Source organism: Drosophila albomicans, chromosome 3 (assembly GCF_009650485.2).
Source record: "Drosophila albomicans strain 15112-1751.03 chromosome 3, ASM965048v2, whole genome shotgun sequence".
NCBI lineage: Eukaryota > Metazoa > Arthropoda > Insecta > Diptera > Drosophilidae > Drosophila > Drosophila albomicans.
Genome location: NC_047629.2, coordinates 54,322,450 through 54,466,628, shown reverse-complemented (window position 1 = coordinate 54,466,628; position 144,179 = coordinate 54,322,450). Strand labels below are relative to the sequence as shown.

At 39.2% G+C, this 144,179-nt stretch overlaps 7 protein-coding genes and 1 long non-coding RNA gene across 21 annotated transcripts; 5 read left to right on the top strand and 3 right to left on the bottom strand.

The window, feature by feature from the left end:
* The first annotated feature begins 22,667 nt into the window (after positions 1 to 22,667).
* On the top strand, positions 22,668 to 29,533 carry LOC117569724 (phospholipid scramblase 1). Of its 5 annotated transcripts, XM_034250992.2 has the most exons (6): positions 22,668 to 22,806; positions 22,857 to 23,081; positions 25,979 to 26,255; positions 27,748 to 28,238; positions 28,294 to 28,452; positions 28,662 to 29,533. In XM_034250992.2, the coding sequence occupies exons 2-6, from the start codon at positions 22,935 to 22,937 to the stop codon at positions 28,719 to 28,721; spliced, it is 1,134 nt and encodes a 377-aa protein (XP_034106883.1). In that variant the 5' UTR covers positions 22,668 to 22,806; positions 22,857 to 22,934; the 3' UTR covers positions 28,722 to 29,533. The 5 variants fall into 5 exon arrangements, with proteins under 5 accessions (XP_034106883.1, XP_034106884.1, XP_051861979.1 ...); XM_034250993.2 differs by lacking the exons at positions 22,668 to 22,806; positions 22,857 to 23,081 and adding an exon at positions 23,751 to 23,880; XM_052006019.1 differs by lacking the exons at positions 22,668 to 22,806; positions 22,857 to 23,081 and adding an exon at positions 24,305 to 24,319.
* A 151-nt stretch (positions 29,534 to 29,684) lies between these two features.
* LOC117568699 (insulin-like growth factor-binding protein complex acid labile subunit) lies at positions 29,685 to 33,885 on the top strand. Of its 2 annotated transcripts, none has more exons than XM_034249513.2 (2): positions 29,685 to 30,308; positions 31,347 to 33,885. In XM_034249513.2, the coding sequence occupies exons 1-2, from the start codon at positions 29,685 to 29,687 to the stop codon at positions 32,331 to 32,333; spliced, it is 1,611 nt and encodes a 536-aa protein (XP_034105404.1). In that variant the 3' UTR covers positions 32,334 to 33,885. The 2 variants fall into 2 exon arrangements, 1 of the variants encoding a protein (XP_034105404.1); XR_007955125.1 differs by lacking the exon at positions 29,685 to 30,308 and having other exon boundaries at positions 31,353 to 32,902; positions 32,975 to 33,885.
* Positions 33,886 to 50,444: 16,559 nt separating this feature from the next.
* Positions 50,445 to 63,237, top strand: LOC117568880 (uncharacterized). Of its 6 annotated transcripts, none has more exons than XM_034249780.2 (8): positions 50,445 to 50,603; positions 55,374 to 55,621; positions 55,944 to 56,102; positions 56,954 to 57,214; positions 57,707 to 57,808; positions 61,186 to 61,435; positions 62,171 to 62,897; positions 62,957 to 63,237. In XM_034249780.2, the coding sequence occupies exons 2-8, from the start codon at positions 55,387 to 55,389 to the stop codon at positions 63,104 to 63,106; spliced, it is 1,884 nt and encodes a 627-aa protein (XP_034105671.1). In that variant the 5' UTR covers positions 50,445 to 50,603; positions 55,374 to 55,386; the 3' UTR covers positions 63,107 to 63,237. The 6 variants fall into 6 exon arrangements, with proteins under 6 accessions (XP_034105671.1, XP_051861972.1, XP_051861976.1 ...); XM_052006012.1 differs by having other exon boundaries at positions 55,920 to 56,102; XM_052006014.1 differs by lacking the exon at positions 50,445 to 50,603 and adding an exon at positions 50,704 to 50,782 and having other exon boundaries at positions 55,920 to 56,102.
* A 3,156-nt stretch (positions 63,238 to 66,393) lies between these two features.
* LOC127565766 (uncharacterized) lies at positions 66,394 to 75,419 on the bottom strand. The gene is made up of 3 exons (XR_007955126.1): positions 75,344 to 75,419; positions 67,165 to 67,201; positions 66,394 to 66,461 (listed from the first exon to the last, which is right to left on the bottom strand). It is a non-coding gene; the product is annotated as an uncharacterized LOC127565766 (long non-coding RNA).
* Positions 69,677 to 112,094, top strand: LOC117568424 (zwei Ig domain protein zig-8). Of its 4 annotated transcripts, none has more exons than XM_052006018.1 (8): positions 69,677 to 69,820; positions 73,565 to 73,826; positions 101,015 to 101,235; positions 103,284 to 103,494; positions 104,622 to 104,759; positions 107,384 to 107,511; positions 108,113 to 108,281; positions 109,599 to 112,094. In XM_052006018.1, the coding sequence occupies exons 2-8, from the start codon at positions 73,790 to 73,792 to the stop codon at positions 109,934 to 109,936; spliced, it is 1,242 nt and encodes a 413-aa protein (XP_051861978.1). In that variant the 5' UTR covers positions 69,677 to 69,820; positions 73,565 to 73,789; the 3' UTR covers positions 109,937 to 112,094. The 4 variants fall into 4 exon arrangements, with proteins under 4 accessions (XP_051861978.1, XP_051861977.1, XP_034104971.1 ...); XM_052006017.1 differs by having other exon boundaries at positions 73,559 to 73,826; XM_034249074.2 differs by lacking the exons at positions 69,677 to 69,820; positions 104,622 to 104,759 and having other exon boundaries at positions 73,056 to 73,826.
* On the top strand, positions 90,236 to 91,268 carry LOC117568425 (antigen 5 like allergen Cul n 1). The gene is made up of 3 exons (XM_034249081.2): positions 90,236 to 90,406; positions 90,467 to 90,867; positions 90,924 to 91,268. The coding sequence occupies exons 1-3, from the start codon at positions 90,260 to 90,262 to the stop codon at positions 91,180 to 91,182; spliced, it is 807 nt and encodes a 268-aa protein (XP_034104972.1). The 5' UTR covers positions 90,236 to 90,259; the 3' UTR covers positions 91,183 to 91,268.
* Positions 105,331 to 106,271, bottom strand: LOC117570855 (uncharacterized). The gene is made up of 2 exons (XM_034252734.2): positions 106,081 to 106,271; positions 105,331 to 106,027 (listed from the first exon to the last, which is right to left on the bottom strand). The coding sequence occupies exons 1-2, from the start codon at positions 106,195 to 106,197 to the stop codon at positions 105,395 to 105,397; spliced, it is 750 nt and encodes a 249-aa protein (XP_034108625.1). The 5' UTR covers positions 106,198 to 106,271; the 3' UTR covers positions 105,331 to 105,394.
* Positions 112,095 to 132,448: 20,354 nt separating the features above from the next.
* LOC117571539 (antigen 5 like allergen Cul n 1-like) lies at positions 132,449 to 135,349 on the bottom strand. Its single transcript, XM_034253730.2, has 4 exons — positions 135,168 to 135,349; positions 134,836 to 135,102; positions 133,547 to 133,722; positions 132,449 to 133,480 (listed from the first exon to the last, which is right to left on the bottom strand). The coding sequence occupies exons 1-4, from the start codon at positions 135,315 to 135,317 to the stop codon at positions 133,255 to 133,257; spliced, it is 819 nt and encodes a 272-aa protein (XP_034109621.1). The 5' UTR covers positions 135,318 to 135,349; the 3' UTR covers positions 132,449 to 133,254.
* Between the last annotated feature and the right edge of the window lie 8,830 nt (positions 135,350 to 144,179).

Genomic DNA, 144,179 nt, shown 5'->3' with positions numbered 1-144,179 from the left:
GAATTGCTTCAGGACACTGGAAACGGCTACAAAGTGTGCGCAAATACGCAAAATCTTTTTATTTTGCTCGTCAGCTTTTAATTTTATGCTTTCCCCGATGTCCCAGGACAAAGTCCGTGCTCTTCTTTCGTTATGCTTCTGCGTTCCACGTTTTTTTCATGATTCGCAGCAAGGGAGTTGGGAAAGTTGCTGGACAGGAATGGCTGCCATTTAGACGGCAACACAACAGCAACAACAACAACAACAAAAGAAAGAAAAAAAAGCAACAGCAACTCAAAAGACGTCCACGCTTCGTGTCCGCCTCCTGCTTTCCCTTGGCAACGCTAATGAGATCCAAACGCAGAGCATGAAGGCAACTTTCCATTACGTCGAATTTCTTTCTCTATTTTTTTTTGTTTCTTTGGCATTTTTTTCATTGTCGCCACTCCTCGTTGCCCTCCCCGTTCTTGATCTGGCAAATGTCCTTTTGGCTTGTTAAGAAAATGTCGCTCTCTAATGCCCAGCAAGTTGTGCTCGGCAAAAGTGACAGGAGAAGAGCAGGAGAAGAAGGTGGAGGAGGAGGAGGACAGGGCTGACTAGTCGCTGTTGGTATTGGAGTCAGAGTCAGAGTTGGAGTTGGAGTTGCCGTCGCGCTCTTAAATTAGAAAAATGTAAATTTATTTTAATTAAGATAAATAAGTAACAAAATGTTTTATGGAAATTACGTTAACAACGTGGGGACAAGAGGCGGTAATGGGCTGTGGAGTGGCCATGGGAGGAGGGGAGGAGAGGGAGTGCTTTCGTTTTGGCTATTACTTTCAAGAGGCGACACACTCCAGAGCGTGGCAAAGACCACAGGCAATGGAAGTGGCAACTGAGAACAGCCAACAGGGAAATGGGAAATGGAAAACTGAGAATGGAGAATCGAGAATCGAGAATCGAGGATAGAGAATGGAGAACGGAGAACTGCTTTGCCATGCAAATACACATAATCAGAAGTCGGACAGACTGTGGAGGAGCAGCAGGCGCCAACTACACAGCAATTGTAATAGGTCCCTTTTCCCTCTCTCCTCTCAGCATGTTAACAACAAATGAAATTATTTTTTCCATTTGTATACATTCTGGCATATTTTGCTGTTGTTGCATGTTATTTTTTTATGGCTTTGTTGAAAAGTTTGCCATTGAAGCGATCGATGATGATGATGATGATGATGGAGATTGTTTTTTTTTATCATTTTGTTTTCATGTTTCACATTTTATGTATTGCATTTATTGTGTGGCGCATACTTTCGCAGCGACTGTTATCGACACTCATTGAAGTGCTTTGATGGATGCTGTTGAAACTTTTAATTGAAGCCAAGCCGAACCTTTCGCAATTAATATATTTGCACTTGCATTTACCGCACAATATTTCCAACAAAAACAAAAAAAATAAATTCATTCATTCATTTTCCACCCACTCTCTTCGTCGCAGTTTTTTATATTCAAAACTTTTATTTATTTTAATTAAGTCGCTTAATTTGCCTACTTTTTTCGCAGTTGTTGTATTGCGTATTTTAATTGCCTGCTCGGGCGTTACATTAAATGGCCCGACTGAAATTTATGGTCATCAATTCGGGTTGTGGCGATGTTTTTCAATATTTACAATAACAATAAAAATCGTATATTATGTTAATTAATTTCAGCCGGGACAACACAACAAAAGTGCGCTCTCCATAATAATGCATAAATTGTTAATTGAATAGTTGTGGAGAGGTGGGAAAAGAGGTTGCTAAAATATGTTTACTCAGTGCAAGGTCGATATAAAATTCTAAATTAAAGATCAGATTTAAGTACACATGCATGTATTTTAGATTTTAGTTCTTCATAAATACATATAAATAAGTGCACATGGACCTAAAGGAATTTTCCTAAAAATTATCATGCATTTACTTTTAATTTTTCATGTCGAAAGTGATCTATTAATTATTATGTGTGTCTGTGTTATTCCCAATGATTTTAATTCTAAAAAGAATCAAAAATAAGAAAATAAATATAAGTACACAGAGAAAAAAAAATCTAGATTAAATATGTTGATTTAAGAATTTTTCGATGTTAAAAAGAGCAATCTTGAAATAAGATTTTTAGATTGAGAAAATGTTCAATCATGATATTTATGCTAAATTTGCATTCTAAGATTAAAAACGTCTTACTTAAAGAAGAAAGAAATTTTGATTCAATTATTGATTCAATTCTGACAAACAAACAATCTATATCTAAGATTTTATTCTTGATTTTAGCACATTGTTTCTTTCTGTGAACATTTTCAATAGAAAGATGAAACTGGAAACATCTAAAACATTTTTGCAATTTAACCTTCCAGCTCTGTATCTTATTCAAGCTACGAGTACCAAACATGTTACTTCTAAGTAAGTAATTAATGATCTAAAAATATGAACACATATTTAATATAAAAATTTGCCACTCCAACATAAAAACATTTCCTTTATTTCACCTTAAATCCATCACAAAATGTATAAACAAAAATGCAGTAGCTTTGTCCAACTCCCAAATGAAATATTTATATGCATATTGATTCATATTTGATGGCATCTTCATGTACTCTGTACTTATTTTCGAATCACTCGAGCAGTCCACTCTTCAAGCTTAATGGTTTAAATATTTACTCATAATTAAAATTCAGCTTTATGCACATCACATCAAGTGCATAATCACAGCAGCGTTGACGTCGTCGTCGTCGACATCGTTGGAGTCCTGGCCAGGCGACTTTGGCCTGGCTGTCATCATCCTGGCAAGGCCATTGAGACGATTTTTGAGCGAGATGGCGCCCAGTGGGGCTGTCACCAGGCGGCACAAAGACAGACTGCTGGCCAGAGGGGGGGGCAGAAGTCAGAGCCTGGGGCACAGAGAAAGAAAGAGGGAGAGAGAGTGAGTGAGAGAGCTGGCATTAGCCAACGGACAGGGTAAGTCAGAGTAACTGAAGATTATGTCGCCCCCAAAGTAAATGAAACTTATGCACAAATTACACAAGTCAGTTGACTAGCCGCTCTCTCCCCTCTCTCATCTCTTTTCTCCACCTTCTTCTCCTCTTCTATTGCGGCTCAGTGGTGGAGTCTGCTCCACTCTTTGCAGCTCTGCTCGTAATTAAAACTGGCGCTGAATGAAATCGCATAAAATGAATTAAACATTTTAGGGCTATTTACGGGGGAGACGTGTCCTTATAGGTGTGTGTGTGTGTGCATAAGTGTGTGTGTGTGTGCGTGTGTGCAACGTAGTTACTCTCAGGACAATTGCAGCGTTAAATGAAATATTAATGGCGTGATGATATTCAAGTCATGGAGCAGATTCTCTCTCTAATAACGTAACTCAGACGCAGTTTCTACAGCAAATTTTATGGGTGGGACTCCAGAGTTGGGCTGGGTTTTATACTTGGTAAATGATTGGCTATAAGAGTGTGATAGTTAAGTAGTAAAGAATGCATGAAATATATAGTCAATGATTTTAACTATCAACACATTTATTGGCTAAAGACAAAATATAAATCTTAAAATTTATTTCAGGAAAATCAAATTGTTTCCTATGATGTATTTAATAAGATTTTGAATACTAAACTAGAACTTTAGGGCAACATATTATATACAAAATGTAGTTTGATAATAATCTTCATGTTATCTTAAGACACGAATAAGAATTTGAATAATAAATTAATACTTTAATTTCGAAATGTAACTTCAAAATATAAAAATTTGTTCTTGAGAAACTAAAGCTTTCGTATATATTATTTAGAATATAAAAAGCGATGATTGAAAAGCAAATAATTACTTTTAAAATGTAATTTAGCAATAATCAACCTTTGCCCAGAACATTTCGAATATTAATTCGATTTTATAAAGCTAAGTAGTGCATTGCAGTCGAGATCACTCGCTTGCATTTTTCTTGCTTGTTTTTAATGATTTTTTGTTCCCTTATTGCATTTCTCGTTCTCGTTGTTGTTGTTGTTGTTGTTGTGCACACACACTCCAAAACATTTTTCAAGTGCATCATTATTTGTTGCGAAATGTGAGCGTGGTGGGCGGTTGGAGGCGGAGGCGTGGCAAGGTGGCAAACTCTGCCTCGTACAAATTCAATGCGCTGCATTTTTAATCCTGACGCAAGATTTTTCTGTTTTGTTTCGTTTCGTTTGGTTTTTTTCTCGCATTTTTTGTTTTCAATGCCGCAACTGAAGTGCATGCCACGCCCACTGCACTTCATATGCAAACATTTATGATGACGACGCTGATGATGTCGACTGTGGGCACAAAGGTAGTCGGACTGCTTTTGTTATGCCTGCTCCCGCTCCCCTTCCCCCTCCTTGTTCTCCACTCCGCTCCCATCTCCAGATCGCAGTCCTTAGACTGAGGCATGTGTGGGCCGCTTGTCGAGTGCAGTCCTGGTTGCATAATGGGATGTCTGATGAAGCTCTTAGTCGACATAATTACTTTTTTTCCTCTCATTTTTCTGCCGCTGCTGCTGTTGTTGAGCAGCAACTGATATGTGTCGACTACTCTCATTCCGTGAACTTTATCACATGAAATGAAATTATTAATTACAACAGCCGGTTGCCGCTAAGCTGCTGCTTCTGCTGCTTTTGCTGGCCAACACTAATGAGGTAAACAGTTAGCTTGGCAGTGGACAGAATAAAGTCGAAAGTAGGAGCGGGAACAGCAGGAGGTGACTGCCTTTGATCGCAACCACTTGAATGCCAATTAAAAGCGTGTAAATAAATTTCAACAATTGCCAAACACACAAAGGCCATGCATAAATTATATTATATTACATTTGGCTGCAGTGAAACCTGTGGCAGGACTCCGAACAAGGACCAAACTCAAACTCGAAGCCAGCTAGAATTATGGCTACTGCATTAGCATAAGGATTTCGATTTCGAGTGCGGCATAGTTTGACACGGGTTAAGTGAAGGCAGCAGTCGAAGGAGAGAAGAAGAAGTACGAACCTTAGTGGCAATCATCAGCATAAATCGTGGGAAAGACGTTGGCACAAGGAATATTCAAATTAGGTGAATGTCACTCCACACACACACACGGGACAACACAGAACACAAACAGTTTTGTCAACGAACACACAGAATAACTGAATAACTCTATAGTGAATAGCTGAATGAATCTATGAATCAAAGGGTGATTGTTCTAGTTCTCACAATGTGCGCCCAAAAGTGGCGATCGTTTTGTTATTCTGAGGGATCGTCAATCGCCAGGATCAGCGCAGATGATGATGATGCTCTGTCCTGATGCTGTTGTGCGTCTTTTCAAGCTGTCCCGCAACCCTTTCTCCGACTCCTTCCGCCCCTCGAATGCTTTTTGCATATTTTTCAACCCAATTTTAATTGAAATTTTTACCTGAAAATGTTGAAAACGTAACTTGTCATTTTGGGTGCTCGGCACGCAGCTGCGTCTAGTATTTGAGTCCCGGATTAATATACAATTCTCTATTTATTGAAATGCACCAAATATTTTCATAAAAAAATATACCACAATATTTCTAATGAGAACCGGTTAAACCGGTCTCTTACAATTTACCCTTTTTTGGGTTAAGCTAATAACTTCATAAGCCCATTTTGAAATGCAAGACCTTCAGATGCTTTTAGCGCCTTGTAATAAATGCCCTAAGATGCTGCAGCTGTGGGACGATTCAATTAAAAATGCAGAAATTTATATTTGCATTCAAGATATGTCAGAAGATTTCACATTTCAGCTGTTAAGATCAATCGATTCGATTATAGTGAAGAGATAACTTTTTATTCTAAATATTTATTGAAGTATATACCTGCTACTCATAGGGTAAATATGTATGTAACAAATCGAAAAAAAACGAATAAAAAGCATAATAATTATAGAACTTTTTGTTCCTGAGAATTTAGATGCGATCGGATGAAAATTGTATAACTTATTTAAGAAATACTATTGTATGGCAAATAACGTCTACTTCATTCGGGGTTTAGTTGCTTTGGCTGACACTCTAGTATATTTTTACGGTGTTTTTCGAATGTAGTACCCCCAAGATATACCGAATATAGCATTCGGTATATTTTTGTATTTTTCAGTATATTATGTTATATTTTATTTTATATTTTTCGAATAATACCACACTGTTGTAATTAAAAAATGGGTATTGGGTTTATCACAGTAAATCACACTTGTTTTTTTATTACTATTAAATTTTGAAGTCCCGTATGTAATATAGAATTTATTGAATTCTTCTGATCTGTTCTTTTGTTGTAAAATATGTATCACTTGTGCTCTAAAAGTTCCCCTTAAAACTAAATTTAATTAAATGACAAGAAAACAACATGAAACAGCATCCAGCAAGATTTTAACTTGTTAACTTCCATTTTCCAAGTGTAAACTTTAATAATTCATATTTTCCACTTCGCAAAACTTTTAGAATCTTTTACAATCTATCGGCAAAAACTTGGACAGCGGCTGCAGCTGCGAGCAGATGAGAATTTCATTTTGCCGCCCCATTTTGAGCAAACAGGAACTTAATTTACGCTGAAATCCATTTGACTTTATCTGACATTCCAATCAAGCCGTCTAAAAATTTGTAACAACACACAAAAAAATTATAATAGAAAGCACAAAAAAAAAATGCCCAAAAAAATGGAAGCAAAAAATAAAAAAAAAAACAGAAAATGTTGCTCACAGTCACGTCGTACAACTTTTGATACAAATTTTTTTTCAAAAGCATTATTTTTTATTCGTTGTTGGTGATGATGAGGAATAGTAGCGATGGCCCATGATGATGATGATGATGATGATAGTGGGGTGGCGCTGTGCTAATGGGCAGCGTCCCACCCCTCGCTGATTTCACGTACAAAAATAATTCAATTGTTCGTGCGACGAGAAGGACTCGGAAAATTAAAATAGTGTGGCAAAAGCAACAACAAAAAAATAAGAAAAAAAAAACAGAAAAAAAAGAGAATTGTGCCCTGACATGGCAACAATATGTGTGCGTACTTACGGCAACAGTCGGGAGTTCAGGTTTCCTTTTAGCCTCTGCTCGGGCCGAAGGACCAGCTCGATGTTGCCTTGCTCTTGTTATTGCTTCTTCTTTTTTCCTGCACGCACATAATTTCCGGTGCGTTTTTATTTATATTTTTTTTGCGGAGTTTTATACACTTTTTTTTCGTTCTGGCAATCACATGCTGACATATTCTTCCTCAACAACAAAAAGAACTTTTGCTGCATCCGAGAAAAAAATGTAATTTTATAGCCAAACTGTAACAGATTTTTCAGGGGTGCACAACAGAAAAAAAAGCGAAAAAAGTAGAAAAAAATATTTAAATGAAATTAAAAAAGCGCACAGTTTACGCTCTATAAATTTAAATGCAAATGGATTTTGGTGTCATTGTTATTGTTGTTGCATTTCGCTTCGCACACGCTTGTTAGCTTAAAAGCGCATTGTTTCTGACAAGCTGTCGGATGCGTTTTATGTTATAAATTTTGACTTGTTTTCGTGAAGAGCTGCAATGAGCTAAAAAAAAACACATTATTGAAACAAAAAATGCTTGATATACGGCGCATAAAATGCAAATGCAAATGCTCGAATAGCTTGTTGACAGACTCGAGCTTCTGGCTTTATGAGCTTTCGATTAAAGTTGGTAGAACGTATTCAAAATAAAGATTTTATGAGTAAGAATGTTGATAGAATGGATACCTGCAATTAGTTTTAGTTAATACCTTAACATCGATTTAACTAAACTATACTTTAGAAACACTTTCTTTTTATAACTGAGCTTTGAAAGCACATGAAAGCTTAGCTCAAATAGGTTCACGAATCTGAGCGAATACTTTGAGATAATGGAGTATTTTAGGTAGTGCAGAATTTTGTAGTTAATTCAACATATTTAGTATGTAAATTATACTAGAATCATTATCTTTCTGATATGAAGCTTTCAAAGCACATAAAAGCATGCTGTATGTAACGAGCTTTTACTTGATGATTAAGGGCTAAGAATTAACATATTACTTTAGTTTATATCATAATTGGCTAATATTAATATAATACATTTTTTGATTATTATCTTATCCATTCATTTTAATATGAACTCTCTTCCCTCAACGAAGCTTTAAAAGCACCTGACAGCTCTCAATTCAACTCAGCTCAACTCACTCAACATTTCATATTACTTTCCTTGCATCTTCCTAAAAAAACAATTGAATTATATATGCTTGCTAATTAATTGTGTTTTAATTTTTGCCGCTCCTCGCATATTTTCCAGCCGAATGCGTTGCACATTCAACAACTCAATTTAATGGACCACTCTGAGTGCTTGTTCGTTTACTCATATCTCGCAACTCGTACTCGTAACTTTTCCACTAACTTAAAACCACATTAATCTTAGCAGCTCATCGCTGTCTACGTGAGCACATCAATCAACAGCCAATTTGCTCAACCCAAAGCAACAGCAACAACAGCAACAGGCAACAGCAGCCCACAACATGGCGGTATATTGCATTCTTTCCCTATCTCTCTCATATGTCTCTCTCCCTCCCTCTCTCTCCCTCTGGCTGTCTGGGTGCCCTCTTCGGTTTTTTTGCAAATTTATTGACATACAAATGGGATTTTGACGGCGCTAACAAGTCAATAAAGCAAAGTCAGAGACCTCTCAACCAACAGGCGACACAAGCTGACAGCTAAAATTGTCAGTTTCAAGTGCTTGGGCAAAATTTTACAATAAATAAAAGTCGAAAGTCTATGTGCCAGCCAGTATTAAGCCTATTAACCTTTTTTTCTACCATATACAATGCACAACCAACAACAAAAAAAAGAACGAGTACCAAAAAAATGGGACGGGTCACAAGGTTAGGGGTTGAGCTCGATTCACCCCTCATGACGCACCCCTCAGCGAATATTTTCACACCAAGCGATCAATGCTCACTTTGTTGTTTGGCTGAAATTGTCGATTTGCAATCGATTGTGCGGTTTGCATTGATTTCATTATTGATTCGACTCTGTTTACCGTTTCCCATTGAAACTCTCATTAGTTGTTGTGATAGGCAAAAGCCTTTTGGGCCCCCTTGGGCAACAAAAAATCCCCTACAAAGAAAAGTCGCACTAATTTGCTGCTCATAATTGCATTGTCTGACTCTGCTTCTGGTCTCGGTTTCAGTTTCAGTTCCCCAGCGCATTAAATTAACGTAATACTTTAATTTGCCACCTGAGTTCATCGACGAACCCACAAGTCGCATTTTCCTTCGCGGTTTTCCTTTTACAATTTCGCCTGTGGCCCGTGACAGACGCCTTCCCAAATGCAATCTGCCAAAGGAGTTTCCACTGTTTTTTTCCTCTGCAGTCTGCGAAATTGCACAAAACCAGACGAGGTACAGTCGCAACCTGCGAAAACCTGGCCACTTTTGTGGCAAATGTTTGCAATTTCCTTTCGGGTTGACATGTCTCCTCCGCCTTCTCCTTCTCGTTGCCACTTGACAGTTGTCTGATGTTTACGACGCTGTCTTAAGTTATAATGACACTAACTGAAAGACAGCAAGAGCACAGAATTGTTAAGTACCAACTTAACTAGTTACGACTAAGACAGAGAAGAAACGTTTTCCACATTGAAAATGCTTAAATCTGAAGCTTATTTTCCTATTCAGCAAATTGATCACAATTCTAACTACTCTTAAGAATTAATCTTATATCTGACATTTCTTTTCAATTCAATTAAAATGTAATATATAAGAGTTTTATAAGTCGGTACTTTTTAGTAGCATATAATTAATAATTATAAAACAGCATATTGTATACAAAAATATTAATAAATGCCTCTTTTATTTTCAGTCCCATAATATTCTATAAAATAATGCTATTTACTTTGTACTTTGTTTCCTTAAATTTATTATAATGTAAATGAATTTCTTGAGATAACTGCACTTCAATATTATATTTAGTTATATTTGGTAAATAGACCAATCAATACCAAAAATATATTTATAACGATGTGAATAATCAATTGAGTTATCAATATATTACGTTCATAATATAATATTATACCTACCATAAATCCTAGAAGTCTTTTACAAAACATATTTTACATTTGATCGTAAAAGGGATACGTTTTTGAATTTGTTTCAATCTTGAATCCCGCATTAAAATGAATATCAAAAGACATTGCTATTGCTATAGAGCAGGGAAAGTTTGGACTTTTTACTTCAAAAAAGCGAGAGACTGCCAAAACAAACAATAAACCTTATAATTTTGGTGTCTTTATATTTTTTTTAATGTTAGTAACATTAAGAGCTTTGTCAATATTGATAAAACTATATGCAATTAAAATATAAAATCATAAAAATACATATTTCAGATCAAAGTACAAAGCAGTTGCAGTTGCTTAGCAAACTGTCCCCTTAAACAATAAAATTCCCACCTTCAGAAATATTCAGCTATTAATTAATGTGCTTTTTGTGCTTTGCCTGTTGCTTTAGCCAAACTTTTCAAATCAGACATGGCTGGAATGCGAGCTGAAAGCTGAAATATGAAATACCTGCAGTAACTGTACTTTGCAAAGTGTAATTTCGCCATTCACCGCAAAACCGCATTGGACAATTGGGAGTGACACGCCTCTGCCGCCTCGTCTATCTGCCCTCTGTCGTGTCCTTTGGCTTGTCCTGGCTTGCATCCATTTGCACTTCCCTTTCCGTGGTGGGAAGTGGGAACTGGGAACTGGCATTTATTTCATTTGGAAATGCCACAGCTTTTTCATTTAGCATTTGCAGACCGCTTGCGGGGGCAAAACTCGAATGAAATGCCTTCAAATGTTGAATGCCAACCAGCAAAACTCACTAATATTTCTTAATTACGCGCATATTTTGCTCTGCTGCTTGGACGTTGGCCACAAAAATATTTTGCAGTTCATAAAATCTGACTGTGTGTCCGAACTCTGACTCCAACTCCAACCGGGTAAATTGTGCAGTGCATTTAAAAAACTATTATTTTTCACACAAAGTACAATATAAGCTCGCCGGGGCTTCCTTATTAAATTTGCAGCTCAGACAAGGACGATGACGACGATGTAATTCCTTCAAGGGAAATCTTTTCAATTACAATTCGTGCAGATGGTTGCGTTTCCTCTGCTTTTCTCTCCGGACTTTGCCCCGACACTCGCTTTTCTTTTCTCATTTTTCCCCTTTTACATTTTTTCCATATTTTTTCTGCTGGCTTCTTTATTTTTAAACCCAACACAGACAGTGGCAATTTCTTTTCATTTCGCGGCGTGTCTTGCAGCAAGTTGCCTGCAGCCTGTAGCCTATAGTTGCCTCTGTGTGTCTGTGTTGCCTGTGTCCTGCTCCCTCGAGTGGCGCTGCGACATTACAAGTGTCTACTCGAGACTTGAAAGCAAAAGGTAAAGGCATCTTTTCTTGCAGTTAATTAGAGTGTGTGGTGCACAGAGTTCTAATTGCATGTGACAGCAGCAGCTCAAACAAAACTAAGCAACAAATACTCCATCTGCATTCTCTTTACAATGCACAAATTCTTTTAGACACTCGACGGCAACAAATTATGTCGTCATTCCCATTCCCATTGCATTGCCAAAGGCAACAGCGATGTTCTCCTGGTGGTCCATTGAATGGGTCGTAAGTAACCGCGATGGCTATTAACAATTGGCAATTGGAAAAGCATTTAAGCTCTAATGAAGATCAGCCCATTGCTTGTAGCGCCGGCGCATGTAAATTATTTAACGACCAAGTCAAAGGATGATTAAGAACGAAGAAGAAGAGAAGTTGCAACTGCAACTTGCAACCTGTTGCAAGGCAATAAAAATTAGTTTATGGCTGACAATGATTGAGCAGATTTCGATAATGGAAACTCGCCAAGCTGCAAAGTGCTTTTCAGACACCTTCCCCTCGCTGTCTCATTTGTTAAGCCGCATTCTGTGGCCACGCCCACAATTTCAAGTTCATCCGCCTTCGAAAAAGTGATTTGTGCACTAATTACAATTGAACATTCTAAATGCCTCAGGCTTAGGTTGAGATTTTTAGCGACAGAGCTGACAAATTTTTGTTTTGCCATAATGAAAAATGGCAATTTTTTATTTACAACTGCATTGGTAAAATGCTGACATAATCCGCTTAAATGTATGCAGCTTTTGTCATAAATTCCAGTGCATTGTTCCATGTCACTAAATCATATCAACAGCAATTTATGCAAACCCACACAGCGAATCGACTCCAGCCCAGTATCCAAACATCGCAGACTGCGGGTCAGTTCAAGTTTCTATCTGAGACTGAGTCTAAGACTCTGTCTCAGATTCAGATTCCATTTCAGTTCCAGTTTGTAGTTTGCCCAATTAAAATGCAAGAATTGTTAATGCGCGACATTAAAATTCATTATTATTACATACGTTTATTACTATTACGGCTATTCGGCATGCCAATCGTTGTTGCTTTTGTTACTCTTGTTGTTGTTGTTGTTGCTATTACTTTTGCTAATCTCGTGGCTGCTCCATGCAAATGCTTAATCCACAAACGCTTTAAGCGCTTCAAGCTGCCACAAACAAAGACAACGAACAGCAAACAGAGGCTGCCGCAAGTGCAAGACTCAGAGGTGTCTCCACTAGAAGGGGATAATACAGAAAGCTCGACAACTTAACAAACAGTAAATGTTATATAGTAATAATGTAATATCTTAGTATATAAAAGGTCAATTGAAAAAAGGCCGGTCAACCATAGCAAAACAAATTTCATCGACAAACTTTTTTTTGCTATTCAACATAATTCCTTTCATGAGTGATACACTGAATATATAACCTTTAACTTTTCGATACCATTTTGTAGTACGATTTGTTCTTTTGTTCAAAATACGGTTCAGTTTCGGCGATCATCTCTTCAGTCAACGAAAATTTCTTCCCAGCTAGCATTCTTTTGAGATCTGAGAACAGAAATTAGTCGATGTGGGCAAGATCTCGAAAATACGGTGGATCAGAAAGAAATTCGAAATCTAATTAAAAAACTTTTTCCATTGTTTTCACTGACTTCTGACACAGTAAATTGTCTTGGTAAACCATCACTTTCTTTTTCATCAAATGCGCCTCTTTTTCGGCTCTTCCGTAATATTTTATTAACGAAAATATCGAAATTCCTTTTTATCCATTTTTTTACAATAATAAAAGTTACTTAACTCAAAGTGCTATAATTTACAAACTAATGACCTGACAGTCAACAATTTTATACACACATCAAATCAAAACGAGTCAAGATTATATTCTAGTGGCATCATCTATGAATCAGGCCGAAGAGTGAAATATTTAGATGCTCAATATTTATGCTTCAAATTCTGACAGTAGCCACATAAAACTCAATGACTACACCAACAATTAAGAGTTTATCGCTTCTGTTAAAAAGCTAGGACTCTTCAAAAATATAGCTTCTCAAAGACTTGGTCGTTAAATAATTGCCGTCGCTACAAGCAATGGGCTGATCTTCATTAGAGCTTAAATGCTTTTCCAATTGCCAATTGTTAATAGCCATCGCGGTTACTTACGACCCATTCGATGGACCACCAGGAGAACATCGCTTTTGGTTTGGGAATGCAATGAATGAAGACATAATTGGTTAATAATAAAATTCGACTTAGAAAGTATGAATAAGCTTCATACTAATCTTTAAAAAATATGTAACAATTAAACTGGCTCACATTAAATAAATTTTGAATTCTTCCTTATTAGTAAATTAATTTTTCGTCCACTAAAAATTGTGTTACTATTCTTACTAATATTATTAATACTTATTTTAATATTTCATTATTATTTTAAATATATATAATTTATTCCGGTTAAGTAGAAAAATTAAATTGGCATTTACTTTTTCTGTTTTTATTCATTTTTGTTTACTATTTATTCTATTTTGTACTAATAAAATGCTATAAAATTATTATCTTATTCTGAAATAGCTGAATATTGTTTTCAGTATGCAATTTATAGTCAATATCAAAATTCATAATGAAAACAAAAACAATTCAAATTGGTATCCTATAAAATGTGACACAAAAATTTTCACAAAAAAGTCAATATAGAAAAAGTAATAAAATGCTAAATTAAAGGAAACCCTGGGCATTGTTCAGAAATAATTGCATTAACTAATGATTGTAATATAATTAAATTTCATAATTGCACTCGTGCACAAAAAAATATAAAAAATTTGTATTATTTCAAAACAATAGATGAAATACAATAATGAATGAACAATGCACTAATTGTGTTAAAAGTGAAGCAGAAATGTGATAAAAGCGATATTATTTTATGAAGAATAATATAGTAGAAACATATTTTATGAATTGAGTTATTAATATTTAATATTATTAGTAACTTTAAATTAAATTCCAGGGCACAGACTGTAGCCACAGAAATTGAGACATTCGAACTGTTTATGTTTCATTTAAATTTTACTATTTTTCTTTGTATATATATTTATAATATGATTAAAGTTCAAAGCAACTGACACATTCAAACAGTTGAAGCTTAAATTAATGTGTTTAATGATATCTTATTTCTAAATTCGTTATTTATTTATGACTTAGCTTAGCTTCAATATATTTGTGTAACATTTATAGTTCTTAATGTCAAGACTATCGCTATTATTTCAAACCCCTTTTAAAATGATTTAGACTTTTAATTAGTTTCAATATTTTTTCATATCAACTCTAGTTTTAAATGCCAAGAGTCTCGCAATTATTTGAAAACCTTTTTAAAATGATTTGGACTAAAAATTAGTTTCAATATAACTTTGGAATAAGTTAATGTGTTTCATGATATCTCATTTATAAATTCGATATTTATTTGTTGTGACTTAGATTAGCTTCAAAATATTTGTGCAACATTTATAGTTCTTAATGTCAAGACTCTCGCAATTATTTCAGAACTCTTTTCAAATGAATTGGACTAAGACTTAGCTTTAATATATATTTTTATGAATTTCAGTTTTAAGTACTAAGACTACAAAGAAAAACATTAATATATTTTTGCATCAATTCTAGCTTTAAGTGCTAAGACTCTAGCTATTTATTGAAAACCCCCTTTGGAATAAGTTAGTGTGTTTCATGATATCTAATTTCTGAATTCGTTATTTATTTATTGTGATTTAACTTATCTATAATATATTTGTGTAACAATTACAGTTCTTAATGTCAAGTCTCTCGCTTTTAAAATGAATTGGACTAAGACTTGGCTTCAATATATTTTTGCATTAATTCTAGTTTTAAGTGCTAAGACTCTCGCTATTATTTGAAACCCTATTTTAAATGAATTAGACTAAAACTTAGCTTCAATATATTTTTGCATCAATTCTAGTTTTAAGTGCTAAGACTCTCGCTATTTATTGGAAACCCCCTTTGGAATATATTTAACTAAGACTATGAGCCATCAGCACCTGAGGCCGCACAACTCACACGGCGCGTTTTAAACTCCTACCGTGTGTCAAACGCGTCAAAGACCGGCACCAGTCCCATTGTAATTATTGACAATAATTTCTGTTATTTCTCGAGTCTGGCTCGAGTTGAACTCGAAGTCTGTTGTATGAGTTCTATGAGCCGACTTGTTGGCTAGCTGAGTTGCCAGAGTTGAGTCTGAGTTGGCTGCTCCACACGTTCATTTGGTGTCATTAAAATTGAAAAATGTTTCAACATATTTTGCCCGTATGTTTGTTCATGCCCACCAAATACAGCCAACTCGTTATAATTTATGGCCACAGCAGCTTTTTCTCCCCCCTCTCTCTCTCACTAAAAGAGTTTAGTTCTGCAATTGCTAATGTTATTGTTATGGTTATTGGCAATGAGTTTGCATTGCTAAGCGCTTTGCTTATCGGCTAACCAAACGCGCCAGGCTGTGAAAACCTCGGCATCAAGCAGCATCATCATTCATCCATTCATCCATCTATCAGGCATCGAGGTTTGGCGTGGTTCGATCAACCCTGCGGCTGACCCTTGGCTTAAGTTCTACTCTAGCTCAAGCGGTGTTAGCCAGCCGATGGCCCAGACTAGATAATGACAGCTGCAAACCAGTTTTGTGTCCACGACACACACACATGCACACACACATACAGTCACACATCGCACAGGATCACAGGACCTAAGCTCACAGTTGGTTGCACAACAAAAGCCTTAACCCTTTTCCTACAACACACAAGAAGTGCTGAAAAAAAGGCAAGAGTTGTTTGCTAAAGAGTGCGCGACTACAGAATACCCTACAACAAACGAATTTACAACTTTAAAAGATTATTTTATATTGAATGCAGAGAAAACTCTCATAGCCTACAGCTTTAATGTCCGGCCAAGAAAGTTTTCATTATATTTATTTATTTACTATTATTAGAAATTCATAATCGAATTTTATTAATAATATTTATGTATTCAAGTTCTACTTAGATTTTGTATTTTCTTCAGTTATGTATATAAAACATTTTGATATAAGATTTTGCCTTCTTGGTTCCGTTTAGAGACTTTTCCATTCTTGAAACGAGATCATTATCTTAAATTTAAAGATTGGGCAATTTGAATTTTTATAGATTTTTGATCTTGATTTAAGGATAAACCTTCTTGGTTAAGTGTTGATTATATAATTTTGATTCAAGATTTTATTATTGATTTTTTTGTATTCTTGAGTTTTATTTAATCATTTTACTTGTTGTCATAGTAAACTTTATCAAGATTTTATTCTTGATTTTAACATCTTTTTGATTTCCGTGTGAATAATATAATGAATATCTAATCATTTTTACTTCTTCTCATAGTAAACTATATCAAATTTTAAATCAAGAATTGCAATCTACTTATCAATCTAGAATACAACATTCTTAAATCAACTTATTAATCTTAAAATAAAATGTTTTCAGTCGTAAAATGTAAAAATATGTTAGCATAAAAATCTTCATTTAAGATTGTTTCAACCTAAAAATCTAATATCAAAATTTGTATTTCTATTTTTACAACAATCTTAAATCAAGATAGTTTAATCTATAGTTTAGTGTATATGGAAAAAAAGTGTTTATTTTTGTAAGTACATTAAATTTACCTTTATTACGTTTTGTGTATTCAATTTTGTTTCAGATGTAGTAAAGTTTACTATCAAGAACAAATATCATAATAGACTATCTACTATGTTTAAATCGTTTGCTGGCATTCCCTCTCCCTTAACATACCCTTCAAGCTGCCTTTAATTCGTACAGGGTGTAGAAAAAAAAGAGTTGCCGCTGCCGAAATTTCATTTTAAAACATTTTTAATATGCACGCATGAGGAACATGTTGAGTTCTTGTTTGATTTGCAGTTCATTTCGAGCTGGTCAGAGCAGAGACTGAGGCAGAGACTGGCTAGACAGCTGCCCGGATGACTGGCTGGCTACTCAGTCAGCCCCTTTCCCCTGCCCCTTACCCTTACCCTGTCGCTGTCCTTCGACCCGTCCAATAATTACACGCGGCATTTGCTTTGGCTTTGTTTTCAGTGTTCTACTCCGTTTTTGTTCGTTGTACGTTGCGTCGATGTTGTAGATTGCCAGCATCCTGGCATCGTGGCATCGTGGCATCCCGTAAAAGGACGAACGCGCGCTTAAATAAGCAATTACCGTGTAGCAGCATCCTGTCAAAGTTCTGCCCAAAGTCCAATGCAAATGCGAGACAAAAAAAGGGTTTGAGTTCGCAACAATGCGAAGGGGTTAAAAAAAAGTGAACTTTTGTTGTTGTTGTCGTTGCTGTCAGCTTTGATTTAAATCTTTTGGTCATGATATGTGACCAGCAGACAAAGCGAGTCTTCCTCTCTTTCCCACTCTTTTTCTCTCTCTCCCTTTCTCTTTGCTCTGTGGTAAAATCAATAAGCGCCTTGGCGCTGCTTTAAGCGCCTTTTGCCGCGGTGCCAAGTTCAAGTTCAACACTTGATAATTAATTGCGCGCCAGCTCAGAAACCCCCTTGACCCCTCCTCAACCCCCTCGAAGTGCGTGTCGACTCATTAACGAGCCAGCGAAAAAGGGTCGCCAGCCCGGGTCATTGTGCTTTTAATTAGAAAACGGACGCTTGCCGGAATGTAATAGAAAAAAAACGAAGGGAAAATAAAATAAAACTCATTAAGATCCACGCTGCGTATAATACCGGGTGTATATATATATATATATATCTGGAGTACTATATATAAACCCTTTTGGCTTGTTATGCCACGCTGCTGCTGACCTAGTTAGCTGAGCCAAAGGCTGGACTGGATGGTAATTAAGCAATTAAGCAGCAAACACTTTCACGCTCTCTCTCTCTCTCTCTTGCTCTCGTTAACGTTCTCCTTCTCTTTCTAGTTCACCCTTTTCTCGGCTAAGTGACCCAAAAGCAGTCGAGAGAAATGAAACCCTGACCCAGGTCAAGCGACTTGTGCGTATTCCCTGCAATCACAGGTGACGTTCTCTCTGTCTGTGTGTGTGTGTGAGTGTATGAGTGTGTGTGACTGTGTGTGTGAGTGTGTGTGTCTGCATTTCCGGTCATTCTTTAACCTGATTGCATTGCCATGGCAATTCTCCATGTGCCACATACTCGTTCCTATATACACATAGCTTTCATATGTGTGTGCTGCACATGACCTCGTGCTTGCTCCTTCCCCTTCCCCTTCCCCCTCTCGCTTTTGACTTGTTTCTCTTTTTGCGTTGTCACTGCCACAGCTGGGCTCAGTTGAGGCCAACAGTCAACAACCAACTGTTGACCAAATGCAATTGCATTCACCTCCTTCTGCTTGTCCTTCTCCTTCTCCTTCTGCTTTTGCTGCTTCTGCTCTTGTCCTTCACATTGACACCAAAATATTGCCGGACATTGTCGCACAGTGTTTCGAAGGTACGGGGAAGTTTATATTCACAAAATGTTTATCAATTGGTTAACAAATTTTAGATTGTTTATAATTTAAAATGTATTTAAATGATTACCGTTTTAAACGGATTTATTTTACAAATTCAGATTTGTAGAGAACAGAAAATCAATTTTCAGCAACTAACATACTTATATTAAGTACATTTTAAAGAAGATTATATTTTTATAAGTATATAAATATTAAATCGGTAAAAGAATTGAAAAAGAAAATAATTTTAAAGATAATTACATTATATACAGTGGCGTGCAAGACTGAGTACATGATTGCAACTACTGACTTTGGATTCGACTAAAAAAGTTATTAATGAAGTAAATGAACCAAAATTTATTTTGTTTATTCTTTGAATATTTATTAACAAAATCTTATACAAAATATAACAAAAAAAACTAATTGGTTTATTTAAGAAATAAAAAACAAAAAAAACTCGCATGTACTCAGTTATGTTCATTTTGAACACTTTTCAACAAAAGCTTTTTTTTAATACTTGGTCCAAAGACCGATATTTTTAATTGTGATATTTATTCATTCTGGTATATTTTCCACCAAATTTAATATAATTTTTTTTTGAATAGCTCTTCATTCTTGCTGGACTCGATGCTGCATCTCGGGCTAGCTTGCTGGTACTGATTCGTAGAGTCCCAATCATCTTTTAACTATCGACCCCAAATTTTCGATCGGATTGACATCAGGACTCTGTGCTGGCCACTCCTTTAACTTAAAATGTTGATTTGCGATCCATTCATTATATATATTCATATATTATATAACTTTAAGTATTAAATCAGTTAATTAATTGCCGAAGGACACACAGCCAAAAGTATTTACAAAATAGTTTAGTTCTGCAATAGTTGTACATTGAAATTTTAATTATATATTTATTTATGTATCTATGAAATTCAAGATTTATATAAAGAGATAAATTTCAACTAATTAAGCGTTCAACTTTATGCATTGCAATGTATTACCAATTTTTTATGTTATTTAGTTTCAATTTGAATTTTTGCCTGGCAAAGTTTAAAGTTTTAAGTTTAGAATTTAGTTAGAATTAATTTTTAATTTTTTTGATTGTAATATTGAGAATAGTGGAGAATCGTAGATATTTGTTAATCGCAATTTGTGATTAACTGTGGACAATTGAGAAATCGGCAGTTGACTTTAAAGTTAATTATAATACTCGCAATGGCTTAAGTATAGCATGAATTATGGCATTTTTCAAATTGCTTAATACAGATGCCTTTAAGATAAGCTACTAAGAGAAAGATGAAGAAACGAGCAAAAAAATATTCGACAACAAATAAATTATTGTGTGTTATACAATGACGAGTAGATGTGGATATATCATTTGTCATTTTTGACTTCAAGGTGATTTAAAATTTGTAAAAATATATTAATTGAATAATCTAATTCGAAATTAAATAATTTGATATACATAACTGATTGTATTTAAAATAAAATTAAATTAAAAATGTGTTAATCAATAGTTAATCACTTGTTAATCATAGTTTGTCTAATGAAAGTACAATTTTTAAATAAATTTAATTTAGTATTAGGAATTTCATTTAGTATTAGGAATTTCACTTAGTATTAGGAATTTCACTTAGTATTAGTTTAGGAATATTTACAAATTAGTGTTTACCTTCACATTCGGCTGTCGCCTTGTTTATTTTGATTCGATGCAGTCTGCGTTATTCGTTGTCCGCTTTAAGTTTATCGAACTCTCATCAATCTGTCTATCAGATGTCGGTCATCATCATTCGAACGCGAATGTGAATGTGAATTCGGCACTCGGAATGGACACGTGCCAAAAGGGACAAAGGAACATCGCAACATCGCAACATTGGATCATTGGAACATCATTCATTCGCAGTCTGTGGAAGGAGTTTGTCGTATCTTGCAGATATCGAAAGTATCTCATCGCGAGGAAGCAGATGTTTTTTCTGGCTGTCGCTCGCTCACACAATAAAAATGCAAAAAGATCAGCTTGGCGTATTAGAAGCTCTGGGAAACTTGATTTATGGCCACAACAGCTCATTGAAGGCGACTTTTGCTTTCGATAACGGACCAAAGTGGACAAAACAGATAAATTAGTTGAAGTTGGCCATAAATAAACAGAAGAAGATAAACTTTAAAGACGCAACGAATGCGGCTAATGAGCTGAGAGCTGATCCCTGTGAGCTCTGCTCCCACTACAATCGATGGGAGAGGGGAGCGTGGCAGGTGGGCTGGTGGGCTGGTGGGCAGCAACCCGCATGAATCGCGAGCTGTATTATGTTTGCCGGCTGCCTGATTTTTCGAGATTTTGATGCACTGAAGCGACAGCTGCTGCCGCCAGTTGCCAGTTGGCTTTGGATTTGGTTGCAGCAAAGAGTTGAGGTCGAGGTCGTCTGTGGGTGGCAGCAAAAGCCCAAAGGGGAAGAGGCGCTTTTGTGTTGGTTGCCAACCGCAAAAAATGATGCTCGCTGTCGTCGCTGTTGTTGTTGTTGTTGTCGAGTAGTTGCTGCTTTTTTTTTGCCTTTGCTGTTGCCAAGCCAAAAGCAATGGCAACTAATTGAATGTGCTAAACTCTCTCCCTCTCTTTCTCGCTCTCTCTCACACACAACCCGCACATTCGCAACTCACAAACACACACAGTCACATATACAACTGCATTAATATCGCGTTATATGGCGCATTAAGGCGCTCATTTCAACTATTTCTTTCTTTCTTTCATTCTTTTTTCGCTCTTCGGTTTGTTGGCTTTGCTTTTGCCCTGACCTGCTGCTGGTTCATGAGGAGCGTGGGGAGGAGGAGGAGCAACTAAAGCAAAGCAAAGCGCCATCTAGTGGGTGGCTGCAGGGAGCGGGGCGTTGTTCCAAATGATGATGATGATGACGATTGCTGCGGCGCACTTTGCATTTGTATTGGTAATTACGATGTCAATGTGTGCGTGTGTGTGTGTGTGAGTGACGTCTGCTTGTTGTTCCTCTGCCACGGGGTGGATTTTGCTTGCTATGTTTTTTTTCCTATATTTTTTATGGCATTTTTTTTTAGCTAACCTTTCCTTCTCCCTTACTCCCTCACTCGCTTGCTCACGCTTTCTCGCTCGCACTCTCTCGCACTCCCTCAGTTAGCAGGGGTGGCGGGTAACGGGACGTTTTCTCGTCCGGCAATTTTTTTCTATGTTTGCCTGCGTCGGAAACCGCCATTTTTTATGTGCGCTAACTACGCCACCCTCTCAATGCTCAATGCTCTCTTTCACTCCATGTCTCCCTCTTCCTCTCCTTGTCGCTCTCGCACCCTCGCATAGAATTTGCGCATTAGAAAAAATGTGGAGTGTGTATGTGCGTGTAAGTGTGTTTGTGAAAATGGCGGTTTTGTTGATAAGAAAAAGCAGCTAAATTCATGAAGTGGCCATGTGAACAAAGCTACACAAATATAGATAAGATTAAATCATTAACAAATATTGAACATGTATTTTATTAATAAACTTTTCGATTTCAAGAAACAAGTTGTAATAAACCACAATTTCAAATTTGGATTTTTCACTACCGCCATCTATGATCAGGCAGCGTGAAATACTTTTGCCTGGCGCCATCTATATTTGACCTGCTTGCGCTGTGGCGACATCTGTTGGCTACTACACGATGTTAACTAAGTCTATAACAGATGTTGTTTCGTTTTCGCTTCGCACGCTCGGTTTTTAAAATACGCGCCTTTTTTTATATACGTTTTGAAATATACCAAAAAATATATTGTAGAGTAACCAGGTGACGCTTTGAGGGATTTTTTTGTTTCGGTATATTTAGCCGGCATTCAAAGAGATATCTTTATAAATTCTTCATTTGGTCTCAGCTGAGCTGTCATAGCTTTCAGAAAGCTCTGCAAAAAGAGAAAAACAAGAAATTCTGGAATACACATATTAATTAATTGCACAATAAATATTTACCAGCAAAAAAAGCGAGTGAAAACGGTATGTGGTGTATAAACAATGCAAAACGTGTTCTAATAATAACATTTCAGCTTGCGGTGTGCTTCCGTTGATCTTCCCAGCATCGACGCACAACAAACTAAACAAAAGCATCCAAAACAAACCGAAGCATGAACATGAACAACATCAATAAAGGTGGATACGTGCCACCCGGCTACTATCCGCCGAATGCTCCACCAGCTGATGGCGGCGCCCCATTCCCGCCCCCGGTCGCACCGTATCCACCAGCAGGGCCGCCGACACAGCCTGTTAACTATGTGAGTATTTATAAAGGGGGCGTTGGCGCTCATGGAACACTGACACTGCTTCCTTTCGGTATAGCGAATTCGCTAGTGCATAAGTACTACACCGTTCGAAAGGAAAATAATACACAGCAACAATGTATGTTTGTATGTATGTGTGTAGGACTGCCACCTCAGCCAACCAATTATGTAGTTTTTTGGGGGCGTTGTCCGTCCAACATGAGCAATACATTCATGCACACAAACATACACATACAATGAACAAAGCTAACCATTGTGTGTGTGTGTGTATTAACCTAAGATTGGCGGCTTGTGGATATAAAAAAGATTAGCGAATATTCCGTTATATGACGTCACTCAAAACCGCTGAACACTTTGCCCTCTATTATTTTAGTTCTTGTTTGAGTTTGATTCACTTAGTCGAAAATATTGCTACCGCAAAGAGTTTCGTTTTCTAAACTAAAAAAGCCATTTCAAGTTCACAAGTTCTCAGTGTAAGTACAAATTGAGCTTATGCAATTTCTCTGCTATTTCCAAATGTCATTAATTAACATATGTGTAGATAGAAAGTCAGCTAATTTTATTTCTGTATTTAATTGTTAACTGGTTTCATGCGTTTTTTGTTTTTTTTTTTGGGGCAGTGCCGAAAACAAGTCGCTAGAACAATCGAAGAAAATAATCAGCAGTCTTCGTTTGTTTCTGCACCCAACCGCATCATATTTTATTTCTCCCGGATCTTCACAATACAGTATAAAATAGCAATTCCCGTTCGCTTTTGCTAATACTGCGCAATTCCAAGGAGATATTTTAATTGGTGAGTTTGCTGCTCGCCACATAAAAGTTCTCATGAAAAAATGATACCCATAGATATAGAAACCTAATTCTTAGAATGAATTGTGCTCAAGCATAACAAGTTGCATTGCTGGCTGTGAAATTCGAAATAAATATGAACTCTTCTTTAGATAGAGAGTCTCTGATTTCATCATAAGATTATCAAGGAACTTATTATTTACACATAAGCTTTTATTCGGAGCACGCACAGATAATATTTCATGAAACAACAAAGTTCATACGGAACATTGATTCTTGCACGATCGTTTCTTTATATGCTATCTGATATAGCAGACGGAACTGACAGAAGCCTTATCTGCATCGACAATAAATCAATTAAATCAGTTTAACTTGCTTAGCTGAACAGAGTGGATTGCTGTATTTGGAATATTATACATAAGAAAAGTTGAATATTTGTTTTGGTATGAACTATATTTTTTTTTTATACAGTTTGTTTATAAAATTTCAACATAGCTTTCGTAGTTTTTATGAATCTTTTATAAGAATTCAGAATTAAAACAATATTTTAGACAGTGTCTTTAACAAATTCCTACAACATAGCTTTTGTAATATTGAGGAATATTTGATAAGAATCCAGAACTATAAGAATTTTTTTGAGTGTATTGTGTATAACTTGAGATAAGTTATGTGTACTGCTTGTGATTAAAAATTAAGTGGCCCCGCATATCTTGTAGTCGATTTTAACAATATTTGTTATTTGACGGTATAGTTATGAAAGTAAATGGTTTATCACGTCAAGTATAAATTATACATTTTGAAAGTGTTTTTGGAAGAAGAAAGAAATAGAAATAGAAGGAAAACGTTTTGCTTTAGTGTGTTTATATGTGTAGTTTGTAATTTGTCAAAATACACAAGCATATAAATACTTATATTGTTGTTTTGCCATTTAAAGAGTATTTGATTCTCTCAAAATTAAGCACAACTGCATATTCAAGTGCCATTTGACTAAAGACTCGTGTGTCTCGTATTCAAGTAATTTTGAATAAAGCGCTTTTACTTGTTATCTAATGACATAATACAAAAAAATGAAACCAAATTGTTTACTTTGTATTATTTAAAGTACATATTTAGAAAAGATTGACAAATGATTAATAGCATGTTTAAACAAGTAAGAAAGTTACAGTCGAGTGTGCTCGACTGTGAGATACCCGCTCCCCATTTTTAATAAAGGCAAAATATTACGGTATTATTTTCAAAATATACCGAAAGTACTAAAAAAATACTAAAAATATACCAAATGGTCAGAAATCATAAATTCTATAGTTATTATTGTATACACCAAAAATTCGCAGCTGTAGCTTGAAAATTACGCTTGTTATTCGAATTCATTGATTTGCGGGGGCGGATGTGGGCGTGGCAAAAATTTAAAACAAACTTGATCTGCGTGCAAACATAACAAATGCTGTCGAAAAAAGATTATAGCTCTATCTCTTATAGTCTCTGAGATCCAGTGTTTCATACGGACGGACGGACAGACGGACATACACACAGACGGACAGACGGACATGGCTAGATCGTCTCGGCTGTTGACGCTGATCAAGAATATATATACTTTATAGGGTCGGAGATGCCTCCTTCTACCTGTTACATACATTTCCTGCCGGCACAAAGTTATAATACCCTTCTACCCTATGGGTAGCGGGTATAATTATGAAGAATAATTATCTCTGTTCCCATAAAATATATTTATATATTATTGATGAGCAATTAAAGAACATTAATACCCGAAAAGGTAATCACTTATGTTCTACTGTGGGTAAAAAGTAAGGTGAATTTGTTTGTAAAATAAAAATCTTTATTTATTTAGTACTTATTAAAAAAGGAAGTTATTACGCAAGGCACCATAAATTATTTATTGACTTTATAGATTAGATAGTGTCTGAAACTTGTGAATGATTAATTCAAAATGCAACTTATCAATGCACTCAACTAAGTGAATGATTAATTTATAATGCACAATGAAACTTATCGATGCACTCAACGTTGTGGTCAACTAAGTGAATTAAACTCCACACACATTGAATTTGTGAATAGAAATAATATCGAATTTATGTCTTCAGGGTTTTGCACCGGCTGCGCCACAAGGATACGCTCCAGTTCCACAAATGCCGTACTCAGAAGCATACAACACCGGAGGAGGAGGAGGAGGAGCTCCAGTTCCGTTTGGCGCTGGCGCCGGAGTACCAGGAGGTCCAGTGCAAGTGACTCAGCCTTATGGCTATCCACCTGGACCGGCACAGCCTCCAGGGCCACCACAGCCATATGGTCCGCCTGGACAGCCGATTATCACGCAACCAGGCATGCAGCCGGGTCAGCCACAGCAGGGTGGACCAGGAGGTGAGCAATGCTAGAAATGGGGACAGTTGACAATCAGCAGCAGACTGATAATATGCAAACACACGAGAGAGACAATCAATGACGAACGAGTTCTGCTCAGAGCACAGCTCAAAACAGAGCAGAGATCGATGTCATTGCACTGTCGTGGTGATAATCACAAGTCCACTGCCAATGAACCACGTTGACTGACTGCACAGTGGTTAACATCAGCTTCAACTGCAGCTGCAACAGCAGCGGCAGACTTCAAAGCATAGTTTTCTATTAGCACCCCAAAATCAGAACTGTAAATATTTGAAGTGAGATGTGTTCTGTGTAAATTTGTTACCGAGATGCGAACCAAAAGACACCTATTATGATATGAGCTATCAGCTGGAAGTTATCATCGTTGTTCTCGTTGTCATTGTCATTGTTGGTTGTGTTGTTTACACACCAAACGCGTTTACTCACGGAGGAGGAGGACAGTCGGTCTTATCGCCTTAATTGAACCAATAAAATAATACAAAGCGCTATTTAAAACACGTTCGGCTATGTTGATGCTACAACGATGATTTTTCCGGCACGTCAACTTAGTTCGGTTCGCAGCAGCATCGAGAGCAGTCGCATTTAGTCAGTTCCAATTCTCGTTCAAATCTCGTTCAACGATGCCACAGTCGGTCGCAGTGGCAACCGCAGTTGCAGTCCCAGCCTGCAGCTCGAATTACATTTCCACATTGGATCTAACCAAAGCCGACTCGGTGGACCACAGAGAGGGCGCAACACCAACGACTGAGGCTGGCGTCAGCAGTGGGTCAAAGGTCTTACGCTTCATTTGGCACACACTGTACAACAAGTACAGCTATTTCTGCACCAGATCCCAGACTCTGAAGCAGTTGGTCTGCCGTGAGGCCAACAAACCGCTGCCCAAGAAGTTCAGACACACGATGCGATTGAATAAATCGGCCAAGCGCAAGGGCTACGAGTTCTATATGAGTGATGAGGACAAGAGGTGAGATTGAAATGTTGAATTGGCAACCCTTCAAGGTTACTTTAATCCCAGCTGAGGCCATAAAAAAAGATATATTACATCTTGAGAGAGAGAGAGAGAGAGAGAGAGAGAGATACGTGCCAAAGATAGCCGCCTCTCCATTGTGATGAAATTATAAATTCGTCGGGACTCTTGATGGGTATATTGGATGTGTCGTAAAAGTTATCTAAGGCCGCGCCAAGATTAGATATAAAATCAAGCAGCGTTCGTTGAGTGGCGTAAACAGCACAATAACCCGCCATGCCTGAGGTCGGGTTCGGGCTCGGGTTCGTTTGCGGTCCATTGTAAATGCCCTCAATTAGGCAGTTTCCATATGACGTTGAGCAATTGGCACGATGACAGTAACGACGACAATGACGGCGACATTGACCAATTGACACGCTTTTGTGGGCCGCCCACGTTTGACGAAGGAATTTTACAATTTGCGTACACATACTTTGATTAATGTTGTTATGTTCTTTTCCACAGGCGACTGGATGAGTATACCTACAGGAATTCCGAACTGTCCGCGCGGATTGGAATACCTTACGAGTATCGACCAGCTTTTAGTTAAGCAGAAGGTGGAGCTGCTCGAGGCATTCACCGGCTTCGAGACCAACAATAAGTTTTCAATCAAAAACGCGCTCGGCCAGAAGGTCTACTTTGCGGCTGAGGACAACGATTGCTGCACCCGCAACTGTTGCGGTCCGGCTCGCCCCTTCGATATGAAAGTCTTTGATAATTACCAGCAAGAGGTCATTCACATGTACCGTCCATTGGCATGCTCGGCCTGTTGCTTCCCCTGCTGCCTGCAGACCATGGAGGTCTCGGCTCCACCCGGCAATCCCATTGGCTCCATCGAGCAGGAGTGGTCCATCTGCTCGCCCTCGTTCCGTATTCTCAATCACCTGGGCGACACTGTGCTCCGCATCGAAGGTCCCTTCTGCACCTTCTCGCTCTGCGGCGATGTCGAGTTCAATGTGAGTACTTTCGCTCTGTTTATAAGCCAGTTTTAAATACGATTTTCAATTACAGATTGTCTCGCTTACCGGCGAGAAGGTGGGAAAGATCTCCAAGCAGTGGTCGGGCTTAGCTCGTGAAATCTTCACGGATGCCGATTTCTTCGGCATCACTTTTCCACTTGACTTGGATGTTCGCATGAAAGCCGTGCTGCTGGGCGCCACGTTCCTTATTGTAAGCATCATCCATTGTTATCTAATTGCAGTCTGTATCATTCAGTTCTATCGTTTAATACTCATGACACATTGGCTGACGAGGTAAAAGAATTTCCACCCCAGCCCCCCATCCGCAGTCCAAGCTTCAATTTACTTTGCTACTGAATAAGCTTTATCCGCAATTTAATTAATTTGCCCTTGATAATGTTTGCTATTTATTTCTTTTAGGATGCAATGTTCTTTGAGAAGTCTGGAAATCGCGAATCGGATCGCCCTGGAATGTTTTAGCGGCTTCCGTGTATAATTAAATATCCTTTAGCGTGTATGGACTTTTTATTCCTCTAAAAGCTTAATCGTTGAAATCAACTATCGCAAACTAGTCTCCTATGGCCAAAGCAAACCGAAGCCGCATTGAAATAACCAAGTTTCTCAATCATTGTTCTACCTTAAATATTTGAAGATATTATTATTGTTTGTCGAGACCGGAATACAACTTAAATATTATTATTTAGTTATAAGCATTTTTGTATTTGACTTTTCTATGAATTTATGACCAACTGCTGTCTTCAGAACATTTCGAATAAGTATTTCACATGAATAATCAGGAGAAAACGGAAATGTCCAAAATGTACTTTAACTATGGATCTACATTTGAGTGTCTTAATGTCTACAATAAACAAAATGCTTAAGCATAAGCATAAATCAAAATATTTGTATGAATCAAAGTATATACACATGTATTTTATTATTATACTATTCAGTAGCTTGAAGAATATTGATATATATATTTGATGTATTTATTGTATCTATTGATTGTTTGCAGAGACAAATATAATATATAAATATGTACTCGGTAGGTTCCTTGATGTATTTATTTATATGTAAACATGTTAATCATTTTATTGCCAGTTAAACGAAGTAACCAAGTTACAATTTTGATGTAAACATTGTGTATAACCGATGTATATTATATGTAGATATATGTATATTCGAATATATATAACCATTGTTCAAAGTGACGGCATAAGGAATCAGGGATATGAGATATGTTGAATCAATCAGATATAATAAACACAATCTTTTTGACGTTCACATGGAAAGGTTGTTCTTTTGATTATGGGTTAACCCATCCTGCAATTAGCATCAACTGTGATTGGAAACCGGCTTCGAAACGAGTTTTGAAGTGCAACTAAAAATAAACAAAGCTACGCACTGAGTTCTGCGTTTTAAGATGTTTCAGTTGAATTCGCAATGCAGTCGCGACAAGTTCTAGTTCTAGTTTTAGTTAGTCTCACAATTTCTGATGTACGCACAAAAGATGTTCAGGAATGCGAAGAGTTATCCCATAAGAACTATGTTTGCTATGAGATCGAGAGCTTTGAGCAACTGCAACATTTTGTGCAAGAGGATTGGCAAAGCGTGAAAATTGTCAACGGACACAAGGCCATCGAAAGTGATGACCAAATTCTGGACAAGATGTCGAAGCTGCGTCAACTGGATCTATCGGAGGCAGGAGGAGTGTCTCTGGGCGAACGTGGCTTGAGGGATTTAATAGCACTGCAACAGCTCAACTTATCACACAATGAATTGGATGAGCTGCACGCTAAGCACTTTGCTGACAATGCGTCTTTGGTCAGCTTGGATGTCAGCCACAATGACTTGCAGTTCATTGGACGCACACTAATGAAGCAGCTGTCAAATCTCGTCTACGCCAACTTCTCGAATAATGCAATAGCCAGCGTCGAGCCGGATGCCTTCAAGGGGCAACTGTACTTGCAGCACCTCGACCTCAGCACCAATGAGCAGGAGAACATAACCATTGGCAGTAATGCCAATCTGCGTTATTTATCCATCAGCAACAATAATGTGCGAGATGTAAGTATGAACAATAATAAATAAATACGTTAATCGAACTATAATAATTAACAAATAAAATCAATTTGAAGGAATAAAAATACTTCAGTCGATATTTGCATCTACATTATAATTATTGACAATCTATGATTATTGTATACTTTTGTTTAATGCAAGCAACACACTCTAAACCTTTTTATTTTGTATGCATTGCATATTTTATATGAAATATTTTACAGCTGTTAAATCGACTCATAATTATTGCCAACAATAATTTAATATTTCCATCACTTTTAGCATAAATGTTAAGAGCATAAACTTTCGACCTTCTTGACTTCATCTCAATTGATTGTTAATGACAAAACATTCTTACTCAAAATCTAAACTGTAATTTTTTGTTTTCAGTTTGCTTTCTTCTATTGACTTTAATATCTAAATTTATAATAATTTTTATTTGTATACCCACTACTTACAGGATTGAGGGGTATTATCAATGTGTGCCTTCAGGTGGAAAACATAAAGTATAAATGTTCTTAGTCAGCGTCAGCTGACGAAGCGATATAGTCATGTCCATGTCTGTCTGTCTGTCCGTCCGTCTATATCTAGATCTCAGAGACTATAAGACTGTACTGTAAAGTATATTTTGAATGTAGTACTTTGGTATATTTCAGTATTTTTGCGGTATACTAATTTCGCATATTTAAAGAATAATATCGCACTGTTTTGAGTTGAGCACATTCGACTATAGAGTTCTTACTTCTTTTACCTGAACTGCATGAATTAAGAGCACAATCTTTCGACCTTCTGATTGCATTTAATTTAATTGCTAAATTCAACAATTTCTAACTCTAAATTCATATTGCATTATTTAATATTTAATATTTAATTTGATTTCTTCTATTCAATTTAATTCTAAATTTACTTATTTTATTGACTGTTTATATTTAACAATAATATTGATTTTCATAATATTTTTCTATATTCAATATTTTGTTGTTTCCTCGCCTGTTTATAGTTCACTTTTATTAATCATTTAAAAATGATTCCCTTCTCTCTTAGTTCCCTTGGTGTCGTCTGCGTGGACTGCCAAAGCTGGAAGAGTTGCATTTGCACAGCAATTGGCTGGAGACGCTGGACATGGCCATCTTCTATTCCCTGCCTCGACTTCGAGTGCTCAACGTGTCGAACAACAACATCTACACAATACAACGGAACCTATTCGTGGGTCCTGGGCCTGATGTTTCACCTCAGCTGCAAGTGCTCGACTACAGTGCAAATAATGTAAAGGTGTTGGAGGATGAACTCTTCAACAGGTTGCAACATCTGGAGTCACTTGATCTGCACTACAATCAAATATCAAAGATCTCTGCAACTGCTTTTAGAGGTCTGACCAAATTGAAATCCCTGCACTTGCAGGACAACAGTATTCGACAGCTGCCAGATGGAGTTTTTGGCAATTTGATTTCGTTGCAGTTGCTCGACGTGAGCAAGAACAACATCAAACAAATCTCGGCAAATGTGTTTGGCGACCGAGTGTTGCGGCAACTAAGTCAGCTTGACTTTAGCCACAACAACATCGAGGAACTGCATCCGTTGGCCTTCTCCTCGCTGCCGTACTTGCAACAGCTGCGCTTGGGGCGCAACAAGTTGATTTCTCTAGACATTCGCATGTTTGCCCCACTGCGTCGCCTGCAGCTGTTGTCGCTGAGTGAGAATCGCCTGACGGATATCGAGCGGGATGTGCTCGACACGCTGGACAAATTAAGCGAGCTGGATATCAACAACAATCAGCTAACCTTTCTGCCTGCCACCTTCGAGCTGCCGCAGCTGCGACGCATCCGCATCGAGGGCAATCCCTGGCAGTGCCTCTGCCTCGACGAGCTCACAGCCTGGCTGCATGGTCGTGGTGTGAGCTATGCGAGTGCCAACAGCGCCTACTACAGTGGCCGGAAAGCACTCTGCGTTGTCACGCCCCTTGGACAATGCATCAGGGACTTGGAGGCGGTGCGCGCGCACCGCATTGTTGAAAGCTATGAGGAGATTTGAGGTGGCTGGCGATGGAGCCATAAATCAATAGCACTAAATGCTAGTGGAGACTCAGAGTCAGGATGGTTGGAGGTTGGAGTGTTGGAGTGTTGTGGCCTTCGTAAATCACAGACAAATGAATGACCATCAGGCGCAAAAGTTTTGCTGGCCAAAGTATTTGGCCAACTGTCGTAAAACAATAAAACAGAAAGAAGCCACACAACAAACCGGAAGTGGGGGGAGTGGAAAGTAGGGGGAGAGGGAAAGCAATGGCACAGATTTTCAAATACTTAACACCACTTAGGCGAACAGTTGGACAAATGACAATGACACAGAGAGGAATGGAATGGAATGAAATGCTTCACACGACATTCTCGATTGTCGAGCGTAATTTAACTTAAGAATTTTTATTAAAATTGTGCGATTTGTTTTGAGGCAGTTTGAGGCCTGAGGTAGTCTGAGCTGGCCATGACTTAATGAATAAATGATTGATTGAATGGGTGTCAGAAGTGAGCAGCAAAGGAAGCTAAGCAAACTTCCGGCGGACGCGAGCGGAAAAAGCGTGGAAAATTGAGCTGTGGGAATTGTTAGTGAGTTTTCAAGATTGCGCAATTGTGAGTGAGTTGAAAAATCAGAGAATGAATAATGAATAAATTATACAGGTAAATGGCGCTAAAATGCCGATTTATGATTTAACATAAGCCAATCGATTAATTAATAATGCTGACACAAAAATGTGTAAATTCACTTAATACGAGTAGAAATAAAATTAATGATTCACTTTTCTAATTTATTTGCGCACTTTCGAGGCGTTTTTCGCATTTCCGCACTTTTTGATTCTCATAAAGCAAATATGCAGACCGAGAAAAGTATTCAAAATGAATAACTATGCTCAGGTCACACGCACACACTCATACTCACACTCACACTCGCATTCACATTCACGAATTCACATTGGCAGGCACTTGTTGGTAAATAAGTAGTTCAACTTCAACATATTCACGCAACTGCATTGAAAAGCCAGCACAAGTATTCGAGGCATTCACACGCACAGGTGACAAAAGCCGACACCAATGCGCACAGACAAAGCCATGAGCCACGAGCTGTAGTTGGAGCCTTAGCCAGGACATGGAATAAGGACACAGATACGCACTGCGCTGAATGCGGCAATTATGGCAAGCAAGCGAGCTAGCTAGCAAGCGGAGCAACCGCCAGGAATGAAGTGAGAGACAGGCAGCTTAACTTGCCTGCTTGCCTAACTCACACACATACAGACACACACACATACAGACAAAAGGATGTTGGAGCCTAGCAACTCGACAGCTACAATAAAAGTTCTTTATGCCGTGTCGAGGCTAGCCGGAGATTACAGCTAAGCAGTGATGTTTTCTTTCTTTCTGCACTTCGTTATGTGGGTCTCATCAAAGTTTGCTTGCACAAAAATGTTAATTTAATTACATTACATTTTTGGTGCGGTTCTTTTTTGTCGCTTTCGGGTTGAAATTGTTCAACACCTGGTTGAGTTCTCGGTTCTCCCAATCATTGCAGGTCAAAGGCGTAAAGTTTTTCCACAGGTTTTTGGGGCAACAATTTTCTTATGAATTTTGCGGTCGACAGCAATGCTAAGAAACCTGGACAAAGTCCTTTCAATTAATTTAGGTACAAAGTTTTGTTTGCACAATTTGATAACTGAAAACAGCAGGCGTTCATTTCGTCTCGCTTCAATGTCTTCTCCCTCTCTCTCCCTCTCTCTTTCTCTTTGCTTGACACACTTGTTGCACACAGTGTGGCAAATATTGAACCCTCGTCAAAATGAAATGACGTTCAGTGCTGTCAGAGACATCACAGCCCCATCAATTTGCTGGCCTAAGTTTTGTCATTGTTCAAACATTGGAGACTTTAAATTTTACCATGCACGTTCAGGTGCACATTGCGTATGCGTAATATTTTCTAAATTCAATATTTTCTCTCGCTCTCTGCTTTTGATGTGTATGAAGTGCTTTTTGCTGCTGTCTATGCTGCTGCTGCTGTTGCTGTGGTGTGACTCTCAACTCGGAATTATCGAGTGGCCTCTTGGCCAGCCCAATTTTCATTTGCAGCATTTCGAAATTAATTGCGTTCAGAAGCTAATTACATTTTTGTGGCTCCGCATTGCACCACACTTTATGTCGCAATTTATATTAATATTTGGCAAATATTTTACAATTTTTACTGCAATTAGCATGACAATTTTCTATGCTGTTTAAATGCCACATTCTAATGCAGCTAGTTTACGGCCACAAAAATGAAAATCAAATCGCAAACTAAGCATCATGCAAATGCCGGATTTGAATCCGGATGTGGCACAGACTCCACTTGAAATAACAATACACATTTTCGTGGTTCGTGTGGTTCTCTCTCTATGCATTTGTAATTATCCCACAGTTGCAGTTATTGCATTTGATTTTGTGGCCATCGCTTCCCTTGTGGGCAAGTCTTTTCCCTCCTGAGAGTTCTGCAATCACGCTCTATTTAGTAAGGGAAGCTTTACCTGTTTAGATAAATGAAATCAAAGTGGTGAATGAAGTTAAACTGATTTTTTTTGGTATTAAAAGGTAACTTCAATCAATCCGAGAAAGATTTCCATATATATCTAGCATTAGAAAGTAATTTTAATTAATCCGATCAAGATTTCCGTACTTAAACTAAAACTTGATTAAGGTTTAGCCTGATTTTAAAAGTCGAAATGATCAAAAATGATCATTATAAAAAAAGTAATCAGAATTGTATTCTTTCATAGTAATGAAACTTAAAACAAAATTAAATTCCCAAAATGGCAAAGCTTAAAGAAATTTAAAAGTGTCAATTTGTAATATATAATTACTAATTTTACAAACCAGTTAAACTTGTTTGGGGTAAAAATAAATTGAATTTAAAATGTGCTATTCATATTATAAAAAATAACAATTAAATTTAACAAAGTGTTCTAGACTTTTGCTAAACAAAAAGATTTTTTTGTCTACGCTTAAGTTATTTTAGACATATTTTTATACATATATGCATCTCACATATGTATGTATGTTGTGTGCTTTATTTGTTTGAATTCCTTAAAAATAAGCAATTCAACTATGACATTTACTTTCAAGAGTTGTGATGAATTAATTCTGCTCAAGTACCTGCTTGAAAATGATGCATGAATATTACTTTAGTCAAAAGAATTCTTCTTATTCAGAAGCGCTTTAACGAGGCTTGAATTTATCTCTCTTTTTAAAGGTCAACATGCATGCAAATCCAATTGCAATGTTGTTAGCTCTTCGCAGCTTTACTTCATCAACTCTGGATTCTTCTCGATATCAGTCGGATACAAAGTTGACTTTGCAGTCTTGCATTGATATCTGACCAACAACTTTCCTGAGGTTTTTCACATAGCATCCAGCAGAGTTTGCTGGTCTCATCTGTGCCTTGACTGCTGAGAGTCCTGGAAAGGCGGCAACTGGCTGCACGTTACTCCATTTTGCCAGTGGGGAATTGTCTCGCAAACGAGAGTGTGAACGTGAGTGTGTGTGTGTGCTTGTGTTTGTGGTATGTGTTTGTGCAGCACACTGAAATTGCCACAATGTCATCGCCTGCTACCAGCTGCCACTTGGCTGCTTATTTAATGAAAATGCCTTGGCTGGCAGCATAAAGTATGCAGCATGCAGCATGCAGCATGCAACATACAGCTGAGGTAATCGAGGCAGCTGCCTCATTTTGATGCTGCCTGCCCCCAAAAATGTTACTGTTCATCGGCTCTGAGAGCCAGGCACAAAATACCTTTGCTAATGATTTTTAATGGCCAAATTGCATGGGGCAGCCTTGAGTTTGAGTTTGAGTAGAGCACCCCAGAGGATAGCTGCTGTCTCTCCATAAAGAGGCAGCTGCCCGGCTGCCTGACTGCCTGGATGCTGTGCTTATTAAAAGAGCATTTGTTGCCGGCGCTCAATAAAGCTGCCGCAAGACGAGGCACACAAAAATGAGGCAGCAGCCTCAAACACGTGCAAACACAATTCGATGCGAATTTGCGGTCAATAAATTATGCATGCCACCAACGCATGCCACACTGAAGCAGCAGCAGGCAAGAGGTGCCACACATCTACCTCTAGCTAAAGGCCAATGGCCTTAAAAAAAGAAGAGAAAACAAATTAGTGGCGCTTACTCAACAAGATTGAGCGGCATTTTGTGGCAACGTCATGTTGCTGCGTCTTGTGGCAAGAACAGAGGCGTAGTCAGCGAAGAACTATGCAACATCCATCACGTTAGTCCCCTCTTAAAGCCAACAGTCGACGCTGCACAGCACTTGCAACAGAGAGCAAAAAAAAAGAAAGAAAAAAAATGAATTCGTACTTAATTAATGAAAGAGCTTCCGGTTGGCATTCAAACATGCCACGAGTGGAGGGCTGCATCTATTTATAGGCGCATAGATATTAACATTACGAGTGCGCGGGTGAGTGTGTGTGTGTGAGTGCGAGTAACTGATGAATATTCATTTGAATGTGAGTACTCACATTAAGCTGACGCGGCAAATCAACAGCTGAATATAATGTTGTTTATTAAAACATGTAATACTCGTTATTTCTGAGGGAATTGGCAAGGGAACAACAACGGAATGAGCTGAGAGAATTACGAGAGGGGTGGAGAGGAGGGGGAAGAGGGAATGGATATGGAAATGTGTCGACTGTTGGCAATTGGCCTTCGCATCTGTTGCAAATGAAATTATGTAAATGTGACAGCGACAGTTGCCGCACTTCCAATGTGTGTACGTGCATATATGTGTGTGTGTGCTAGTATGTGTGTGGATGTGTGTGTGGCTGACCCACAAATACAATGGCAATGCGGTTCTGGCGGTTGTCGTTTGCCTAAACACGGCTTAATGTTGATTAGTTGCATTAAACATGCGAAAAACGCAGCCGAAATGCCAAAAACAGTTGCCTACTTTTGGGCGCAAACACACCAGACTCAAATGCTTCTGTATGGGTGCTTGTGTGTGTGTGTGCAACACAAATTGTCGCATCATTTAAACATTTGCGCGGCAATTGAATAAATTTAATTGCGAATAAAGCTTATTACGATTACTCGTATCACGCGGCCAAATGGAAATTTGCTGCGGCTGCCCATAAACTAGGAAAGCCAATCGATGTTTTGTTGCTTGCCACTTGCCACTTACCACTTGCCACTTGGCTGCAACTCTCACGCGCAGCATGCAACATTGAAAGTAAGAACATTCAAGAGGCCGCTGGCTAACTTTAATAGTAAATAACAACAATAACAAGTTTGCCGCAGGCGCCACAAAAGCCGCAGCTGCGCCACGTACCAAAGTTGCAACAACAAAATCGAAAAATAAAAAAGAACACAGTGGAGGGAAAGCAAAATAAGTTGGAAAACACTTTGCTTTGATGGGCGGCCAAGTGTCGCCATTGGACTCGCTTCGTAATGGGGTTTATAGACGTGGCTAAGAAGTTGGTTAAAATCAACAATTAACTTGGACATTGTTGACTTTGGCAACTTGAGCAGGGTATGCGCAAGTCGTATATGCTTCGTTTTCTATTTAAAGTGAAAGGAGACGATGTCGATGTCGATGTCGAGGGCCAGGCCAAATCATTATTGATTTTGTTATTGGCCTGGTCTGGTCTGGTCCTCTCGTGGGCCAGTCTTATCAAAAGGTTGTGCCTCGAGTGTCACTTGGGGGCGCTCTCTTTTGACAAAAATAAAAGTTGTTTTCATATTATTTATGCGCCGTTCATGCCATAGGCAATGTGGCTCGTCGGTTGGCCCTTTAATATATTGTTTATGCTCGCATGCCAGTTGCTTCTTAACTCTTTTCGAAATTTATGTAGCAGCTGCCTTGCCTTTGCCTTCGCTTTGCCTTGGCTGCTGATACACGTAATGTGAAATGAGAGCGGGCAGAAGTAAATATCGAAATAGGAAAATGTCAAATGCATTCGGCTAAAGAGCCCAAATGCTCATAATGTGTTAAGTTTTTGGCATTTCCACTGTTGGCTTGAAGTCCTTGTTGCTGCTGCTGCTGCTGCTGCCACTTGAGTTGTTGGCAAACAGTCTGCGAGGCAACTTCGCCACTTGAAATGCCAGAAAGTTTACCCAAAAGAGGCCAGCAAACTAATTATTTAGTTTCATTTTGAGGCAGCGGCAAAGGCAAAGGCAATGCCAAAAGCAAAAGCAAACTGAGAACTGAGAATGGCAAACGTCAGCGTAAGCAAAATATCAATAAAAACTCCAATCGAGATCTATTTCAATTAACTTGTATGAAAACTTTTTAATTAACGGCCACTGCAGTGGCAGCCACAAGGAGAAGACCAGAAATAGAAACAAAAAAAGCAACTATGAGCCTGGTTTTATTTCCGACTTGCTTCACATTCTTGAGCAATTTATTTGCTGCGTCTAATTGGCCAGGCGACAAGCACAGCACAGGACAGCAGAGAGAAAAAACGTGTCCCAAAATCGTATAAGAAGAGCACTTTCCCACTCGTATGTAAAATGTTGATAAATCAAGCTGCGACTGTTGTGGCTGTGACAAGCGAACAACTGTTGGACTGTCCAAATAAATAAATAAATATTAAGCTAACGACGCTAACATGTTTATACTGACCCCATTCAAACGTGGTCAGCCTCAACTATTCGAATACAACTTCAATTCTGAATTCGTATTTGTAGCATACCTTCCTGCGACCCTCATCAAAAATGACCGCAAAGCAGTTGCCAGTTACCAGTTAGCAGTTGTTCCTCTCTCCTCTCTCCTGTCTCCCACTCGGTCTGCCGTGACACCTTGTGATTTAAAAGGTAGGTCAGAAACTAAAGTCTGGCGACTTGACTCGGTGATTTATTGGAGCTAAGCTGATTTAGTGCTATTAATGCCCACAGCTCTAGTGGGTCGAGTGGGATGAGCAAACGTTTTTGCCTGGCCACAATTACAGCGTCTAGACTCGCTGAAAACAGAGAAAAGAACTTGCGAGTCGAACTCGTACTCGAACTCGAAGAACTGTCAAACTGCTGTTGGCTGCTTTTTATACCCGCTACCCATAGGGTAGAAGGGTATTATAACTTTGTGCCGGCAGGAAATGTATGTAACAGGTAGAAGGAGGCATCTCCGACCCTATAAAGTATAAAGTTCTTGATCAGCGTCAACAGCCGAGACGATATAGCCATGTCCGTCTGTCCGTCTGTCCGTCCGTCGGTCCGTCCGTATGAACACCTAGATCTCAGAGACTATAAGATATAGAGCTATAATTTATTTTCGACAGCATTTGTTATGTTTGCACGCAGATCAAGTTTGTTTCAAATTTTTGCCACGCCCACTTCCGCCCCCGCAAATCAAAAAAATCGAATAACAAGCGTAATTGTAAAGCTAGAACTGCGAATTTTGGTATATACAATAACTATTATAGTAGTTATGATTCCTGATTCCTGAATTTGGTTGCGATCAGATAAAAATTGTCGAAGTTATTAAAGAAATACTTTTGTATGGGCAAACACGCCTACTTACTAGGGGTCTAATTTGCTTTGGCCGACAATCTGGTATATTGCGCCGTCTATGGTATATTTTGAATGCGGTACTATATCGATATACCAAATATACCATTTGGTATTTTTAAGTATTTTTAGTATATTTGGTATATTTTTTATAATAATACCCCAAAATATATTTTAGTATTTTTGTAGTATAATTGGTATGTTTTGAGAAAATACCGCAAAATATATTGCTTTTATTCAAAATGGGTAGCGGGTATCTCACAGTCGAGCACACTCGACTGTAGCTTTCTTACTTGTTTACTGTTCATACAGTTCAGTCAATGGCCCGTAGTTTATTATAGAAATGACAAACGCAGTCACATCTCGAATTGAACAGCTCTTCGTCTGCTTCTACTTTTGCTTCTATCCAGCTGCTTGATAAATTGTGCGTCATGCTATTAATAAGATAAATGAGCGACAATAAGTGGCAGGGCTTCCTTCCGCTGCACAATGCGGCGTATGCGTAATTACCATTTCATATGCATTAAGCTTCAATCACAAGCCACACACAGTGCGTAGCGTTTAAGCAAATATTTGGATAGCTTGGTCGGTAGGGAATCCTCCTCGATTGCTGCCTGGCTGGCAGACTGCCTGGCAAATGGCAAGGCGATGTCATTAAGCGCATTTGTAAAATCATCAACAATATACGAGAGAATACTCCTCGATATTTGTTGTTGTTGCCGTCGACAACGTTGATTTTCGGCTCGACGGCAAATGGATTTTATTGTAAGCGAGGCATAAAAAATGCACAACAAATTGAAATGCGATCAATAATAATTATTATTGCTGCGAGATGGGAGGCACAGTGAGTACACAGAATAATTGCGTTTCCATGCAATTGCTCAATTCTCAATTCACATTTCCCAATGCTCCACAATGTAAATGCTCTGCTATTATCGTAAGAAATTGATGGTCCTCAAATAATATCGAATTACAGACTCAACTCAACTCAATTCCACTCAAATCGAATGTTTTGATGACCACTGTGACAAGTGGACATTCAAATTGGCACTTGAATTGTGCTACATTATCGTTAATAAACGCACTATATAATTTATACGCATGTATGTATTTATCGTAAATCAATTTTACACTTCTATTTGATTTAAGCTACAAACAGGTATTCATTTTTTTTATTAAATTGATTTGTCAATTCGATGCAACGTTCTTAAATTTTTTATTTCCATTTGCGAATTTAGATAAAAATGAATGTGTTTCGATATATATCGGTATTATGTATCGATAATTAATTTATTAGATTATCTACAACAAATAGCGATCGATTATATGATTGATGAATTTTTAATTTTTATTTACGAAATTCGATAAATTCGTTATCGATCTTATCGATATATCGGTTCCCATAATCGATATTCATTTTGTTTAAGTGTTGGGTACTCAGTAATCGATTATTTCCAACGAATATCAATCGATTTATGATCGATGAATTTTTTTTTTATATAGAAATGAATTAGTTTCGATATATATCGGTATTATGTACTCAGTTTATTAGATTATCTACAACAAATCATGATCGATTTATAATTGATGAATTTTTAATTTTCATTTACGAAATTCTATAAAAATGTATATCGATAAGATCGATATATCGGTCGCATTAATTAAGTTTTAAAAGTTTTGTTTAAGTGTCGATTATCAGTAATCGATTATTTTCAACGAATATCAATCGAGTAATGATCGATGAATTTTAATTTCCATATAACATTTAAATTAAAATTGAATGTAATTCGATTTATAAAGATTTTTATCAATATATCGATCTTTAACTAAGTATCGGGTGACCGATTATATAAAACGACTATCGATCGATTTACGATTAATTATTTATTATTATTGCCTCAATTTCTTTTGCGGTAAAACTTACGCATAAAAGAGCTATAACATATTTTTTTTTAATTCAAATTATTGATCTTGAATTTCACACTTTTATCGACCGATTAATGGTAGCATATAATTTTTGATGTGGTGTTTGGGAACTGCAGACCGATTTGCCATCGCAGACTTTCAATTATGCTGCCAATCGTGCGGCAGCTGCCAGCGGCAGCAGCGTTTAAAAAACATTAGCCCAAGTGACAGTCGGTGGCGGTGGCCAATGTTGGAGCCTCAACTTTAAGCTATAAAGTAGTAAACGTTTATGGCAACTGAACTGACGACTGAACTGGGAACTAGGGAACTGTGGCTAAGGGAATCAGAGGGGGTTGGTTGACCGCAAGTGCGATGCTGTTGCTGCTTTTGGTGCTGCTGGGCAACGGCCTTGTCCAGTTCGTCACAATGAAAATCCAATTTAATTTTACTGATTCTGCACTTTGGCCAAAATCGAAACGAGCTGAACGCAATCTCATCGTTGGACCACCAAAAGTTAACCCATGTGGCAATGTGGGAGTGGAAGCAACTTTTCGACTGTGTCTTAAAGTTAGAGCAAATGCGGGGGATCAGTGGACGGCACATCTAATTGTTGTTTACCGTGCTTAAACGCCGGGAAAATTGAATTGAAATCAAAATAAAATGCGACGAAAATCGAATTTGCGTCCGGAAGTTAAGTTGCCGGCCACGACAAGCAGTCGTAACCGGTGTCAGCCAGGTCAGGTCATGTCAACCGGGTCAGCGACGTTGGACGGTCATAACAACAAGAACAACAACAATGACTGGATGAAAAAAATAAAAGAATCGGCAGCAAATCCTCAAAGATTTCACTTCAGTTCAAGACCAATCCCTAGCCCTGGGGGTAATAAGAAGTAAAAGAAGCGTAACCGAAAGACAGCAGCAGGTAACATAAAACGAACAAGGGACAAAAAAGCGAAGTGCGGGAAAGAGGGGGACAGAGTGAGGGCGACTCAACTGTCGAGGTCTGTCAAGGTTAGGCTGTGTCTTGGCCTGCTTTACCAACATCGAACAATGTGTGTTTGACATTTGGAATCAGCAAAAAGACTCAGTCTCTGTCTTTGTCTTTCACTCTCCCTTCCTTCTCCTCGCTTTAGTCAGGTGCCTGCATTCGTTTCATGACATGCTGACTCTCTCTCGTCGACTGGGCTAACTTGATTCGACCTGGGAAATGCAACTGAGCAGACGGCTACGGCAAACGGCATCCAATTAAAGGAAAACACCAATGCTTAACACAGGACCCAAAAGCTGTCAGTTTCGAGTTTTGGTCGGCCGACCAGCTTGTTCAGATTTTGAGATACATTTGCATTTGCAAATGCAAATTAAATTCACGCTGCGTGTGAATGAGCAGAAGTCAGAAAAAGAAATTTTGGAAAATATTTGCAGATGGTCGAGGCTTGAATATGCTTTAAGCAAATAATATTAAATTACAGAATTTATTAATTTGAAGTAGAGTTATAAATTATGGGTTCATATGAACAGTATAAAAAGATGGAGTATTTTGAAAATATATTTAAAAATAGAAAAAAATTTGAAATATATGCAAAACAAAGTACATTAAACTGATATTAAATGTAATTTATTTTAAACTAAATTTAATTTTATTTTAATATATTTTAATCTTAAAATATTTGTACAATGAAATTCTTTTGTAAATTTAAGTTATTTTAAATCCTAATCCTAATTTATGTTAAGTTTACTGCATATTCTATAACTTTCCTTTTCTGCTGCAGGGTATTATGAATGCTTAACATGCAAATGTGAAACTGGCCAACAAACTTGGCCTAAAGCCATTGTGCCCCAAGGCCTGTCAGTGTCAGGGAGTTCAAGTCATGCACTGACTGGCGGCTACTTTTTCCCATGGTAATTGCCGCTGGCCGGCAAAATGTCTACAACAACAAGAACAACTATGAAGGTGGAGCGGCTGCTTCTGATTTGTGTATCCACTCAAATTTCTGGCAAATATTTGCCTTATTAACATTGCGGGCTCCTCTCTAAACTGATAAGCGACAACGACGCGTCGCCTCTGCGACCTCGACCTCTGCCCACTCACGTAATTTTCGTGAGCTGCCTAAAAGTATGCTACAAAATGTTTAAGCCACAAGTTATGCTAATGCTGCGTCGCTTGTTGAACCTTTTGCGGGGTGGCGAGGGGAGATGGTGGATGATGAAGAAGAAGAAGAAGAAGAAGGCCGTTGAATGTTGGTGTTAATTCAAATGACATTATTTAATGCACAGCACACGCAATGCGGCGTTAAATGTGTGTGCTGTGAAAAGAAAGTGCTTTTCATTAAATGTGTTAAACGATTTCAGGGCTTGCATAATTCAACGATTGAGAGGAAAGTGAGAAGAAAAGTGAATTTATATGTCTATTCGATGGCATTTGTATTGCGCAATGACCGAAACGGGGTCTGGCCAAGAGACACACACCAGAGTACAATACTCGTAAGTAAGCAATTACCCGAATGTGTCTAATAATAGTCTGCAGTGTAACCAGTAACTATATGCGTATATGGCAATTAAATGTACATCAAACAGTATCAACGACATCGCAACAACACTGAAAGAGAGTGTGATAGAGGGAGAGAGGAAGAGTGATGAGCAGCACGCATACGCCACGTTGTCCGCTGTCTGTCGTTATTACGAGGCGGCTTAAAGCATTTGCCACTAGTTGAAAGTGCACAACAAAATGACAATGCCAAAAGCAACAACAACAATGTCCGGATATAATAACAACAATAATATGAGCTATATTTACAATGGATATCAAAAATGTTCATGTAATTTTACACGAACAAAATTTGCATATTTATTAAATTTCGTGATTGAATTTGATAACTTGAATGTGCAGCATGAAGGCAGCAGATAACATAACAGTTAGTCGTCTACAGGTGTGTGTGTGTGTGTGTGAGTGAAAAGGATAAAGATTGCGTATACGCATTTGATTAAGTTGATGCAAAGTCAGAGCAATTGTTTATGGCGTTTAATGGTTAAGCAAACGAATCTGCAAATAGCCATGATAAATTTAAATTCATTGGATTATGTTTGTCATCCTTAACACGAAACTATTAGTGACTAAATTGTTGTTAAACCGAAACGCCAAATTAGTCATGTCAACGTTAAAGCAAACACAATGCTGCATAAAAGAAATTCTGCAGAAATTCCGTTTGATAATGAAAGTTGAAAATGCTGTAAAATATATGCAAATTAAATGGAATATTTGCTGATATTGTTGATATCATTATAGTCGAGTCGAGATTATAATGGGCTGCCGCTAAACTGACATTGATTTGAAATTTTTGCTGCTCTTCGCGCATTTTCTGACAGCAACAACAAAGTAGTTCGTTGCTGTTGTTGTTGCCGTTGTTGTTGTTGGCGCTGCTGTTGTTAGTCAAGCCGACACTTGAGTTTGACAGTTTTATGAGCATAAATGGCATTTTGTTTAATGTAGTAGTCACAGTCGCAGTCGCAGTGTCACGCCCCTTTTCGGAGCCACTGTGACGCCCCTTGGCAGCCGCTGGCATTCATTTCAATGCCTTAAAGTGTCAATTACCAAGCGACGTGAAGCGAACTGCGTCTACTCCAATAATCAAATACAACTGAATGTGTGTGTGTGTGTAAATTATAAATTGCTCTGAGGCAGCAATAAGAAGATGAAGATGACGATGAAGATGATGGTGATGGTGAGGAGCAATTGGTCTATTTATTTTTTTATTTGCTGTGGATGTTTGTCGTTGATTTGTGCTTCCCTTTTTGCTTTTTGTTGTTGCTGTTGTCGCTGCTGCTGCTGCTGTCTGTTATTATTGTTGTTACCTGTTGTTGCTGCCGTTATCGGCAGTGAAAGAAAGAGAAAGTGCCTCTAGCCAGTTTTTGGTATTTTCTCGTTTTTTTTTTATTTACTTATTCGAATTGCCTGAGAGAGGAGGCTAAAGAATGTCAATTTCTGGCTGTAATGTTCATGTAGAGGCCACTGCGGACTTTTGCTTTTCTTTGAAGCTGTGAAACAAGCCTCACATTAACTCACACACACACACACACACACACACACACACATACTCACACACACACAGCTGCATACAAAGTAACACGTTCGTTTACAGCTTTCCCTTCCTGTGCGAGAGACGCGCGATGCTTCTGCCACTTCCACTTGGCTTGGCTCTCTCGGCGTTTATTTATTTTGTTTTTGATAGGCTTTGTTCATGGGTTTTTTTTTTTTTAGTTGATTGGCTTGCCCTTGCCACAAAGCATAAAAGTAAAATTGGGCAGCGTTTTGACAACTTTTTCTTTTGTGTAGAACGCTTAATATGCATATGCATATATATCAATGTAACAGCTACTTCTAACCGCCAGACTTTCGCTAATTGAAAGAAAACGAGACAAGTTTTTCAGTTACAGTTCAGGTTCTCTCTCTCGCTCTCTGTCTATCTCTTTCTCTTGCTCTCTCGCGTGGCGTATTCATTGCAATGCGACACAATTAAGTCAGGTAGATATTGAGATGAGCATGGTCAAGACTCAAAAGCATTGACGTAGCCCAACCCAACCCAAAACCTAAACCAAAAAAAAACCTCTTCGAGTCAACCGCACAAATTTAGAAAACTTTTTGAGGGCACTTTCATTTACCTTTTTATTTTATTTTTGGATGTGTGTGTGTGTTTTTTTTTTCGCCGATGCGTATTGAAATTGCTTGGCTCGGCTTTCGTTCGTCGTTCGTTCGATGGATGCGCCGCTCATTGAATGCGAAATGAGCAGCACAGAAAAGCAGTACAGGAAGGCACTTCAAGCTCCAAGTTCCAAGCTCCAAGCTGCCTTGCCTCTTGCCACTTGCCACTGGCTTAACGGTCAAATAGAATTGCCGGCTATTGCCGTTGCCATTGCCGTTGCCGTGCCGTTGTCGTTATCGAGCAGCTTTGTACGTGAATGAATTCATCAAAAAAACAAAACGAAATGAAAAAAAAAATACACAAGCACAAGCAGCAACAACATTGGTCTCTTGTGTTTTGGGCAGCGGCAAATGCACAGCATGAAAAATTGAATATAATGCGCAAATGAAATTCAACAAAGCCAAAGCCAAATCCGAACCAAATACAAATACAAATACAAATACAAATACAAATACAAACGCAAAGACAAATCCGCAGCGACAATTGCTGCGGCTTGGCTTATGCATATTTGAATTTTTCAAACAACAAAATGAAATTGTTCGCACGCATTTCGCATTTAATCAGCAGCTGCTGTCAGCTGCTGAGGTGCGACTAACTAAATCGATTAGTTTTTGGCATCCACACGCAGTTCCCCTCCCCCTTCCCCACCTCTAATTGAATCCTGCTAATTATTCCGAGCACAGAGCGGCGCTTTCATGCATAATCTCTAGCAACAACTTTACATAGAAACGTGTCTGAGGAGAAAAACTGTCTGAGGTATTTTTTTTTGTATTTGTATTGCAAAAGAAAAGCGAAACTTTTGCAACGTTTACCTGACATGTACATAAAATTGCTGGTAATCAAATAATTTCTAGCATTTAATTGTCAACGCGAGCAACTTGTGTGTGACTCGACATGATATGGAGACAAATGTCATCAACTCAATGAGCGATGTCTTCTGCTGCTCAAACATTCAAATGATATGCCGAGTTTTAGATTGGGAAAACTTTTCCTTGTCATTAATCATTTACTTAAATTTATTATATGTTATTACTATAAGGAAATTATGTTGCACAAACTTATATTCTTATTTATATCATCATCGAACTGCATTTCAAAGTATTGCAATAAATTTAGTTTGTCTAAGTTATAGCCAATTAAAAATCCATTTTGATTTCAATCAATAAATCACAAGTTTTTCATCCACGCAAAAGGCAATCAAATCTTATAAAGATTTTCAATAACTGCGCTGAAAAATGAGCAATCAACAATTCAAGAAAACAAATAACAAACAACAACTACGAAACCCGGAAAATTAATAAACTTGAAAAACTTTTGTGCCAGCTACTAGGAAAAACTAATCAGCCCCAAAAATGAACATTTTCATCTCCTCTCTTCCGAATGCAAGACGAAAGTTGAGCAAATTAATTAGTCAAATGGAATAAGGTCTGTGGACAAGAAGACGTTTCGTTGATTTTGTGTAAAAGACGCTTTGATTAGCTGCAACAAAGTTTGTTTTGTTTTTCACGAACATTTATTTAACACCTGCAGAAAATGTTATCGAATGAAATTCAAATGTTTTAGTCTTTGCTTTAAATTTGTTGAAGATTTGCCAAGCGCAAAATTTGTTGCCTTGAATGAAAGTTTTATTTATTTATTTTTTTTTTTTTATTTTTTTTTGCTTTCGTGTAGCTCGAAATGTTGTTGACGTTAGTCAAAGCTTGTGCTATTGTTTTTTTTGTTGTAGTTTTTGTTATCTTCTTTTGGCAGCTTGTATTTGTTGTTTTTCGGCACATTACATAAAATTTCGTAACATTCTGCGGCAAAAGTCTGAAACGTCTGCAAGTCTCTGGTCTCTGGCCAGTCTCTGCTTCAGCTTCTGCTTCTGCTTCTGCTGGCTGCGTCGAGTTAAGTTTTTAAGTTGAGAAAACTCCACTGACCTGTTAACTGAAATGCTTTGCAAAGACTTGCATACTTTGCCTGCTGTCTCAATAACAGCAACAACAGTAACAGCAATAGCAACAACAACGAGTTGCGAAGAAAGTTATAGACAGCTCAAGCTCTTGGCTACAGTAAAAACAACTTTTGCCCAACAACTAGTACAACAGCAACTACAACTACAATGACAACAACAGCAACAACAATATAGCAGAGGCCACTATAAACGAGTAGAACACGTTTTACTGTTGGATACGCTAACTGCTCTGCCAGCGTCGCTGCTCTGCGTATGTGTGCATGTGTGTGTGTGTGTGGGAAAGCTTCGACTTTGACAGTCAGCTCACTCTAACTGTCCATTTTCCTTGGCCCACTGTGTCCCGGACATTGAAAATGAAATGCAACTCAACTTAATTACATTACAACTTGTCAAAGATATGACTAACATTTTTTCCCCCCCATTTGCTTCTTTTATTTTTTAACATATTTTGTTGTTGTTGACTGGAATCGAAGCCAACTCAATGGCTCAATGGCTTGCGATTTCACTTTGATGAGCACAGAAATTAGCACTTCTGGCCAACGAAGCGCGAAAAAAATAAAATGGAAAGAACTCATCAATAAAAGTCGCACATGCATATGCGTAATATGTGTGTGTGTGTGTGTGTGTGTGTGTGTTTTTGTCATAGTATAATATATGTTGTTTATTGAGTACAAAGTGAGAAGACAACTGCCCAGCAGGCATGTCAGGAATGGGGTTAGGGCGCGTCATTTAATCGTTTAACAAAAAGCAATCACACCTAGAATCCAAGTGCTGTACGAACAAAATTGCAAATATATCAATCAAATATTGAATTAAATCATTCCTAAATATGCATCCACATTTTACACTTCTGATCATATATATTACCTAATAGATTAGAATGCGTAATCACTTAAATTAAAAGCACACTTTATACGATAAAATATGGTTAAACTATAGAAAAATGTTACTAGACAAATTTAAGAAAAATATCAACATTTTTCAGCATGTTTAAAATAGATTATATATGTACGTATTATTCAATACTTCAAAATATGTAATCATAAAAATAAATTTTAAGCTTTCTTTTATGAAAGATTAATCAATCTCTGAAAGCGTTTAAACAAATATTTAAGTTGTTAATTCCTCACCTAATCAAATATTTATGGGATAAATAATAATTTTTTTTTTAATCCTTTACTATATTTTTTAAATTTTATAAATGAAAAAAATATATATTTTTCAGAAATCTTTTCCTGTATATTTTAAAGTTTATAAATGTTAAAATAAAATATTTTTTGGAATAAACATTTTTTTATATCTATAATATAGTTCATCAAAACTACCTAACAATAAATTAATGAAGTTTGGCATGTCTTAAATTATTTATTCTTCTTTTTGTTTTTATTTTCAAATCTTTATAGATATTAAAAATATAATAATTTGTTAAAAATTCGTAGTCATCAAACTTAATTGAATGCCCTATTTTTTTACATAATATTTTTGTTTAATTTCATCCAATTTAAAATGGTTTAAAATAGTCTTCTTCAAAAGAAATGTAAATGTAATTATTATATCATAAATTTGGAGCTACACAGAAATGCATTAATTTGGTCAACTCGCGATGTTGCGTTGAAAGTACAAAGAAAGAAACAAAGAGCCAGTTCTGGGGAAGTTTAATTAAAGAGACTCGGTGATAAGACGTCGAGATCTGACAGTTCCCATCTTAACGCAGCCTGTTTGGCCGCTAACTGTAATAACGAGCCGTTTACTGTGCCAAATACTTTCCCATAGGAACCGCCCAAAGAGCGTCGAAAATTGATTGAAAATCAAGTTGAGCCGAAGAGCGAATGCGAGAGATAGAGAGAGAGAGAAAGACAGAGGCGAAGAGCTGGCTAACGGAAGAGAGGCATAAAGAAAGCAATGTAAATGAAATGCACAAGCTAAAGCGGGAGTCAAACACACACAGTGGGCGAGGATGGGCGAGGGGGCGTGGTGAATCGGTGAATCGCGGTGGCTTCGCTTCGTCTTCTCGTCTACGACTATGTTATGCTGGTAACTGAAGATTCCCAGCCACGATCAGTTGCAGACGGTCAGTCGTGCGAGACAGTTGAGTGCGCGGCGGTGTGAAAATTGCCAACGACGACGAAGCTCGAATCACTATTAAAGAAATAAGCAACCAGAATCACAATCACAAACCACAAAACCAAAAAGAAAAATAACAAAAACAAAAACTCCCCCAGCGAGAAACAGGTAAAAAGCAAACGTTGAAGAAGAAAAAAGAAAGTCAGAGTCAGAGTCAAGAATCGCATGGAGAGCTAAAAACCATACGATAGAAGCTCAACCTGCGACAGTCTTCAGCGGGTATTTGAGGTGTGAGCAACGACAACGACGGTTACTAAACTACAAAACTACAAAAAGAAATACACAAAGTAAAGACATAAACTATAATCGGTTATCGTATACATAAACAATATCATCAACGGTGTGAAATTGAACTCAATCGAATCGAATCGAATCGAATCGAACATCATTCATAGGTTAGCATTGGATTAACAGTGTTGAAAGCTGAGAATTATAAAGAAACGTATTCGTATCGTGTGTGTGCTTCATTCATCATTCTTCCTGTGTGATAAGCCCAAGTAATTGGCATGCAAAGCGATTACACCACATTCGCCTGGCGCTGACCCACTAAATAAAATATATATAGTACAGAACGATAGAGAGAGAGAGAGAGGGCAATGTCGAGTGCGAGTGAGAGCTTTGGCAACATCTTAAGCAAGAACTTTTAATTGATTTTCAGAGCACACAAAACCTCAGCTCGAACTGGAACTCGAACTTGGTCTCGGTGTTGGACTCTTAACTGGCTTTGGGTCATAAATTGTATCTGCTGAGCAATTTAGAGCCATACCCAGGCTTTTTTTATGTTCTCTGCTCCAAATACTGACAGAGAGATACAGAGATAGCATTGCGATGCTCCATTTTCATGTTCATGTTCATGTTCTGTGGTCAGCATCGTTGAGTAATCTCTCCTCTCTCTCTCTCTCTCTCTCTCTCTCTCTCTCGTCTCTTTCGGCCAGGTTTCTTCTTACTAAACTGACCCACATACGAGAGACTCGAGCCAGTGGCTAATTGAAGTGTTTCCTGGCATCGCATCGCATCGCATCGCTTCGCAGTTATAGTTTACGCTGTTTACACAGTGCTTCTTCTGCACTTTGCTGCCAAAAACAAAACATTCTCAAGTGTTGTTCCCAACAGTCACAACAACAACTAGAGCTATGCACTTAAGCCAAGTAGAAGCTATTAACAGAGAGAAATATTCGACATCGTCATTGTGGTTTTTCTCTGAAATTTGAGTGGTCCACCTCCTCATGGTTCTTCTCGATTCCGTAACCCTTGCATCTGTTCTCTACACATGCCCCAAAAGAGTGCCACACACATTTCTTTTTTTTTTGTCTTCGTTGTCTAAGTTTATGACAACAAATGCAAAAGTTTACGCAGCTTCAAAAGCAGCAAAAAAGAAAGGATACTCTAGATGTGACATAACTATAAAATACCCTAAAATTTATGAATGCGAATTTCAGAATACTTCTCTCCTTGCATATTCAGTTTAATTTTAATATACCCTCCAGTTAAATCATCTTCAAAGGGTATACTTAAAAAAGAACTTTGACTAGACCGTGTCCATTAGTTGCTTGAGTTGCTAGTGCATTGTTGTTCCGCCAGGTGGCGCTGACGCGACGATAACAGCTCCTAATTCATGCGACGTGCAAGTGCATGCATAAACAGAGCGAGATGGATTCTAAAGATGCCAGATACTCAACTACCACAGACTGCAGTTGCATGTTGCAGGTGCTTGTTTGCTGGGCGTGGCAGTTCAAGCGGCACGTGTAAAGCTTATTTTTCCACTTTACTTCTTTTGCCATTGTTTTGGAAAATTAACTGGCAGCAGCCGGCAAGACAAGGCTTCGCCCTTTGCTTACCTACTAGTGCACAGCACAACATATGAGGCAAGTTTGAGAACAACAAAGGCGATGACAACAGCCTGATATGCAAATCCTGAGGCATTCTTCTGCACGTGGCCCATTGTGCGGTCTTCCATATTTATTGATATGACGGTGATATGACAACGCTAACGCATAGAAGAGCGTCGAAGGCATTGGCTTCAATAATCCTCCATTGTGTAAGAGTGTGTGCGAGTGTGTGTGCAAGTGTGTGTGTATGTGTGAGGAGCTTAAGTAATTTTGCTGGCTGTCATGGAAGTGCACAGCAAACAGAATCTTCCTCCTCATAGTGATGTTTTTTTCTCTTTTTTTTTGGTGAGTTGCCTCCTCCATCCGCCACTTGAACTCACACATGAATATTAATGTAAAATGCACACACGGTTAGCTGCATTTTTCTATGGAGCATTAAAATATAGTGGGAGCAACGTTGCGTTCCATATGAGTTGCTGCCTACAATAGAAGCAACAACAACAACAACAACAAAGACTGGTTGCCTTTGGGCTTGAGTTTGAGCTTTAGGTTGAGGTTGAGGTTGAGGTTTGGCTTGAGAGCAGCTTACCCGCACTCTTTGCTGCCGCTTGTCAAAAGTTTTTCCATTGCATTGTTGCCGCCTTTTGCTGTAGAATGATGCATAAAATGCTCGAAGATAGGTGAGAAAATGCTGAACGAAGAAGCGAGCGAACGAAGCAAACGAAGAAGTGCGGATTGAGAGGCAGAGATGTGTAACATGGCCAAAGTAAATGCAATTTCGTAGACTTCAATAGCCCGAGTTTATAAGTACCCAACTCTGACGCCAAAGCTGAAGCTGATGCTGATGCTGACGCGCTTGTTGCCAAAGTGACAACGCCCACAGTGGGCACAAAATGCAAAGAGCTTTTTACAAATTCATAGAATTGAATAAATTTGTAACAGATTTTCAAGAATAATTTCATGTTATTTCAGACTTTGAACATGTATTTCAATTATTTTGCAGTACAATATGTAGCAAAAGATTGTATATAAGTAGAAATTTTATTAAATTCATAAAGAATTTAAGCCTCGTTTGCTTTTTTAGAATTTTCGAGCAAGTTCTGAGATAAGTTTTTGCCACAAAAACCTTTTACAAATGCTCTTTAATCACATTTCTTGCTTATAAATTTGATAGATCATAATTTCATTTTGTGAGGTTGAGAAAATTTCAGTATATCAAAACTAATTATAATAATAATTTAATATTAAAAAGGTTAAACATTTGATGACAATTATTTATGGACAACATTTCAGCTTCATTGCACATTTTTCTTACTATAACGTAATTTCGTTTTAATGCATCTCCAATTAAATTATAGATCCGATCTTTTATTGTCGTTCCGCATTACTTTTGCACCACTGTGCCGCATTTTTGCATAGGTGCAAAGCGTTGCCTAGCAGCCGTAAACTGTAAGAGGCACGCGCCGCCCGCGAGGACCAGGTGATATGTCATCGCTGCGGCAGCCACGCCTCTTTTTCCTCTGCCACAGCCAGTGGAGGGCCGCAGGCTTCAGATTTTAATAAACGCGTCTTTTGAGAGTGAAGAGGAGAGAGAGGGAGAGGGAGAGAGAGAGGGAGAGAGCTTGGCTCGTAAAAGTTTTAATTAAGCGGGGCAATGCGTCGTCTTCAGACTCATCTACATGGCAACCGCATTTATAGTATATATGTATGTGGCAAGACACTTGGACGCCCATAAAACTGCGTTTTTTCGGTGGGAAGGGGGTAACTTATCAGCGTACGGCAATCTTCAGTCCCTTTGCAACTGTCGCAGTCAGTGCAACGGCAACTTGGCCAACTGGCAACATTCACAGCTCTCAGCTGGCAACTCTCGAGTCTCAAAACTCGACTCGACTCGACTCGAAACTGGCAACTCGCAGTAGGTCACTGGGTTTTCACTTTGGTTTATGGGCAACCGGCGCGACGGTTGCTTATCAGCTGCAGCAGCAGCAGCAGCTAAAGCTGAGCTCGATTTGAAAAAACGTTTTACTCATTTTTCAATAAGTGGCCAAGCAACAACAACTTCGAATACAGTCGACAAAATCGCTGCACACAAAACTTGTTCATGGCAGCAGCAAAAGCAGCAGCGACGTCGCTTTCACTTGGGGGCAGCCGCACTTGACAGTGCGACAGCAATAACAACAGCAACAGCAACAGCAACAACTGAAGCAACATTGGCAGCGACAACAACACAAAAAGCGCCACAATGACAACAGCAACAATTGTTGCGGTTGTTTGCTATAGCCATTGGCTGTTGGCCATGCTGATTGTCATGGCTAAAGAGCCAACAGCAATAGCAGCAACAGCAACAGCGACAGCCAATGGAAAGTTCAGTTTGGTCAAGTGACAAGCCGAAAATACTCTATAAAGTGAACTTGAGCTAACATTTGTAAGCGTGCAACACTTGCCACACAGTAGTTGGGCTACCTCACTCTGTGTTCGCAAATACACTTACTATTGTCTGTCTTTACCTGCCACCAGCCACCCGCCAGCTGCCACATGCCACATGCCGCGGTGGCAGCAGCAGCAGCAACGTTGTTTGGTCTTGGCTTCAGTCTCAGTCTCAGCGGCGTCAAACGGCGCCAGCAGCTGTCGAAAATGCGAAGTTGTTGTTGCTGAAAATGTTGCTGTTGTTGCGAATGTTGTTGTTGTAGTTGCTGTTGCTGCTGTGTGTCAAGTGCCAACAAATGGACATGTGGACAACGCCCGGCGGCAACTTTGAGGCGTAGTTCAAAAACATGTTTACACTCGCACTTACACACACACAGACACAATCACACACTCGTTGTTTTCTTTAAAGTCTTGTTGACGGACTCTTTGCAGTAACTTATTGGCCTGACAGCTTTGTGGTTCGTTCGATAAATATGTAATTTACCAAACGCGTCGCGACTTTGTGAAAAAGAAAGTGTTGCAAGTGTTGCAACCAATTGGGTCAACGGCAAAAGTAAAAGTTCTGCAAAACTCTCTCATTAAACTGAAACGTTTTTTTCTTTCTTGTATGTTGTCATTGCAGCGACGAACCAAAAATGAAATTCGTGATTTTGCTATGCGTGCTGAGTGCGCTGCTGCTGCAGATTGAGGCCTCGCCCCTGCAGCTGCTCTCGAGGAGTGAACGTGCTGTGGCCCGTCAGCAGGCGGTCAGCAATGATGTGGCTCCAGCCCCAGCGGCAGCTGCCTCCAGCGATGACGATGATGACGATGACGACGAGGATGATGACGATGATGAGCCGGATCTAGGCGATTTGGTCGATGACGATGATGGTACGTAGCTGTCGTATTAACTGGCAACTCAATATGTCACTATTAAGTAAACACTCGAGCACCACCAAAAAAAAAGCACCACCAGACACCACCACCAGGCACCACCAGACACCACCAGGCACCACTGCAAACAAATCCTGCAGCACCATTTGCAACCACAACGCAACGAGAGGCTGACGCACTTGCAACTTGCAACCACTGCAGCAAAAATTTGCAACTTGAAAACATCTATTTTACTTGTGTGCTGTTATTAACGTGAATTTTTGTTGTGTACTTCCTTCCCTTTTGGGTAACGCAGTTATTTTGCTTTCGGGGTTTACAGATGATGACGATGACGATGAGGACGACGATGATGAGGAGGAGGACGATACGCCACAGGGTCAAGCGGCTCCAGCGGCTGCTGCCAGCGATGATGACGATGAGGAGGAGGATGATGACGATGATGATTACCTGGACAGACTCTTCGATGATATTCTGGGCGGTAAGTCATAAATAATGTTATTATATATGGATATCAAATAGAAAATGAATTTAAAAAATTACAGAAAAACAAAAATGAAATAGAGTTCTTTTAATATGTAAATACTGGTTCAATTTATGCACTTATATATATTTTTCTCTTATTAAAATTGCAATATTACAATTCCTTATTGCAATGAGAAGAGCCAGAGCGACTAACACCGTCTGGCTATAAGAATTAAATTTCTCTTTAAATACGTACAGAATCGTGAACTATTTTCTAACTGTTACGTATATTACGTATACGCACAATATCAAGCTTATTGTTGTATAAGAAAACAAATCATTTATTATTTATTTCTTGGAACCACATTTACTAAAACCGTTTCACAAGAAGTTTAAGTAACTTCTTGTAAGTAAACTAAATACTAAATAAGAAAGTTACAGTCGAGTGTGATCGGCTGTAAGATACCCATTTTTAATATAAGCAAAACAGTTTCATGTTATTCTAAAAATATATGATATTTGGTATATCATTGAAGTACTACATTTGAAATAAGTTTGCTTGATTCAAGTAAAGTGCAAAAGTACTTTAGATGCCTTGGTTTGTTATCCAATAATAGTTTCATATACAACATTTACTAAAGATATATATTTTTGCTTAATACTGAGAATAGCTTAGGTTGATTACCAAAGTAATTTTTTAAGCATAAGAAGTGCTGCTCAAATATAAAAAAGTTGTAACAAAATATTTCCAAACTTTAGCTTTTTCATTTGAGTTTTTTTTACGAGTTCTCATTTAGTTAAAATTGCCCATATTTTTTTTATATATTTTTGTATTAACATATTTAAATGAACTTTCCCGTACTACAGATGACGATGATGAGGATGATGATGATGAGGACACGCCCGCAGCCAGCCCAGCACAGAGCCCAGTGGCTGCTGCGCCCGCTCAGGCGCTGGATGAAGTTGCTCCCGCTGCGGCCAGCAGCTCGTTGAGTTCCGGCATCTCGGATGGCGTCGATCTGCCCGCGGAGAGCGGCAACGCTGTTGAGCCCATTGCCTCGGGCAATGCTGTCGAGGATGTGGCAGCTGTGGCACCTGCCGCAGCCAACGCTGGCAACAACAACGAAGGTGAACTAAATGTTTTTTACGATGAAGATGCACTTGTAGATGGTAGTAGTGGTAGCACCCATAGTAGTTTAAGTAGCACCAATGCAATTGACCAAGAACAACAGAAAAACCAAAACCAAAACCAAAACAATCACATACAACAACAACTACAACAAATACAACAAGTACAACAACAACAATTACATCAACAACAGCAACTGCATCAAAGCATAACAGCAACAAATCAAGCATCATCACACATCACAACAACATCACAATCTACATCAACAACAGCAACAAAGAACACAAACACAAACAAACAGTTGGTTGCCCCCGCCCAGCCAGCGGCAGTTGGCGCTGTGGGCGCAGTGGGCGTGGCAGCAGCGCCAGTTGCACCGGTTGCGTCTGGGGCAGCAGCTGAGAACAACAACGACGATGACGAAGATTATGACGATGATGATGACGATGATGATGATGATGATGATATTGATGATGGAGTCGATGAAATTACAGGTGCGCTGACAGGTGACGACGAGGAAGCCGATGACGACGATGATGACGATGATGACGATGAATTCATTGGCGATGGCGTCATCGAGGCCAGACGTGAAGCACGTGAGTCCAAGTCAACAACAGCAAGCAAAACAACCAAAGCCAAAAAATCAACAAGTGCTTCCAAGAAGTCCAAAAAAGAGCTCAAGCATTAAAAACAATAAACAACAACAACAACAACAACAACTACTACTGGACAACATGGACAACAACAACTGCAAAATGAAAATTGCGAACAAAAAATATGAAAACATGACAGGGACAACATTGAAATGACTTGAGACGTTGCGTCGTTTTAAACATAATTTTGGGTAGGACCAATTTGAAATCTCGGACATTGCATAATTCTATTTTGCCTGCACTGACTTTCCCCCCAAATGCAAAAAACAAAACACAACGATCAAAGCAAAGCAAACTATTTCTAATTTATTTATTTATTTATTTATTTTTGAGTTATAGTTACAAGTTAAAAAAACAAAAACACAAATTGCATATTTAAGTTACAAAACAAAACAAAACAAATATTTAATAACAATATCCTCGAAATGAGTTGATTGAGAGTTTGGTGCTAGTCAAACTATCTGCAAAATGACAACAAAAACAACAAAAACAACAAAAACAACAAAAGAATATAACGAACAACACAAGAATGCAAATTTGTTAAGCTGCACGCGCACTTTCCCCCTCTTTTCACCTCACAATTCACAATTGTTTTGTTTGTTATGCCAAGTTATTTTACGCACGGACTGTTTTACACGACCACAAAAAAAGAAACAACAAAAACAACAACAACAACTGTAAACAAACGCACAGCAAACAATGTTGTTTAATGCCGAAGCACAAATTGTTGAAGCAATAATCAGAGCAAAAGCAAAAGGGCAAACAAAAAACAAAAATGAGTAAAAAATGCAAATGCAAAATTTCAGAAAATCAGAAATTTTGAGTGTGAAATGCGCTGCACGGCCAAAAGCAGCGGAAAATGGCTGAGCTGAATGGCAAAGTCGCCATTTTGGCAGACATTTTTTAAAGCGGGCGGCCAAGTCACGCATTCGCCCTCACAATCACACACACACACATACACATGCACGTACTCACCCACACACAGACACACAACACACAAATAGTTCAATTGATGTATGTAAACGAGAAGAAGAAGATGAGGATGATGAAGAAGAGGAAGAGGAAGAGGAACTACAACTACAACTAAAATAAAACAATTACAATTACAATTACAACTACAACTACAGCAAGGATAATTGTACACTTAGTGTAATTTATTTATTATAATTTTAATTTCTCTCGCTTCGCACATTTAATCTGTAATTTAATTAATTGAAAACAAGCAATACTCTGATTGTATTTATTTAATCGCAATTGTTATTCAAAGTCCTTCACATTCTGCACGCACACACATACACACACATCTATCTATAACTATTTTATAAACTCGAATATATATTATGTGTATTGTCTGTCTCTGTCTCTCTGTCGCTCACTTTCCCTTTCACTCACGCTTTCACACATTTTTGGCTTACAATTGACATCAATCAATTAATCGTTTGACTATTTACTATACTCGTATATATTTTTGGCTTCTATTTTCTGGCTCGCATAACTTTTCCGTAAACCAAATTCGTAAATAACGCAAATTTGTAAAAACAAAAAAAACGAAATGAACATGAAAAACAAACAACAAATTTAATTAAACAAAACTGTAAATTGTAGCTGAAAGTTGAACGCTTGAAAGGCAGCGCACACAATTTGCCAACTTTTCCCAATACAAAACAAAAAATAAAATACACATAAAATGGAAAAAAAAAATGAAGAAAAGATAAGGAATGAAAGTGTCATTGATTCCATTTTCATTGCACAAATTGTTAAACTTTGCATTTTAGGTTCATTTATTTTGTAATTTATAATTTATTTATTTATTTATTATTTATTGTAAAAACAACAATCACAAGAACAACAACAACAACAACAACATCAAAAGCAAAGCTGCACACACACACGAAATGAGAATTTTGCTTAAATAAATTTTAAATGAAATTTGTGTACAACTTTTTGACAAATCAATTGAAAAAACGAAATGTGTTTTATTTAAAAATCGAATCTTTAGCATACTTTTCAAGCGTCACTATTTATTGAGCGGTAAAGGAATCACATTCTCTGTCTCTCTCTCACTCTTTTACTGTCTCTCTCTCTGTCTGTCTCTTACTCATCATTTGCAGCCTCACTCATCTGCTGTATGTTAATCAACTGATTATGTATGTATTATAGCTGTCGCATTCACAGTAATTAGTTTGCCCTTTGAACCATCTTCTCCCTCTCAGGTGCTGGTAATCTAACTATATAATTATCTATTTTGCGTTTTCTATATGCGTTACTCGTAGTTCTATTTTAAATATGTCAAATGTATAACGAGCGCAATGAACTTAAGCATCAGCAGCTCGCTTCAATTAACTAAAACAAAAGGACAAAGTTAACATTAACAGTTTAAACTAAACACGCTTACACGCTTTAGTGTAACGATGCTATGTCTACCATAATAAAACCAACTAAACTTAGCAGGAAAAGAGAGAGAGAGAGAGAAAGGAAGTAGCTTAAATGAGAGAGAGAGAGAGAGAGAGAGAGAGAGAGAGAGAGAGAGAGCAAGCGAGACATGTAAAAAGCACATTAGTAGCTCATTATTTCTAACGATGGTTGTACAATGAACATTCCCCTCAACTATGTTTGGTTAAGGGCTGGGCATAAGCATGGACTTAAATAAAAAAAAAAAGAAATGTAGTAATAACGCATTGAGCACGCTACAATTATATTCTCAATGCTAATTCCATAATGATAAACTTCTCGTTTACGGCATTAACATTAATTATCAATTGTCACGCCGCCAGCCCTGGTTTTGCATGGCTTTCATTGCTACATAAGAGTTTATGGCTGCGCTGCTTCAATGTCAATGCTTTTTTATAACATTTTTCGTTTTTTTTTTTTGCTAATCCCAGCGTGTTTCCCCTCTTCCCTGGCCCCTGTCCCCTGTCCCTTCACACTCACGCACACACATGCTTAAAGAGAGCAACACAGACACAAACACTGCGATAGTCGTGTTCACAAAGCCACACAGTAATCACTGTGTGTGAGAGTGCGTTTGTGTGGGTATTTGTGGTGTGTGTGTGTGGTACATGCCTACGCACACACACACACACGTACTCTCACACACATACACTTGTAATTAGAGACACTGTTGTGCACACACTACACGAAAAAGCATGCTGCGAATTTAACCGCACATGGCAATAGAGCCTCAAAGTTCCCCTTCAACCTTCCGCAACCAATACAAGCACACTCCACCCCATATACACACACACACACATACACACCACAATGATGTGCATGCAAGCGTATTAACATGACATCTTTTACGGGGCGGGTGATACACGCAGGTGATCTGAAAAACAACGTCATCGACATGTCAACGGACGCATTCCAGGCGCGTCACAATCATTTCATTGACGCCATCTTTTCGCGCATAAATCGCATCGTTGCGGACAATTATGATCCGTTTGTGGTGCGCCTCGCTGGCCGCTCGGCAGCTGCTCCAGCCACGCCCACACGCAGTGGCGCCAACGTGAAGACCACAACAAAGACCAAGGGCGGAAATGGCAGCCACAAGACGACAACCCACAAGAAGCTGTAAGTGCAAAAAGGCTTGTGAATGAAAACAATTGATTTTTATGGCATAGTTAGTATGCGATCAAGTGAGTTTTTAATTAAATTAAAGCACACTCAAGTTGTTTTTAGTTGTATATTTGTGTAGGATTTAAAACGTATTGCAAATATTGCAATAGAAAATAAAAATAAACTAATATTGAGAATAGGCAACTAAGCCACAAAACAAAATGTAGAAAAATCAACAAAAATAATAAGTACAACAAGAGAATATGTTGTTAAAGGAGCAGCTATTAGTTGAAGCTTTTGCAATTCAATTTTAAATGAATTTTAAGATTGTTGTATATTTCATTAGGAGAGAAAGCATTGCAAAATAATATTACGCATACGACTAGAGAACAAAAAAACATATGTAAGTTGAAGGCAAGATAAACGAATATAATAGTTAGATGCAGCATTTAAAGTAGATTTGCATTAGCATTTATAATTTATAGATTTTCTCAAATATTAAGTATACGACATAGGAGACAACACAATACTACAACAAGCAGTTATGTATGTTGAATCATAAGTATTATTATAGGGCGATTCGAAAACTTGTTGGTCGATAAATCAACTAGTTGAAGTAGCTATTAGTTGCAGCATATTAAGTATACGACTTGTATAACCTTGTAGTTCAAGTTAGAGTATTCACGAGCAAATCAGTGCGTCAAAGGTCAAAGCAAATGATGCAAATTTGTCAATCTCTGTGACTTGCAGCAAGAACACTCGCTCGGAGCCAAGAGCAGCCAGCGACAGCAGCAGCAGCAGCAGCAATGGAGGCACCATGGAATCAGTTAAATTGCAGGAGCAATTGACGCAATTACAGACTGAGCTTGGCCTCAAAGCCATCGAACAGCGGAAGGTGGAGCACTCGGCATCGGCATCGGGAACGGAATCGGAGTCGGAGACGGAGCAGGGGCAACAGGCCGTAGCATCCGGTTCTGGGAAAGCGGAAACTCGCACCGTGTTCAATGGCGAGCAGCTGCCGGCTGCCGGCAAAGTCAGCCAAAAGAAATCAGGACAGACAACAGGACAGCGTCAGACGCAGAAACAGAACACAAAAAAGGCAGCGTCTGCGGCAGCGTTAAAGGCGGGAAGCAGCGGCAGCTACAATCAGCCAGCGGCTGTGGCAGGGGCAAGTAAAGCGGGTGCGGAAGTGGAGAAGCTACAAAAAGCCGAGGGCAGTCTGTCCGGCCTGGCGTCGCTGAAGCGCGTGGGCAATGTGAAGGTGATCAGCGATGCGGAAGGTCGCAATTCGACCATTAAGGCTAAATTCACGTTGGGTCCGTTGACACTGCGCGTCGAGAAGTCCTTCAAGCGGGGCAGCGTGCGCAGCGTGAAAAGTGCCACGGCCAGGACCAACGAGATGATCGGCCGCATCAAGTTTAGTGTGCTGGATGATCGGGCCACCTTGATGTCCATCAAAGTGCAGCAGCCTAAACAGGTAACACATGACAGCTCAAAGTCTACTTTGTGCAATTAACATCAATGCTTTGCCTTTAGGTGGAGGTGGAGAGCAAGGACAATCATGACCGCACACGCGAATTTGTCTGGCGTCGCACACCCAAAATTGCCAAATTGGTCAATGAGAAGCTGAAACTGGCAGCCGAGTCGCTCTTTGCGCCTCAGGGCGTCGAAGTTGTCCGACTTTAAAGGACACTCCGCATTGGCCCTTTTCTTCAACACAGCCAGCTAAATGTAGTCTACTCTTAATTATAATATCTAATTTATTTATTTAACTTATTATCTATCTCTATCCAAAATAAATGTATCACTGTCTCAAATTCTAAACTTTATTTCGCCGACAAAATGGGCAAATGCAAAAGTTGCGTGGGTTAAAGGTTAAATTCTATTATTGGGCACAAGTAGTTGAGCAGAGAGAGAGAGAGAGAGAGAGAGAGAGAGAGAGAGAGAGAGAGAGAGAGAGAGAGTGAGAGAGAGAGAGAGTTTCATTTGCCTTTAGTAGGCTTAAAGTCAAATAGAACATGTCTGACAGAATTGCATGTAGTAAATGTTTCTCTTCATCACAATAAATAAAATACCTAATTTAAATTGTTTATTAATTGAAATAAAAATAAAGAAATACCACTTTTTCATTACCTATTAAATTAAAATAAATGAAAAATAAATGAAAGATTATATTTTTTGTGAAAGATGCATATGAAAATACACATTTAATATCTCACATACTTAGAAACATACACAAAGGAATTTTCTTGTTTTCCGCTTAGTAATTTCAGTTTTTAAATCGGTGAACTGTGAAAATAGGAATTGAGCAAACAATGTGAGATTTTCTATTTGCAATTAAATAAAATGAACTTTTCTTTCTATAATAAAATGGAATGAAAATACAAGCTTTCATAACTTTAGCTTTTAACTACATGTGAAGAGGAACTTTGTGTCTTTTTGTTCGGTAATTCGATCAATAATGATAATAGTTTAGAAACAGCAGCTGAGTTGAGATTCTTCTTTGTTGATTTTATTGGAGTGAGGATTATTGGAAAAGGCCAAGGAAAATGCAATTTTGCAATGAAGTCAATTTGAAGTGCATTTAATGAGTTGACAATTGTTTCAGCTGCCGCATGGCATCCACATGGCAGAAAGCAGGCAAGCAAGCACTTAACTGCAGATATATCGAACACCAAATAGCTGTCCAATTTCAGCAGCTTCCCGCAGGTGCGGAAATTGTCCTGCTGTGTGTTGCAAATACTGCCACACCCATGTGGCATGTGGCAATGTGAGTTGTGTGTGTGTGTGTGTGTGTGCTCTTGTGCCATGTTATCTGTGTCAGTTCGCTTACAGTTTTCATTAATGCTGCAGCAGGAGTTTGCCCTTAACCCAATGCAGCTCCCCTCGTCCTGCATCCTGCATCCCCTTCCTTTTTTACTTGACAAAGTAAATATGAGTGCGTATATTGTGTTGCATCTAAGGCGGAAGGACATGCAATTTGTTGTTGTTTGCCTTTGTTGTTATGTGCTCGGAAACCTGGTAGCTGCTAGCTGGTAGTTGGGCTGCTGATGTTACTGCTGTCATCCTTTCTGATATCTTCCTGAATGCTTGCCACCCCCTCACACTCACACTCGCACTCACACTCTCCCTTTCACTGGCCTCCCCTCTCCTCTCACTTTCACTCCCTCTGGTTGGTTTCTTTGTCAGGCATCATGCATGCTGTTTGTTTTGTCTTGTCTGACGTTGTTCGTTGTTGTTCTTTGTTGCACCTAAATTGACAACAATATCGTTTCATTTGCTCAGTGAAGTGAACTCATCAGTGCCGAGATCCTCTCGCCCCTTCCGTCGTCACCCCTTCTCGCTGCCACGAACATGTCGTCTACACATTGGCACTTCATTTTTTGTCATTTTGTGTGCGGCAGCAGCAGCTGCTGGGGAATTGGGCAGCTTGATTATATTGACTAGCAGGACGACATAGCAATGAATGTGTACTATATGTGCTTGGCTTAAATTTCGTCTTGGATCTTTGTTACATTGCATTGTGCATTGTGTGCAATTGTTCCTTATTTATTTCGCCAAAAGTATTCTAGCAACAAATTAAACCAATTCAATTGTTCGTCGGCCAGCGAAAGGGTAGCCAAGAAGGAGGCTTCTTGTCTTCCTTTCAAGGACTAAGCCAAAAACTCATCTGCGCATTTGTCTGTCAGAGCAAGGAATACGAACATTTTGTAGTAACTAAATTTTCTTGAGCATTCATTTGCATTTGTTATTACTTCGTCGTCGGTTTCGCCCAGTTTTGCAATTGTTGAATATGCAACACTGCCCCAAACAAAAACTCTCTCTGCTCGGAGATTTAATTTAATGCTGAAGCTGATTGCATTACCACAGTGGGCAGTGGGCATTGGACAGTAGATTGTGGATTGTGGGTGGTCCAATATATATAATTGTGGCAAGTTTGGAATATTTTCATAAATCATAAAATGTATGCAGCAAAAGATTTTATTTGGGTTTCCCTCTTTCATGAATTTGCAGTCATTTGACTGGCTTAAAGAATATTTGCAATACGCTTCGAAAATTGATATGGGAAACTTTTGCATGGCTTGCGGGCATTTTGAGCAGTTTAATACCTTCAACAATATATGCGAGCTTGTGGGAATAAACTTGGCTACAAACTTCTTCTGTATGGTAAGATGACCCAGGTCAGAACTTATCAAAACTATCCACAAGTTGAGGCTGGATTGAGCTGGAGTTGAGAAGCCTTAGCATCGAGAGGCTGAAGGTCAACGGGTGGCGAAATTAATCAACTTGTTTAATTAGGATGCTAAGCTGCTCTGGATTGACTCTCTGGATGGGGATTTACCTGCTGTTGTTGCTGTCAAGACAACACAGAGGGTGGCATGCCGCAAAAGCGACAACTAATTGCCACATAATCAACAGGAATAACAACAACAACAACAACAACAAGCAGTTGGTTGAATTCAAAGCACTTGCGCTTTTTACCAACTTAATTTACGCTAATTACTGATTTTCGCCACCACGATAAAATGGTCTCCACTATCCCAAGAGATATCATACTCAACTCCAACTATAAATGTCCCCTATATAAATTGATATTGCCTGCAGTTGTGGAATGAGATGAAGATGGAGAAGGAGGAGCAGTAACAACAACAGCGACATCTGCAGCAGATTTCCACAAGGCATGTGAATTTATATTGTCATTAGCTCTTTTTATGCAAAGGCGCTACCTAAATTTCATTATAAGTCCATTAATTCGCCGCAAAAGAGAAACAAAAATAATGAGAGCGAGTTTCTTTTGTGCGCATGCGCGCTCTTCAATTGTTGCTCTTCTTGCTGCTTTGACTAGCACTGACCTACAGCCATTGTTGTTGCGGATGCTGTTGTCCGAGTCTGAGAAAGTGCTTAATAGTTTGGTAGATAAAATGTAATAAAAATAATGTTGACACAGTTTTTTATTGGTCCAGTAATGTTTTCGCTTCTTTTAAGTGTATAGTTACTGGAAACACTTTCAATATTAAGTAACTAGCAGCATTACACTGACCTGTAATCTTTGTTGTTGCGGATATTGTTGTCCAAGACTGTGGAAGATACAAAATAATACAAATAACATTGACATGGATTAGATTTTTATATAATACAATTTTATATTTTATTTATGTATGATCTTTAAAATTGTGTATTGATAATATTATTTATTATTTTAAATGTTTGGAAGTAAACAATATTGCAACTTTTGTTGAGAAATTGCTTGATACTTACATTCATAGTAGATAAAATGTAATAAAAATAATGTTGACACAATTTTATATTGGTCTAGTAATGTTTTCGCTTCTTTCAATATTAAGTAACTAGCAGCATTACACTGACCTGTAATCTTTGTTGTTGCGGATATTGTTGTCCAAGACTGTGGAATTTACAAAATAATACAAATACCGTTGACATGGAGTAGATTTTTATAAAATACAATTGTATATTTTATTTATGTATGATCTTCTCTTAAATTGTGTATTGATAACATTATTTATTATCTTAAATGTTTGGTCGTAAACAATATTGTAACTTTTGTTGAGGACTCTCTCCAAGTCTGAGAAAGTACTTTATAATTACGTTCATAGTAGATAAAAAGTAATAACAATAATGTTGACATAATTTTATATTGTATCTAGTATTATTTTCGCTTCTTTTAAGTGTATAGTTACTAGAAAACATTTTCAATATTAAGTAACTAGCAGCATTACACCGACCTGTAATCATTGTTGTTGCGGATATTGTTGTCCAAGACTGTGGAAGATACAAATATAATACAAATAACGTTGACATGGAGTAGATTTTTATAAAATACAATTGTATATTTTATTTATGTATGATCTTCTCTTAAATTGTGTATTGATAACATTATTTATTATCTTAAATGTTTGGTAGTAAACAATATTGCCACTTTTGTTGAGGACTCTCTCCAAGACTGAGAAAGTGCTTGATAATTACGTTCATAGTAGATAAAAAGTAATAACAATAATGTTGACATAATGACGATTTGACACTCAGTATGTTTCCTTCAAATGTGAAATTATTACGTATATTAAATATTTATTTTACTGTTTGATAACTTACAACACAGCACTGACCGATAGTCATAGTTATTGCCGATGATGTTGTTGAAAGTGAAAGTAATAAAGTATGCGATTTATTATATAACATAATAAATTTTCACATTGTAATAATAATGCGTGGGCTTTCTGAAAATATGGGATTATTGATTAAATAATTTGAATGATTGAAGATTTACACTGACGTATAACAATTTTAATTGAGGATGGTGTCGTTTAAGCCTGAGAAAGTGTTTGATAGCTATATACTATACGTTATAATAAGTAAGAAAAATTATATCGAAATTTCCATAAAGTCAGAATTATTAATTATTGTAATAGTGCTGTAGCTGAGGAAGTGTTAAACTGAAAGTTAAAATAAGATTATGTACATATACTATGTAGTTAAATAATATTAATTTTATAATTATTTGATGTTAGTAAGCAGCATGTCACATGAGAGCTAGAGTCCCGCAGGGTAGTGTTTTAGGACCTCTGCTCTACTCCCTATACACCTATGACCTACCCATCCTAATGGGTGCATATATGGAAGATCCCTCCAAGGCTCTCATTGCAACTTATGCGGACGACATGCTGTATGCTGTATTATACAACTCTCCAAGCAGAGTAGAAGCTGCAAACGGACTCCAAGGATACCTGGATAGCTTAGCAGCTTGGTGCAGAAGGTGGAATCTGAAGGTCAATTCCACAAAAACAAAATCTCCACCACTCCAGCTAATCACTTCGAAGGCGTGACTCTGGAACAACCTACCTCTGCGAAATATCTTGGTATCGTTCTAGACAAGAGACTCACTTTTGCGCCACATTTAAAAGCTGTCACCAAGAACTGTGGCCAAAGGCTACAGAAATTGCGCTGGCTGCTCAACAAAAGAAGCAAAATGTCTCTTCGCGCAAAGAGAGCAGTTTACGTACATTGCATATTGCCAATCTGGATATATGGAATGCAGATTTGGGGGATTGCTGCCGAATCAAACTACAAACGCAAACGCAGAATAGGGTGTTACGGCAAATTACAAACTGCCCTTGGTACGTGAGAGGATCCACCCTACACCGCGATCTGAAAATACATTCTGTAGAGGAGCAGATTGGCAGACACACAAGCCGATATAGCGATAGGTTGCTAACTCATAAAAGCAGACTCGCTAGGAGTCTCCTACCAGCTAGACCGTTGAGGCGATTGAAGCGTCAAGGGTTCGCCAAAACGTTCACCCAATAGTAAACTTCTCAGAAACACCTTAAACTAATATAAGGATTGGCCCAAACATAAACATTTCTTTTACCTGTGTTGTTATAGTACTATTTTGTTCTTGCTGTACTGGTTCGATACTTAAATAAAGAAGCTAATTAATTAAAAAAAAAGAGAAAAAAAAATAGTTTTTATTTTCTGTTTTGAATTGATTATATTTATATTTACGTTAATGTAATGTAAGCTTCTAATACCTTTTCTTAACTGAACTGAATTTATATATTGTTATACTTAAGTTTTAGCTTTTTATAAAATCTAATACTATTAAAACGTTTCAGTGTAAAGTGTTTGACTCATTGAAAGAATAAGAAGTCCACTTGAGGATTCAATTACTGATTACTAAATTAAAAATTACCTATTATTGAGTTGAATATTTTTTAATTGATATTTAATATTTTCAAATTATTATTGAAATGTCAAGACACATTTAAGAAGCTCGGCAAGTTTTTCTCGACTTCCCAGTTGTAATCTAGATCTAGTAATTTGTTAGACCTAGAAAGAGCACAAGTGGCACAACAAGAGCGAGAGCGTAAATTAAGAGAACTTTTTGTTTGCGGCGAATTGAGCACAGCTGGGTAATCGGCTGTGCCACACGAGGCGGCACAGTTGACGATGCCACAGCGAGGCACGAACAGAGGCAGCAACAACAAACCGAGCGGCAAGCAACCGACAATCTAGAACCGACAACACGAGACCTCATCCTGATAATGGAGGAGGCAAAGGTTCGTCTGCCTGGACTGGCTGCCTGCCTCGCTGCCTCGTTGCCTCGCTGACTGACTGGCAAGTGCAAGGCCCAAAAATAAGTTTCAGTTTCAGTTTCAGTGCGACAACGACGGTGAACGCATGCGAGAGACAAACGCAGCGGGTGACACGTGCAGAAGCAGAAGCAAACGCAAAAGTTTTCGTCAACTAATCCTAAATATTCCGATAACGTATTCGATAACAAAACAAAACAAGCCAAAATCTACAAACAAGTTAATCGAGTGCACAAAACAAAACAAAATCTATTGCACTTTGCGTACTCCATATGGATTAAGTGTGTGTAAGGTGTGTGTAAAACAAAAGTTGAGAGCAACTCGCAAAAAAAAAGAAAGAAGAACGTATGCGATGGAAAAAAGTGTCGAGTCGTAAATTTTGAACGTGTGAAAACGCAGGAAAAGCCTCATTGCCTCATTGCCGGCTTGGGCAGGAGATGAAATTGAATGGGCCCATTGTTTGTTGCCAATGTTGTTGCTATTGTTGTTACTGTTGCTGTATTGTTGCCATTGCCATTGCCATTTACCGTTCCCGTTGCCTTTTGGGGCAGTTTAGTAAAACGCGCGACGCACGCGAATATTTTATGACATCGTTTCGAATTATATGCGATTTTTTTCTCGCTGCTCGCTGCTTGCCGCGTGTTCGCAACTTGTTAGCAAATGGCAGGCGACAAAAGACGAAACTAATAAAATAAAAACAGCAAAACGCACACAAAACAAATAAAAATGTGTTTACGCCTACACAACGTCTCTCGCCCTTATGCTATGCTGCCCACGCCCCCGCCCCCGCCTCTGCCCTCGCCCTCTCACTCCATAACTAGACTCCAATGCTGTGGCACTATGTTTCATTAGCAGGCAGCAAATTAAGTTGTTCTATATTTAGTTGAACGCGTCCACAAATGCTCAGAATAAATTAACAAATTAAAAACAGCAAAACAGAAAATAAAACAAACCAAAACCAAAGTCAATACAAAACAAGCTCATCATCGAGAGAATGAGAATGAGAACGGGACCGAGAGTGAGAGTGAGAGTGTACTTTATCGCCTTTGATCTTTGCCAGTGCTCGATAAATGGAATAACGCGTCAAAACAAATTGTCTACACAAATTGTCTTCGAACAGCAATATTTTGTAATTCAATATTTTCACAGCCCTCGCCGACTGAAAAGTGACAAAAATTAATAGAAAACACATAAAAAATTAACACAAAAAATGTGCTGGGGTGGCATTTTTTTGTTTTTGTGGTCAGCTCAACGATCGCCAAGCAGCCAGCCAACAGTGCGTATGCGCATTGCGTAAACCAATGTGTTACACATACGTCACGTTGTACAAGGAAAAAAACCACAAAATAACTATTGTTGGAGCCAACGCGCAAAAAAAAAAAAGAAGAGGGAAACTTTTGTCCTTGATTGTTGCACTAAGTAGTTGCAGACAAGCGAGAAAAGTTTTGCTCAGTTTTTCGACAAATAAGAGCTCACGTCAACAAAAGTCGCCAAAAAGAAAAACGCGCAACGGAAAGTTCCGTTTTACCGTTCTTAGCAGCATTTAAGTCAGACCAAAAAAAAAGAGGAGCATAAGCACTTGAGCTGGCAAATAAATACGAGTAGTTTAAGCTGAGAACAACCTTTCGAATTGGCATTTTATTTAAAATATATTACGAGTATAGAGTTGGCTTTGAATTGGCAAAATTGCGTTGAAGCTCTGCCAATTCCCAATTGCCATATGAAAAGGACAGAAGACAGAAGGCAGAGGCCATAATCATTAGCTTAAATGCAGGGAAAATCTGCGTAAATTGCTTTCAATTTAGCAAAACAAGCAAACAGAATGGATACTAAACTAAAGTAAGCACACAATGCTGTTGTATCAATAAAATATTCATGAACAATGCGAAGCAATGTCGCACAGGGAATCACTGAAACGCAGCATTGCGGAAATGGCCAAAACGATGATGAGGAGGGGGCGGGGTCGATAGGGGGACGAAGAAGGGTAACTGGGTATGTCATCTAATCACGGATACTAAGCATAATGGCAAGCGACGCCAAAGGGGGGCTGAGCTCAAGTGCTGAGCAACAAACTGCAGACGTTTACAATTACACCTACACACAGACAGCGCAGACAGGAGACAGGAGACAGCAAGAGAAGCAGCAGCTAAGTCAAGAGACAGCAGATAGATGGCGCTATAGAGGAAGAGAGTGCGACAAGTGGACTTCAGTTGAGCTTTCAGTGCCTTAGGCAACAATTACCAAGCCACACACACACACATACATACATATATAAACGGGATGACACCCACAGACACAAACACACACACATACACATGTAGAGAAACAATACACAAAGAACTTGAGTGCGTTAACACTTTTGAGAGACACGAGAACGACGGCGATGTCCTGCCTGCCTCTGTCCTCTATCCTCTGCCTTCTGGCTGTCTTCCTGCTCGCTGCCTGCTGCCTGCTGCCGTCTCTAATTCCATTACGGAAGCAACAGTGACAAGTGGCCCACACAGGGCGCCAAGGCTGAGCGGGCTAAGAAGCCTGCTGCTGATTGAAGCCCGGCAACCAAGCAAAGGGTAGCGAAGCCTTCGTCTCGCCTTGCCTTTGGCTGCTGTCAGTCATTGTACCTTTAAGTTGAGCCCTCTCAACCCGGGGCAGCACCATTTGCAGTTTGTAATTAGTTGGTGACACTGTTGCAAATTTGCAATTAATTAGCTTTTAATTAATTTTACACGCCTGCGACAAATTTGCGAGTACCCGAGTGAACACTCAACTCTGCTTAAGGAAGCAGAGTTTTGGTCCAAAAATAAAGAAACTTCTGGCTGCCATTGGCCAAATTGATTGATGTCCAACTGAGTGAAATGGAATACATAAAAATGACTGACAGCCTCAAGGATATGCCAAAGTTGTTGGCCAAACACTCAGACAGTTGCTGGGCGGGTTTCAATTTTGAGGCGTGACAAGCCCCCGAGGCTGGGTCCCTAAACCCGAATAAGGAAAGAAAATAGATACACATATGTATGGAAAAGCATTTTTATATATACAAATACATATTTGAGTATGTTTAAGCGGGCGGAGATTTATTTTTGGGTCTAATTTGTGGGCTGGGATCCCATCAATATTCCATAGACATGCGTGTCAGTCTGGGCTCATCAAATATGCTACACGGAAATTATAGTTAAAGTTTCTGTTAATCATACATCGCTTGGTTATCTTTTGCATGATAGATTTGTCTTGGTCAAATGGATACGTGGTAACACAGTTTAATTGATTTTTATTTTCCCTATGCGGCCAGAGGTGTTTAAAACTAGAAGTGAGCAGGTTAACTTCGAAGGTTGCGTTCGGCTCGGTTCACATGTCAAAGGGAGGGGAGAATCCTTTTAGTTATTCCTTAAATATTTATAAATAAAAGGCAGTAGAGTTCTTAAAATATTGTGACTACATTTAGATTTAAAGCATCAAATTAAATATAATTTATTTTTCATGATTGCTTTTTCTGTCTTTAATCTGGTCGTTAAAATGCTTTTCTAGGTGCTTTTTATTTTGATCAATTTATGGATTTCATTAACACAAATACAAGGATAGAAAGCGAGGCTTATAAAAACAATGATAAATTTAATCAATTTAAGTTCGGAGCGCTGACAAAATCAATTTGGTCTGCAAAGACGAGGCAGCAAAAAGCGTTGAAACTGTACGGCAACAAAAAGCGGGGGCAACAAGGAAAGGCAACGGCAACGGCAACGGCAAAAGTGGCATAAATAAAAGGCTAAAAGAAGGAAAACAAATAATATTTGGCCTAGACCGAAGAACGAACAATAACAACAGCAACAGCAGCAGCAGCAGCAACAGCAGCAGTGACAGCCAGAAAGTGGCGAAAAAAGGTTAACAAACGAACGTTAAAAGATTAAAATGTCTGCCAATGGAATTAAGTGTTTTAAATGTCACGCCGAGTGTTTAATTCATTGAGAGGCTGTCGCTGTTGCTGTTTGTGTTTGTGTTGTGTTGTCTGTGCAATGCGCAATGAAAATATCATTTACAGTTACAGTTACCACCGGGAAAAGTGCTAAAAAAAACTGCTAAAAGTGCAGCTATATAAAACACTTAAAGCAAATAAAGTGCAAATCGATAGCGCAAGTAAAGCAAAAAACACGGTAAAAAGTGAAAGTGCTAAAGAGTGAAAAGAACAGAGAAAGAAGAGAGAAAGAGACAAAAAGGGAGCTGAAAGGAGATTCGAGGCAATTGGCGCTCGGCGCCCAAACCACGCATCAAAATGTTGACCCTTTCGACGCTGCTCTGCTGCATGATGGGTAAGTCATAAGTCGGCACTTGAACATTGCCATAGACCCAGTATATATATACATAGTATATATGTATCTATATCCTGTTTAAGCATGCATAAGATTATCAGCGATTGCAGGCGACAACGAGAACGACAACGACAACGAACCCAAACGACCCCCAAAGTTATTTTTGTTTTTACTGCGCTGCGCGCTCAGCCCCCACAGCGAATCCTTTTAAAAACATTTGTGGCCCAGGCTGCGAAAATCCTGATTTATGTCTGCCTGCTGCGCTGTTGTTGCTGTTGTTGCTGGTCTCGTTGTCCTTGCCAGCGACATGGCCAATGCCAACCGCAGAGTGAAAAGAATGCACAAGAGCAGAGAGCAGAAAACAGTGGGACATGCAAACAAAAATGCGGTCGATCCGCCTCAGTTCGCTTCGGGCATATCGCATAACAGCAGCGCATTTGTTAGAGGGAAAAATGGGGATGTGTAGGGAGAAGGGAGAACGAAGGAAGAGCAGTGTGAGATTTGAACGTTGGTTAGATGTGCTGCACTTTAAATTTTTAAACGACAAAACACAAATTGCTGCGCGGCACATAATTATGCATAATTGAAAAGTGTAATTATGCCCACGACACGGCAGCGCGATTTTATGAGGCGCAACTTCAAGCTCAATCAAGCACAACAAGAAGCTGTATCAACAGCGGGAGTCGCAGCAAATGGATGCAGCAACACCGCCGGGTGGCAGCTCAGCAACAACAACAGCAACACGGTAACAACAACAACAGCAACAACAGTAGCTTCAATGTTTATGACTCGCAGGTCCTTTTAATTGCTGCCAAGGCGGAGTCATGGCAAAGTGAAGGCATAGAAATAAAATCTACGAGGAGCTCTCGACTTTTAATTGAAGCCCTGCGATGCACAAACATTTGAAAACATAAAGAACTAAGTCATTAGCTACACTTGAAGATCCTTCTCTATGAATTAAGTAAGAGTAGTTTTTACGAAAACTACTTTTGGGAAAAAGATGAAAGAGTGAATCATTAGATGGACTTGAGGGATATTTAATTGGATTATAGAGATTAATCATATGTTTAGAACTGACATATTTATAATATAAAGTATTCCAAGTATTCGATTTGCAATGTACTCACAACTCCAATGTCAACAAAAAGATACGTTTTGGCAATCTCACTTACTTTCAACTCAGATTGAGATACTATATCAAAGACTGATGCTGTTGAATCTTCTTATTATGACTTTAACTGTATTGTCATTCCAAACTTCATTAACATTTTAACTTGATTATGAGTTATTTTATGTTTAAAGAGGCTCGATATAGTGGATTTATATGACTAATTAGTCACTCCAATTTAGCTTATGCTTATATGAATAAATAATTCTAAGAGTAGAAATATATTCACGATCAGCTACCTTAAGTGACTCTTCTAGGAGATGGAACAAATAATAATAAATTACATAAACTTCTAACACTTTTTAATGAGTAACTTTCCCTGAAATTTCTATAAAACAAATAAACTTACTGGACTGAAGTATTCTTCGATTTGCAATTTAGTCCCAACACCAATGTCAACAAAAAACTAAATTTTGCAATCTCACTTGGTTAAAATTTAGTATAGATGCGAATGAATCTTCTTAAAATATTTTCAACTACTTTGATTACCATTTCAACTTTATGATCAGCTATGTTATGTTTAAAGTATCTATATATAGTGGATGGTATATTTCATGACTAATTAGTCACTCTATTTTTATTGTTCAGCTTAAGTGAATAAATAGCTTACTTTTCGAGTCAGCCACATTAAGATTTTTTGCATTCTTTCTCTAGCTTAAATTTTGTTTTTATTTTGTTGACTCTATAACAATAAGTTGTTGCTTTTTGGGTGTCGCTAAAACATCTTGCAAATGAGTAGACTAAGTTCGCATTGTCTTTAAGTATCTTGCTTCTTGGTTATTTATCAATCTCACTCTCGGAGTGTTTTTGTGTTGATTTTCTGACTAGATGATAGAGAGAAGTTTGTTGCTGTTGTTTCCTTGTGTTCTCACTTAATTTAGAAGCGCTTTCTTCCTTATCGAATGCAAGTTTTTCTTCGTGCTTGGCTTTGTTTCGGTTTCTTTTCTGCGTGACAACTTTTGTTTCGCTTTCAATGCTGTTTGAGCTGCCTCTTGTGCCATGTGCCATGTGCCATGTGTTTTTATTGCATTAATTTTTATGGTCGCTTGCCTTTGTGGTGCTCGAGAGTTGTTGTTGCTTCTGTTGCTGCTTTTGTTTTACTTTGCGTATGCCCCAAAGTAATAAAGTGAATTGGTTTTCTCAAATAATTTCCATTTTAAATCCAGTCAGCAAATCCGCACAAGCTATGCCCCGCTGCCCCCTTCGTTCCCTCTCTCACAGAGCGTTCCTCTTGGTCACACTTTGTGGCAGTTGCCCACGCGACGATTTTCTGTGTGTTGTTCGTTGTTTTTGTTGTGCGAAAAGTGGCTTCATTTTCTCGCATAAAATTGTTTTGTAAAGTTTGTTGAGATTTGTTTGGCGACAGCGACAGCATTTGCAATTGTTTTTGTTTTCGTTTTTCTTTTTTTCTCTCTTTTCCTGTACTTCTTCTTGTTGTATTCTTTTTTAGTTGCTGTCTCTCTGCTGTTTCTTATGCCAAATGCTATTTGCATTTGCTGCTGTGGCTGCGGCTGTGGCTGCTGTCAATGTCAACGAGGCCTCAAAATTTAATTGAAATTTAGTGTAAACACAATGACAGCCTGTCGATTATCCTGTGCACACAAAATACATATAGATTGTGTGTATTGTACATTTGCAAGTCGATATTTCCGCGTAATCCTTTCCGCGCCCACCTAAAATCCTGTCAACTTTGGCGAGAGCCTTTTCCATGTCAAAAACTCGCGCCCAAGGAAACACGCCAAACGTCTCACGCGTGTCACTGAAGTCAGTAAAGTTGTTGCCCTGCCTTTCTCCACTCTTAAGCCACCACGCGATTCATTCAAACTTGACTGTCGGTGGCAACAACAACATTGTATCAAACCCAACACTCACATTCTGCTCACTGTTTGCAAGTAAACTCCAATTGTTTGCTTATTTGCTTTGTGCATATGGAAATGAAATGGTAAATAAGCGTTGAAAAAAGGGAAAGAAAAATTACGTTGACTTATCCAAATGTACATAAATGACAACACACCCACACACACATACAGAGAAGCATATAGAATCCTGCTTATGTGGAAACATATTCCAAGAATGGCAAATGCTGCCAAAGGCAACAACAATAACAAAGCTGTGATTCTGACTCGCTTCCCACATTCAGCAATCCATCTCTGTCACTCTTCGGTAGCCAGAGGAAGCAACAGTTTCTCGATCTGATATTTGTATCTCTTTTTTACACACACTACTTTCTTTGCAACGACCTCTGAACTTATTCTTTTGTTTTTTTAGATGGGGTAAGCATATCTTAGGGAAATACTTTTGTTTATTATAAGTTAGGTGGGGAAATGTTATGCTACTATTAACATAAGTTATTTTTATCGAATCAAAATTTATTATTTGCATTTAAATTGTCAATGTGAATTTGTTTATTTATCTAGAAACAATAATGGTCGCAATTCTATTTACTTTGCATTCAAATTGTCATATTCAATGAAATTCAAATGCACACATAATTCACGTTGCTTTTTATTATCATCGCAATTGTATTAAAAACTGTGTTTTTATTGTTGTTCAATTTATTTTATTCATTGTTTTTATTCGTATCACGTTATCAAGTTTCATTTCCCTTTGCTAATTCAAAGCTTTAGCATTTTTTCATTCCTTTTATTAATTGCCAACCCGTTGAAATCTGAAAATCCGATTGCCACTTTCCAGGACAACAGCGTTTAACCATTTTATGGCTTTTATTTTATTTTAGCCTCGCATTTCTTTCTTATCCCAGTTGTTTTTATTTGTTGCAACATTTTCAATTTCTCTGTTCATTACTTTATTTTGCTTATCGTGACACAAAAAAAAAACGAGAAAACAAGAAGAAAGCAACGCATTCAAATAAACACAAAGAAGACATAACACAGTGGCAACAAAACAAACAACAACAACAACAGCAACGAAATGCCAAAGAAAAACGGGAGCACAAAAAAAGGGGCATGAACAAATTATTTACGGATGTGTTTGCGTCCTTTTTCTAATGTTTGTTGTTGCTGCTAGTGCTGTAGCTACTGCCACAGTTGCTGTTGCTGTTGCTGTGGCTGTTGCTGTCGTTGCCATTCCTAGAAGGAAGTAAATGGGAGCAGAAGAAGCAAACCCCAAAACGAAAAACGAAAAAGGATGTAACAAAAATTCATAACAAAGTACATTTCATGCCATTGCGAGCAAGTCGTTCATCCTGTTTGGTTTCTCTCTATGTGTGTGAGTTATTTTTTATTGTATGCGTGTGTGTGTGTATGTGTGTGTGTGTGTGAAGGAAATTCACTTGACTTTTGGCTACAATAGTTTTTTGCTCTTGCTGCTTTGTTGTTCTTGCTGTTGTTATTATGTATTATTGTTGATGCTGCTGAGGTTGGCTAAAGGCATAAATAAGCTCGAAGACTGCTGCAGTTGTCGCCGCTTGGCTGCTTGACTGCGTTTTGGCCCTGGCCAACAAAAATACAAAGATTCTGCCAGCAGCCAGTAGGCAGGACACAAGACACACACTTACACTCTCACACACGCATACACACACATACACATGTGTAAATTGTACTTATTTATGGCAATTTGTCGTAAGTGCTTGCCAGGAACAGCGCTTCCTTCTTTTATTTATTGGCAAATAACAGCTTCTGCTCTTATAACAATTTATCGAAAACAATAAAACCAATGGAAATCGATATTAAGCAAAGCTAATTTCACTTTTCGATCCTGTCAAAATTCAATCGATTAGCACACATAACTTTTCATTTTCAGTTCGAGACCAATAATTACTTTTTTATGTTCGCTTATATCTTATTAGTTTTTTTCTTTATCGTAATTGCTTTTAAGCAACAGTCTTAACATATTAACTGCTTTTGAAGCAGTCAATAGTCCATCGATTAGCAAACATTAGTTTAGATTTTCAGTATTTCAGTTTTTAATAATATAATTTATATATTTCTACTAATATACAATAATTCATAGAAAAAATCAAACCAATGCATATTGATAACTGAATAAGCAAATGCAGTTGTTCGATGCCTTGAAAGATAATTTGATAAGTGAATAGATCTCAAGTTTTAGTTAAAAAAGTAAATAAGCTGGAATCGACTGTGAAATACCCGTAACCCATTTTGAGTAAAAGCAAAACAGTGCAGTAAAAATAACTTAGAATATACCAAATAATGTTTCATATAACTAAAATATGCCGGGTGCTATATTTGGTATATCAATTAATATAATCAATCAATTACCATAAGAAAAGCAAACTGCTTTTTCGATACTGTCAAAATTCAATCGATTAGCAAAAACATTATTTGATCTACACTTTCTTTTCACTAATTATATATTGCAATTACCGGCTGAAAACAGGCCAAACACAATCATTTCTAATCGATTGTATCTCAAAACAATGAAACGCAAATTTGTTTAAAACAAACTCAAATTATTTTTTCTACTTTTAAAAGCTGTCAAAATTGCATCGCTTAGCAAACGTTTGATCTTTGAATCTATTTTTAAATATTATTTGTCTTCCCGCCACATATTCAGTTCATCAGATCATCTATAAATAAGTCAGTGTTATTCGTCGCCTAATTGTTCCTCGCACACATTACCCAACATCAGCCTTTAATTTCCTTTGATGGCAGAGTTTCGCTTTCACTGACACACCGTCTGTATGTATGTGTGCGTATATGTGTGTGTGGGTGTGTCACATGGCCAATTGTTGGCATAATTGCAGCCAAAGCTCATAATGGCTGCTGTCAGCCAACAAGCCATCGAATACAGCAACTATGGAGTTGGCCGTCGAAGCGACCGAAGCGCTTTTAATCCCAGGTCGACCCTGGTTCGTTTTTATTATTCCGCTAAATTGATTTTGAATTTAGTTCAATGTTTATGGTCAAATGGTTGCGTTTTTGTGTCACCAGCCTTCGTGTGGAAATAGCTACAAATTCTTGTACTCATCGGTATCTGTGTTGTGTTGGCATAGGAATACCCAACTGTCATCCCTTTGTCCCTCTTCTCGCTCCCGCGCACAAAGTTTTTTTTTGAGGCCAGTCAACTAGGTGCGGCAACAACTTTTGTTTTGTCTACCTTATAAATCATTTGTGCTTCGATGCGTAAGCGACAGCTCAGCCCCCTACTTAGAGAGAGATCCCAACTCCCCATTCTCATTCCCATCTTGAGGTTCAGGTTCAGCTTCATAAGGGATAAGCCGTTGGGGCCAAAAATAAATACCTTCTACGAGTATGCCCGAAACGAGGTAAAAATGAAAAGCGCCCGAGAGTAATCCCCAATCGATTTTCATGCTCATTCAATGAGTTTCCGGCCGCCATTTTGTGTGACTTAAAGGCTCCTTTTTGCGGCAACCTTTTCTCTCAATGTTGAGCATTTTATTTTTTTGCATATTACTCATGCATATGCTTATGTTAGGAGAAGTAAAGTGAGTTTATACATTTTGTTTCGCTCACTTCTTCTTTTTTTTATTTATTTCATATCCATTAAGTTCAAAGCGAAATGTGTCAGAGAGTAGCAGTCTAATGTATTGGCTGGGTCTGGGACTCTGCCTGGGACTCTGAGGGTCTACCAGGGATGCGTGGCGGATAGCTCTCTGGGCACACATTGATTGCCTGCTTGCCAGCTTGCCTGGCTATGGTCTGATGTTATGGTCTTCTCTGCTGTGGTCTGCTCTGCTCTGCTCTGGTCTGATGGGGCGTCTGGTCTGATGGCTCCAGACTTGAAATTTCAATTACTCAAGCAAATGATAAATGAACATGTTGCCCGCAAATTTTCTCGCCTTTTGTCTGCCCCGCATCTGAGCATCCATTATGAAGACACACCGCAGAAATGCCGCCCACTAAGTGTGTGGGCGTGTCACTCACATACACACTCTTACACACATGTGTGAAGGAGTGTGTGCTAAAAAAGTGCAGCCTGTGGAAATGATTGCGAAAAACTTGCGCAACTTTTGCCAGGCCAACAGTTTGCTCTAACCAAATATGCAAAGCCTCTGTGGGGTCAACAATGTGTGGAAGCAGTACTAGGCGAAACGAGAAGAAGGAGAGGGAGCAGGAGTAGGAGAAGTGACGTTGGGACTTGTGAGCTGGAAGAGTGTTTAATGCTATTTGCTGGCAGAAGTTGTCGTGACTTTGCAGCTTTTAGTAGCCAGTTGAAGCAGCTGTTGGCAGCCAATTCTTTGCCTAGTCACGTTGGCATTCGCTTAATTAAGAGCTGAAATATGTGTGCGAGAGAGAAAGAGAAAGAGAGAGAGTCACCGCGTTGTATGCATGCTTTAAATTAACTTAATTAAGTGACGCATCTGGCATGTCAACTGGGCATTATACACTCGTATATATACTATACGAATGAAGTATGAACTCACTCACGACTCCACTCGTTAATCCACTCAAAAGTGTTGCGCACTCTTGCCGCTGAGTTTTCATTTCCGCTTTGCCAATTCACAGATAACTCGCCCTCTATGCACAGCAAGTAATCAATAGAAGAGGTGTTGCTTCGCCCTACAATACATCAATATGGCTTTGTGCGCCAGTCAGTCATTCAGTCAGGCAGTCAGGCAGTCACTTCGCCACTATAAACATGCATCGACATCAACTTAATTGCATTTCATTCATTGCTAAGCAGCAGCAGCTGCTGCTCTTGCTTCTAGTGCCAAGGTGGCAATGGTGATTGGCATTGGAAATGGGAATGGGAATGAGAATGTGAATGGGAAAAGGTAATGGGAATGGGAATATGAAAGGGAATGGGAATGGGAAAGCGGGGGCTGTGGCAAATGGTGTGAAGTTTCATTTCGCTTGAGTTCCATCCATCGATGCGGGTGTTAAAGAAAAGGCAAACAGCACAAAAAAATAAAATACTACAAAAAAAAAGCGAAAAGAGAAAAACCACACACACCAAACTGAAATGCAATGTTAAAGTAAGATGGAAGCAGTCGAAGCAGAGCAGATTGAAGGTTGGTGTGCTCTGGAATTCGAGGAGAAGTGAGAGACCGAGACCAAGACCAAGAAGGAGGGAAAGGAAGCCAACGGATGCCAGCAACACTCGGCAAACAATGGAAGCAATCGCTGAAAAAAGGGTTAAACACCAACATCACATTACGAATACGAAAAGTTCCTTTTTGTCTTTTTCATTTGTGTTCAAGTCAAGTTACTGTGTGGAACTTTGAGAATGTTGAATGACTTGCAAACAATTTGAAAGCGATAGTCGAAAACATAAAAAAAAAACAAGAAGAACATTAACTTTGCATTTGCATATAAGCAACATGACTGCTGGCTTTCATGACAAACAAACACATGTGTATACTGTCTGGGTTAATAATTAAAGACAAAAATGTGATTTTTATAATGTTGAAATTTAAATTTAGTTCACTTTACTTTATCACAATTCAAATAGAATTTTATGAAAACTGAAAATAAAAACATGAAAGATAAACTATTTAATAGGAAAGTTCGGATTAACATTTTACCTTTTTGGATCATAAATTATAGAATTTCCTCTTACAATCAAACGTACTACATATTAATTTTTTTGCATTAAAGTTGCGATTAACAACGGACCCTTTTGGCTTATGCATTATGAAATTTCCTATTCGTTTTCCCCACTCATTATGATTGTTTTCTCATTTCCTAAAATACCCAGCTTAACCCATTGTAGCCCTCACTTGCCACTTCACATCCAATTCAATCCATCCCGTTCTCGCTATTTGCTTCCTATTACTTCGCTTTTCTCCCGCTTTCCGTTTGGCTTTCGGTGGCATTGCTGCAATAGCAGGGCAAAAATTGAGACGTCACCGACATTTTACCACACTGAGCGGAAATACTTCAGAGAGAGCGTTGGGAAGGCGAAGAAAAACCAGTAAAAAGTGGAAAGTTTTTTAATTGAATTGTATGCTGCAGAGCTTGAATTGCAAGCGCGGCTTTGCTTAGGGTTTGAGGTTTGAATTTGGATTTAGCACTGGGTTTGGAATTCAGTATTTTATATATTTTTTTTAGCGACATTGTTCATGTTTCGGCTGTCAAGTGCGAGTTGCAGCTAAAGTTGTAGCATTTGGCACGTTTCACTTGTTATTTAGCTCCAGCTCCAGCTTCGTCTTCATTCTCCATTCCCATGCTCGGCTGCTCCATTTGGGGATGCCACATTCGCATTCGCTCGACTAAATGCGCGTGCTTAGATCCAAACAAGTAATGTAAACACTTACGACCACACAGCTGCTGCTAGCTGCCAGAATGGTCTGACTGGGATGTGGGATCTGGGATCCGGAATATGCCAAACATTGGTTGTGGTTGTTGCTTCGGGCTCTCGCTTATACTGCTGCTTATATAAATTTTTTGTTGCCTGCCTCCCTTCGTGGCTTTTATTAACACAAATATTAATTTTTGCGGCACTGCATGTGGCAGTCGTCGTTGTTTACACTGCCACTTCCCCTGCTCCTTGGCACGCCCTGCTCGTTTATGTTTTTTGTTGTTTGCGTGTATCTCATTAAAGTCAAAGGCGCCCAGCACGCACTTCAATTTGCATGAACAAAGCTTTGAGATGTCCCTTTCCTTTGTCGAATGGACACAACAACTTTTGCCTTGGCTTTGCCTTCACATTCGCCATTGCCTTTGTGCTATGGCTTTATTTTTTGGCCATTCTCTGTATAACTTAACACTGGCAAGAAGCAGAGCAGCGCTGAGCAGGAAAATCTCATCATAAAACCGAATGCATTTGGGGAGGCCTTCTTGTTGCTTATCACTCGAGCAGCGGCAGCAACACTGAAAATAACGATGTCCATCAGCGACCAACAACAGGGAAAAAATGAAGAAAACTTTACAGTAACGACAAATGGCATGGTCATTGAAAGTAACGGGGAGCGGTAGGTGGGGGATGTGTACAGAGCATGCCAATCACACCTGACCCAATTCAGAGATGATTTCGCTGAACAGCTGCTGCAAAGTAAAGCATCGATATGCGACTTGAGAGCGAAAGGAAGGCAAAAGGAAGAGCAGGTATTAAAGCTTAGCCTAGAAGAAATGCACTTTCAAGAAAACAGTTAAGGGCTGACAATGAGTGAGAGGAGAGCAAATGCAAAGCTTGATTAAAGCTCAGCCTAAAAGTATGCAAATAAAAAAGTAACAGCTGCACTTGCTTCGACTTCCTCAAGTAGCTTAGCGAAAGTGTATAAACATGGTGTCATACACAAACGAAGACTTCCTCTCTAAATGTGTGCTCTTTTTATGTACAGTTTCTTATTGCTGCAAGGCCGAAGCTGGGCTTCATCTAGGAATTGCTCTTGGCACACAATTGCCGGAGAAATGTATTGTGCTGTGGCAGGCAGCTCGGCAATCTCAGCAGGCGGTCCTGCTCTTGGTTCTGGGCACCTCGTATGTATGGCTATGCGGCTTGTTGCACGCCTGACTGCCTCCTTGGTTGCATCCTTTTCGCTTTTTGCTGTTGCTGTTGCTTTGGCATTTGGCTGCAGGCAGCGTTTGAAACGCATTTTTGCCATTTCCCAACGTTGCAACGTTGGTTTTTGCCATGCGATTGCTCTGCAAATATTTTCTTAATTAGTTGGCACTGAGCTGCCAGCAAAACTTCACATTTTGCAGCCACTTTTCCCTCGAGTTGGCTGTTGCCCGCTGCTGACCAACTGTCAAGTGTGAAAAATTGCAACTCAAATTGTTGTACAAAATGGCTTTAAGAGCTCGTTAAAAGTCACGCAGCGAATTGTTTAATTTATGCGTACGTAAAACAGAAATTATATTAATTACGACTGCAATGAACAACACAGCACGAACAAACATTGCAGCTGCACCAACGAGAGCAACAGCAACAGCAACAGCAATAACAACAACGATAACAACACGCACAAGTCGAGCGACCCTCAACTCTGACTTTCGACCAACTTTTTCCCCCAAGTGCGACATAAAAAAAATGCATAAAATTTGCATGTCAAAAGTGCGTCGACGCCGTTCTCCATTCCCCATTCTCTCCATATTCCCGCAGCGATTCCAGCTGATCCCCAGGCTGTCCCTCTTCCCTCTCTGCCACTTCCTCTGCTCGTCAGCAGCATGTTGTTTGTTAAGCATTCTGGGGTTTTGACTTAACTACAAGCGCTAAAAATTTTGCAATCAACATAACAATTATGTGGCGAGCTTAGGGGAGTGAGAACGATTGTGCAGGGAAGTAGGGGAAACAGATTGTCAAATTGCTAAACGGAAACAAGTCACAGAACAGATTTGTCTTGTCTTGTATGCATACTAAAAAGAAAGACGTCCCTCGTGCCGCATGTTTTAATAGTGCATTTAAAAATTTTTAAAGCCCACGCAGCTAATTACGTGGGCTGTTTACTGTATACGATTCACAAACGATTCACGATTCACGATCCAACATTCACGATTCAGCATTCGTTCTTCTGCCACGGGGTGTTTAATGCCATCGCATAAATGTCGAAATGCTGCGGCTGTGGTGGCGGCTGTGGATGCGGCTGCCTTGCCACATGTTTGATTTTTATGTAGATACGAGATGGGAATTTTTGAAGGGAAGGAGGGAGAGAGAGGCGCATAATAGGGACTGCCTCATTGTCTCGTCTGGCTGCCTTCCGTCTAAACAAGATAAGCGCAATGTGAGCAACACGCACAGCAAATGTCAAAGCGTATTTAATGAGCACACTCTCTCTCGCTCTCCCTCTGTCGACCGCGAATGTTGTTGCGATTTTCTGCGAAAATCACAAAATCAGTTGGCAAGAAATCAGATTGTGGCTGGGGCGACGAGCAAACCGCGGCGGCGACAAGGCAACATCGACAATGTTGTGGCAAACGCTGATGTTCCGCCACAATTTTTGTGTGTGGAAAGGGAAGCAAAGCGAAGGGAAGGGAAGAGAGGGGAAGCCGTGTCGGCATGGCGACAACACAACGCACAACGAGCTGTAGATGAAGTTAAAGCCAAAACCCTAAGCATATGCCACGATGCGTGTCAACGTTTGACGACCGAGAAGACGCTGTTGTCGCTGCTGAACTCATATCGAGCGTGGCAGACACAGACATAGAAATATTTAGCGTAGAGTAGAGTAGAGTAGAGGAGACGCCACCGTTTGATGGGAGTCTACGCCAAGACGATGACAAGACAGCAACAAGGTGGCATAAACAATGTGCTCGGCCACATGCCAAGCGAAACAAATTGTTCAGGTTGGGACTCCGTCTCGGTTTCCCTTCCCTTAGGAATGTGTGTGAGGTCTTGGCTAGATAATGTCATCAGTACAATAGACAATATTTGTGAAATGCGACCTTGAACCGTTCTCCTTCTCCTTCTCCTTAGACTTCGACTGAGGGAAAAGCAAATTAGTGGGTTGATGAAAATGTATTTACCTGCTGTAATGGAATCCCATAAAACAATGCGAAATGCTTCTTAACATGCACACACACACACACACACATACACACAACAACAAATAGACTAAGCAAACACACTCTCACACTCACACTCTGTCGATTACATACCACATTTTATTGCGCCCAGAGAACAAACGAGTTTCATAACTTTTTTATTCATGGCCAAAATTCGTTTGTCTCTAGATATTTTGTGGGCTACTCGCACTTGCTTTCGCACTCGCACTCAAAAGCACATTTCGCTTAACCACAAGACTTTTCATTAGTGCAAGTGCTGCACACACTTGCCACACACACACACACACACACACACACACACACTTAGGCAAATACACACAAGACATGGGCATTCTGCACGCGTTGCGAGCATTGCAGAACGTGCCAAAAAGCATTGCATAAGCGCAGGCGGACGACATGGCAAAATAAATAAGGTAAAGAGGATGGCGAGCACAATATTTTCCTTTCCTTTCCTTTCTTTTTTTTATTTTTGTTGCTGCATCCCAGAACGACAAACAAATCTCAGCTATTGTTGACTTGAATTGACAGCATAAGCAAGAGAGAGAAGACTAAATACTCTTACAGCCAATTGCATTGCATTTTTGTGAACATAATCAAATTAGTTGCATTAAACTTTGTGAATAAATAAGTTCCTTATTTGCAGCTGAAAAACTGAGAAGTAAACTTCTGGAATATTAGTTTAGTATGCGCGAATGTGAATTGCTTGATTTAGAAGTAGAATTTGTAATTTTAAAGATTTAATGTTTTTAAAATGTTGGCGATATTTCAAACATTATCGAAAGATATTTGAGAATCATTTATCTGCTAGAATTGTTTTTCTCAGAAGTCTTTATATAATATTCTGTCTGTGCTTCCTTCTTCTCTTGGAAACTAATGCAACTGAGAAGAATACTCCTGAGGTAGAGTATCGAAATAAATGTGGGCAACACACACACATACACGCAACAACAGAGTTGCCTGACATTGGAATTGCAATGCGTTTAGCAATCAACTCACGAGTCTGCAGTAGAAGTCGCTGTGGCAGACGTTATCCCAGACCCTGTTACCATCACGGTGTCTCGCTTTCTCCCATTCTCTCCTCCTTTCTCACTGCTGTCGAAGTGCTGTCGCTTAGCATTGCGCATACGCCGCGTTGCACATGTCGACTGCAACCAGTTGGCAAGCATCTATGGGGCGTGTGTTAATAATGCGTGACATAAACTGAAGCTCAGAAGCAGTTTCTCAGTTGGCTGACTGCTCGATGCGACATGGACATGGGACATGGAAGTGAACGTGGACATGGACGTGACAAAACGAATTGAGTTGAGCATTTTAAGTGACAGGACGCAACCGAATGTCGAATGCTATAGTTGAAGAAATGCGAGTTGAGATTGCGACATTGTCATTGTTTTATTGACATCCCAATGCGCAAAAAATATAGTCACACACACACTCGATGTTTACGCCTCGCTGCCTTTTTACATGCATAACATTTAAATTTGTTGCCTTTAAAATATGCAAATAAATGTTCAAGGAAGAAGCCAAACAAATTCCTCTCTTTTACTTCTGCATAATGCGGGCTTGTGAATGTGTGAGAATTTCAATTTCCGCCTTCGCTCACAAACACACACACACACATACAGACTGACAGCACTTACAGTGATAGAGAGAAGTATGTGTATACTAAGCACACTGCCAATTGCTGCCAATCAAAAGAAAACCAAAGTCGAAGGACGCTACGCTGCTGGCAACGCGTTGCTGATTTTTGAGGAAATTAAATGAAATTGATTTTAACCCCAAGTGTGAGAGTTCGCCACTCAGTTTGTGTGTGTTTCTCTCTCTTTCTGTGTATGTATGTGTGTTTGTGTGAGTGTTTGTGTATGTGTTATATCCGTTGGGGCATGCAAAATTACTTTGTGTATATATTTTATTTTACTATTTAAATATGCGAATAAAATGTTAAATTGAAATTGACATTCAAAGCAATCACAAGAGAGATACACTGATACAGCCGAAGGGAGACAGAAAGCAAGAAAGGAAGAGAGTGAGAGAGAGATAAAGAGAGTAAGCGGAACTTTCTCAGAAGCTGCATTTAAGCTGCTGTCCTTTGCAGCGCTTAATCCCTTTAAAAATAATTACAAACTGCAATTATTAGCCCTGAATGGGGGAGGACGATATAGAAAACGCGATGCCAAAGCAAATCCAATTAAGTGAAAAGCAAGTGTAAGCCGAAGATTTTCCTCTCTCTCCTCTTTTTTCATCTCTTCCCTTAGCTGCTGTTCAGTTAATGCGCGCTAAATGCCAAGAACTTTGCCAGGGAAATTGCAGTTTGCTGCCACTGACACGTCTTGCACCTGCTGACGATGTTTCCAAGAATCTCTCACTCTCTTTTTATCTCTCTCATAACTTTTCCTTTTTTTTTTGTTTTGACCAACTTTGCATTTTTATTTTATTTGCTGCTCGACAATAAAGCATGAAATTAAATTGGCTACAGCAATAATAATAATAACACAGCCAACAATGACAAGGAAAAGTATCTAAGGCATCTTTGTCCATAGACTCGATGCTGTAAGTAGCTTTTGCTCTTTGTTATTGCTGTCATCAGAGCAGCTGGAACAGCTGGTTCGACTAAAACTTGCTGGCAGACAGAAAGACAGATTGGTCGCATGGACAGACAGGCTTCTCGAATTGGTCTTTGGTGTGGCGCACTTTTACCTGATGCTCTGCTTGTCTACTGTTCTCTCTCTGTATTGTCCTTGCTGCTCCTTTGCTGTTGCTTCAGGCTCAACGAAGGCAGAAAGAGCAATGCGAGGGCGGCTTAAGTAAATTTGAATTGTCCAAAAAATTACAGTTATTAAAGTACGAACATTTATATAAACATTCGTTATTTCTGAACATATTTTATTAAGTTAATTATTTTTTTTGGAAAATTGTTTCTATTTTATAACATTTTTGTGTGATTAATTTATATTTTATTAATGTTAACTACCAAGTTAATTTTCTCTATTTCACTCTCAAGTTAAATACTAATTTTTAAGGAATATTTCACAAGTATTTAGTCACATTTTTATATTCTCAATGACAATTCTTTAAGCTGCCCTCGCTCTCAGTGTGAGCTTGAAAACATTGCGGCATGTAATGAAAGTGAAAAACTGTTGCAGGTGAATGTCCATTCGGTCCTTGTAGTCGGGCAAAAACTATTTCAATTGAGGTAGAAAATGAACGACAAGGACACGGCGGCATTTTCATTTCTCTTCCAACCATTACAACTTTTCTTTTTTTGCCTCACTTTGTGTGTGTGTGTGTGTGTGTGTGTGTGTATGAATTGCAGCAGAGATTCACAGAGAATTCATTCCTTCTTTCTTTTTGCTGTGTGTTTGCTGTTTAAATTGCAGCATGAAAAGAATTTTTGCGTTCACATTTCAGCTCTCATCTTTCTTTGATTTTTGTTTTTTTGTGTTTTTGCGTTTTTGCAGTTTTCATTTTGTTTTCTCTGTCAAGTGTGGCAAGTCGAGGCGGCAAGCTCTTCACTTGAACAGTTTGTATACCTTTGCCATTGATAGCCTTCCTTTCCCTTCTCTCCATTTTCGTCTGACCACTCAACAGAAGCAGAAGCAGGAGTCAGCTTCATTCGCATGACATTTGAACCAATAACGATTTGTTAGCTTACTTTTCTCTCTGTGTTGATGTTAGTTTGTGTCTGCTTTTCTCTGTATGTGCAATGGATTATGTGTCAGCATGTGCTTAGCTCTAAGCTAGGCACGACTAAGCCGTGCAACAGCTGTTCTTGGCCAAAAAAAACAAAAAAACAGTTGTCATGGCATCCGGAAAATGTCTGAAGTTTACGGCTATAAAAGCCTTAATGCAGTGTTAAAGAGCCAGCAAACACATTCAGCAGCATGCAGTCGATTGCTATTTGCCTCTGGGCCACAACTCTGTTGCTGCTTAGCTTGCGGCAAGTCTATGGACAAAATGCAACTACCAATTATTGCCAGACAGACTTGTGTCCATTGCTTAAGAAGCACATTGCCTGCAGGAATAATGGCGTGAGTATCGAAAGTTAAAATGAATTGAGAACATTAGCTGATCATTTGGTGAATTTCAAGGAGTTGTCTAGACTGTGTCCACCCAATGCTCAGCTGCTGAACATCAGCGAGTATCAGCAGCTCATACTCATGCAGCACAATGAGCAGCGCCATCTGTTGGCCGCTGGCAAAGTGCCGAACCTGCCGCAACCAGACAAAATGGCGACCTTGCAATGGAGCGATGAATTGGAACAGTTGGCAACACTGAGTGTCAAACAGTGTGCATTGATCTATGATGTGTGCCACAACACACGAGAATTTCGCAATTCTGGTCAGAATTTGGCATTGCAGAATATTAGCACAGCGGTTGAGGTGACCGATGAGGAGTTGCTGAAGAGCAACATTCAACGCTGGTGGGATCAATCCAAGAACATTACACAAGACCAAGTGGAGAGTTATCCCAAGGATGTCAAGATCACCGAGTGCGTTTCATATAAAATTTAAAGTGATCTTTTAGTTACCTTCTTCTAACTCGCAGTTCCATTCGTAACTTTGCTGTGTTGGCCAGGGATAACAACACCTTTGTGGGCTGTGCTGCCATCAAGTATACGAAGGGTATGCTTCAGCACTTTCTGCTGGCCTGCAACTATGCCAGCAATCCTGTACCCGAATATGCCATCTACCGCATCAAGAGCAAGGGCTGTCAGAAGTACGACAGATACTTTCCGGCACTTTGCAAGCCCGGCGAACAATACCGCGACATTGAGCCGCTGGAGCCCAACAAGTGGTCCAAATAGTTGAAATATTTCTATATAAATATGCAAAAATAGATACAGTATGTATAAATAAGTAAAGTAAAGCGCAGCCTGCTGAAAGGCAACAAATTTAGCATGTTGATTTGTGTGTCAGAATCATATATCATCGGCATTATGACAAGCCAGCTGCATATATGGGGAACATGAGAGTGGAGGCAGCGAGCTCATCATAAGGCGAGATGAGCTGCCCATCATTCCATTATGCTGCCATCATCATCATCATCATCAACATGAACATTTCGTAGACAGCAGGCTAAAATATGATACTCGTTGTTTCTTGAGACTCTCGGCGACTCTGGCGACGACGTCGACAAGTTGGCATCTAATTTTAACGTCAATATACGAAACGTAAAAACGTGTCTTCATCAACGCGCCACGGCTCGTAATCTTCCTCGTTCCCCCTCATTCTCTGCCCCCCCTCTGAGGCATAGGTACTCTCTTAGTTTTGTCCCCACACACTTTTAAGTGCCTATTAATAATGTTGGCCTAGCTGAGGCAATTTTTTCCTCGTCTTCTACTTGTGCTTTATTTTTAGCGTATAGAGCACATCGTTAGCGTCCTTCCTCTTCCTCTTCTTCTTCTTCTTCTGCGTTTAATATGCCGTTATGTCGTCAAAATCTTGGGATCATTAAAAACAAAAGCAAAGCCAAAGCAAAGAAAAAACCAGAGCTCTACGAAAGTGATTTTGTTTGTGCTTTTTGTCACATTTACAGATAATTAATAGACACCCTCTAATGGCTGTCACATAAAATATGATCAAATTAAATAAGGGCTGCCATCCAGGTACCACAATGTTTACTGTACAATGTACAACGTGCATATAAAATGCGCAACTTCATACATAAATCAGTTTATTGCGAATTTCATAAAATTATGCGCACTTCTTGTTAATTGTGTTGTACATTTTTCTTGTTCATTTGGCCAAAAACAACAAAATATAATTAAAATAACAAGTGCATAATTTGTGTTGGCAACGGGCTCATTAAAGCCATGTATTACAATGACCAACACACTTTGTGATGTGTTTATAAACACATAAGAGCTATAAAAATATGTGCTGCAAGCATGCATAAATAAATCATGTTGTTCACTATTCGAATAAAAACTTGAGACTAATTTTAAACAATGACGTTAGAATGCCGTGAAATATTTAAAAAACTTTACGAAATTCTCAAATTAAAAATAAATAAAATCTATGTGCGGAAAGTAATAAAATATAAAAAGAAAATCTACATATAATTTATTGTTCATTTTTGCAGTGTGATATAAAAATGAATTAAAATAAAAATTGTAGAATGAATATAGCAATATATATTTAAACAAATTTATTTTGTTAAATGAAAATGTTTTAAATAAAAGACATTTAACGGCAGAGTATACGCTAGTCATGGCTTCGATTGCGATCACCCGCAACTAAAATATTTAAATAATAAAGTCAAATTATGTGTGCGGCAGGCGGAGAGCCCCTCGCATTGAATGTCTAGCGTATATTTATACGATTTAAATGAGGCTCCCTCGACGCCCCTTCATTTGGTTTATTGTTGATGTGATATTTGGGGGTCTTTTGGCTCGGAAAAAGCTAATAAAATCGAAATTAATGCGCGAATTATGGCAAAACAAAATATGGCATTGATTTTATTTGGGCTTTTTGTGTTGGATGCTTGGATGTTGCGTAAAATGGGGCCCGGCGTGTTATAGTTTAAACAAGTTTAGTATAATAATATATATCGAAATGAGCATAAATTTGAAAAGTGCGCGCAAAGAGCTGAGAACAAAGCATGCATGATTTAGTGGCGTCATAGTGAACGCCATTTGAATGTTTAATGAGCACTCAAATGTGTCAACAGGCTAAATGAAAATTTATTTAATTATGAGCCAGATGGACACACACACACACATACTTGAGAGGAATGAAAAGTGAGACATCATAACTTTTAAGCTAACAACGCAATGAATATGTATCTTAGAATCTTTGAAGTTCTTCTGCTGCCTTCCTGCCAGGATGCAAAGTAGGCAATGTTTAGAATTGTCTAAAAAGGCAATCAAAAGTTGGACCCAAAGAAAATTTTGGCGCAGTCAAGAAAACTTTTGATTTATGAAATGCGCGCTCAAAATACAAATGTCATCAAATGACATTTGTTTGTTGTCGGTCGTTGTTAGAGCTGTATCGTAAACAAATTCCCGAACAAGTCCAATAAAAAGCGTAAGGGTCTTTGATTTATCATCCAAGTGGAATTCCCAGATTGCTGTGACATTAAAGCGGCCGCAAATGTGCTTTTGGCCGGCGCGCCCAAAAACAAATCTCATATAAGGCATAATAAATAAGCCAAAATGTGACTTGGGAGCTCCAAAGCGCAAGGCTCTGTCCGGCGATCAGTAAAAGGATTGTCAACTCGAACTTTTTCATGTTGAACTTTTTGGCAAATGCAAATTACCAAAAGAAATTTGCCCAACCCCAAGCATCATAGTTAGGGATAGTGCTGAGACCACAAGACATAACATAAACTATCATAACATTTGTTGGGCCACAAAACATTCGCCCATTGCTGGCTCATTTATTTTCTCAGATGGGCCCAACGCTTTAAGTTATTTCTCTTCATTATATTTTATATGCGACAACGAAAATAACAAAAACAACGAAGGGCATTTGGCAATCAGCGCAAATGTTACGTTTGTTTGCACATACTATTTGATGTGTGTGTGAGTGTGTGTGTAATGTATGCGCAAAATGTCAAATGGCCGTTCAAAGCTTGGCCATCACACATACGACCCGTGGTACAGCCTGTCGTTGCCGCTCATTTGCAGCTCGTCAGTTCATTTCTGGGGGCTTAGTGCGCACAGTTCATTAGCGCGCCCAACAAAACCAACCAAAACTTGCCTTATTAATCCTCCACGGAGCAGAGGCCAAGACCTCGCTAAGGCAAGTGTCCGACACGTCAGTCGACAGCCAGTTGACGACTGTCGACAGTTATCATTAGGTTCTGGCATAAACAGCAAATTAAGTTTTACTGTTTTATACACACACATTTATTTGGCACTCGCCAGTCTCTCGTCACTCAATGGCAGTTCCTAGTTTTGTGGTCATTCTCGAATAATAGTTTTGCGGGTGGATCGAAGAGTGCTGCGAACGACGCGTATAATTTCAGTGCGTCCCATTGACATTTGATTGTTTGTAATGAGCATGAATAAAACATTGCTTGTGGCGCTTAATAAAATTCCAATTGAACCATTGTAATGAACTACATTAAAATTGGCTTGAATAATGAATTCAATAATTTTAAAAATCAATGCATAATTTGTCGATACAGGCAATTAAAACCACTAATTAAATATCTATTTATATTGCGTGTATAACTTAATTGATGTTGATATGATTTTCTTCTTAATTTTCGAGTTGAAAATTATGTTATTGGTATATTAAAGCTAAATCGATTGTCAGCCTGAATCAACAAATGAAATATCTATTTTTATTCAATTTATATATTGATTTTTAGCAGCATTTGATCGCATTGATGTTGTGTGCTATTAGTGTCAATTTTAACATGACAAAACATCCAATTAAAAATACTAATAACAAATTTTTGTTTATCGTTGACTCTTTCATTAATATATAATTAACTGCTGAATTATTTTGAAATTCAATATTTTAATAGCTTTGATGTTCCATGTTGTCATCTGACAAACAGCAGTTTGAGTCATGTTTGACTCGCTTTCCGTGATTCGTTTCGAGGGATTGTTATTGTTGTTGTTGTTGTTCGAGTGCTTGTAGCGTCAATTGTGCGGCAAACATAATTCAATTAACGCCTGGTCAGTGGATTGGCAGCACAAACACAAACCCAAACCCAAACATAAACGCAAACACAAGCACAAAAACTCAAACACACAATGCTCAACTCTATAGAGCACTCACTGGCCTTTGGGCCAATGGCCGAGCTAACTAACTGACTGACTGACTGACTCGCTAGCTGACTCACTAACTGACGGGCAATCTCAGAGTCTGGGAGAGAACTAGGCCCTGGGCATGGACTGGAGTGGACTGAGTTGGTCAGGCCTTTGCCTGACTCGATGGCCATGCAAATGGCCGGAAAGTGGCGTTTTACAATTTTGCAATTTCCGCCGCCGCACAACATCAAACAGAAAACACACAGAGAACTCTTGACGCATTTAACCCACCATCTCTCTCACTCTTGCTGTCTCTCTTTTTTATGTTTTTGATGTGTGAGTTGTGTAAATATTTTTGTTACAAATTGTGAACTTCACGCCTCGCAATGTATTAAATATGAGTGTTAGTGTACTCATACTTTACATATATTTTTCGAGTGTATTTATGTTTGTTAAATTGAATGCAAACATGGAGGAAAATTCGGAAATAATGCGATTAGAATCTATTTTTTATGTTTCGCTCGATTTGCCTCAACTGACAATTGATGTTTAATTGAAAGCGAAATAATTTTAAATTATAATAATTGTCAGCTGCAATTGTTGTACTGTTGCCACGGATGTCGCCTCTTGTCTGTTGTTGTTGGTGTTGTTGTGGCATGTCATGCGAATATTGAATTTTAATACCTGTCCATTTGGATTCGTTCGTCTCGTTTCACCTTCATGCACGGGTAATTGCAAAATCTAATTAACATAGTATATCCTGCTCGACATTGCGCCCGCAGTCAATTGATGGCATGCCAAGAAATAATAATTGCTTAAAATAAATACGACGACAAAAGTACATTAATAAACACAGAAGAGAGAAAAAACAAAAGCGAAGAAAATATAGAAATATTTTGAATTATGGATACCTGTGTGTGTGTGTTTGCTTTAAACTCGCAACATGCAATGAAGCGCACACAGCAACAACTTGACCTGGGGGCGGCACACTGCCCCTTAACATTCACTTCCGTTTCCGTTCGTCCATTCGTCCGTTCGTTGTGCCACATTATTCACGTGTTGTCGTGCTGTTGTGACCCGCTCTCTGTTGCATGCACTTAATAATAGCCAAGCTCTTCGACTCGCTCTGGTCATCGACTTCAACATCAACATCAGCAACATCGACATCGACAACGACCCCATCGAGTTATAGACAATGCGTGGAGTCAGTTGTAAATATGCATATTTAATCAGGTGCCAAGTTCCTGGAAATGTTTATGTCTATTGATTTTCCGCCTTATTTGCACAGCTGTGACACATTTATGCTCCTTTGACTCAAGCGAATTAACTGCCTACATTATGGCTGCAACATTTTAATAAATGAAAATATCAAATGTCCCATCGAATGATAAGTTGATTCATTTCTTTCAAGCGCCTTCGAGCGTCTTCTTTGAGTGAGATTTGCATGCAAATTGCAACTGCTTCAATGTGACCCACATACTACACACAGACGATATCTACTATAAGAACTTCGCTTAACAATCTTCTGCAGCGAACAGTTTGTCATTGTTAGCGAGGTAGGAGAGCAGACTGGATTGAGGTACACACAACTTCAATTACAATTTGATTTGCAAATGACTTGGGAAACATGACAAGCAAACTCAAGTTGCAAAGTGAAATCTGAAAAGTTGACAAAATGCGTAAAGTGGATATAAATTTACAAGCTGACACAACTCGAAATGTTTGCTTTAAAATTTGTGTTATTAAATACGTGAAGCGTGCAACTCTGTAGCACAATTGCCGTCTAGACGGGATAATGAAGCCAGTTGTGATTACTATGTAATTTCAGATACGTATACGTATAACGAAAGGCAAATTCTGACCTAAACAAATACGAGTAACAGAGGCCAAGGCATTATGCTTTTTAATATCTTAATGCGCATAACCCACAAGCTGTGCCCCAAAAATGAATGACGCAGCATTTGAAAAGGTTAAGTGTAGTTGGGATTAATTACAGAATTTAATTTGCTGAACTTTGTATGGGGGCAAGGCAACGCTTTAAGTTCGTGTCCACTTGAAGCAGTTGATATGCCAGTGGGCAATAAAAATGTGCAACATTAAATGGGCGTTTCACATAAATAAAATGCTGAAAATTGGGTTAAAAATTAACTACGCCAAATTTAAATCAACTGCGTGGGGCCCACAGGAGCGCTCTTTGGCTGTGCCGTCCTGTCAGCGACTCCTGTTGCCGTCGGGACTCGTAAAAAATCGCCTCGATGCCGATGGCGATGCCAATGCCGTGGGCCGAGAGCCATGCCTGCCTGCAGGCCGTAAATAAAGCCCCACAAACATTAATAACTCCCATTGGGTGTGTTAACAGGCAATGACCAAAAGAGGGCAGGCCTGGCATGGATTTGGTCTACGCTTTTGTTGGCGCTTTACTTTCTCCTCTTTCCCTCACATTTCTCTGGCCTCCAGTGTGCATAAATTGCAGTGAAAATGGGCACAGAAATAACTGGTCATGTTGTCGTTGTCGTAGTTGTTGTTGCTGTTGCTGTCTATGAAAAACGATGTGCAACAAAAGTAACAAGCAAAGAGCAGGTTTAAAAAGTTGCGCATACGTCAGGTGCGCCCGTGGCCCACAGCAACGTGTGTAATGCATGTAAGACAATCATTTTGACAAGGCAACGGCAACGGCAACGGTAACGGAGAAGGTAAAAGCAAAAGCACAGTGTTTACATTGTGCCACGCCCAGCAACCTAGACACTGTCTGCCAGCGCTCCTTGCTGGCTCCTTCCTGCTCCTGCTGCTGCCACTAAGAGTTACTCATTGGCCTCGTCGCTCGCCTGGCTGCCTTTTGATTATTATGCACTTTGATACTTATCTTTAATTGTGGTAACATTTTCCATGAGAGCAGCTGAAAACGTTCGCCACACACTCTTCACTCTTCAGTCGCCACTTTCCATTTTGCTCTTCTCTTTCATTTTTTTTTATTTCACGCTACACTTAACTGAAATTCATTTCTCAGTGCTCTATTTTTCTCTCTCTCTTTTTTTGCTCGTTTATATTCGAAATTTACCTAACAATTTTGCACAATCTCCACTGACAGCTCGGCATCAGTTTTCATATTAATTTGCAGATAAATTTGCTGGAGATTGCTTTGGCCTAGTTTGAGAACTACTATTATTATTTTTAAATGCACGCAATTGGTGGCCATCAAATATTTACTAAAGGGTATTTTAAATGTGTTGTAATTAATATAAAATTGCCCCAGGTTATTTGCATTCACTTGCTGCGTTTGCATTCCTTTTTTTTCTGTTGCTATTCACTCTTGTGGTCGCTTTGAGTTTGCTTTTTAAATATTGAAGACCATTAAACAGACACACACCCACACACACACGCACCCACCCATTTGTAATGACAGCTATTGTTGCAAGCAGACAGAGCGACTAAGTGCTGAGCTCATAGTTGTGGCAAGAGTCTGACTTTTGCCCAACCCCCATCCTCAACTAATCCCCGAGCTACCTTTTGTAATCGTGTGCAGAGTGCAAGGTACGAATTGTTTTGTCGTTAGACGTCTGCAACGGATGCCAAAGCTAATTTTGCGTAAAATGAGTCCCCAAGCAATGCGCCAATGATTCATTATCCAGACGAGAGTCCAGTCGGCTCTGCTCTGCTCTGCTGTGCTCAGCAGCCAAAGCCAAAGCCACAAGCTGCACAAACATGCCGTGGCATATGCAAATGAGCAATGAGTGCGGCTTGACTTCTCACACTCCACTTCGTTGCTGATTCTGATTCTGACTCTGGTTCAGTTTCGGGTTCCGGCTCACTGAATTTCCTGTTGGACTACTGTTGTTGTGATTCTCATTCTGTTAATGCTGGCCATCGATGGTCCGTAAACCGAATCAATCATAAATGTCAACGGCTGTGAGCGTTGTGCGCGGTGTCGTATGCGTAATATTCGAGCTGCTATTGTATTAATTCCCAAGGCGCATGTTTGACAGCAGATTTAATTGATTTATGGCTACAATGAAATCTTATTCATATACAATAGAAATATATGACGCATACGCAGCGTGGGCTTTAATTGTTATGCGTGTGTGTGACATTATGGCTCTTCCACTTTAATGTCAATCAAGAGACGCGTTGACCTTTGCCACTTCGGATATACTATACTACAGCAATTTGTGTTTGCCTAGTCTACTTTTAAGCGTCTTAAAGTCAACTGTCAAGCGGCGCGAGAGAGAGAGAGAGAGGGGGAGAGGGAGAGAAAGGCCAAGCTTTTGAATAGACCTTTTCGAGCATTCCATTTGTAAAGCAGGCGAGTTGATTACGTAGGTGCAATGCCAGTTATTTGCTGTTTTATAAAAGCAATACGCATATACGCCAAACAGAGCTCTTGCCAACTCGTATTTGCATTCACTTCGCTGCAGTCAATGTTTGCCTGCCCATTCGTTGCTCGTTGCTCGTTACCCGTTCTCTCTCTGTCTCTCTCTTTCTCTCGCTCGCTTTCATGCTCACACCACACTCGGCTCTCGGCTCGCCTGGAAAATTTTAATCCTGTCAAAGGAGCTTGTAGTGCTTCAGGCCAGGCCACTCTTAAAGTTGCATGGAATTTACTACCTGAGGCTCGTTGGCTAAACGACACTTGGCTGCTTGAGTAAACAAACTCTTGGTGCAGGCGAGCGGCAGCACAAATTTGATTGGCAACCGACTTCAGTAAAATGTCGAAAGCAAAACTGACCTCAAATTTAAATGTGAAAGCATTAGAGACGTAAATGCATTTGCAATTTGTGGTGATGTTTTTCTCCACACTTGACTTTGCTCTGCTCTGAACTTTTTTTGTAAACAAGTACTTGATATTCTCTGCACTTAATAGACCTCTCACTGTTTCTCATTTTGGACGTTTTTGTGTTTTTCTTAATTTACTCTGAAAATTGGTTGCTGCACAAATTTGTGCAAAAATGCAATTCCATATGGTTGTTTCCTTTGGTGAATTGTGGACTTTTGGATTTTCAATTGAAAAGCAGTTCAACAGCAAATTTGTTGTTAAAACTTTTGTTCATTTGTTCGTTTGTTATGCTTGTTTCAGTCGGTTCTTCTCGTTCTCTTGTGTTATTACTATTGTTGTTGCTCGCTCGTATTACTTCAGCTCTAAAAAACTTTCAGTCAGTTTTACCCTTTTGCGACGCCTCTCAATTTGACATGACCAACTTTATGAGCCTCACAATTTGGCAGACTATTCCCTCTTTTATATTTTTTATGTGCCAACTCTTTCTTTTTAGTTCTTTGGCCGGAAATGGAATTTTATGTTTACAGTATTTTATTGTGGTGTCGTTTTATTTTTTGTTTTTTTTTTGTTACAGTATAAACATTAGACCACTTGGAGCTGTCGGCATAAAAGGGCGCATTGCGTTTTCATTCGGGAAACTAGACGCGTCGAGTAATTAGAAAATTAGCCCCTGCCAGCGGTCCATAAACGAAGTGCACAGTAACTGAAACTCAAACTGAAACAACAACAGTGAAATTAGTGTAGAACTGGCACACTCCATGAGAGGCACACTTGACGAGCCAGCGAGGCACATGCAGCTGCCACTTGAGCCCCCGCAGCACAATGAGTTTGTCATTTTCGCAATTTTAGTTTGAGTTCCACAAGAAACTAGCACCCTAAAAAAGAGACAGGCTAAGGGAGAGAGAGAGAGGAAGAGAGGCAAGGGTTTGGATGTGTCAGAGTGTCAGTTGTGTCATGCTTATAATTAAAGTACAATTAGTGAGTATTAAGGTGCAGTTGTGCTGGGCATTGCCACTTCCTGTTTCCTGTCTCAGCTGACGCCATGGGCAATGGTTTCTTGGTCTTCATTTATCATTTGTTGTTGTTACTGCTGATGATGATGGAAATATTCCGCTTGATGTAATATATTTTTCATTATTTTCTTGAATTGTTTCTTTGCAGGGCTGACATTGTGCTACCAGCGGCAATCAGTGAATAACAACAACAATAACAATCATAATAATGCAGATGCAAAGCCAACACATTTGCCACCATTACATTATCCGCATGGCCACAAATGGAACGAGCCGTATTTCGATCTCACGATGCCAAGGAATATAACATCGCTTGTGGGCAAATCCGCTTATTTGGGCTGCCGAGTCAAGCATCTGGGCAACAAGACGGTGAGCAGAAAAGATACATTTACATTTACATATACATGCGTAGTAAGGAGGCAGCTACATCTAGGAATGTAGATATAAATACAGTTGTAGATAAGCATAAATACAAATCATGAGATGGCAATCTCGCAGCAGCTTGCCAAAGTTGACAAAATAAGTAAGAAAGATACAGAGTGAGAGAGAGCAGAAAGGGAGCCAGACAAGTTGTGGACTTGCTCGTGGGCGTCTGTTTTAATAATGTTTATTTTTATTTACATTTAATAAACAAAAATGTAGCGACAAGTGTTGGCAATATGCCGACCATTTCAGATAGTTGGAATATTGCTCTACGACACAACTGTGTATCCGTACGACTATGTGTGTGGGCTATTATGGCAGCCGCTTATTAAATTTGCTGTCAGTTTATTATGTAATACGTGACGTTGAAACAATGAACCCAAACACACGCACACACACACACAGAAGTGAGGACGACAACACATGTTGCCCAAGTATCCTGTCCAGATATTGTCATAATTTTTATGGCGTCACTTGATTTCCCCAACTGCCAACTGCCGAATGAAACTAAACCTACATAATATCTGAGACTCTGCTCTTTTTTTGGGGGGGAGCTCCTCGTTTGGGGAATAATACACTTTTCTGTGAGGCAATTAACATCTCGTTTTTGCCCCTCAAGTTTTTGCCAGTCTTCGTTTTCTTATTCTCGTGCTCGCTCATACTCAATTGTATGGCAAAATATTGAATTTCAGCAATCCAATTAAATTGGTTGCCATAACTGCAACACTTGTGCAAAGTTTTTGCTGTGCTGGCAAATACTGAAAATGTTGCCTCGCAACACAATTCAACAGTTCAACAGTTTACCAGTTCAGCAGTTCATCATTTCGAGGAATTGGACAATTCCGTCCAGGCAGCTGTCAGCTTGTCACACTGCAGCACAATCTGCCGCTGGTTTGCCAGAGGACATGAGTCCGGCAATTTTAGTGTAAATTCAATGAGATTTAACACACACGGAGTGTGTTCACACTTTTGCCATTGCGGAAATATTTGCACGCATCCCTAAATTACATGCTTCTCTCTCTGTGTGTGTGTGTTCGGCCTGCATGCAATCGTGAGAAACTTTGCAGGTGCCTAGCGCTGGTTTTTGGGCGCAGCGTTGATTACGTTAAGCGATTTAGCGACGAACTTGGCACACTCTGTGTGTGTGTGTGTGTGTGTTACGGTTGCAGAAGCAGAGGGTCATAGATTTCCACATAACCAAATCCGCTTCCGCAATCAGTAAACTACACACACATACCCAGTGTGTGGGGCTTCTCTAGTTAACTGGCGGCTCGTTTTTGGCCAACGGTAAATTTATGTTGGCAGTGCGGCAAAAACTCTGACGGGCAAAAAGTTTTTCCCCCTTTCCCCCCCAACCAAAGCTCGCTTTGCTGGCCACTCTGTTATTGCAGAATTAGACAGACGGCAACTGGAACTGCACAGATGGATGCCTGGCACAGTTGGCTGAGCTCTGACGCAGTGTCTGTGCTGTCTATACACCCGGCTGTCTGTCCTGTCCCTCTGTCTGAGTGGATATCTATGTGCGAATGTGTATGTATGCATTGGTTATACAGTTGGCCGCCGCCGCATAAACAAGGCGCCCCAAAAACTTGCCAAAAACAGCGGCAGGCCTTGCTCGACCAAAAAATGGAAAAAAGAATGTACAAAATGTAGTGGGCAATGCGGAAAAGGAATGTCGAGTTTTAAGAGAGCACGGAAGTATCATTTTCCGGCTCTCTCATGCGTGGCGCACACTAATTTTAAGTTATTTAATATTTAGATTGCCAGCTGCATAAATTTGACTGAGGCTGAGGCTGGGGCCAGCAAAATTGACACAAGTTGTCGCTGACCGTAATCAAAATGCAAATCAGCGCTTAGCAAATCCGCAAATACATTTCAACAAAAGCGACTTAATGATGTATTGCAAGCCACAGAATTGAATGAGTTTAAATACACACAAAAGTTTTAAGTGAATACTTGGAGTATATTGTAAACTGTATTTCTTTGCTTGACAGGTGGCCTGGATTCGACATCGGGATCTGCACATACTCACAGTGGGCACATACACCTATACGACGGATCAGCGTTTTCAGACCTCCTATCATCGGGATATTGATGAGTGGACACTGCAAATCAAATGGGCTCAACAGCGAGATGCTGGCGTATACGAATGCCAAATATCGACGCAGCCAGTGCGCAGTTATTCGGTCAACTTAAATATTGTGGGTGAGTTGTAGCCAAAAACAAAAAACAAAAACTATGTCATGGGACGCACACAACTCTTTGCATACAAATATGTGATATATAGTATATATAAGACAGATAGAATATATATATAGTAGAGGAGACCAGAGAGCCGACGAGCCTTTAGCCGTTGGGCTTTTGCATATTTCAACTGCTGACGCCGCTGCTACGGCTGTTGCTGTTGCTGGGAGCGTATACGTAATATTTCGACATGTTGGAAAAAAACACGATGCACGATGGGTATTCGCAATTTTTATTATTTGCATATTCATGCAATTTGCAAAAGTGTAAATTATGCACACTTGACAATCTCGTAACAAAAACAACCAAGAAAAAATCTACAAAAATAATAAGAATAACAACAACATCAGCACCAACAGCTGTGTGAGTACAAAATAACAGGACATCAGTTGCTCAACATAGCACACACCAAGGGGAACAGGACGGAACGGAGCGGAAGGGTTTAACAATTTTATTCGGCTTTTGAAAAATATGTGAAAAATTGACGCAGAGAAAAGCTAACGTGGCCGCAGATATCGCAGATAGAATACATCGAATGCTTTGCATACATCCGTAATGAAATGGAATCCCCTTGCACACAGCGGTTGGCTGTGAAAAGTGTGCGCGAAACTGTGAAAACTATTCGCAATCTGGTTTATCATTTAATACGCCGCAAGAGCGTGAAAATCTGTTAGGTGCAATGACGTGAAAGGAATGTCGAATGTATTTTGCATTCAACTAGGGACTAGACACATTTTTATCTCTATCTCTATTTCAATTTTAGATAAATTTAAATATCATTTAAAAAGTTCCTTTGACCATTTAGTCTTTTAAATAAAATTTGTGTGTAGTGTTCTGATTGTTTTTGATGTATAGAATCTCAATATAATTTAAAGAGCTTACATTCGATGCAATAATATACTGTTTACTTTCCAAGAGGCTTTTATGCACAATATTTTAATTGTATGTTTATTAAATTTACTATTATTATTTATTATACTTTACCAAATTAATTTCAACTTCTTATTTCATTTTGTAATATTTATTTCTTTGACTTCTTTTTCTTTCTTTTATATGCACATTTTTGGTTTCACTTACCCCGACTGCAGATCTCATTGATGAGGAAACGAGCAACGTGATGCAACAATATTACAACGATGATGCTTTCTATATAGCAGCAGATCGGGTTTATCAGTCCAGCGACGACGAATTTGCCGGCATGTTTGGACCCATTCAGACAGTTGCGGGTTAGTTTAAGCGGAAGTCAAGTGAAAGCAGAAGCTGAAGCTGAAGCAGAAGCTTCAAGTGCATACCATTAAGTTCATTTAACTGACATGCGTTAACAACCAGTTACCGTTACTGCAGACAGCTGAAAGCAAAGGAAGTTGTGTGATGGGCGATGCGAGATGGGAGACGAGAGACGAGAGAGACGAGAGAGTCGAGAGGCAACTCTGTCAAGCATGCATATTATTTTTTAATATTTTTTGCACATATTGCGCGTCAGTTTTTCGCAAGCCTTGCAAAAATGGAAGGCGGTAGTCGAGTGCCTTGTGGCCGGGGCAACGCTTTTCTGGCTCATAACGAAACAAATTGCTTTAGAAAATACTTCTGCCGAGCAAAGTTTGTCAGCTTGTTACTTTTTACTTCCTACATTCTACATTCTGCATTCTACATTTTATATTTTATATACATTTTAGCTCTGCGCATTTTTTCGCTTTTCGCAGAGTGCAAAGCAATTTCCATGGAAAATATTGTGACACAAATGTTTTCATTTCTGGAGTTGCAGTCACATTTAATTAGACGCGAAAACGACACAAATAAAAATTGTTTTATGCGGTTTTATTAAATTGAAATACGCTGCACATTTCATTTATTCACTTCCTTAGTCTTCGACATCCTTATGAGGCTTACACAAATGTGCATAGTTATCACTGCGACCTCGAGGACATTGAGTTACCTCAAAGGGACCGGGTTTGTAGAGCGGATTCTGGGAATTGTATTGCTCATCGTAGTAGCAGATGAGCACAAAGCGACTGTTCCTACGATCATAATCCTCACCTGCCGCACAGCCCAAAAAGAAGTTACGTTCGTTGAGTATATTTCCAATCTCCACCAAATTTTCTCCATATCCATAGAAATGTGCCAACTTATAGACCTGAACCATCCATTGATCCACTTGCATGGTAATCTTCTCAGAGTAGATTTTGGGATTGTAGTCGGGCATTCTCTCCACATTCAGCCAGCTCACACCATAACTCACAGCTGGAGTTGTGAAATTTGTCAATGCCACGCAGTAGTTTGATAGATTCCGAAGACAACGCTTCACATGATATTCTGCCAAGAGCGCGAGTTTCCAATGCCACAGCATCTCTGGCATTCTGGCTGCTTTTGCTAGACCTGGAATATCACCGGAAGCCACATCGTCACGGTATTTGTTGTGTATCTTTACCAGATAGTCCTCATAGACTTGCATATTGACCAGCACTCGCTTCTTCAAGCAACTGCCATGAAAGATCTAAGAAAGAAGTAATTTTGAAATTTATTTGAAAGTAGTGGAAAGTTGCTTACCAAATTGTTGTTGCAACCCAAGTGCTGTGTGCCATTGCACGCGGCAATATTACACAAATCTGTAGCCAAGACTTGGCTGAGGCCTAAGAAAAACAATGAGCAGCTTAATAGCTGCATGCTGAACGCTTAAACAGCAACTGAAGTTGCTTATCGACCTGCCAGTTTAATTATTAGTGTTTTGACAAGTGTTTCTGGGCGGCTAATTAAAATGAGAAAAAGTTTTAATTTTGTTTAGGTATTTAAATGTAGAAATACAAGAGTAAACAAAGAGTAAAGCGATCGCTTCAACGTTAGATTTAAAGCCAATTCCGGCATCTCTAATCAATGAATTCGATCGTTATCAAAGGCGCAGACATTAGCTTAGTTCGAGCTTCGCAATCAGCTGCCAGGAACGTTGCTCATTTTGTAGTCAGTCAGCGAGTGAGGTGAATTCTGCTGACGTTTCGCATTGCCACTGATTTGAGGCGCATAAAAATACAAAACATTACACAAATCTGTAGCCAAGACTTGGCTGAGGCCAAAGCAGAACAGCGCGCAATTTAATAGTTGCATGCCGAAGTTGCTCATCGATTTGCCAGTTAAATTATTAAAGTGCTTTAACAAGTGTTTCTGGACGGCTAATTAAAATGAGAAAAAGTTTTAATTTTGTTTAGGTATTTGAAAAAATGTAGAAACATAAGGGTAATAAAGAGTAAAGCGATCGCTTCAAGCCAATTCCGGCATCTCTAATCAATGAATTCGATCATTATCAAAGGCGCAGACATTAGCTCAGTTCGAGCTTTGCAATCAGCTGCCTGGAACGTTGCTCATTTTGTAGTCAGTCAGCGAGTGAGGTGAATTCTGCTGACGTTTCGCATTGCCACTGATTTGAGGCGCACAACGTACACAACTTGCAACCGGAGCTCGAACAATGCAAGGTTGCATAAGTGGCAGCCGCAACAAAGAATGAGCGAGAGGCGAGAAAGAGAGAGAGAGAGAAATGATAGAGCAGCGCATCAGATGACAGACAGTTGCGGCAGAAGATGCAAGAGCAACGCATCCTCCTGTTTGACGACCATTTTTGCTCGAGGCCAAAACATGACCCGCAGCACACATAGATTGCGGACAACTCAGATTTGGGGACGACGGGGCAATGATGAGTCAACTGGGGACAGGTGCTAGTAAATTTGAAACTGCACGTTGTGTGCTTGCAGTTTGCTGATTGGAAACAGTCACGTCCACTGTAAAATTTCCAAACGATAATGAGACGAGTAGTAATCACACTTCTCAACTCTTTTTCATATATAAATTTTCTCTTTTGTAGTGCCAACTGCAACGATCCTGGGTGGACCTGATCTCTATGTGGACAAAGGAAGCACCATAAATCTTACATGCATCATCAAATTCAGCCCCGAGCCACCGACACACATCTTCTGGTACCATCAAGATAAGGTGAGTATTGTCTGCAAGTTCAATCAATTTAAGTAAAAAAAAAAAAGTGAAGAGAAAAAAATGAAAAAGCGAATTTAAAAGACTTTTGTGCGCGTCAAATTATCTTGCAATAATTGAGTTTTGCTTGCGCACAAAAAGCTGTTCGCTCGACAGGAAAAAAAGTATAAAATCACAGCGACCACGCCCACAGCGCACAGCCCACAGGCCACTGTGGACTTTAGGCGCACAGCAGGCACTCAAACTGAAACTCATTCTCAAGCTGAACGCCCAGCCAATTGCCGTTGGATAAACGTTTTCAACTTTTACGAGCTCGCGCTGAAGCGGGGGTGGGGAGTGGGGAGCTGAGAATGAGGCGTGAGTCGTGTTCAGGCTTTGTTTACGCTGCGTATACGCAACGTATTTAATTTTAGCTTTTATGATTATGAGAAAACATGCTTTTGCATTTAGCTGCCTGCCTGCCTCACAGCCTGCCTCTCAGTTCACCCGCCAGCTATAAAAAAAAAAATATTCTTTTTCAAGGCAAAATTTTCCTCGAAATATGTTAATAATACATACACTCATACACACACACACACACACACACACTCACTCGCCCATGCAGGTACTCAGCGAGGAGACTTCGGGCGGCCGTTTGAAATTTAAGACCATTAAATCGGAGGAAACCAAATCAATTCTACTTATCTACGATGCGGATTTATTGCATTCCGGCAAATACTCGTGCTATCCATCGAACACTGAAATAACCAGCATACGCGTCCACGTCCTACAAGGTAAGTTTCCTATTATATTGTGGGTGGGAGCGACCTTAGTGCTATCGAATTTAATTTTGACGTGTGCCTGAGGTTTTACTGAGGCTTTATTTTTAGGTCAATTTCTATTTATACATTTTATGAAACTTTAGTTTAAATTCTTTTTACAGCTACTTGCATTTGTTAACTGAAAATTATTATGAATAGTAACGCAAAGTGAATTTGAACTCTGCTTAACAAAAATTCAAATACGACGTAGTAAATTCGAACAGCTGGTCTTAGGTTAGACGCTTAGACGCTTACTTCTATTTGATTGAAAGAAAAATTCACCTTTTTTTTAGTAGCTTTAAAAAATGTTTTAAAACTACAATTTTGTTAAACTTGAATAATCATTTGAATACATTTCAATTATGATTTAGTACCAAATGTTTTTGCATATCAATTTCATTTCAATTCTCACTGAAATAATAAACTAAAAACAATACTTAACGCAAGTAAGTGTGCGTCTAACCTAAGACCAGCAGTGTATATTGCCTCTAAACAATACGTACTCAGATCATTAAGTCAAGAATTGAATAACATCGAATTGCTTCGTTAAATGAAAAGAAAAATTTATATCCATCAATAAAATAGCGTGAAACCAACATCGTTTTCTATTTTGAAGTTAGCAAACTGTTTAGTAAACCGCATTCGCGTCAGCTTCAATGCACAATAATTGGATGACTGATGATGGTGAGCAAATCAAGAAAAAATAGGGAAAATAAAAGCAGGAGTAATAGTCGAAGCACAATAACTTGCAGATGCAGTTGGAGGGCTTTCAAGTCTGATAACTGCATACTTGACCTTTTTGCCAGCATGCATGGAACTTGCAATCAAACAAACTGAAGAACGAAGGACACACTCAACACTGCGATGAGGGGAGCAAAATGTAGTGCAATTTTTCATAGGTCGACAAAAGTTTATGCATTTTTGAACAACAACTTTGCCGAGTTGAACCTCGAACCACAACAGAAATAAGTACTCTGGGGGGGATATATATGTATAAAGTAGTCTGTGTGTGTGTGTTTTGATGTGTATGTGTGTGTGTGTGTGTGTGTGTGTGTGTGTGTGTGTGTGTGTGTGTGTGTGTGTGTGTGTGTGTGTGTGTGTGTGTGTGTGTGTGTGTGTGTGTGTGTGTGTGTGTGTGTGTGTGTGTGTGTGTGTGTGTGTGTGTGTGTGTGTGTGTGTGTGTGTGTGTGTGTGTGTGTGGGTAAAGGTCCAACAAATTGTAACTCATTTATGGCATGTCTGCATTAATTTTTCTTTCTCTGTTTGCTCATTTCACCAACACACAAACAGGCGAGCGACCCGAAGCCATGCAAACGAATGCGGCACCAGCTGCTGTCGCCCTTGCCTGGACCTGCCACACCAAACAGGCCACGCAGGCAGTCAAAGTAATTAGCACAATGGTCGCGGCATTTGTATTGTTGGAGGCCTGCTGCACCCTGCTGCTCCAGGGAACAGGCCAGCGACCAACGGCAAGTCAAATTGCCCAGACACAAAGGACGAGCAGCAGCAACAGCAGCAACATCAGCAGCAGCAGCAGCAGCAGTTGCTGTGCGGATAATGGCAAGGAGCAGGAGGAGAAGGAGGCGACGTCTGGCCAGGCCAATACAAGTGGGACAACTGCACGGTGATAAATTAAAGCCACACACAGTTTGGAACGCCACCGCCAATGCAACAGCCAAGTGAGCGAATGTAACTAAAGTGGAAGTGGTTGGCTCAGCCCACTGGAGAACAATCAAGATGTGACGCTTGGCTGTCGCACAAATGATGCAATGCTGAACTCGAGCCAGAGACGCAGAGGGAGAATCAGTTGCAACTGCAGTTGTAGCAGCAGCAAAGCACAAGCATGCCACATGATAATAACACCAAAAACAATAAAAAACTAAAAGAGGAAAAGAAAACAAGTTAGCTAATTATGCTAATGATGAGCATTTGCTGCTGCTTCCACTGCTTTTGGTATACTCTTTAAGTTGTAAGTAACTGCGTGTGTAATTAAGTAGGTTAGGGATAAGCCACGCCCATTACGAGCTCGAGCTGTGTATATAGTACTCTTAACCACAAAAGCACTATAGGCATTAGCGGCACGGACATACAGACAACAAATGTCCGTAAACTCAAGAGAAAAAGAGTTCGCATATTAAATACACATACGTATATAGAGAAATCATGGTATATAAAGGATACTTATAAAGGATACTTAGCCGTGGGGAATCTTTTAGTTCTGTAGTCGGGCTTGTGGCAATAACTTGTTATATACTCCAGGGTTTTTCAATTTTCTTCGCTGTATATATTGATTTGATTTTGTGAATTTGCATTCGTTTGAATATAGCTTATTTCTTTAATAAAACGTCTAGCTTGTAAGTCATGTAAATAGTAAGTTTAACTTTAAGGCAATTTTGCATTTTTTAATAACTTCTTTACCATTAACTTCTACATCATTTTTATATTTTCAACATGTTCCTAAATGAGCCAGAACCTTAGCAAAATTCCTTAGCCCTACAGTACAATATTATCCATTTCGTTAGCTCTTCCTTTTCGCAACGAATCTCATTTGTTTTCACAGGAATTTCAATTGAGAAGATATGTGTTATGGTTCTGTTATCTGTGACTGTCTCATAAAGTTGGTTGAACTATTTGAACTTTTGCAGTTTGCATGGTTCCTGAAACTTCCATTTCAGCGTGTCCGGCAGTAATTCCCCTCAGAAAGCTGCTAGTCACTTTGCCTGTCAACAAAATATTTGCATTTCCAGTCGCCGATTGCCGTTTGCCATTTGCCAGTAGCCATTTGATATTTGCCATTTACCAAGTCGACCACTGGAGTGAAGTGTTGCACCCAAAAACTTTAGCTTGAAAGCATTTCATTTGCCTTTTGCGACCCGGGTCGATAACCACAGGTACTCCCCCATATCCTCAACATTCATCCGAACTGTTTCCTTCACCTTTCCGCTGCGCTCAGCGTCGTTTAATGTGTCACATTTAAAAATGCATGGGACTGTCGACTGCCGACTGAGTGTCCAGAGTCCAGTGTCCAGTGTCCTTCTTTAATGGTCGGGCGACTATTAAATGTTATGGCCGGCAGGGCATTTAACTGATCAAAATTGTAAATAAAACTGAATACGAGTATATGCTACTAATAAATTAATACGACAACTACAACTACAACTATATTTGTATTTGTATATGTAAATGTGAGTGTGAAAGTGTGTGTGCGCAGTTTTTCCCCCAAAGAGAAACGCAAATATTAATATTAATATTAATAATTAAAAATTATAAATGTGCGCCATGAAAATTAGTCGCGACATTTAAATGAATGTTTAATGAGTAAATGAATGTTGCTACAAACAGAGAACAGAGAACAGAAAAACAAACAAACCGAAACAGAAACCGAAACCGAAACAAAAAAATTACAAGTTTAAATAAACAACAATAATTGCAGTTAAGTGCAAAGAGTACATACGTATATATACTTATGTATGTACATAAATGTATAAATTAAGTTGAGAGTATTATTATCGGACATATGTAATAACAATAAAAGCAAAAGCGACTCGTATATAGCATGACACAGAGGTCATCATCATGATGACGTTGAGTAGGGATGATCATGGTATTTTGTTGCAAACAAAATGAAAACGCATTATAATGGATTATGAAGTTGTTTTTAATATTTAAGTGAGTGGCGCCAGCTGAGCGTTAATAAGCATTAGGATTAACTATATATATATGACAAAGGAAACAAACAATATATATACTATATTCTATATATGAGAACTTGTATAAATAAAAGCGGCAGAACATTTAAATAAAGTTTTTAGTTATTATGACAATGATAAATATAATAACAAAAATCCATAGTCTTTAACTTTTCCACGGCATGGCACGACACACATGGGCAAGGGCTGAAAAAGTTATAATAAATTGCATGCGAGTACACGTTGCGTATGAGTAATATAAACAAAATAGAGAAACGAGTGAAAAGATTTATGCAAATATTTGGCACACAACCATTGGAATTCATGCATTTACCCTGGGTATTTTAACGGGCAGAACACACACAATAGAGACACACACACACACAAAACACATGACGACGTGAAGGGATTCGAGTTTTGTGGGGGCGACGAAGGCATTTTCATTTTTCAGCCTAATAAAGAGACAGCCGAAAAGTATGAAAACTGTTGGCTGGACTCAGCATGAGGCCGAGACAACTGCGTAGCATGTAGTAGCACATAAAGTGCCGTCCCCGGAGGCTTCCTGCCCAGGCTCCAAAAACTTTGGCCCAGGCTCAGGCCATGTGTGCGTCCTGTAAGGCTCGGCTTGGCTTGGCTTGAGTTGAGTTGGCTGCAAGGTATCAAAAGCCGTTAGCATAAAACTTTATTATATGACAAGTAAGTACATATATTTGTATTCAGCTATACGAGTATGCTGAGCTTGTACTCTTACTCCTACGCTATCCCTTCTTCCCCTCCTTCTCTGTCTCTGATTCGCAAATAACGGCAATATCATGCCAAAAAGTTTAATAGCGCAAAACGCGTCAAGGCGAATTGGCTGGAAAGCGCTCGGGAAGAACCAGGAACAACACTCAGCGTATATGAAGCGTAAAGTTTTGCCGCAGCGAACAGGAAAACGGAAACATGAAATAAAACGATATACGAAAATGGAATACACTCCTATTGAGCTAAGAATGAGAAAGCATGTTATGGCGGGAGCATACTCTTTGTAGAGTTAAATATATAGTACAATATAAAAATAATAAATTACAAGTAAAGTTACAAAAGATTACAATAATTTATATTTGTAGGAAAGTACATATATTAATAACTAAAATTTATTTGAAGATGAAAAAGGTTAGTCTAATAAAAACATTATTAAACAAAACTTGAATTTTCTCACATTCATTATAAGCTTTTATTTGAATTACTTAGAATATGCTCAATTAATAATGTTTACAAAACATTTTTCTACGTAAATCTAGCATTTCAATTAATTTCCTCCAAAAAAAAATATATTAAGTCCGATTTGAACACTCAAAATGTTCAACTGCCAAGTGGTCATGCATTTCTGCGAATACATCAATAGAATTTTTCCATGAATTTTGTGCGATTCGAATTCCAAAGAAGAGCATACGGCTGTTGTGTGCAACACCTGCCACAATCTGTTTTGGTCTCTTCTGGCTTGGCCTCTGCCTGGCAATTGGTAAAAGTTACTTACTTTTAATTGCACATGGCTTTAGCTTGGGCTTAGGCTTAGGGATTAGGCCACAGCTGTTTGGCAGCGAGGTAGACAAGGCAGCCTGTATGGAAGCTGAAAATTTTAGATGAAAGCGAGAGGAATGTGCTGAGGAATGTTTGCCAGCTGGCCTGGCCCGAATGGCAATTGACAAAGGCAAAATAAATTATCATCATTGTGACATTTTCATTTGTCAACGTAATTTGCTTTGAGTCGCATTTTTTCGCTCTCTCTCTCGATGAAACGCGTCCACGCCTAAAAGCTCACAAACTCTGCTACACTTTGAGCACCTTTGAGAACCCAAACTCAAAAAAAAAAAAAAAAATGCAGAAAAAAAAAGAAAGAAAAAAATGGCAATTTGGCGAGGAATTTGCTTTGCTGTCTGTTGATGGCTGGTAAATGGGTCTGAGCATGGGCTTCAGTTTGCTGCAGCCCCGAATGGTATTCCTCTGTGAGAGACAGAGAGAGAGAGAGAGAGAGAGAGAGTGATGCGATTGCTTTACGGGTGCCTGGGATATTGCTCATATTATTGCTGCATGTATTTTTAATGTGGAAATATGATTTGATTTTATACATTTATTTGTTTGCATTTGTCGCTAGCAATCTGCAATTTATTGAACCTGCTGCTCTCGCCAAAATATTCAGCATGCGAGCATGAGTTTGTCCTTTGATTCCCTTTGGAGCTGTGCGCATATATTGAACATAAATCAGGCGACTTATGTGCCACATGCAAAAACAACAACAACAACGCAACACAACTACAACACAACACACCGAACATTCTCTCTTTCCCTGTCTCTGTGTGAGTTCAGGTTTTGTGCTTATGTGTGTGTCGCTGAAAATCCACTACATAATTTATTGACATGGCATTGAAGTGCTCCCCGGCAAGTACTCGCTCTCTGCTCTCTGTTCTCTGCTCTGCTCTGTTTTGTGCTCTATATTCTGTACTCGATGCGACGGACTGCCAAATAGACTTCATCTTTCAACCGTCACTTTGAATATTGTACCATATTTGTGTCTGTCCCTATTTCTCTCTTTTACAGCTGTGTATATACATATATGAACTTGAGTTGTCAAAGCAAATGCCGCCATCGTGAGCTGCACGCTTCACAGCGTTCAAGTAAATGCAGTCATGGACACTGCGCTGCATCCGCAAATCGGTTTATTTAAATTATGTTACCATCGATTTAGCAATTGACATGGTTCAAATGAAATAAAGTTTTGAAATATAAAACACATATTTTCAAGTATAAGAAATAGTACCTTAAAGGTCTTCATTTTATCATCTTCTTTAGAAACCAATCAAAGGGTTAATAAATTCAAAATTAAACAAATAGTAATTTAATTCTCTAAATTTGATATGCAATTAAGTATTGAGCTTGACTATATTCCACTTTTAATATATAGAACATATTTTAAATAAATTAAAAAATAAAAATCAAAATTATGTTTTGCAGCTGCCAGAATATATCTTTCATCTTATTTCATTAAAGTTCCTTTCATAAATATATGGTTATGTTGTTAAATTGATGTGCTTTTATTGAAATTGTTACAAACATTGTTATCTATTTTAATTTATTTTAATTGCTGTAAGCTCGTTTGTTTCTTCCTAGCCTCATTAACATGCTAATATACACGCACTCACACATACACACACACACACACACGTACATACTCTCATGAAATATTAGAATAATTATTTGAGCTTCCGTTTGGGCACTGGCGCCATTTTCTGGCCCCCACACTCTGAACTTTCTTCGCTTCATTCTTGCCAAATTGTTGCGTATATAATTTACACATGTAATGAAATTTCAGTGGTTATCCGTGCATGCACCACCAACTTCTCCTACTCCCCAAGAAAAAAAGAAAACACAAAATTTGGCGCCACATATTCAGTAATTTTTCATTTTTCTTATTAATTATTTCTACTCTACACAGCAACATAACAAAAAAAGAAATAAAACAAAAAGCGTAAAATGAGAGAAAAATAAAGTGAAAGGAAAAACTTTGTGGCTTGCGCATAATTAAATTTGCGAACATGGAAAATACTATAGTATTTAGGCCAAACACAATGTGTGTTTGACCTTAGGCCGGACTGTAATGCGTTTTGATTAGAAAATCGTTTTAAAATTTGTTGTCATTCAGCTGATGTTGTTGCTGTTGTCTCTATGGTTGTGTTTGTTTGTTTGTTTGCTTGTTTTCTGTTGTTTTTGCATTTGCGAAGCGCCAAATGTGGTTAGAAATGCTACAGACCATTGCATTGCTGACCAAATCCCCATTTTGGATGTGTGTACGTAGTTGGGATTACACTCACACACACACACTCGCACACACACACACGCAAAAAGCCAGCTCAAATCCTTCTAGCCGAGAATTGCTTTTTGAATATGTGCTACATTGTTAGTGCTGCTCTCGTTATTATTTGAATACCCTGTGAAACTAATGAGAGTGTAAATAAAACTTACAGCGAAGATCAGTGAAGTAAAAAATTAATTATGACTTTCTATTCTATTCTGTACAGTACAAATCATTGCTCAATATAATATAATATAAAATTATAACACATTTTTGGTCATTTGGGCAATTTAGTTTACTACAAATATGATCTAAAATTAATCTTGAAACTAAAATGATATTTTGTTATCCTTGCTTTTTATTATCTTAATGTATTTAGCTTACCTTGTAAAGCAAATAAAAGTGTGCACTAAATCTTTTGATAATGATGAGCAGAATAGAGAAATATAAAATGATGCTTCCTCCTTCCTTATTGTTATCTAAAATCATCAACAGTCTTTGCCTCAACTTCCCCTTTTTTGTTAAATACAGGGTATCACTCAGCCACACTCTTCTTTGTGGCACACTCTTTGTTGTTAGTTGATGTTATTGTTGTCTCCATATATGCTCATAAATGGGCGCCTAGCTCCGAAAATGTTGCTTACTTTTTGCACACTTTGTGCTGTCATTTTTGCGGTCATTCTTGCTCCATTATTGTTGTTGTTGTTGCTGATGCTGCGGGTGTTGTTATTGTTATTTCTGTTGCTGTTGCTGCTGTTGTTGTTGAAACCCTAATGCAATTTGTCATTTTCAATTTTTGGCTCTCTGTGTGTGGCCTTTTGTCTCAAATGGAATTTTTCCAGGCATTTAGACGTCATAAATAAAAGTTGCATTTAAATTGCAGTATAAATATAGTTTGGGCTTAATAAATTTATATATGCATATGCAAATTGTTTGTTTCTCATTGCTCAGCTCAAATATTCCCTTTTTGCTATCTGGCTGCTGCACAGTCTGGCTAATTGGATCGTTTACTTGGCTCATTCACTTTCACTTCGTCCTCGCTTTGCAGCTCAATGCAGATGCATAAAATGCAATTACTTGCAATATGTGCGCATACATTTAATGCAATTTAAACTGACCGCACCCAACATACTCCACACTCCACACTCCACACTTCGCGGCTGTCCAGTTCCGTTGCTGTGGCACTTAACTCAAATACGCTTTTATGGCTTACACGCTCTCGCTCTTGCTTTTTACTCGACTCGAAGTGGAGGAGAAAAGTAAATCCTTTTGTTGCTATTTCTCTGGCTGTTGCTGTTGCTGTTGCCAAGGCGCTCATGTTGTGGCTTTTCGCACATACTCTGTGACATCCTTGCGACTGCATAATTTCTGCGAAATATTCGCTTGGTTTTATTTTGCATGATTTACTCTGATTTTCCCCCTCTCAGCATCTCCTCTCGATGTTAGGGGCTGTGTTAGTGGCTGAGCGTGGAAGAGTGTGTCTGCGCTTTGCTTTTGTAGTTTTATCACACACTTGACCCATAAATCAAACATGTGTAAATGTTTTCACTTTATATGCACACTCATACATATCAAATATTTTTGCGCTTCGTAGCCGAAAGAGGAGCAGGTCTAGGACAAGTTGCGATTGTAGGACGTGGAGGAGCGAGAGGAGCCTGCTTCTTATTCGTGCGTGTAAATGAAGTAGAGAAGCGTGTAAAATATGCCACAAATAGTCTGACAGCCTTTAGCATTCTATCCATTTTGGGCTATTTTACTTCACATTCAAGTCGTTGTTGCTGCACGTTGTTTTTCCCTATGTATCTATCTATCTATCTCTGTGCCTGGCTGCCTGGCTGCCTGCCAATCCCTTTTGACGAGTGCCTGACATTTTGGCGGCTTGTCATTCTATTTTATGTGATTTTTATTGGCTTAGCAAGTGAGACCTCAATAAGGCTACCAGCGCTAGAATTGAAGAATAAAATGTGTTGCTGATGCCAGAATTTAATATTTAATAACCTATTAGAAGTTGAAATGTTTCTATTAATAAAATAGCTTCTGGTCTTTTCGACTTAGCAATCAAGCGCTTATGCCATTTTTAATTAGTGACTCCATTGAATTTGAATTCTGTTTACACATTTAATCAATTATGCAAGCAACACTCTGCTGATTCTTGTCAATTGCAGACATTTATTTCAAATAATATTTTGCCATGGCACATTATGAGTATGACAATTCAATTAACTATTTATGAATAGCATTGAAATTGAGAGTGCTACATTATAATTAACAAGTGAGAAAGTAACAGTCGAGTGTGCTCGACTGTGAGATACCCGCTACCCATTTTTAATCAAGGCAAAATATTGCGATATTATTTTCCAAATATACCGAAAATACTAAAAAATACTAAAAATACACCAAATGGTATGTTTAGTGTATCGATATAGTACACCATTCAACATATACCATAGACGGCACAATGTACCAGATTGTCGGCCAAAGCAACTCAGCCCTAGTAAGTAGGCGTTTTTGCCCATATTTCTTTAATAACTTCGAAAATTTTTATCTGATCGCAACCAAATTTTCAAGAATCATAACTACTATAGTAATTATTGTATATACCAAAATCTAGCTACTCTAGCTTTAAAATTACGCTTGTTATTCGATTTCTTTCGATTTGCGGGGGCGGAAGTAGGTGTGGCAAAAATTTGAAACAATCTTGATCTGCGTGCAAACATAATAAATGCTGTCGAGAAAAAATTATAGCTCTATCTCTTATAGTCTCTGAGATCCAGTGTTTCATACGGACGGACGGACAGACGGACAGACGGACATGGCTAGATAGTCTCGGCTGTTGACGCTGATCAAGAATATTTATACTTTATAGGGTCGGAGATGCCTCCTTCTACCTGTTACATACATTTCCTCTTATAATACCCTTCTACCCTATGGGTAACGGGTATAATAAATTTAAATGCTTTTGCTTCTAAATAATTACAATGCACTCTCTCTCAGAGTATTGTAAAATACAAAAATTTGTGCAACCAAAATAATAAATTTAAATAAACACACTTAATTATCTAAATGAACCCAAATTTATTGGACTAGAAATACCACAAATAACACTCTAAAAATCTGCAAGAGCACGTTTATGTCATATTCATAATAGCAGACGTTGTAGTTACAGGCACTAAAAGTTATGAGCACTCCGCCTGATGACCTCCTGCTGCCTTCTGTCTGCCGGAAATTGGTATGAGTAAAAGGGGGAGTTAGGTGTGTGTGTGTGTGTAGCATTCGAGGGGGGAAAACTGAGAGACAGCTCAGGGTGGTCTGGTTACAACTTTTTCCATTTTACGCTTGAAAGCCTTTTAAAATGTAATTTTTGCCTAATTAGCAACAAACAAAGACAGCGAGTCTCTCTTCTCCCATTCTCTAAACTCACTCTCACTCTCTTATTCAATGTACACTGTCTTTGGCTGTGAGTCACGGCCAAATCTAATTTGCGCCTTAACAGCTGAGGCCAAGGATAAGCAGCAGCAGCAAGCTGAGAAGCGACAGCGACAGAAGCAGCAACGAAATTTGTGACCTTGAAAGCGAATGGTCTTAAGTGGTCTTAACTTGAGGCATTTGACGCGACAAAGTGCTGGCACTCCCGTTAAGTCACCTACGCATAGAATGATATATTAGCGGCGCTTTTTTGCCAGCCTTTGCCGCCTGCCTGCCTGTGGTATTCATAATCCTTTGAGGCGTATCTCGCATGCGTAGCCATAACATCATTGAGAATTCGCACGTCAAGAACGCATTGAGTTCCCAGACCGCCTTCTGTTTCCATTTTCCCATCAGCCACGCCCACTTTGCCCACTACTAACTGCTAATCCCCGTCCAGCTTGCCAAAGCATGCGAGAACTCTTCTCTGCTTCCGAGAGAACGAGAGAGAGCAAGTAACGTGCTGTGTTAAATAAAAAGTAAACATTTCTTTCCGCGTGACTAAATACCTTTCACTTGCTGTCAGTGGCACGCCCACCAGCTCACACACCGCCCACCACTTGGCTGTGTCCTTTTTTTATTAATCGCGTGTCGAGTCGTGTATGAAATAGAGTTTTAGTCGCTTATGTTTCTTTCGTTTACTCCTGTTATTGTATTTGTATTCAGTTTGCCGCATTTGTTGTTGTTGTTGCTGCTGCTGCTGCTGAGCTAATTAAAAATTATAATTAATTGCATTTGGTGTGCGCTCAACTCAAGTATGTGTGTGTGTGTGTGTCTTACGGGTGTGTCCCAGCATATCTTGGGAAATTCATCTAAGTTCTTGCCGTTTGCTTCGCTTCGTTCCGTTTGGCTTTCCGTTTCTCTCCGTTCCGGGAGCAGCACATTAAGCTTATTAAATTCACAGAAAACAGAAAGCACAAAAACAACAAAAAGGCCAGCAAAGAATGAAAACGACTTTCACCATTTGTACACACATGCATTAAGTTATTAAATGTTTGTTTGTTTGCTCGTTCGTTGACTACATAGAAAGAAAGCCAAGAACCAGCAACAACAAAAGCAACAGCAACAGCAACGAGGCTTACTTTATGCCCAAGGACGAGATGTTAAGCGGCGATTAGTTGATTTTACTGCTTATTAAAAATCATAATTAAAATGCTGAATGCCTACTGACGACCGACGACTGCCTGCCTGTCTGTCCTTGTACATCTTGGCCGAAGCGGAGCCATAAATATCCATAAATTGCCTGTGTTGTTGCATAACTCATTTTACCTGGCATTTGGTGGGCAGAGAAATGTTTTCGTAATTAATACGAAACACTGACAACAAATTAATATGAGAGAAATTGATGATGAAAGTTGATAGCAGTTGATACCCTAGTTCGTGGCAATTACATATAAAAGTTAACGTTGTTGACTCTAAAATATCAGTTGGAAATCAAACTTAGCTGATTAAAAGAAGCAGTCAAAGTAGTAAACTTTCTGTCAAATTGAAATCCCCTATTCAACTCTTATCATTGGGTAGCTATTAAGGCGACTTTGTACTACGTAATACGCACCCTTTTTAATGGGATTTATACAGTGTCAGCATTTATAATACAACACATTTAATGGGCTTGCATTGCACTGCCCCAGAAAAAAAAGAAAAGAAAAAAAGAAAATAATATAATTTCGCATTGATTTATGCAGCGTGTAAGTTTGCTGATCAATGGCAAATAATAAATTAAATTACTTTAATTACGCATTACTCGGACAGCTGCAGTATTAATGAGAGCCATAAAATATGAGATATAATTTACAATTTCAATGCAAAATGGAATGACGACGGCTGCTGGAGACAGTTTCACTTCTTCTTCTTCTTCTCTTGCAACTTATTGCGAGCACAATAAAACTTTTTGATTCGCCTTTAATGTGTTCGTGCTCACATATTCCTTTGCAGGTGGAGGGAAGCTCAACCGCAAATCAATTAATTTCGTTTTATTATTATTATTATTTGCTATTATTGTTGAAGTGAGAAAAAGTGCTGACAGCGAAAATGCCTTTCCTACTTCCACTTTCACAAATGTATTTCCACTCTCCCATTTACATCATCATCGAGTCGATGATGATCAACATTGTTCACGAATAACTGAGGAAAGTGCTTACAAGGCCTCTTCGGTTGCCTTTGCGCCGTGTTAATTATTTCCGCTGAGGCTGTAAGTTTTATTTATTGTATTATGCGTGAAGTGTTTTGCCCCAAGAGAAAGAGAAACTGACAGGAAAGCTGCCGCTGCTGCTGCTGCCATGAAATATGCATACACTTTGCTCAAATTTTGACATAAATTGTGTTTAATTGATATTAACAGTTTCATTTCAGTTGAGTTCTTGGGAGTTTCTCTAATAAATCCAGCAGTTGAATCTTACTTTTGCCACTTGGCGTATAAATTAATTAATAAAACAGTGCAGGACATAAAAAGGCAATTCGTGAAAAATCAATACGATGACTGATTATCATCATCCCACTCGCTCAGTATATTCAAATTTAAATTTGAAATATATTTGGAAAATAAATCAGGAGTTTTCGAGGGGGAAAAAGTTGGGTCAGCCAGCTGTTGGTTGGCTGATTGATATGCTTATAATTTACATGCCAGGGACCAGGATTTGTTTGCAATCATCTTACAAAAATACATACGAACACAAGAGAGAGAGAGAGAGAGTGAGGAAGAGAAAAAGAAACAGAATTTGGCAATTCCAGTTTCGTGAGGCAGCTAATTGACATTGATCGACAGTTGCCATTTTTGCGCTGCCTTGAAATAATTTATGGCCTCGCCTTGGGCTCGAGATTCGTTCGGGTCGCTGCCTATCGACTGCTTACTGCTTACTGCTGCCTACTTACTACCAACTGCTGCCAGGCCAATCATTTATTCATTCATTAATTTTTGTTTGTTTTATGTTAATTTATTTATTGCTGACTGCCCCTGGCCACCTGGCGAGCTAATTACCCATGCCTGCCGCTTCTCTCTCTCTCTCTCTCTCTCTCTCTCTGTCTCTATCGCCTTCGCCCGTGTGCGCATAAATTGTTGGCAGGCTAAGAACCAACTGAAATGAATTGAAATGAAATGAATTCAAATGAAATGTGGGAGAGAAAAAGGTGCAGAGCAAAGAAATTAGCTGATACTCGTTTGTGACATTTGACATGTTGCTTTTTGATTGGCACACGCAATAAATGTATTGTAATACGCGTAATATCCTCCATATTCACAGTTCATTTGCTTAATTATGCCCGAGTATTCGCCATCGTCATTGCCATCGCATTCGAAATTATTCACCTTATGAAATTGAACACTGGCGAAAGTTATCATTTCGTGAAAAAGGCTTCGCTTTTTGGTGTATTGCGTATTTTAATTAAAACACGTACAGACTCAACGCCTCATCGTCCTCTGCTCTGCTCTTCTGAGCTGAGCTGCAAACGCGGCCAGCAAAGGGTGTGGCAACATGCATGCAGCAATTAAAGCCAAATAATGGCAACCAGCAACGCATACAAAATGGAAATGAATGGCGCGCAAAAGGCTAACAAGACGACGGCGACGACAATGGACCCTGGCAATAGCACATTGCGTATACGCCTCGTGCTGCTTTTTTGCCATCCATTATTTTCTACTTTTGCATTTCTGTTGTCCCTTTTTATATTGTTTTGTTGTGTGTCGTGTTGCTTCTTTGCCTTTTGCACGGCTGGTCACGCGCGCAAAGGTCGCGTCGTGTGCCCCCTCAAAAAAAAAAAAGAATGCGAAGAGAAGAGAAAAAAGCGAATGTTGCGCAATTGCTTCGACAGTTGCATGAATATTCGTGGAACAGCTTGAGGGAAGAAGTCGACTTCTTCAAGACAATTTACTTGTGCCCTCCACAGATTTTTGGCAACGCGAAGAGAGCGAGAAGGGCGTCACTCAACCTTGCTTAATTATGCTAATTTATGCAAACAATCAGTGTGCGCAATAGGCAGACAAGTGACAATGAGAGAGAGAGTCGCTACAAACAAAGTGCTGGGCGTGCCTGGGGCCAAGATAAGGCACCCACACACACACACACGTACACACAAACACACACACAGCCATATGCGACACAATTGACTTGAGCTAACATACAAAAAAGATACAAGATACATTCAAGCAGTCAGACAGAGATACAATTGGGGCCATTGTTTTACAACTGCAGACAAAGGCATCAAATTTAACTTCTTTCGTGTGAGCGAGCGAGCGAGCGTGTGTGTGTGTGTGTGTGTTAAGTGACTTGTTTTACAACGACAATGATAACACATGCACAATGAAATACACACGCTCATAGAAGGCGCAGAGAAACATGTATTCAAACAAAGCAAAACAAACATCTTGATAAGACAAGCGACAGCTCAGAATGTCAAACTGCTGTTGTTGCAATTGTTTCTGCTGTTGCCGTTGCTGTTGTTGTTGTTGTTGTCGGCTGTTATTGCCACTGCTTCTATCTGCGGCTTGTCTGACATTTTGTAATTGAAATTTTGTTGCAGCCTACTTTCAGGCGTTGATTACAATATGCAGTCGCAGTCGCAGTCGCAGCCGCAGTCTCTGCTGTCGTCGTGGTCGCAGTCATCGTACTATCTATCCACATTCCACATACGCCACGTGTGCACTTAAACAAATTAAACTAACTATTTTACGCTCAACTGCGTGTGTCTGGTTTTTATTTTTGTACAACGCACTCGTCCTTCTCGCTTGTACGTTTGTGTGTGTGGTCTATGTGAAAACGCCATTTTAGAAATTAAAAAATATGTTGAAGCATGACATTGGCTTCATTACGGCGACAGCGAACACAGCACAACAAAATATGTCCATGTATTATATCATGGAAATTCAGGAAATGACAAATAATCAATATTCAAATGAGGCAAAAGTTAAACCCGAAAGCTTAATTAAAGCCAATGTACAAATAAACAATGCTTATCAAACAGAAAAAAAGAAAACCTAGCTATTTATTTAAAATTACTGCTAAAAATACAAAGCAGGTATCCGCTTTATATTATTGTAATACACAAAAAATAAATACAACACATTTAATCTATGCAACTAGAGCTTGCTGTTTTGTTATTTATTATGTTGGATAGTTTAGATTTATATGCCCAAGTGCTACATCATGTTGTTGGCTCTTTTGGTGCGTTGCCTGCTCTGATTTCAAGCATAAAAACACACCACAAACACACACACACACACTCACACAGAGATACGCTAAATACAAACACACAACAGAACACAAACATACACACACATTTATACCCAAGCGAGAGCAACTTGTTGCCCGTCAGGCAGTTTTCTTGTCTGTTGTGTGTGTTTTGTACTGGAATTTTGAACTCAAGGTTAACGTGGCGCATATTAAAGTGCAAATTTGTTTTATTTGGCAGCGTTAGTTGCATGAAAAATGAATGAAGCCGGCCGGCTCCCCAGTAACTGTCTCGACTGCGGACTGACGACTGGCAGATACGGAAAATTTCATTGAACCTAATCAGTTTTCAGGCCAACAAGTTGGGCACGTGGCAACCATATAGCCGAAGCCACTAATCCCATAAATAATGCAAAGGCAGAAGCTGCTTGACAGGACACTGTTTTCTTTTGTGGACAGCCCAGCCAAAGATGTTTGTCGTAGTAGTTGCTTGATGGCTGGACTTTTGGGGGCTCACAGCTCAGAGCTCAGAGATATGGCCAATCATTTCAAGGACATAAATTCACGCAAATGTTTCAATCAATTTTGTGAGGCCTGGCTCAATACAAATTCAATTTGACCCACAAATTGCTGGCACAGCCCAAAGAGACACACTCACCCTCACCCTCACCTCACTCCTTGCTCATTCCGATTTCGTCATGTTGTTATTGAGCCATCTTTATGCGATTACACAAACAACGAAGCAGCAAAGGACTGGACAGTGCACACAAAGGACCAAGCACAAGAGAACGTCGCACTAAAAAGGACAGCGCACCGGAAATATCTAACGATTGAATGAAACGGAAGGCAGGCGAATAGAACTACGATCCCCGAGGTGAATGCGAAGGGAGAGAACGAGTAAGCGGCAAATAAATGGTATGAAAGACAACGAGGCAAATGGCTTCTTTGGAGACCGACGATAGCAGCTGCATGACATCGACTGAGTTCGAATGGGCCAAAAATCGCTTAGCAAATGCAAATAAGGTGACTCCCCAGGACACGCCCACACGCCCACAACATGTGCACCATCGCTGCTCATTAAAAACTGACAAAATTGAGTTGTAAGCCAGGAAGACACATTGACAAAATAACAGTTGGCAATGCGCTTAGGCGGGAGGAGTTCCGCAATGGCTGCCACTTGCAAAATGCCTGGCCGGGATTTATAATGTTGTCCTCGACATCGTCCTCGACAGCAGGCACTCGCTGCTGTCGTTGTCGCTGTCGCTGCCACTGCCACAGCACAAGCAACAGCAGCAGCAACAGCAACTGCGACAGCGACAACGACAGCAGCGACCCTCGAGTCGTTAAGTGCACGCGTTAACCTCATTTTTGGTTTTGCAGCGGCAATAAAAGAAAGTCCTGCAAGAGTGCAAAAGTTGCAATGAAGTCGTAATCGTAACTTAACCAAACGCCTCAAAGTAGTTCACTTTGGCTTCGCGTATTTACTGCGTCTTTGCATGGCGAATATACGAGGCGAAACATTCGCAAATAGTCAACTTGTATTCAGCACAGAATGCAGCTAATTTCAATTTATACTTTTCCAAAGTGGCTTGATTGATTTTTTTCTCTATAATTTAAGAAAGTTTTGGAGAAAAGGTAGATACAATGCTTTCTTAGATTTTCGATTAAAGGAAATGTTTTAATTTGTTAGTGCAATAAAATTTTGAATAACGTTCACCCCCATTTTACATTTATCTTACAAAAATATCTCTAGAAATTTCACATATTGTAAAGCAGTAACAGTGACTACTATCATAATTTGATTAGACCTCTACTTACTGCAGTTAATGCAGTGACAACTGTCCTTTGATTTCATTGATTTTTTTTATTTCCAATTAATTGATTTCTCTTTGACAACTTTTGTAATTTGAAATCGGTCAATGCCATAACTTTTGTCGCAGTCGAACCCAATTCCATGGGGGAAATAAAACACATTGCATTCATGCGAATGGAGAACTTTCAGACCGAGTTGCATGCCACGTCGAGTGCCACAAAATGTATTGAAGCAACGCGCGTTGCATAAACAATGAAAAACACATAGCAGCCACTGTACAGATAAGAGGCGTGTCAGTGGCTAAATATAGCAACAATCGACATCATTGCGGCACTTCTCCGACCAAAAGCACCCGTTGCACAGTTACCCATAATGGAAACTGCAACATTAGCCAACAGGCATTTTGAGTCCTTTTTTTTTGGAGAGGCTCGACTCGGTGTCTGTATTGTGTCGGGAATTCAGACATTGCCGGGCATTGTCTCAGTGTATGTCAGACGAATGTAACAATAGCTGTGAGCTGTTGTTGTGTTCCCTTTCATTGCAAATGTATGTTATCAGCAAATGTCTTCCATGTGCCAATTGGACCTGTACCTGAGCCTTTCATAACGTATATCGCCATTGTCTGGTTGCTGTATCTATTATGTGTATTGTTCAAGAGTTGTACGCTACTCGTTCCAAATACTCGTCGTGAACCAGAAAAATAGTTAAGCAAACTTAAAAAACATTCATAATTCCTTTGGTTGGTGTTTGCTTAAAAAGTCATTAAAAATATTTTATATCTGCTGCTAAGGAAAAAACAATGAAGATCCAAAGCACAATGACTGCAAGCGAAATAACTTGATTTTTATATTATCCCCTCGCTTGCAATAAATGAGCAATAATCTTACAAAAGGGGCGGATTCAATTTCAAAACTTAGTGTCTGCTGTTTTATTGCCCGAAGATATGGCAACGTAATGCCATATAATGAACACGAGCACAAACTAATGAAAAGTCACAAGACACAAGAGGAGCTAGCTGACAATGGTAAGTAAGACCGAGAGCAAAAGGAGATGAAAACATTTTAATAAGAAATAAAATCAAGCTACTTATGAAACTGAAGCAATAATAAATAGTCTCGTGTCTCTTAATCCCATTTTGAAAGCGTATTTCGAATGAAAAATTCATTTATAGGTAATCGTTTTGCTAACTCACCATAAAGCTTCGGTTCGGCGGCTACTTACTTATCGTAATCATCTGAGAAACGAGTAATTTCATAGCAATTTCACCAGCATATTCCATGGCATGGCCTTCACAGCTATCATTGCCTCAATCCATCGCTCATTTCGGCTCGCTTTATCACACAGACACACAGTTCATTCCCTCTGCTCATTTTCCGAGAATCACTTCAAGTTAATGACGGTCCTCTGGTGTTCTCTTGTTCATTGTTTCGAAGCTAGGGGCTACTTTCTATTAAGTACGGCTGCCAACTGCTCATAAATTTACAGCCAACCACAACGGCAAACTCGTTCACAATATGAATTGATTACATTTTGCCTGCAGGTTAGCTCTGCTCTGCGATGGTCAGGCAATATCAATAACTATCTGACGCACACCTCACACTAGAAGTGTGTGTGCAATTGTGCGGGTGTGTAGGTGTGTGTGGATGAGGGTTAGAGTTCAGCAATTTTTCATTTCAATTTCTCAAATTTACAGCAATGTTCGATTTCTTTTTGTTTTCTGATTTTCCTATATAAATTGCATACACGCTGCGTATACACAATATATATATTCTCGAATATCTACATATACATATATGCAAATAAAATATTGTACACGTATGTTTGCTTGTATGTTTCCCAGCATCATCAGAACTTACTAAATTAAAATGGTCAGCGGGTTGGTTTTGTTGCTACAGCATTTACGAGTATTTTCAATTTTCGTAGCATGCTTTTAGGCGCGCACGTTTTATTCCACTCTTCCCCAGGACTATCTGTATTATGTTCTCAGCGCTTTGGGTGTGCGTTCGGCATTTAGTTTTTGTTTAGCCACAATTTTAGGAATAGATTTCTGATGGTGATGGCGTTGCCTCGCACTCTCTGCTCTGTGTGTTTGGAATATTGATTAAATTGCAACGTTCAGCACACAAAAATAAAAAAAAAAAACAAAACAAAAGGGCAGCCAAAAGCCAATATCAAATGGCTAACAATTGCAAAGCTTGCATTAAACGTTGATTGCACACATAAAAACCTTAAACAATTACGCCCATTGTATGGACTTTAAACTGCTGCCAAACAAATTTATTAAACACGTGTCGGATATTTGTTTTGTGAGGCCAAAAGTCTCACAAAGTGAGGCAATTTATTTGTGTTGGCAGGCCAGGCAAACGAGATGCGTGGATAATTAAGCGAGAATGTGCTCAGTTTAAAGTGAAATGATGAAAGGAGTGAAACATTAGCTAAATCATCTGTTAAACCGTAAGCAGTCGGGTCGCATACTCCGCTCTCCTTTCCCTCTCTTTATATATCCCTCAGCAGTTGTCTCTCAACTGGCCGATTCTCGATTCTCTTTAGACACTCCCCAGTCGCTGAGTTGCTCAGTCGCCCAGTCGCTTTGGAGGCGCCTCGTTTGCGCATCCTGCCGCTTAGTCAGGCTTTCAGCAGCAACGCCAAGGAAGTTGTTTGTTAAACTCAGACGTAGCCTGCCTCTGGCGTCGCTCTTCCCCTCAGAAGCTTCACGAGCGCTCCATTAAAAATGCATTTATCATTTGGCATTTGAAAAGCTTCCTTCCTGTTGGCAAGCGACTGACACCTAAGACCGGCAACACACCAGACCGCTATCCTTTCACTCGACTGTCTCTCTCTCTCTCTCTCGCTCAATCTAAGTGCCGCAGCATTTTAAACAGCTGCCTTTTTATATATTTTTGCCTTAAAACTTGTTGGACGAAAGCACAAATTGTATTTGTTATACCCAAAAACTTTTACAAGTGAGCTAAGAAATATGTGCAAATTTAGTTTGCAAAAGTGAAAACTAACACACACATGAGTGTGAGCGTGTGTGTGTGTTGTGCACTTGAGTTGAGCGCAACTTGGGCATGTTTAAGCGTTAAACTGTTACTTCCACATGCGCGCGCACTCTGCAAGGACGCCGTCGATGAACGACAAGGATGTGAGTGTGGCCAAGAGGTTGCTTGAGGTCGGGAATCCAGCTGGCCATCAATGCAGTTTTAACTAAGAGCCGAGACAAAAGGCAAGCCCCAAAGTGTTCATAAAATGTTCGAAGCCATAGACGAGAGTCCCGCTCCATCGTCAAGGACCTCCGCGTCCCTATCCGTTCCCTCTCCCAGTCCACGTCCTGTGCCGCTTTCAACTAGGTCAGAACCCAAATGGTGCCGCATTGTAAATTGCGGCCAACGACAGGTAAAAGTTACCGCCATCTACGAGTGTTATGTCCCAGTCTCTCTGTGTGTGTGTTTGGATGTGTGTGTGTGAGGTGTACATGTCCTGTAGTTGCCATTCATGTGCAGCCGCATTGCAGCGCCTGCATAAATTTCATTAGATTTTAGCTGTGGGCTCCTTTGGCTGTCCCATTGTTTTGCTGAATAGAATTTTATGTCAAATCAATTGGCTTTCAAAGCTGCGCTCATAAAGAACGAAGCCAACAAGACCAGCAAAAGAAGTAACGATAGAAGCTGAGGGGTACAGGACACAGGACACAGGCACGGACACGAACACCGGCACATTCTCCTCGTAAATGTCTGGCTAATAAAGTCATAAAGAGCCGTCGACAACTAGATGTCCGTGCGTACGTGTACGTGCATGTGTGTCTGTGTGTGTGTGGCTATTAAACGCACCTTGAGCCAAAGCCAATGTGCCTAGAAGTATGCTAATAAACGTAAACCGTACGCCATTATGGAGTTGCCCATAAAAATGTATAAACAGTCAGTCAGACTGAGGAATGCTCTTCAACGAGCTACGTCATTAATCGAGTACTTTAGAGTACTTATTTGATACACTCGTAATTTGCAGTGTTCCTTTTTGCAGTTGTTTTTGTTTTTGTTGCCAATTAGGTGCTTTAGTTACACCTCGCCGCTGCTCCAAATGCGCATTATTTTCAATGTTCCAATGCTTTGGCGCTAATCAGCTATATATAAATGTTCTATGGACTTGCTGGCTCCATAACATTTTATATACACTCTCTCACTCTCACGCTGTTCGATGCCCATAAAAAGCAAATGCGGCCAAGTGGCTGGCAAAAAGCATTTGCTCGCCTCGCTAACATATTACGAGTATTCGTATTCGCATTCGCCTTGTACACCACTACGTATACGTAATGTGCGCTTGTGTGGGAGGGGTCAAAGGGCAAATGCAAAAGGAAACCGCCACCGCCACCGCGAAACGAACGAATGCGAGTCTGAGTTCTAGAGCTGAACTCAAGTGAACAGCAGACGGCTTACATGTCATACAAACGTGACAGGCTGCTGCTTAACAATGATAATGACGTTGCTTTTGCTTAAGAATGAGGAGCGAAGAGCGAAAAGCGAAAAGAGTTGAGGCGGCTTATGGTTGACAGACGTTTTCTAACACACACATCCGCCTCCTTCCTCGTTGCAGTCTGCTGCACAGAGCACGACAGACAAAAGTGCATTCTAAAGCGATGCACGCTAATGCACCATTATCAAAAGCTGCCCGAGAAGACTCGTAAATCTTCACTTGCATCTGACTGCATAGCTTTAATAGATATTTATGTGTCAGTGTGCGTGTGTGTGTCTCAGGAAGTGTGTGTTGGGGCGTCGCTGCATTTGTAACTGGTCATAAATTTTGATAAATTGCTGAACTATTTGCTGGCAAACAAGCTAAAAGCTTTAACTTGAGGCGTTTAAACAGAGTGCAACAACTGCAACAACAAAGAAATGTAACTTAAACCAAAGCCAAACAAATTGTGGCATAAACACTACAATAACAGCAGCAACTACAACTGCATTTGCCATGTTTTGCTACAGAAACAAACAAAATAACTAAACAAAACTAAACTAAGCCAGCCCACAAATGACACTGTGGCATTTCTATTTGAGCGCCTTTTTGTTTAAGTATACCCAACATATGTGGGTAAAAAGTGAGGTAGTTATAAAAGTACTTGCCCGTGCAATAATAGTTAAATAAAATAAAATAAATAAATGCATTTTATTTCAAATTTTCTTTTATATTATATTTCTGCAGTAATAATCATTCCTTTTTGCAATACTTCTACTTTTAATTACAACCCAAGGGTATTTACAAGCCACATTCTTTCAGCTTTACAACTTTTATTTAACTTGATTTTTCTGTTTTATTTTAGGCCGCAGGAAACCTTAAAAACGAGCAGCCCTTCAAATTTATGTGCTGCGGAAGTGGCGACTTTTAGTTTTTCCAGGTGCTGGCAGCCGAGACGCAAGACGAAAACAAATCGCGGAAAAGCGGAGAAAAGCTACATTAAAAGAGGGAAAGTGCGCCATATAAAAGCGAGAGCGAAAAGGAGTTGCACAAAATCGCGCTCGATGATGAACTTAAATGCATTGCGAGTGCGCTCAAAGCAAAAGCGGATTTAAGAGTTGCCAGCGATTTTGCCGGCTTTTGCTTTTGTTTTTTGTGTTGCTAATCTGATGGAAAAGCAACGCGCAACATTCATTTCCATTTTCAATCAACTGAAGTCGCATAAAATAATGCAATTGAAGTGCTAATCGGCTTGGCCTTAGCACATTTATTAATCAACTGGGAGCTGGGAGTCAACTCTGAGATTGCCCAACATTTGTCCGAGAGTCAATTGTGCCATAGAAAAATGGAAAATGGAAAATGGAAAAATAACACATATTATGCTTTGGCTCTATATCAATTAACTGCTTGACAGTTTTTCCCCCACATGTTTGAGTTCATTTTAAGCTCCCTGGGGTGAAGACCCTCTCAACTTTCTCGCTTAAGCGCAAAAAACATGTGTTGCAACAACTCTGTGTGTGGCTTGTGGTTGACTGCAATAAAATGTTAAGCTCTTGGGTAGGGTGGCTAACCAGCCACAGCAACAGCAACAGCATCAGTATGGAGCTGAGAGTAAACGCTGGGGACATCTTTGTGGCAAAACTGCAATACGTTAACAATAAATAATCATTTTAGCTGACATAAATTCTACAGCACAAATTGAGCAAATACTGAACAAGTTCGAGTACTGATTTCAATTCAATAAAAATGCATTTATTAAGTTGTTTGATTTCAATTTGTCGCGTGGCAGGAAGTGACAGCCAATGGCATTAGTAGCACAAATAGAATTCCAGTCACATTCGCAACGGCCTCTCTTCCCTGCTCTGCTCTGCAGTATCGTCGGCCATGCTGATATCCTGATATCGCTCCAATTAGACGCTTTTCATGCAACAACACTGAATTGTGTCTTCCTCTGTGCATCACATTGGCAGTTTTGTCGCTTTTGTCCAGGTAATTGCTTTGGCACATAACAGCGCCAATTCCCGGCATCCTGATAGTAGTTATACCCTCTGCCCCCCGCGCTCAGACTCTGGGGTATGTCCGCGAGCTGTGAGCTGTGAGCTGAGCGCGATAAACTTTATTGCAATGCACAGGAAATTGGCAGAAATTCCATTTTGATGCTGCGCCATTTGAATTTTGCATGCGTAATGATTTTACATTTGCCACGCAAAGTGAGACAAGTCAGGGAATTGGGTGCAGAGTGAGAGCGGCTCTTCTCTCTTTGGTATGTGGAATATTTATTGGTGGATCGGCACGCGCCAGAGAAAACGCCATTCAAAATGAGATAAATATGCAAAGCATTAATTTAACACGCCCCAAACTGAATGAATGCATTGGGCATCGAACATTGGGCATCGAGCGTTGGGCATTGGGCTTTATTTGTGGCTTGTTTGTGGTGTCAAAGGGGTGGAGATGGAGGAGGAGGTTTCGTATTAGATTATATTGTTGGTATTATGTGCTTGCATTAGGGTATTTGTGTAGTTGGTTATGCTGGCATTTAGGCAAATATTTCCTTTTTGGAACAGAGCGCTTTGTGCTGCATGTTGGGACCGGTGAGGCAGCCGACGGCGCGGAAATGATAGATCGGCCTGCCGCACACAAAGTTCTCAGCATAGTTGCAGGTCAGCTTGAAGTAGGTTATCTCCTTGGCCACATAACGAGAGGCGGCGCAACCAACATGCGTGTTATTCTCCACGGCCATGACCGCAAAATGGCGAAACAGTCTGTAAAATACCGGAGAAGATGGAGAGAGAAAGCGTAAAGGATTAGCTGACCAACTGGCCACTTACGGCGACTGCCTGCCTCTCCACATTGGGCAGGGATAGTGCTCGACATCCGCTGCGGTCATCAAGTTGCTGCTGTTGCTGCTGTGCTCGCCCCACCAAGTACGGACGCCAATGCCCAACAGCTGCGGATACATCTTCTCCATCAGCTCATTCTCCACCAGACGCGTCATGTTGAACAGCTGTAAAGGAAGAACGTGCAAGTTTGAGGCAGGCGGAGTACACGCCTATGCGTCACTTAAAGGCCACAAGAATTTCTCTAGGAAGAGGGTCGAAATAAGTAAAGCCAAGTTTAGTTGCATATCAGAAGATGAAGTTCTTCCACTTAATGACCGATAAACGAGGTGAGTATGCCGCTAAGTGCATCTTAGTGCTAAATACGGTTTGGTCAAGAAGTGAAATTTAATTCCTATTATGCTTAAAAGTGAAGTGAAGCCAAGTGAACTTTGGCGAAATGCAGCTTGGCATTTAAGTTATAAAGAGTGACCGGTAAGCGAGGTATGAGTGTAACATCTTTCCTTTACTTACAATTATATTTAAAGGCCACAAAAATTTCTCTGGGATGAGGGTAGAAATAAGTAAAGTCAAGTTTAGTTGCATATCAGAAGATAAAGTTCTTCCACTTAATGACCGATAAACGAGGTGAGTATGCCGCTAAGTGCATCTTAGTGCTAAATACGGTTTGGTCAAGAAGTGAAATTGAATTCCTTTTATGCTTAAAAGTGAAGTTAAGCCAAGTGAACTTTGGCTAAATGCAGCTTGGCATTTAAGTAATAAAGAGTGACCGGTAAGTGAGGTAAGTATGCCGCTAAGTGCATCTTAGTGCTAACTATGGTTTGGTCAAAAAGTAAAATGGAATTCCTTTTATGCTTAAAAGTGAAGTGAAGCTAAGAACATTTTAGCAAAATGCAACTTTGCATTTAAGTAATAAAGAGTGACCGGTATGCGAGGTATGAACGTAACATCTTTCCTTTACTTACAATTACATTTAAAGGCCACAAGAATTTCTATGGGAAGAGGGTCGAAATAAGTAAAGCCAAGTTTAGTTGCATATCACTTGCTAAACTTTTGCAGAAGATAGAGTTTCTCCACTTAATGACCGATAAACGAGGTGAGTATGCCGCTAAGTGCATCTTAGTGCTAAATACGGTTTGGTCAAGAAGTAAAATTGAATTCCTTTTATGCTTAAAAGTGAAGTGAAGCCAATTGAACTTTGGCGAAATGCAGCTTGGCATTTAAGTAATAAAGAGTGACCGGTAAGCGAGGTACGAATGTAACTTCTTTCCTTTACTTACAATAATATTTTGACCAGAGCGCTTAAAGTTGGCCGTGTTGTGGCATTCGTCGTGCTTGGCCTGGCACATGCGTGCATTGTAGCTGGCCAGGGTGGCAAGTTCTTCGCTCCATTGCATCGCAACCAAGCGTGCAGCACGTGGCAATATTGTGTTCTTACCCATGGCCAAGCGTTGCCGCTGTTCGTTGTGCGCCTTCAATATGATTTCAGACTGATTTGTCAGATTCACCAGCACTGTATGCTCGGTGGTGCAAACCTTGTGGGATTCCTGGCAAATGGCAAAGAATAAATGAAAAGTCCGACGTTTTCTCAATGCTGGCAACATCTACTCACATTGAAAAATCTTTCGCAGGCCACATGACGTTTGCCCATGGGACAGAGCTGCTGATCACAATAAGGATTCTTGGGTCCGGTTGTTGGCGCATCCTGGCTGACTGCAAGTAGCACACAGTACATAAGAGCGAACAATACGAACATCTTCATTGTGATCCAATTAGCAAAACACTGCTACAGAAAGAGGCCAACATTCTGGTTTTATACTCAAGAGTATTTTGTTAATCGCTGATTTTGCAAAGCAGTTGACAGTTGGTTTAATATTTGGAGACCATTTAAAGCCTGCTTTTAAATGATGATTAAGCGAACTCAATGTGTGTACGTGCCTGCCAATCATTGCCTGACATTTAATTCAACTGTTAAATAGTACAATCAGCAATTAATTGAATTTATTTGCCAGCAAGTGATAAAAAATAAAACAGAGTAAAACCCACAACCACATTCACATTTTAGTTTAATGGGTTATTAGGTTTCAATTAACGCATTAAATATACAAACAAAATGCTTCACTAAAAAAAAAAAAAAAAAAAAAAACTAATTGGTTTTTTAAGGCTCTTGTGAAAGACTCTCAAATTCCAACATTATTTATGAAAATTTATGTTTTTTTAGAAACTAGCTTAATACAACAATATATTTCCAATAAATTTACATAGAATTTGATTGCATTTAAATAGAATTATAAATTTAAAGGTATTTAAACTACATAATTAATGTTATTCTTTGAAATATAATTAATACTCGAACATTACTTTAATGACACTATTATTATGCATAATTTATTTTATTTTTATTAGCAAACACAAAATAATTTTCATCGATTTATTGTCTTTAATAGCTTATTCACTTTAAGTGTGTGCAATTTGATACAACTAAAATTGATTCATTTGAAGATTTGTTGGCCTTTTTTCTAACAGTCTACTTTATCGGGTTTATCTGGTATAAGCTTCAATTGGCTCATCAAGAATAAGTTGTAATTGTTTTTGGCATGACATAAGCTTTTCATTGAGCTTAAACTTGTCAGTCTCTTCAAGCATTTTTAATGTTCTTAACTCGGCCAGCAAATTAGCCGCAAACACTTGGGAAAGCAGCGCCTGCTGCCAAGGATAATTTCCATTTTCATGCTACAATCCAAAAAAGCTGTCACCATTGTTGTCGTTGTCGTTGTCGTTGCCGTTTTCTTAGTCGCTGTCGTTGTCGCTTCTGTTATTGGTGTTGTTGTGGCTGTCGTGTTTAACGCTCGAGTGCCTAAGCTGGCATTCCCTTTACTTCTTCCCATCTCGCAATGGCTGTTTCGCTGGCAACGCAACTGTCAATGAGGTTCGCATTAGGCAACATTAAATGGCACTTCATGAAGGCGGAGAGAAGCCTACAAAATCCTTTCGCGAGGCTGCCATGCTAATAACTCAATATCGCACAATTGATTAAAGGAAAGGTCCTGCGCTAAGGACATTCAGCCTTCAGCTTTTAGCTCACACAACTCTTAGCACCCAGCTGCCTACCGTAATTGTCTGGCAACTGATGCTCGGCTGATTTGTGTAATTGGTTTTATCGAAGCCGGCTTAATTAGGCATGACTGCTCGAGGTGGCAAAGCAGTCCTGCAACTCTCGCCACGCCTTTAACTGCTTTAAACTTGAATTCACTGTGAGAAGATAAATGTTTAAATTATGCATAATTATTCATATAGGGAAATTTGCGCGTGCAGCCATCAAAGTTCTCCACATTCTCCATTTTTTTCTGTGGGGTATGTTGTGCTGTTTAGTAGGTTGTAAATTTTAATGCAAAAACGAAAAAAGAAAAATAAAGGAACTGAGGCACAGCAGCATTTTTGTTTGATTTATTGTTTGGGGCGAGGCATGTGAAGGGGCATGCATTAAACAACAGACAAGGGCCAGTCTCTGGACAGCGAAACAGTGAAAACCGGAACCAAAGCTGCCTGCAAACAGCAAATATCTGAAGGCAGCACTCGAGGCACGCGCGTGCACCTGTTGCCTCCTATTCCTATATCCACCATTCCCTCTCTCACACTCTCTCTCTCTCTCTCTATCTCTCTGCGACTGGCCATTGCCATAAAGTCAGTTTTGGTTGGCAAATTTATGGCCTACTACGTGGCCCCTATACAATATTTTGTGCTTTGTATATAATTCATTTTTAATAGAGAAACAAACTTTGCTTTTCCTTTTTTTTCTTCTTCTTCAGTTGCGGTTGCCATTTCTGTTGCTGTTGCTGCTTCTGTTTCAGTTTCATTTTCGTATTTTATGCTCCCTGTGCGATATTCTATGTGAGTGTTTTTGCCTGTTTGCTGGGCCCATAAATTTTGTGGAGACCGCATTGCACATCAAAGTGCGGCCATTGTTATCAGGCGTTCAATTATGTAAGCGTTGTGCATTTAGAATGTCATTATCAAGGCAAAGGATGCAGCTGGAGACGCTGCCGAGCAGCATTGTTTGGCCTCTTGTTATCTGAGCAATGCATCTTCGGCGGCGGCATTTCCTTCCAAATTGCTGCTGTCTGAATTTTGCAATTGAATAATCAAGCTCAATGGCATTGTGGTTAAAGGCGAGACTATGCTCCTTTCCTTTATGCTCTGCTCTCCTGTCCCCTTTTGTCATTCGTTCGAGGTGATTTATTGTTTAGTCAGGTCGCAATAAATTAAATCAGCCTGCGCTAATATTTGCCTAATAAAATTGATGCAAACACATTGCGGATTTCGGAATACCCTTGTCAAAGGATTGAGCTGAAAGACGCCGTTGAGCTGTCGCTGGCCCATCAATATGCACATAAAGTTCAATATTTCACGCAATTCACCGAATCCTGTTACAATAAGCCTTAATTTTATGCAAATCTCGTCAAAGTAACCGCCTCCAGACATCGTCTATATATCCTGTTGCCCTCTCTCTCCCTCTCTGCTCTTCCATTCCACTCCCCCGCCATTCCATGTGATGAGCTTAGTTCGCGCAATCCTCTCTGCAAGTCGTTGCGAAAGTTTTTAAGCGCCGCCGTGTAAAACTTGTTCGTGTCCTGCATGCCAAGAAATGTGTCAACTGCGCCAAGTAACTCTCCAACGCCTCGACTCCTCGTCTGAGACTCAATTCAAATAGAGTTTGCCCCAGTCCTGTCCTAGTCTTAGTCCTAGTCCTCAGTCCTTGTGAAATGCCAGAGTCGTAAACATAAAAATCTAGCGCATTTCCCGCTTATCGTCCTCAACTTTCTGCTACTTTTTGGGGTGGAACCTGCAACTCAATTTAAGTTAATTAAGTACTTAAATTTTGATCTAAATACTAAACTCTAATCGCGACATTCGCTGTTCTACAAAATACACAAAGGACATTAAAATACTATGATGTTGCAACAGTCTTGGTAAACTTTACGGAAATAAATTATAATAGCAAATTTATTATTCTTGGTTGATTTGCATACAAAACTTTCGTCGTTGCAAATAGTGTTAAAATAAGTTGAGATGTTGAATAATGATAGTGATTTAATAATAGTGGTTTTGTCATTTTAATTTATTTATATTGATTTTTATTCTGTTAGAATATCAACTCAATAGTTGAGCTTTTATTTTAGAAATATGCTCGCTTTTAGCTTTGTATATCATTAAAATACCCTCACTTGGCTTAGAGTATAATTATGCAAACATTTCATTATACTTTTTTATATTATTGTGCAACGGAAAAAATACACAAGCAAACGCAAACACACACACAGACACACACACTTGTATATTGTTCTCTTCATGTGCGAAATTTTAAAGCCGCGCAAAATATGCAAAATTTCTGTGTTGTTTTGTCACATTCAACGACGCGGCGTAATGCATGCACATTTATATAAGGGTGTGTGAAACTGTTTGTGAGTGTGTGTGTGCATTGTTCTTGCACATAAATTTTAGGCAAACACATACACAAAGGCGGCCAGCAGTGTATTTAGGTGAAGGCCATGCGCTCAGCCCCAAAAGGCGGCGGCGACAACAACAGAGAACAGAAGGTGGAGAAAAAAATGAAATGAAATAAAATAACATACCGAGTACAAACAACGCAAATCTCAAAATTAAATGCAATTTAGTGCAGCAAAGTGGCAACAAACAAGACAAAAATCTAATAGGATCAGCATAAGCATAAGTTTACAGAATTTACAAAAAACTTTTCGAATCTGAATTGCAGTTTGTGATGAATTTTCCTTGTTGTTTATTGCTCGATGTTTTCGGATTCTCTGTTTCGTCTTGCCAAAAAATCCCATCAAATTACGCAATTCATTTTTAGCATAACATGTCAATTTGTATACATAATGCCAGACGACGACGATTCAATTGGAAAAAGGATAAGCAGGAGGAGAAGCAGAAGCAGAAGCTGAGAAGCTGAGGCACTTCAGAGTGTAGAGAGGCTGCTGAAAAATCCATGTCCTTTACTAGTTGTAAACAAAATGTCCCAGCTTAGACATGCTTACAATGCCATTAGGACTGCGAGAGCGTAGAAGGGATGCCGAATGCTGAATGTTGAATGTCGAATGCTGAAAGCTGAATGCCAAATGCCGATAAGACCCAAGCAATTGACTTGGCCAATGCGTTTGCCAGCTTAAGTTTTTCCATGGCAATGCTCAATTTTTTAAAACATGGCATTTGATTTTCACATTTGAATTTGAATGTCAAGTGGCAAATTCGAGGCAAACAATCAACGACGAACTAGGCAAAGCACACACACACACACACACTCACAAACACACACAACACGAGTATACATAACGTATATACAAGTAAATCTTACCCCAAACCCAGTCCAATCAATTGCAAAGTTTACATTATGCTTTGCCGTGTATTTAAGCCTTTTTGCGCAACAGCAAGCCGAGTTGAGACGAATTGAAAATGCAAATCTTTGCCAAAGCTCAAAAGTGCAAAGCAAACAATATAAATATAAATATACAAAAGCAGCAGTGAGCAGAGCGCTAACAATGGCGAGAGGGCGACAGAAAACGAGAGAGAGAGAGAGAACGAAAGAGAGACGGAGAAATGCAAAGACACTTCTCAAACTGTATAAATTGTAGCATACTTTACGGCTGTAATGATTGCAAAGCAGTTGCCAACAAGTTTTCGCTCAAGTTCTTACCACTTTTGCTTCAGGTAAGTTGAGGGCACAAGACGTCATCTTCTTCTTCTTGGCTCGCCTCTTAATGTGGCTGTGGCGATGCAAATTTGCCATTCTCCTTCCGTCAACTAATTGGCTAAATAAGTTCTGTTTAACAACGAGAATTGGTGAATACTTGAAAAATTACGTATACGCCCCAGCACCGCAGCTATAAAATATAATTGCGAATTTATAGCGCGCCCAACCAAACCATCGGGCAATGAGCTTGTAAATGTTGGTTCAGCCAACGTACTCTGCTGTCTTTTTCTTCCTTTCATCCCTCGTCCCTCTTTGCCTGCCTCCTTTTGGCTTGCACAATGTCCAATATTTAAGTCCTTTATTCCCGCGTCTTTTGTGGCTTTGTGTGCGGCTACTTTTTATTGCTTTTTTGCTTTGCTTTTGACTTTAATGCCGCTTAATCTTTGCCGTTTACCAAAAATTGTGCCCCGAGGAACGTTACAAAATGAATTGCATTATGATTGCCTCTTTGGTTGCGGCAGCTTTGCTTTAAAATTTAAACTCCCCACTCGAGAGATAAATGATCCAGAAATCCATAACTCGCATCAGCTTCATTTCAGCACTATTTGCATGTCCAAGCACAGCTGAAATTAGAGCGAAATCGCTAAGAGAAACGTTTGCGATTTATAATAGCAAACACACACACACACACACAATGCTGTGCATATGGTTTATCACATTTGCTGGCAGTTATTAGCCACCATTGTTGTTGAGCTGTTGTTACTGTGCTTGTTATTGCTGCCACGCCCGATGTCGCTGTTGTTGTCGCTGTTATCGTTACCCCGACAGTGTTGTTTATAATATGCCAGCAGCCTTAGACCGTTAGTCCCTTACTGGGCAGCCACACACCGAGCTATTAGTTGTTTTATGGGCACACGATGCTATCAGCTAGCTGCTTGAAGAGGGCCGTGTGTTGCAGCATGTGTGTGTGTGTGTGTGGCAAGTGTGTGTGGCACACAGCAAAATTCAATGCATAATTTTGCACTCAATTATAATGGATGCCGACGCCTCGTCTCACGCTCTCTCTCTCGGTCTTTGTTGCCACTGTTTGCAGGGATAATGAAGTGCCTCGAGCTTGCAACTTTAGCGCTTCAAGTGCCACTCGGTGGCATGAAATTAAGAAATTGTGCCACACACACCAACACTAATGCACACACGGGAGTGCGATTAAGATGCAGCCTGGTACAAATTAACATTAAGTACGCTTAATCAATTAATCTGAGCCAAAGATTGAATCTTCCTTCGTTCGGGTCGCCGAAAGTTGCCAACGGTTTCTATCTGCTTCAAACTTTGGGTCAAGTGTTTGGCCTGGGCTGAGCTGAGCAGAGCTGAGCTGAGCTGGGCACGATTTGGGTTAAGTAATTCCATATTAAAAAACATTTCAAGCGTTTTATTGCCGCGCCTGAAATGAGTTCAACTTTTTGAGCGATGTTGGGCGTTGAAGTTGCAACTTCAAAGCTGCCAACTCCTGGCAACTTTGCGTTTGCAGACCGCAGCAAAAACTCTGCACGTGGATGATTGAAACTTTTTCGATTTCATACTCATAATTTTTGCAATGCTAACAAAACAGCCCACAGGGCAACAGGCTGCCTGCTGCCTGCTGCCTGTTGGCTTCTGGCTGCTGGAAACAATCGGGATAGAGTTGGATGGGGTTGGGGATTCGATGCAACTATGCCACAACTTTGTTTCGAAATTAGCATAATTATTGTGCTATAAAGTTGCATTGTGCCATTGGCAATATGACTGCTAATGCTGGTTATTTTATGCAAATGCAAAAAGACACTGCACTCAATTGTGCGTCACTCCCAAAGCAGTTGAAATATGACTTTTTATTAGTGACTTTTGCTTGAATCCACCTGCAGCAGTTTTTGAATAAACTTCTCTTTTGTGAATAACAAATATTTTTACTGATTTTATATACATGAACGTGTTTTATTATATTGTCCAGCAGAGCAATTATGTGCTTTCATTTTTGACTTTTACCATCAAATATATCCCAGAGGACAAAAAACCCTCACTGCAATTTCATTACTCCTTGCACCAGCTGAAAACCTTGGCTGACATATTATCCTTTTGAAACCGCAAAAGCCACAAAAACTGCTAAGCAGGCAGCGACACAGAACTTGGGATGTCTCCTACATTCCTTTCACTCTTCACTCTTTGTTACAACTACGATGTTAAGGGAAGAGCGAACGTTACTTCTAAACCCAAAATTGTCAGTCTCGTTTTGTGTGTGCTCACACAGTTGTTGCTTCTATTGCTGGCCATCTAAGTACGTAAGCCTGGCCAGACACACAGCTGTGTCCGTATAGATTTAGCGCATGTGCCCCTTCTTTTTATGGGATAGACATGGACTGTAGTAGTGGAAGAGTCTCCGGCCAACCAGGACACTTTTATTGCTCAGCATGCGACGAGAGCGAGAGCAGCAAAAATAGTTTTGCGGTGGATTTTGCGTGCGATTTTCGAGACCACATGGAGACATTTTTATACACATACACTCTATCCTGTGGCCTCAGCGTTGTGGTATTGTGCCACTTCTTTGCTCTATCTATCTATCTCTTAGTAATTTTGCGTATCATCGGCATCAGCATCAGCATCAACATCAGCAAAAGCAAAAAACCATGTGCTGAATTGTTAAGCATTCGGAATGCGAAATGTCGCCGTTTTCCGGCGAACCCCCCAAATCCCATAAATGTCAGTCACAACTTGACCTTCAGTTCAGTTTTTTTTTTTTGCTGAATTTGGGGAGCAGCTCGAGTCGTGGCTTAGTCCAGCAATCAACAGCAAACTACACACACATAAATGTCAGCTACAGCTTGACCTTGCTATGAATCACAGAGGCTAGTTTGTGGCCAAAAGACTGAGAAGGCTGACAGTTCTTCAGTCTTCAGTCTGCTGTCGGCTGAATTCATCAACGCCAAGCATATGCAGGAATTATGGTCGAGCTGTTTGGCCAAAGATAAGAGCCTATAAAAACGTGCTTATTGCATTTTGCTAAACCATTTTACTGGCCATAATTATTTGTTATTGTGGCAATTAATTACATTTAATACTCTTTTGTTTTCAGAGCAACATCGATTAAGCTAAATATACATTTAACACCCAGAACAGCCACAAGGATAACACGGAGACAGGACAGCTGCATTAAATAGTGGACGGAGAGCAAAAAAGACTATGGCAAATAGTACGATAGCCTGTCAGTCTGCTGCGCGTGTTTTAAGCTAAACGCCTTGGATTTAAAATAAATTGAGGTCAACTAAGAGACAAAAGTGTTGTTGCCATTTCAGTAACAGTTGCAGTTGTTATCCTTGTTGTTGTTGCCCAGCTCTTAGTGTATGCTCGAATCGTAAAACGAAATTCGGCGTGCATAATGGTAATTGCGTGTTTTTTTTTTTAAAGAGAGGGTTTTATTCGCTTTAGTTTCTTTTTTTGTTGTTTTTTCTCGTACTCTAATTACAAGTGATATGCCTTCGCATTCGCACTAATACAATAATATTGGCCGGGACATTGTCAGTGGGGCACATCCTTGCCAACATCCTCATTCACTTGCGCTTCCGTGGCAGTGGCAGTGGCAATGGCTCGAGCTTGGGATGTGGCATGTGCTGCGCGATTCGAGTCGAGCTGAGTCGAGTGTGTCGCAAGAAATGCTAACCTAAATTTTGTGGGGCAACATTGTCGACGTCGCACAGCCTCCGCATAAAAATGAAAATTAAAAGAAAAATGCATATAAAGTGTTGCATTTGCGGCCTGGCTCTTGGTCTCATCTCATCTCCTGCACTCGCTCGCTCTCTTCTTCATTCCGTTTTTGCTCTGCCATTTTCAGCACATTTTTTTTCACACGCTCTCTGCTAATTAAAAACAGCGCATAGTGCCATT

Bases quoted from the DNA above. Each gene is read 5' to 3' on its own strand.
- LOC117569724 (XM_034250992.2), top strand. From the start codon at position 22,935: ATGAACATGAACAACATCAATAAAGGTGGATACGTGCCACCCGGCTAC. The intron at 26,256-27,747 runs GTGAGCAATGCT...TCTTTTCCACAG, and splicing joins ACAGCAGGGTGGACCAGGAG to GCGACTGGATGAGTATACCT. The intron at 28,239-28,293 runs GTGAGTACTTTC...TTTCAATTACAG, and splicing joins GCGGCGATGTCGAGTTCAAT to ATTGTCTCGCTTACCGGCGA.
- LOC117568699 (XM_034249513.2), top strand. From the start codon at position 29,685: ATGCAGTCGCGACAAGTTCTAGTTCTAGTTTTAGTTAGTCTCACAATT. The intron at 30,309-31,346 runs GTAAGTATGAAC...CTTCTCTCTTAG, and splicing joins GCAACAATAATGTGCGAGAT to TTCCCTTGGTGTCGTCTGCG.
- LOC117568880 (XM_052006012.1), top strand. From the start codon at position 55,387: ATGAAATTCGTGATTTTGCTATGCGTGCTGAGTGCGCTGCTGCTGCAG. The intron at 55,622-55,919 runs GTACGTAGCTGT...TGGGTAACGCAG, and splicing joins TTTGGTCGATGACGATGATG to TTATTTTGCTTTCGGGGTTT. The intron at 61,436-62,170 runs GTAAGTGCAAAA...TGTGACTTGCAG, and splicing joins ACGACAACCCACAAGAAGCT to CAAGAACACTCGCTCGGAGC.
- LOC117568425 (XM_034249081.2), top strand. From the start codon at position 90,260: ATGCAGTCGATTGCTATTTGCCTCTGGGCCACAACTCTGTTGCTGCTT. The intron at 90,407-90,466 runs GTGAGTATCGAA...GTGAATTTCAAG, and splicing joins TTGCCTGCAGGAATAATGGC to GAGTTGTCTAGACTGTGTCC. The intron at 90,868-90,923 runs GTGCGTTTCATA...TCTAACTCGCAG, and splicing joins AAGGATGTCAAGATCACCGA to TTCCATTCGTAACTTTGCTG.
- LOC117568424 (XM_052006018.1), top strand. From the start codon at position 73,790: ATGTTGACCCTTTCGACGCTGCTCTGCTGCATGATGG. The intron at 73,827-101,014 runs GTAAGTCATAAG...GTTTCTTTGCAG, and splicing joins GCTGCTCTGCTGCATGATGG to GGCTGACATTGTGCTACCAG. The intron at 104,760-107,383 runs GTTAGTTTAAGC...TCTCTTTTGTAG, and splicing joins ACCCATTCAGACAGTTGCGG to TGCCAACTGCAACGATCCTG.
- LOC117571539 (XM_034253730.2), bottom strand. From the start codon at position 135,317: ATGAAGATGTTCGTATTGTTCGCTCTTATGTACTGTGTGCTACTTGCA. The intron at 135,103-135,167 runs GTGAGTAGATGT...GCCATTTGCCAG, and splicing joins CCTGCGAAAGATTTTTCAAT to GAATCCCACAAGGTTTGCAC. The intron at 133,723-134,835 runs GTAAGTAAAGGA...CTTCCTTTACAG, and splicing joins GCTCTGGTCAAAATATTATT to CTGTTCAACATGACGCGTCT.
- LOC117570855 (XM_034252734.2), bottom strand. From the start codon at position 106,197: ATGCAGCTATTAAGCTGCTCATTGTTTTTCTTAGGCCTCAGCCAAGTC. The intron at 106,028-106,080 runs GTAAGCAACTTT...CTTCTTTCTTAG, and splicing joins TGGGTTGCAACAACAATTTG to ATCTTTCATGGCAGTTGCTT.